General features: G+C 41.9%; 1 protein-coding gene across 1 annotated transcript; it reads right to left on the minus strand.

Annotated features, from left to right (window-relative positions):
- Window positions 1–4,834: 4,834 nt before the first annotated feature.
- Window positions 4,835–106,369, minus strand: rargb (retinoic acid receptor, gamma b). Its single transcript, XM_052111012.1, has 8 exons — window positions 105,800–106,369; window positions 72,189–72,337; window positions 64,769–64,910; window positions 44,782–44,945; window positions 19,567–19,743; window positions 19,125–19,329; window positions 18,836–18,994; window positions 4,835–6,492 (listed from the first exon to the last, which is right to left on the minus strand). Exons 1-8 carry the CDS (start codon window positions 105,939–105,941, stop codon window positions 6,167–6,169), a joined length of 1,464 nt encoding a protein of 487 aa, XP_051966972.1. The 5' UTR covers window positions 105,942–106,369; the 3' UTR covers window positions 4,835–6,166.
- Window positions 106,370–144,179: the final 37,810 nt, after the last annotated feature.

Here is a 144,179-nt window from a genome sequence, read left to right on the forward strand (position 1 = left end):
TTCACTTTGGAAAATAAAATGGTAAATGGTCTGCACTTTACACATTCAAAGCACATTACACTGTATCTCATTCACCCATTCACACACACATTCACACAGCAATGACAGCAGAGCTGCCATGCAAGGCGCTAGCCTGCCATTGAGAGCAACTTGGGGTTCATTGTCTTGCCCAAGGAGTCATGTGGGCCGGGAAATAAAATCGCCAACCCTGCGATTGGTGGACAAACTGCTCTACCACCTGAGCCACAGCCGCCCCCCAAAAAATAGAATTCCATATGTGTAATGATGGGAGAATGTTCGCTCTGTAAAGATGTTAGAGAATCAGAATATTGGGTGTGTCTTAAAGCTGTAGTATGGATTAAATGGAATAAACACAGGGTCAAAAATGGTCATTTAATACTACATTATGACTGTATATTTTTGTGGAAGAAAACTTAACTAACAAAAGTGGACCTCAATTAATAAAATTAAAATCCATGACGTGCCCGCTTTAAATGTCAGCATTTCATCTGTTCCATTTGATTTAGCTTTGCTTTGACTATATATCAGCTGAAAATAAACTATATGTGTATTGTATATGCATGCTCAGACAGACAGCTGGTTTATTCTGATCTATGAGTCTATGGATTATATTTGGTTCTTGATTTGCCCTGAGTGAGAGTTTTGACTTCGAAATCTTATGCATCAATGAGGATCGCTTCTGCCACAGAGGAATAATGCAGCAAACGTTTCTAATCATCTAATGTCCAAACATACCCTAAAAATGGTCAACATTTGAGAGTTTGTTTGGTAAAAATTTATATCATAAGTTACGCATAAAATCACACTGAAATAAGCACATAGTTGAGGCATCTAGTGTGCATATGCAAAATAAAAAAATAACTGATAAAATGCAACATCAGTAGAAAAAGATATATTATACAATAAATGTCAGCCCAGAAAGTTATTATTATTATTATTATTATTATTATTATTATTATTATTATTTTAATTGTTTGGTTGTTGTCATTTTGTAATGTATCTTTTCTCATTTACATTTTATGATTATGTATCAGTAAACCATAGACATAAACAAAAACATGTTTCCCTAAGAGAACAAGTCTTTGGGAGCTCCAAATTATGTACAAAAATAAGCATAGTAATAAGCTTCCAGATATGGTCTTAATATGGCACAGTGGTTTATCATTCATCCCTTAGCCTTCACCTTCAGTACATGGTCAAAGATTGTAGTGCATCTTGGGGTGACACTGTGTACTGTAACAATGTTGTGGGATTCTTATCATTTTTAAAGTCTGTTTTGGTTCTTTTGGAAAATAGAAGTAAACTATGTACAGAAGGGTCCAAATGTCTGTGACCAAATTGAATATCTGGAATGAAAACTTGGAATTAAAAATGTTTTTTTGAAAACAAATTTCAGCAAAGAATCTTTATGAAATAAAATTAAAAAGAAACATTTAAGACTTAACCATTTCTTTGTTAATAATCAAATGAGCAATTTTTTTTTACACTGTCCATGTGTACATTGACATTTTAATGCTACAATTAGATCCTAAACCCACAACAGCTTAGAAGTCCTCCTGAGGGCTTCTAAATCCCTAATAGAGACTGCTGTCATCAATCCACAATAAAAACAATGTTTTAGATTATTATTATGACATAAACCTTTTAAAAAGTTATCGTCTGAATCACATTTGAGTCTATGTATTTTGATAATAGAACATTATTATATTATAAACATTATAATATCGACATTAACCTTTAAAAAAGTATTGTCTGATCTATCTATCTATCTATCTATCTATCTATCTATCTATCTATCTATCTATCTATCTATCTATCTATCTATCTATCTAATCTTTATTCCACTACAGTTACAATTTAAATCATTGGTAATTAGAATACAGTTACATTTAAAAATTATTTTAATTACTGAAGTGATTACTTTGCATTCTATTGTCATTTGTTTCATTTAATATTTAGTCCTTTCAGATGGAAAATGTCATGGTTACTGTTGTAACGTCGTGGTTACTGTTGTAACCTCCGTTCCTTGATGTAGGGAACGAGACGTTGTGTTGATTGTGTCGAATCTTCCTTGGGAGCCTCGTGTACATCTGAACTTGAGAAAAGGCCAATGTGAAATTGGCAGAAAGAATTTGCATGTACCGCCCCCGGACATATGGGTATAAAGGGAAGTGGGCGTGCATTTGTCAGCCAGGTCTTTGCACTGAGGAGGCGAGAATAAGGTACGGCGCACTACAGTGGTAGGAATAGTGCCATGGCAAGGGGGACCATCAGGGAATGGAGGTTACAACAGTAACTACAACGTTCCCCTTCTGTCACTCACTCGACGTTGTGTCGATTGTAGTGACACAAGGGGTCACATTTAAAAACACCATGCACTAAACCGTGTTACGTGAACTGCTGAGACAGTTGCAAGAAGGCTGTTGATTGCTAGAAGCAGCTGTGTCGGCTGCACGTAACACTCCCCAATGCCCCAAATAAAAGGTGTCATATACCGTTATTAGGTTCCCAGTACCCGTAAGGGAACAAGCGACATGATTAGCATGGGAGCAAGCCCGGCAGCCCGCAGACTTTTCTCTCTCTATGTCTCTTGCATAGGGTGTGAAGCGGCTGGGGCTATCTTAGCACTATGAAATTCATCGGGGAAGGCGGTCTTTCATGGTCCTATTCTTTCAGGGGGAGAAGACCCTGCGGAGGCCACATCCTGCCCAGACTCGTGGGAGGTAACATGTGGCAAATACACCACGAGGGTTGTGAAGCCGTATGTGGGAGCGGCGCGGTGGTAAGTCCTGCCTGATAAGGGAGGAGCTCTACAAGCACAGCGACCGGCAGCAGTGAGACTGCCCAAGGGAGACGCGGGTCTGCCAACAGGGGGACCGTACCACGTAAAATACATCACAGTGATTTTGCCTGTGGAGGGAACTAAGCCCGTGGAGCCCTACCCCAGTACAGAGGGCCTGTGGCTCGTAGTGGGTCTGGATGCAAATTTCTCCACTGAATTGGCAGGCCAGAAGGCTAGGGAGGAGATCATCCAGGAAGCGACACTTAGTGGCTAACCTGGGAGAGAAGGCGCACTGGATCGTACTTGGTGAAGGGCACTGTGTGCAAGCGGAACACCCAGTTGGATGTGCCACATTGCAGAGTTCTACTGGCTCGGACCTGACAAAACACAGGATGAGACCGACTCAACCCTGAGATTGTAAAATCTTGCAAGGGTATTGGGAGTTTCCCAGCCCTCTACTCTGCAGATGTCTGCTAGGGAGGTGCTGTTGGCCTGTGCCTACGAGGATGCCACACTTCTTGTTAATGGGGCGGGCACGGCCTGAGTCTGGAAGGTCAAGGAAATGGCGTCGATGACCCAGCGGGCAGCCTCAGTTTGGAGACGGCGTTCCCTTTCCACCATCTGCCGAAGCAGACAAAGAGCTGCTCAGAACATCTAGTGCTCTGCGTGCGGTCCAAATAGATATGCAAAGCACGTACCTGACACAGCAATGACAAGGCTGGGTCTGCCTCCTCTGGGGGCAGCTTGCTTGCAGGTTCACGACCAGTTCCCTGAAGGGGTTCGTAGGAACCTTGGACACGTAGCCCGGTCGAGGTCTCAGGATAATTTGAGTATGTGCTGGACGAACTTTAGGCAAGTGTCGCTGACAGAGAACACTTGCAGATCCCAAACCCTCTTGATGGAAACTAGCGTTATCAGGAGGGTCATCTTCAAGGAGAGGGCCTTGAGCTCAACTGAGTCAAGCGGCTCGAATGGGGGTCTCTGTAGGCCCGAGAGGACCACTGAGAGATCACAGGAGGGGAACAGGCTTGGCCGGGGACCTTGTACTGATATGCCTGGCCATCGAACGCAAACCATAGGAAGGGTCGATGTCGAGGCAAAATGGAGACGTGGAAGTACGCGTCCTTCAGGTCTACCGCTGCGAACCAATCTTGATGCCGAACGCAGGTTAGAATCTGTTTCTACATGAGCATTTTGAACGGGACAACTGCTCTGTCCACCTGGGTGACCTGCCCTGGTGGGGTGGGGGGCGGAGGGTTTAAGTCCAACCCGATGCTCATGGCAACCCGGGAAAGAATGTCAGCCATCTGCGCATCAGCCTCAGACTGGGTGGGCTGACCATTCAGACCCATCGGACGCTCTCCGATTCAGCAGCGACATCATCATCCAACTCATGGGGCTCGAGGGACAATGCGGACTCCTCCATTTCCAACTGGGTCATCCTCAATCTCGTGGGAAGAATGAGCAACACGGGGGGTGGCTGGAGTGGCATTCACTTTGAGGAATGAAAGCCGCGACCGCAACGTTGCCATGGTCATATTCTCGCAGTGAGTACATGTACCATCCACAAAAGCTGCCTCGTGTGATCGTGGCCCAGACACATGAGGCAGCATCTATGACCGTCGGATTTGGAGAGATCAGCATCCAGGAACTACACAGAGGCGAAAGGGCATCTTTATAAAGATGTGTCCTGAAAAGGATGTTCAATGCCTACTGTGTATTACTCTTTTATGAATGAAAATACTCTCTTTTAGAGGGGAAAATACTTCTCTTTTAGAGGGTATACGCTCTTTACAGAAGCGCTGTCGAAGTGCCCAGGGGTGTGGACTGCACAGCGTGCAGAGAAGTAGAAAGCCGCTGGAAACGCGCCGTAGATCCAACAGCAATGCTCTGATAGAAGTGAGTGGAGCAGTAGTGAAAAAATCTGACTGAAAGACGCATGTCCGCTTCCCTTTATACCCGTATGTCTGGGTGCGGGACATGCAAATTCTGTCTACCAATTTCTCATTGGCTTTTCTCAAATCCAGAGGTACATGAGGCTCTCAAGAAAGACCCCTTGTGTCACTACAATCGACACAACGTCAAGTGAGTGACAGAAGGGTAACTTTTATACATACAAATTATGCAATCCAATGTGGATTTGAACAGCGGTGAAACTCTTTCTTATGATCTGTTACATTCATACAAGCAGACAGATAAGTAAGTTTGAAGTAAGTTTGGAGCAGAAGAAATATAAATAAACCTTGTATAAATTTTTAGCTTTATGCTAAGCTAAAATGCTATTTCTAGCAATTTTACATACATGTTACCAGACACAATCATATTTTTTTATCAAGAAAATTCACATTGGATCATAATTTCTTTTTTTCTAGCAAGACCTTTGATATTAGGGCAAACATTTTATTCTCGATAATAATGTTTTTATGGTTTTCCTGTAAAAATATTAAAAAAAATCCTTAAAACAAGATCAACTTGATTTATCTTGTTTTAGAAACAACACTGCATAAGATATTTAGGTTTTTCAGAGACTTTGTCTACTGTACTTGCTGAAGTGAAAAAAATTTACCATTGCTGAAGGAGTAATCCAATATTTAGATTACTTTACTGACCTTGAGTAATCTAACGGAATACATTAATACACAAATGACATTTTACAGAATGTATTCTGTAATCTGTAGCAGAATACATTTCAAAAGTAACCCTCCCAACCCTATCTATCAGTCCGTCCATCCGTCCGTCCGTCTATTGTTATGAATAATTTGCTGGACAATAGCGCTTCCCTGTCTACCAGTCAATTTGGTCCGCCTTACTCTTACATTAAGATTTCTTTAGAAAAGGGGGCCTGGGTAGCTCAGCAAGTAAAGATTATGACTACCACCCCTGGAGTCGTGAGTTCGAATCCATGGTGTGCTGAGTGACTCCAGCCAGGTCTCCAAAGCAACCAAATTGGCCCGGTTGCTAGGGAGGGTAGAGTCACATGGAGTAACCTCCTCTTGGTCGCTATAATGTGGTTCACTCTCAGTGGGGTGCATGGTGAGTTGTGCGTGGATGCCGTGGAGAATAGAGTGAGCCTCCACACGTGCTATGTCTCTGCGGTAACGCGCTCAACAAGCCACGTGATAAGATGCATGGATTGACTGTCTCAGATGACTTTTGGACCCCACTGAAAGTCCAAAAAATATCTGTTTTGTATTTGTGCAATTTATTTTTAATGTAATAATTTTTGGTCCTAATTTAGTGTTGTTTGTGTGGTCAAATGTTTATGTCCTGTGAAATATCTGTTTGTATCAGTTGATTTGAGAGCAAATGCAGCATCAATGTGAATATATAGCCTGTTGTCCATATGTATCAAACATACATGAGTCATTGTGCTCTTCCTGTGGCACCTTTTCTAGCACCACCCATGTCCACCTGCAGGAGACCCCATTCCTCATCCTCACTGTCCCCTGCTCTCTCCAGTACTTCCTCTGCACATTCGTCCTCCTCCTCTTCCTCATCCTCCAGGGCAGACTCCTCATCCTGCTCATGTTTGATGGCCCGGTTGGCAGGGGGTGGGAGGGGGGCAGCAGCACCTTTGTCACCAAAGTCAGAGCTCTCCTCAAAGACCTCTGGGTTCTCCAGCATCTCTCTGATCAGAGGCGGCAATGGGCCTGGGATTTCCATCTTCAGGTTGATGGCTCGCTCCGCTCCTACACAAACACACAGATATGATGTATGAGACACACAGATGTCTCTTCAGTTATGTCCTCTTAACATACCCAGAGGAATATTGTATTGTTAAGAGTTTTTTTTTCTCTCAAAGCTAAGGAAACTTAATGGATATTGGAGTTATGTTTTATTGGTGTATCAATTTTGTCTCAGATGTTTCTTCTCCAGTTCGTTAGAAGATATCCAACATTAATGTGTACAACACAGCTAAAATAATCTGGTTTTGGAATAATTATTTTAATAATATATAATACTTTAAAATCTCTAAATTTTGATTACAGACTCTGAGCACAGTTTAAGACTTTGCTGAGATTGCTTCTGACACTCTAAAGAAGACCCATGCGAAATTACCTCAATAAAAGTCTCCATTTGGTTTCTCATTGCTGTCTAAAAATATTTCATATGTGATGCAAAATTAATCACCACGATGTCCAATCAACTCCCCCAAGTTGAAAGATGCCACCCACATGACAGTAGGATGTTCTGGTGCAAAGATATTGGTGTTGTTCCATGGTTGCTAGGGTGTTCCATCTGGTTACTAGGCAGTAACCAGGGTGAAACTATTCAAGGCTCCTTGCTATCCTGAGTGCAATAAGTCAACCCGAAAGTGTCTATGATTTTCTGGTGCAGAGATATGGGATTTGTCACTTGGTTGCTAGGGTAACCCCATCTGGTTGCTAGGCAGATACAAGGGCGATACTTATCAGGGCTACTGGCCATCCTGAGTGAAATAAGTCAACCAGAAAGTGTCTATGATTTTCTGGTGCAGGGATATGTGATTTTTTTTGTTGGTTGCTAGGGTAACCACATCTGGTTGCTAGGCAGTTACTGAGGTCCTGAGTGAAATAAGTTAACCTGGAAGTCTCTGTGACATTCTGATCCTGACATACCCATATTAGTGATTTTAAATGGATGTCAATGGTGTTTGGTTGCTAGGGTGCTCTAAATAGTTTTTAGGGTGTTGCTAAGTAGTTCCCATGATGATACTTGAAGACTGATTGCTCACCCAATTGAAACAAACCAACTCTCATTTCTCTAGGACATTCTGATCTGAAGATATCACACTCTAATTTAAATCAATAGAGCTTGTTGCTAGGGTGCTCTAAATGGTTGTCAGGGCATACTTCTCATGCCAGTAGACAGAGTGATTCTTATTGGCTACTTACTAACCTGACTCAAAAGAGCCAACCAACACTTCCAAGTGTCTATGGTATTCTGTTCTGAAGATATCCGACTGAGACATTTTGAATGGAAGTCTATGGGGCGGTTGCTAGGGTGCCATAAATGGTTACTAGGGCGTTTCTATGCCATTTCCAAGGTGATACTTAAAGATTGGTTGCCCGAGTGAAATGAGCCCACCCCTGTGTCTCTACAACATTTTTATTGGGAGATATGATCCCACAAAATAAAGAGTCTTGTCATAGAAGGGAAAAAACTATTGTTTTCATGGGCGAGACCCTAGCTGTGTCCGAAACAGCCACCTATCCACTAAATAGTGCACTATTTTGGGTGTTAGCCATTTTGTAGTGGTGTCTGAATTAATTCCCTACATCTCGTTCACTACATTTGTTCACTCATTCTTACCCACAATGCAATCTGATTTTGAGGGTACATATGATGTATAGTTTTTAGGGTGTTGCTAAGTAGTTCCCATGATGATACTTGAAGACTGATTGCTCACCCAATTGAAACAAACCAACTCTCATTTCTCTAGGACATTCTGATCTGAAGATATCACACTCTAATTTAAATCAATAGAGCTTGTTGCTAGGGTGCTCTAAATGGTTGTCAGGGCATACTTCTCATGCCAGTAGACAGAGTGATTCTTATTGGCTACTTACTAACCTGACTCAAAAGAGCCAACCAACACTTCCAAGTGTCTATGGTATTCTGTTCTGAAGATATCCGACTGAGACATTTTGAATGGAAGTCTATGGGGCGGTTGCTAGGGTGCCATAAATGGTTACTAGGGCGTTTCTATGCCATTTCCAAGGTGATACTTAAAGATTGGTTGCCCGAGTGAAATGAGCCCACCCCTGTGTCTCTACAACATTTTTATTGGGAGATATGATCCCACAAAATAAAGAGTCTTGTCATAGAAGGGAAAAAACTATTGTTTTCATGGGCGAGACCCTAGCTGTGTCCGAAACAGCCACCTATCCACTAAATAGTGCACTATTTTGGGTGTTAGCCATTTTGTAGTGGTGTCTGAATTAATTCCCTACATCTCGTTCACTACATTTGTTCACTCATTCTTACCCACAATGCAATCTGATTTTGAGGGTACATATGATGTATACTCTCTGAACCCTATTTCCCATAATTCAACGTGGAGACGGTGGCAGAGTGCAAAATAAAATAGCAAATGGCGGACGCAAACACCGGAGGTGGCAACTTTTACAAATGTAAGTAACTATTTTATTAATACAAATAAATCTGTAGCAAGATATAACTAAGAAAATTATATTGATGGATTAATTTATAATTGGCCACTAACTCTGCTTAAATGCAATTCTTGACTCGAAACTAGCAAGGGTAATTATTACTGTTGAGATTTCATGCAGCAAATGATAATTTGTTGGATTGTTCACATATATTATTTATCAAATGTAACTACTGTATTTGCATATGCCTTACAAAATAATGTACAGAAGATTTTCTATTGTTTTAGGCATGGATGAAGACGTAATGCATCTCATAATGAGCAGGATGGCCAATGGGCATCTCTTCTCTGGGTGCAGGAACGCAGCCCAGCTTGGATGGGAGTCCATGGGAGTTTGTAGATTACTTTTCCCTCAGAAATTAGTAGAGTTCAGTTTCATTTGATATGTGTAATTAATAATATTTAAATCATTATGTTACATGTACTACATAACTGTTCTGAAAGAGATGGGGTTGCTTGGTGTGGTAACCCCTGCCAAAAAGTGGGAAAAATTGAAGTACCTACAAGGTAAATTCATCTTAATAATATATACAGTTCTGCTTGTAAATGTACATAATTTGCAGCATCTGCAAGATGTTTTTTTTTTAATGGTGCATAAAAGTAGCTTTTTTAGTAATGCATTAATGTAGCTATTTTAGATTACAGATATGTACATACATTTCACAAATTCAGATAATATCTAAATTTACAAATTATCCTTTTAAAAAGTTTACAAGCCCCTTGGTTCTTAATATCATGTGTCCTCCTTCAGGGTCAATGACTGTGGCCTTTTGTGATCCGTTTAATCTCTCAACCACAGTGGTTGATCCAGCTTTGCCACTCAGGACAATTGAGGAGCTCATACTCAACTATTACACAAGGCTACAAATGATCATTTATAATTAAAGAGGCAAATAATAATAAGAATTTTTAAAATAATGAATTATTATTTTCTAATGGAGTGTACGTCAATATCTGTTATCGAGGTACTGAATAAAAAACAAAACACATTTTTGTTTTTGCTAATTTTAAAGAAAACTCTTAAAGATTCTACAAGGTAAACTTTGTGCACAGCTATACAGTATTTTTATTCAGTGCTGTTCAAAAGTCTTAGGCACATTAGGTGCTTCACAAAAACATTTGTCCAAAGACAAGTTATTTTATTCTGCTTAGAGTTTTAATTGGAAATATACATTTTAGACTATAGTAGTATACTCACTACCATGCATTGCATTACAGAAATAGTTCACCCAAAAAGGATAATCTTTAGTAATTCTCTCATCATTTCCTTACCTTAATGTCATGACCAAATCTTTTAGCCCCAAAAGGGACATAAAGGCAGCATTAAGGTAATAATTATGACTGTCTTCTGAAGCGATCCAATGAGAGTGAGAACAGACCAAACTTTAACTCCTTTTTCGCTATCTATCTTGACATCAGTAGTCTCCTAGCCAATCATGATTTCAAGCTAAATTACACTTCATAGTGCTTAATGCTTGCTAGAATGCTAGATGGTGCCAGGAAGTGTAATCAAACTTGAAATCTTGGAGACCTGAGCATGAAATCTAGGGCTAGGAGACTGCTTATGTCAAGATTTATATTGAAAAAGGAGTGTAAAAAGGAGTTTTTTTGTCTGTTCTAATCTACTAAACTATTAGTCTTACTCATAAAAATGTTGGCACCTTTATGCCTTGCATTGTATGGAGATAAACCGATCATATCTCTAAAATATTTTATTTGTGCTCCGTGGAAGAAAGTCGTACAAGTTTGAGACCGCTTAAGGGTGAGTAAATGAAGAGTAAATTATAATTATTGGATGAGCTATTCCTTTAAAACCATACTGAATGACTTTATGCTGTCAGAGCCTTTTTTATATGAAAATGTCATGTATCTCTTTAAGATATTTAATTCTCCTCTAAATCATTTTTAGGAGCTAAGGAAGCCACCCTCATGGACTGCACCAGATTTGCAAGTTCCTGGACATTTCTGGGGGGAATGGCCCTAGCCCTCACCCTCCGATCCAACAGGACCCAGACGTGCACAATAGGATTGAGATCCGGGCTCTTTGCTGGCTATGGCAGAACACTGACATTCCTGTCTTCAAGGAAATCATGCACAGAACCAGCAGTACGGCTGGTGGCATTGTCATGCGAGAGGGTCATGTCAGGATGAGCCTGCAGGATGGGTACCACATGAGGGAGGAGGATGTCCCTGTAATGCACAGCTTTGAGATTGCCTGCAATGACGACAAGCTCAGTCCGATGATGCTGTGACACACCACTCCAGACCATGATGGACACTCCACTTCCAAATCGATCTCGCTCCAGAGTACAGGCCTCAGTGTAACACTCATTCCTTCGACGATAAACTCGAGTCCGACCTTCACCCCTGGTGAGAGTGGTGGTGGCATAGTGGACTGAAGCACATAACTGGTAATCAGAAGGTCGCTGGTTCAATCCCCACAGCCACCACCATTGTGTCCTTGAGCAAGACACTTAATCCAGGTTGCTCCGGGGGGATTGTCCCTGTAATAAGTGCACTGTAAGTCGCTTTGGATAAAAGCATCTGCCAAATGCATAAATGTAAATGTAAATGAGACAAAACCAGGACTCATCAGTGAAGAGCACTTTTTGCCAGTCCGGTCTGGTCCAGTAAAGTGGGGTTTATGCCCACAGGTGACATTGGTGCTGGTGATGTCCGGTAAGGACCTGCCTTACAACAGGCCTACAAGCCCTCAGTCCAGCCTCTCTCAGCCTATTGCGGACAGTCTGAGCACTGATGGAGGGATTGTGCATTCCTGGTTTAACTCGGGCAGTTGTTGTTGCCATCTTGTACCTGTCCCGCAGGTGTGATATTCAGATGATCATGTGCAGGTGTTGTTACACGTTGTCTGCCACTGCGAGGACGATCAGCGGTCCTTCCTGTCTCCCTGTAACGCTGTCTTAGGCGTCTCACAGTACGGACATTGCAATTTATTGCCCTGGCCACATCTGCAGTCCTCATGCCTCCATGCAGCATGCCTAAGGCACATTCACGCAGATGAGCAGGGACTCTGGGCATCTTACTTTTGGTGTTTTTCAGAGTCAGTAGAAAGGTCTCTTTAGTGTCCTAAGTTTTTATAACTGTGACCTTAATTGTCATAGCTGTGACCTTACCATTTGTAAGCTGTTAGTGTCTTAATGACCGTTCCACAGGTGAATGTTCACTAATTGTTTATGGTTCATTGAACAAGCATGGAAAACATTGTTTAAACCCTTTACAATAAAGATCTGAAAATGTATTTGAATTTTTACAAAATTCTTTGAAATACAGTGTCCTGAAAAGGGGACGTTTCTTTTTTTACTGAGTTGTCAATGGATCTATTCTTCATTTATTTAGTTTACAATTACAGCTAAATGTATTTTGTCTTAATAACTTCTTATCGATGGGTGGCGTCGACGAGACAACAATGCACGCCTCAAAGTTGTGAAAAATAACATTTTCTTCACAAGAAAATCTAATTCACCAGAAACAAGACGAAGTACATTTTTGCATCAAGTTTGCCTCCGGACTCGGATGGAGGACACCGATAAGAAGAACCCAGTGAAAATGTGTGCTTGTGCACTTGGGTTGGTTTTTGTTGGTTGTTTACTTTTCTACAATTTGTTTTAATAATAAGATATACGTATAGTAGCCATCTGGTGGTGAGTTGGGTCAGGGGGTGGGGAAAGACTCTGGACAGACCTGGGAAGCCCAAGCGAGTAGTGCGGGTGAACTGGGAACGTTTGGAGGAGGTCCCTGTCCGCGAGATCTTCAACTCACACCTCCGGCGGAGCTTTTCAGGCATCCCTGCGGAGATTGGGGACATTGAACCGGAGTGGGCAATGTTCAAAGCTTCCATTGCCGAAGCCGCAGTGGAGAGCTGCTGCCTCAAGGTTTTAGGTGCTGCAAGGGGTGGTAACCCTCGAACACCGTGGTGGACACTGGTGGTCAGGGAAGCCGTCCGACTGAAGAAAGAGGCCTTCCGGGATTTGTTGTCCCGGAGGTCTCCGGAGGCAGTTGCAAGGTACCGACCGGCCCGAAGGGCTGCGGCCTCGGCCGTGAGGGAGGCAAAGCAGTGGGTGTGGGAAAAGTTCGGAGAAGCCATGGAGAAGGACTTTCGGTCTGCACCAAAGTGCTTCTGGGAAACCGTCCGCCACCTTAGGAGGGGGAAACGGGGAACCATCCAAGATGGGACGCTGTTGACCTCAAACGAGGAGGTTATTGAGCGGTGGAAGGAACACTTTGAAGAACTCCTAAATCCCAACACGCCCTCTATGCTAGAGGCAGAGACGGAGGCTGATGGGGATCAGATTCTATTTCCCTGGGGGAGGTCACTGAGGTAGTCAAACAACTCCGCAGTGGCAAAGCCCCGGGAATTGATGCGATCCGACCAGAAATGCTGAAAGCTTTGGATGTGGAGGGGGTGTCATGGATGACAAGCCTCTTCAACATTGCGTGGAAATCTGGGACAGTGCCTAAGGAGTGGCAGAACGGGGTGGTGGTTCCCCTCTTCAAAGAGGGGGATCAGAGAGTGTGTGCCAACTACAGGGGTATCACACTTCTCAGCCTCCCTGGTAAAGTTTACTCAAAGGTGCTAGAGAGGAGGGTTCGGCCGACTGTTGAACCTCGGATTGAAGAGGAACAATGCGGTTTTCGTCCTGGCAGTGGAACGACGGACCAGATCTTTACGCTCACAATGATCCTGGAGGGGGCCTGGGAGTATGCCCATCCGGTCTACATGTGGATCTGGAGAAGGCGTATGACCGGGTCCCACGGGAGAGACTGTGGGACGTGCTGCGGGAGTACAGGGTGGGAGGTTCCCTTCGTAGGGTGATCCAATCCCTGTACGTCCAAAGTGAGAGCTGTGTCCGGGTCTTCGGCATGAAGTCGAGTTCATTCCATGTGGGGGTTGGTCTCCGCCAAGGCTGCGCTTTGTCACCAATCCTGTTTGTGACATTCATGGACAGGATATCGAGGTGTAGTCGGGGTGGGGAAGGTGTGCGGTTCGGTGGGCTGGGGATCTCATCGCTGCTTTTTGCAGATGATGTTGTCTTCATGTCATCATCGGTCAGTGACCTTCAGCTCTCACTGGATCGCTTGGCAGATGAGTGTGAAGCAGCTGGGATGAGGATTAGCACCTCTAAATCTGAGGCCATGGTTCTCAGCAGGAAACCGATGGAGTGCGTACTCCAGGTAGGGAAGGAGGTATTGCCCCAAGTGAAGGAGTTCAAGTACCTCGGGGTCTTGTTCACGAGTGAGGGGACAATGGAGCAGGAGGTTGGCCGGAGAATCGGGGCAGCATGGGCGGTATTGCACTCGCTCTATCGCACCCTTGTCACGAAAAGAGAGCTAAGCCGAAAGGCAAAGCTCTCGATCTACCGGTCAATTTTTGCTCCTACCCTCACCTATGGTCATGAAGGCTGTGTCATGACCGAAAGAACTAGGTCACGAGTACAAATGGCCAAAATAGGCTTCCTCAGAAGGGTGGCGGGCTTCTCCCTTAGAGATAGGGTGAGGAGCTCAGTCATCCGTGAGGAGCTCGGAGTAGAGCCGCTGCTCCTTTGTGTCGAAAGGAGTCAGTTGAGGTGGTTTGGGCATCTGGGGAGGTGTTTCAGGCGCGTCCAGCTGGGAGGAGGCCTCGGGGAAGACCCAGGATTAGGTGGAGAGATTACATCTCCACACTGGCCTGGGAACGCCTCGGGGTCCCCCAGTCAGAGCTGGTTAATGTGGCTCGAGATAGGGAAGTTTGTGGCCCCCTGCTGGAGCAGCTGCCCCCGCGACCCGACTTCGGATAAGCAGTTGAAGATGGATGGATGGATGGACTTATAGTAGTGTACAATAGTGTTTTCATTATTTTTATCTTTAACAACACATAGAATAAATGGTTATATGATCTTTTTATGAAAAATTAAATATAAACATTGAAGTAATTTCTGTATCATTAATGTAATACGCATATCAAATGAACAAGTGAAATGATTAACTGTATTATGATCATTGAATTATGATTCATGTTTTTTATTAATGCAAAAATAAAATATTGAATTGCCTCTTATAAAATTATATATATAAACTATCTAAAGATTACAGAGATTATCAAATTCATAAAGCCACACAGGTGAAACCTTCATGACAAATGTCTGCGACAGCTCCCGAGTGTTCTCTGACGCATGGATTTTACGTCAGCGTCTGAAATCGCTTACTCAGTTCGTTCACTCACTGCTGAAACATAGTGCACTCACAGCTATTCACTATTTAGGAAATAGTGAATGAGTGGGTGATTTCAGACACAGCACCAGGCCATAGTATGCCTACGGGGCAGTTTACATCTTACCCCCAAACTCATGTAATGCTCCACAATTGCTTGCTATGCCACATGAAATGAGTCAACCCACATGTCTCTATGAAGTTCTGTTCCAGAGATATGATCCATCAAAGTTCTTCACAATGCAAAGTCTATGGTATTTTTTAGGGATGCACCGAAATGAAAATTCTTGGCCGAAACCGAAAACCGAAAAAGAGGAAACCAAGGCCGAAAACCGAAACACCGAAATAAATTATGCCTATTAGTACCATTGCATTTATGGCTATGACTTTGTACTAACTTTACTAAAATCAAGGCATTGCAATTGCATAAATTAATATTTTATATATTAATATTTTATTAATATATTCAAAGAATAAATCAATTACAAATTATGCAAATATTTATTTAGCACATTGCAACAATGCACAGTATAAAATAAAATTCAAACTAAAATGTTTAACTTGACCCCACTCATGTGTACATTAAATAATAATGTACAGGCCTACTGGCCTGCAGAAAGGTTTTAAAATGAAATGTTCTCTCATAAAACAAAGTGCATTTAGGTCAAGCGCATTTTACATTTTTTTCTCTGTAGGACTACAAGAAAGTGCATTCAGAACAAGTGCAACTGCTTAAAGATACAACAATATTTTATTTGTAGGCCTTCAACATAATAGTGTATCAAAACAAAGACTGCCATAGCCCATATGTTAACTGTAGAACAAATGCACCAAGAATTGCAGATGTGCAAAGTGGATAATAAATATTTAAGCACTAGACAAGCCCATTCTACTTCTTGAGGTAAAGTGGCTGGTTTTTCTTGATGAAGAGTAGCTTCTCTGCTTTATCACAGTGAAGTCTGTTCCTCTTCTCATCGAGAACATGAGCTGCTGCACTGAACAGTCTCTCGCTGTCAGTGCTTGTGCATGGAGCAGACAAGTACTTGCGTGCCATCTTTGCCAGGTCAGGAAAGCGGCCGTGATTACTTCTCCAGTAGGCAAGAGGGTTATCACTTCTGGGGATGGGGACTTCAGACAGATAACCATCTAGCTGTTGAGCTGTTGAGCTTGTCATCTGCCTGACATTTGACAAAGATTTGAGAGAGTGTATTTAAATAGGGCCAGTGCATAAATAAAATGTTTTTATCAAATTAAAAAAATATCTAGTAGAAATATGGCTACAATCTGATATAGAGTCACATATATAGTAGCCTAAGAACAGAATAGCCTACCTATTTTTATTAGTTGAGGCACTTTCTTGCAGGATTTCAGTGAACATATCAGACAACGAGGGTGCATGCCCCTCATCTGATGCAGAGAGACGAGTCTTTTTTTTTTGCGCTCTGATCTCCACCTCCTGCGCTGGGCTCTGCACCGACTCTGTCTCCACGCGGGTTCTCCGCATGCATCGCGGCCTGGATCATCTCTCGTGCGCGCTGCTTTATTTCCGCATCCAAGTAATGGTCTTTATAACGTGGATCAAGCACAGTCGCAATGAAGTGCAGAGGATCCGAATAGATCTCAGTGAAACGTGTGCTGACAGACTCTAAGAGTGTAGGCTACTTTTCATTGTTTTCACTCCGTGGTCCGTCTCAACCTCTTTGCTTAGGAGATGCTTTAGTGCTGCAATTAAAGGAATAACGTCCGCTACAGATCCATCAGAGGAGCTGATCTCTTTAGTTAGCTGCTCAAAGGGGGCAAGAAGAGAGAGAATGTTCTCTATTAAGACCCGCTGATGTGAAGTGAATGTCGCGAGGAGCTCGTGGTCTGCGCTATATGCAGCCAAGACTCGCTTTTGCGCAAAGAGGCTTTGCAACATGTAAAAAGTGCTGTTCCACCGAGTACTCACGTCTTGCTGGAACCGTTTAATTGGTGTTCCAAACTGATCTTGCATAGACTGCAAGCGGGAATAGGCCAGCTGAGAATGTTTAAAGTGGCCAACAATTCTTCTGCCTATAGCCAGTACGTCTTTTACGCTGCGTTGAGACAACACGCCCTCATTCACAGCAAGATGTAGTGTGTGGGCCATGCACCGTATTCCCTTCAGCTGGCTGTCTTCTATCGCTTTTGTCATATTTCTTGCATTGTCACTGACAATGACATGCGCTTTATATTTGTCGATATGCCAGGTGTCGAACATATTGGCGAATGCATCAGAAATGGCTGCTGCTGTATGTGACCCTCGAAACTCTTGTGAATGGAGCAGAATCTTTTGCAGCTGGAAATCAGCGAATATCCATTGTGTGGTTAGACTGAGCATACTGGTAATGCTGACGTCTGAGCTCCATATGTCTGACGTGAAACTGATTGCTGAGATATCTGCAGCTATATGCTCATGGACGTGAGTTGCAACAACATTAAACAGCTCAGGTAAACACACCTCTGAGAAATGTCGTCTGCTCGGCATGACATAACGGGGCTCAATGTGCTCGATCAGCCTACGAAATCCCACATCTTCTACGACAGAGAATGGCTGATCATCTAAGGCAATGCATTCCATAATCTTTTGTGTAATGCCCTTTGCCTTGACACCATCACTGGGAAACTTCCTTGCCTTTTCAAAAACGTCCGCCACAGACGGAGTGGGCGTGCTCGGAGGCGTTTTCCTTTTCTGTGCCGCGTTCCTCTCATATTCAGGGTAGCGATTGTAATGTTTGGATTTCAGGTGATAAATTAAACCCGACGTGGAGAAAGTCTTTGCAGATGCACCCCCTCTTGAAATTTCGGCATTACATGTTTTGCAAATCGCTGTCCGTGGGTCTTTCTCAGATATACTGAAATACGTCCACACCGCAGACAACCACGTGCAGGTCGCGGTGTCTGTTTGCGTCATCACAACATTTCGGCCGTATTGTTTCGGTGATAAAAGTATTTCGGCCGAAAACCGAAAATGCACTTTTGGGCCAGTTTCGGCCGAAAATTTTCGGTGGCCGAATATTCGGTGCATCCCTATTATTTTTCGGGCTTTGCAAGCACCACTAATAAAAGAAGAATTATAAGTATGTGAGATTACAATAGTGATGCTTTCTCCGCAAACAACACTAAATATGAGAATGCAATGCACTCAACCTTCCATTTTCAATATGATGAATAAACCAGAAGTAATAATATCCACCTTTATTATTATCTCCTTGACTGATTTGATAAGACTCCTTAATAAGACTTAAAACATTCAAGACTTTTTTTTACACAAAGTTGTGTCCGCTATGCGATATTACCATTAATTTCCGATTTCCTAAATTAAAAATGTATATTTTTAATATAAATGTTATGTGACAACAATATAACAAACTACTGTTTGAAATGTTTATTGCATCATACTGTTTCACATACTATTAAAAAGAGCATTGCTCTGTGTATACAGCACAGTACACAGTACTAAACGCTAGTACTGAATTCTGAATACAAAATCACTAATCTAATCTAATCTGCCATTGTCTGCCCATTCACAGTCATAAATGAAAATAACCTTATGTGTTTTTAAACATAACCCCACAAGTTACATCACACTCCAGATGTCAGCTGACTTAATTTATATTTAGTGCATGAATGAGTGTATTTGTGACCCTGTCTACCTTTAGTGCTCATTCCTCTGAGGTCAGTGACCTTCATCAACATTCGTGGGAACATGTGAGGTTTGTTGGGGCGTCTTCGGCGAGCGTATATCTTTAAGGCCTCTAGCAGAGGCTCCTGCAGCTGATCCACTTTATGAGGTTCCTCCAGGTCCATACGGTCTACTCATTTAATCAATCACAGAGAGTCATGTCACGTCAGATTAACACACTCAAAGTCACATTTAGTCATCTGGTTCTTTTTTTAATTCAGTGTATATTAAACTAATGAATAAATGAGAGACTGCAGTACCTCCGCAGATGAGGCAGATGGCGCTAAGGAGCCCCGTCTCTGTATCATCCATCTCCAGAGGCAGAAGCTGCCCAGCAAAAGCAAAGACCAGGTCTGTCAGTGGACCAAACCCAGCGTTGTGCATCTGTGTTCTGTTGAGGGTCAGGCCGTCTGAGAAGGTCATAGTGTCCTGCTCTGGAGTGTAGCGTGTACAAATCCGCAACATCTGCAGGAATGATAAAAATAAGCATGACTTGACAGCATTATGAGAAGATGAAAGAATTATTACTGTACATAATATAAAGTTCAGTTTACAGAATATACAGTATATATATATATAGTAAGAAGGTAAGGAAATACATGTAAAATGTCAAATTGAAAGATTGAACTAACACTAACACTTTATTGTTTATCTTTTACCATTTAAAGTTAACATTATTTGAGTGATTTTGATTGTATTTACTAGTATATCGAGGCAGGCAGATTTCAGTAAGGTGATCTGGTCTGCAATGGTGAGTGAGGTAAAACCAGGCAGGCGCTTTGCAAACTCCACAATCTTTATAATGCACTTGGTAGAGAGCTCACTGAACTTATCCCACAATCCAAGATCCAGCTGAACCCTGTGATCTGCACTGGAATTCTGAAGCAGAGAGTAAAACAGTAGGTAAATCAGCAACACCTTGTGCACAGTTCCCCCTTAAATTTAAAGAAAATTAAAGATGTCTTAAAGTCTTTGTTCACACTGCAGGGATAATATATATTTTCCCTCATATCCAATTTATTAGACTGTCTGTTCAAACTGCAGGTTTTATGCAGTCAGATCATATTTGTTTCTGTTCAGATTTCAGTCCCTTTGCTAGCACATCGACATTAGCTGTCATATTAATAATGCAAATTTGCACATGTTCGCCATACATGAGATTTTAGCAATGGATGTTTTGACATTGATTATGTTTTTCATGAGACCAGTACACAAATATAAACACATTCATATTTGTGCTATCATCTTGCAGTGCACAGATGTTCATTTGGCAGATGTCCGAGTTTATCTTCGCAGTATATAAATTCTAACTTGTGACGGAACGACACACCCCATCCGTGGATCATCATCACCCCACCTATTCAGAGGGCCGTTCTTCAGCCAGGCCCACATCTGGAGTGGGCAGAAGAGAGGTCACTACCTGCTGGTGTCTTTATAGGTCCAGGAATGGAGCAGGGAGGGTCTGGTGTGAATTAGATGCATTGCCAGATCCACACCCCGGACAGCCTGTGCAAATTAAATGTGACAGCGGGGATTGGAGCACGAGTTTTGGCCGACAGGCAGGATGCCGCGCTGCTATTCCCCTCAAGCACTGAGGCCCAGGGAAGCTGATCCGCTCAAGAAGAGCCACCCATTAGCACCAGGACCTTACCCTCTATGCACTAGCCTACCTGCACATAGCCCCATGCACCACAAGGATGTTGTTATCATTTTAAATAAATGCCTTTCTGAGGTCTGATGCCACACCCACTGTTTCTGTCTCTTGCTCACCCGCGACAGTGGTTGAGAATGCGGGCACCTAATGTAAGTCATCAACGATGTCATGGGCTCTCCCGCTTGCCGGCCACCTGAGAAATCCAGATGGGGTGGGAGTATTCACGGGGATGGCCTCCAGACCACCTAAGGGAAAGTTTTGCATCTATATTTGCAGATTTACCCTGCGGTTGGTTGAGGCTGTTATCTTTAACCCATGTTTCTCTGTACCTATCCTGGTGCAAGCAAGAGAGCTGTCATCACCACTGTCTTTAAAACTTGAGTGCGCCTCTCCTCAGGAGACCAGTCTCTACCCACTGGCGTCTTCGTAGTTCCGGGAATGAAGTGGGAAGTGAACAAAAATTAAACAAAAAAATAGGTCAATAAGAAAACAATACCCATAAAATTGCACATCATTAAGACAGTTCATGAGAAACAACTTTATACAAGACCTGCAAAAAATGATGAGAACAATATATCTAACAGTTTTGGTGATTCTAGGTGAAAATGGGGGTGCTATAGAGGCGCCGTTACATGCCCAATATAAAGGGGGTGCTACAGAGCCCGCCTACATGCCCATGTGTGAACTTTTGCCCGGTCCTAAGGGCTGACGAATCTGATGTGTGTGCAATATGTCATGAAATTTAAAGCATCCCAAGTGCCACAAAAGGACCAAAATATAGGAAGAAAGGAATAATAACAATTAATTGGTTGCCATGGCAACATTATTTAAGATATCAAAATATCCCTTTACAACTTTGCATCAGCAGTGTCTTGAAATTATTCAAAATAATTTTGAAGAAATTCACGTAAACACAAGAGGGCAATTTCAAAGTTAAAATTGCCTTACTTCCTGCTTTTAGTTTGTGGTACTCTGCCCGTACTATATATGTAGCAAGTTTGGTGACCGTAGAAGAAACTGACCCCACCACTTTTGTCAAAATGTGGCACTACAGAGCTCCCCAGCCATGCCCATGTGTTAACCTTTGCCCAGGCCTAATGGCTGACAACTCTGATGTGTGTGCCAAATATCATGAAAATTCAAGCATGCCAAGTACCTGAAAATCATGTGAATATACATAAAAAGGAATAATACATTTTAATGTGTTGCAATGGCAACAGTATTTAAGATTTCAAGAATCCCTTCAGAATTTTAAATCTGCACTGTCTTGACATTATTCTAAAAATGTTTTATGCAATTCAGGTAAACATTAAAGGGATATTTCAAAGTCTGTTAAAAGGGCTACACTTCCTTCCGCCAGTTGGTGGCACTACGACCATGACCCACAGTAGATACATCAATGTGATCAGCTGTCAACGCCAAACATACGGGTCAGTATTTATGTATATCACACTACATAATCTTTTTGTTAATTTATCATGTCACCATGGAGACACCGTTTGAGACATCAAAAATCCATTCACAATTCTGTAGATCAGATGCTCTCAATCTACTCTGAACTCCAAACAAAAAAATAATTTCTATCAAGGCAGTGATCCTTAGAGAAAGTTAGAGGTATAAAGCCAGAGCCTTTCCATGGATTTGTTACTGGGGTTGCAAGAACAGGAAAGTCACATTTAATCAGAGCTATTCATTATGAAGCGACCAGATTATTGTTCCAAATTGCAACTGAAACAGAGAAAGTTTCTGTTATATTGACAGCACCTACTGGAATTGCTGCTTTCAACTTGGGTGCCAAGACCATCCATAGTACATTTACAATCAGGATAGATGTAAAATTGCCTTACACACAATGCGTGTGGTATTTAGTGACTTGCATATACTGATTATAGATAATATTTCCACAGCCTACTAACCTATGTCCATGGTAGGCTTAGACAAATAAAACAGACAGGTGACCACTCTCCATTTGGTAAAGTTAGTATAATTGCTGTGGGAGATATTTTCCAATTGCCACATGTGAGAGGAAAACTAATTGTATTTTCCATTGAATTTGTGGAACAGCACATTTGCACTGTCAGAATTAACAATCATTGTTAGACAAAAAGACTCTTTTGTGGAAATATTGAATAGATTGCGTACACTTAGCAAGAGTTCCCCGCTATCACTTAATGACTGAAATATGCTCAAAAGTAGGGAAACTGGGTAAACCTCTTCCGCTTTACACAAGGGGGCGTGGATGCGCCATAAGATCCAACAGCAGTGCTTCTTACCAGTAGAGGTGAGTGGAACAGTGGTGAACCCAGCTTGCTGTTGCACAACCGCTCGGCTCTGAAGAAAAAATCTGACTGACAGATGCACGCCCACTTCCCATTATACCCGTATGTCCGGGGGCGGGATATGCAAATTCTGTCTGCCTATTTCTCATTGGCCTTTTCTCAAGTTCAGAGGTACGCGAGGCTCCCTAGGAAGACCCCTTTTGTCACTTAATTCGGCACAACGTCGAGTGAGTGACAGAAGGGGAACAGTGTTACTCCGTTTTCTGCTATACAAGTTAAGGGGAAACTTTTAAATATTACATTTTGTAAATGCAATGACTGGAACTGTTTGGTTGAAGGGGGTACCAAACTGCGAATCCTAAATAAAATAGTTTGGTGAATACATATTTACACATTAGCATTTACTCAGCTGGCAAGGTGTGGAAGTAGCTACGTGGTTTGCTAGTTAGCTATAAGCTCGCTGTCATGGAGAGTAAAAGATGGACTTGATGTACTTTCTAGCATTCCATCTCCCCAACTAGGTAACAACGTAGCATGAAATCAACACTCAACAGACACAATCCACCACTGCACCATTGTCTGCTGAGCTGCAAAAAGATGCTCTGCTTACCTTTCAATCTGCTTCGTTACTGACTGCACTGAAAAACTATAGCTGGCGAACAAAGCAGACAGATGAGATAAACATGAGTGACATGGTTGTCAGGGACAGGGTTAATGTTATATTAGTTATATTAAAATGGGAAAATGATGGAGTCATTGTTTATTAACTTATGTATTTCACAAACTAGTAAGCAGCTTAAAGAGAAGACATGCTTAACTCTGCACCGCTTAACTCCACTCTGTCTGCAGAACCACCTTCAGCTCAGATCTGTAAACAGTGGAGACGGAGCACGCTCTGCTGGACAAACTATGTTATGACACAAATTTTAGCATTGTTTTCGGCATTTTATGTTCTGAAAAAAGGTTTTCATATCTGCGCATAACGGTAAACACATATGCCGATACTGATATAACCGTGAAAGGCTAATGGAGTTGGAGTGCGCTAGAAGTGTGGTTGATAAATCAGTCGGGCACTAGAATACAGAATATGCCTCATAATTGCTATGTTGGTGTAATCAGGAATGGCCCATTGGTAACCATGCACAATTTGAACCTGATCAGACCAAGCACGCCCAAGTTATACCAACTTCCAGCCCTAATGGTTAACAACTCTGATGTGTGTGCCAAATGTCATGTAAATATAAGCATTCCAAGTGACTCAAAACACCTAATATATAAAGAAAGGAATCATAACATTCAATCTGTTGCCATGGCAACATTATAAAAGATATAAATAAATCCTTACCAATTTCAAATCAGCATTAAATGACATTATTTTAAACAAGTTTGAAGCAATTCAGGTAAAAATGGGAGTGCTATTCCAAAGTCTGTAAAAAGTGCCACACTTCTTGCTGCTAGTTGGTGGCACTATGACAGTGACCCACAATAGCCTATCTAAGAGAATCTAAGATTTTTTTTTATATAAAAACTGATTAATTTGACATCTTTGCCATAATTTAATCATATTATTTATTGAAAAAAAAATATGTAGATCTAAAGATTATATTGTAATTAAGTTATTTACCATATTTACTTATTCATAAAAAAGCTTTAATGTAAATTAACAAATGTAATTCATGGCATTAGGTGTTAAGATAGTCTAAGTAGATTTTAAAATGAGCACATAAGTCATTTAGGCTTACAAATTTGTGGCAATTCTGTTGATGCATTTTTTTTCCTCTGTTCATTGTCAAAATAAATGAAGTACATTAACATTGAGTCTGCATTATTATGCATACGCACAACTGTTTAAGTTGCCTCTAAATTCATGTTGGACAAATGAGGACATAAATTAGGTTAGAATACTGCATTTTCACCCATATAATAATTATTCAAAGCATAAATTACCAACTGGTTACCAACAAGCAACTATTTGTAATGGTTCTGGCATTTGTGCCGGCTTATAGTGTTGTTTGTTTTTCTCTCTCCCTCAGGTCTCACAGGTGGAGCCAGCACGCGATTAGCGTTTTCATGGGAATCAATCTCGGGGAGATGCTGATCACAGCAATAATTTACTCACCCGTTACATCTGCTTCACACTGATTGCACTATCTACTTATTCCTTGTGTGTCAACTCATTATTTGCCCATTTATTGTTCACTGTCATGTTAACTGTGCTGTCTTGTGTAGTTGGAGCATGCTCGTGTGTTTGTCGGTTGCCCCTCTGTAGAGTTGTGGTTATCTTCTTTGCCTAGTTCATGTGGAGGAAGATTCCTCTTCCTCTGCCCACATCTTGGGGACGATATCATCTGGGCTTTGCCTCACAACACACCAGCTTCAACTCTCTTCGGATTGTTCCTGACTTCCACAAAGCAAACACTTATCATACGAACACACCCTTCACTAGCCCAACTATTTGTCATGGTTCTGGCTCACTAGATTTCAGCCATCTGCAGCTGGTGCCAGATACGCCTTATCTTGACATTGAGAACTTTTTTGATAAAACCATTGAACTGTCATCTCTGCTTTTGGGTCCTTTGCCCCCCTGTGACACTATTGATCCACAACATCATCATGACGGACTGGTACCTGTCACGATCCCCTGTTGTCTGCCCTGTGTTTATCCCCTGTCATCTGTTCTGGACTACACTTCCCATAATTCCCTGCCCTCATCACAGCCAATGCACTTCATTGTTCTCACCTGTGTGTCATTAGTCTTTTTGTATTTAAGCCCTGTTGTTTGTTCAGTCTTGGTTGGTTGTTAAATGTAATGGTTGTCCTTGACTGTGGTCCTGCTTTGCTCTCCGTGGATATTTCTCGTGTTTATATTTTCAGTTTTCCCATCGTGGTTGTTTGCTTTGTTCCTCTCTGTTTATTTTCATCATTGTTCAATAAACCTACGTGTAGATCCAAACTCCCCGTCTGCCTCCGCCTTCTTGCCATAACAGAACAACCAACCACAAAATGGATCTAGCAGTTCACCAGGCGAACTACAGGCTTCTCTGCCTCAAGCAGGAGGACCACCCAGTGGAGGATCACAGTCGGGAGTTTCTGGAGCTGGCAAATGTGGCGGACTTCCCCGAGTACTCCTTGGTGGCATTCTTCAGGGGAAACCTCAACGACTCATTAAGGGACTTGTTGCCACTGGCGACCCCTCGTTGGGCGCTCCTAGACTTCGTGGAGGAGACACTGTGAGTTAGCGGCTCACCGTTCACCATAGGTGTTGAGGAAGAGGACTTCACCTCTCCTCCCACGGTGGTCACCCCCCAGCCTTCCATGGCTCGTCCCTCCGCGCCTGCCAAGGCCAACGAGCCAATGCCCACGCCTGCCACGGCCAACGCGCTGGACGTCATGTCCGTTCCAGAGCCAGCATTGCCAGCCTCTTTCATCCCAGCCAGCGTTGCCAGCCTCATCCGCCCCAGAACCAGCATGCTCAGCCTCGTCCGTCCGGAGGAGGAGAAGAGGAAAGGCTTCTGCTCTCCAGCCTCCGCCTTCCATGTCCCCGTCCACAGAACCTCCCATGGCTTTGCCTTCGACGTTCAATGAGCCAGCGCCTGCAGCCCCGACCGTCAGTGAGCCAGCGCCTGCAGCCCCGACCTTCAGTGAGCCAGCGCCTGCAGCCCCGACCGTCAGTGAGCCAGCGCCTGCAGCCCCGACCGTCAGTGAGCCAGCGCCTGCAGCCCCGACCGTCAGTGAGCCAGCGCCTGCAGCCCCAACCGTCAGTGAGCCAGCGCCTGCAGCCTCGACCGTCAGTGAGCCAGCGCCTGAAGCCTCGACCGTCCCAGAGCCAGCGCCTCTCGAGCCTCCCAGGGCTCCGCCTCCACAGCCTTCCACGGCTTCAACTCCACAGCCTTCCACGGCTTCAACTCCACAGCCTTCCACGACTTCGTTTCCAGAGACTTCCACGTCTCCGCTTTCTACAGCTCCGCCTGGTCCTGCCTTGCTCTCCGTGGATGTTTCTTGTGTTTATATTTTGTGTTCCCCTCGTGGATGTTTTATTTGTTCCCTGTGTAGTTTTGTTATTTTGAGTTATCCTGTTCACCTTTTGTTATTCCATTAAATCAACTGCATGTAGATCCTCACTCCTTGTTTGCCCTTGTCTGATTCCTAACAGGTACCATTAAAAAGTTATGTTGAGGCAACGAATACAGGAATCACTTTTTCAGTTGTAACAACATACAACAAAATCAGTTAAATTAACACAACTAGGTCATCAAATTACGGTGTAGTTTTGCTAGCTGGAATTACAAAATGGCTGAATTTGCTAATGCTTTTCTCAAATTTTGCAATGCAATTTGCTGCATTTTGGGGGATTTTTGCAGTTAAAACTCACAATTGATCATTATATACCTCTGTAATTCTGGTAATTACATTTTAAATGCAATTACATGTAAATATTTTAGTGCATAATAACTGAATATGTAGTTAGCAACAACAAAAAACAAAATGCACACAAAAATAGCATACATTTAGAACATTAATTATTTTTGTATTATAATTTTCTAAGTAATTTAAAATAGACATACAATAAATCTGTAAGATAAAAGCACAAATGAGGATTCAATAATTAGACCTGTTGCCATTATTATATTGTCTGATATTTAAATCTGGTATATGGCCATATACAGCCGTGGCCTGTGCATAAGTCTAGGCCTTCAGTGTGATTCATAATATTAAGAAAACAGTTTCACAATGAATAAGACGCCGTAGTTTCAGCTGACTCGTCAGAAATATCTTGCGCTCTTCACTTTCAATTTACTTATATCACTTATAGCGTGATTGCGTCCATGGCCTTGACTGGGACATATCCTAAAGACCACACCCACAAGAACAAATAAATAAATCTGATTGGCTGATGAATCTAACAATCTTTCTTTAGATGCCTATTCACTTACATTGTTGAGGGATCCTGTGGAATTCTGAGGAATGCAGGCATTCTGTGTCGGCAATACATGCCTGGAGTTCGGTACGGCATACTCCCATGTGGTCTTGAGACCCCAACCGGGCTATGTGCCCAAGGTTCCCATTACTCCTTTTAGTAACCAGGTGGTGATTTTACTATAGTATTGTAACCATGACAAAAACTATGTTAATTTTGTGGTTACTATGATTTTACTACAAATACCATTTACTGTTGTAAAACAATAGTAATTTGTAGAGAGTTCAAATCTCTTGGAAGTCTCTGTTACCAAATAGAATATATTTATTTTGGGTTTGGCAGTAATATTTATTTTTCTGTAAATAAACAAATACCGAACCATACCGAAACAGTGTCCCTTAAACCATGGTACAAAACAAATTTGAAGCATTACACCTCTGCTATCTATCTATCTATCTATCTATCTGTCTGTCTGTCTGTCTGTCTGTCTGTCTGTCTGTCTGTCTGTCTGTCTATATTGTTGCAAGCAGGGCATGGCCGAGCAGTATCAGGGCAGAACGAGGCCGGAAAGATAACACACAACCACAGTATATCAAACAAAACAAAATTACAATTAAAAATTAATATATATAAATTTTTAATTGTTATTTTTTTTTGTTTTATTGATAACTGATTAATTTTTTATATAATTTAATATAAATATTAATTAAAAAAATATGTAGATCTGAAGATTAGATTGTAATTAAGTAATTTACCATTTTTATATATCCCTAAAATTGCTTTAAATTAACTAATTTAATTCAATGTATTAAGTATTAAGTTGGTCTAGGTAGAGTTTAATGAGCACAGAAGTAATTTACCCATATTGATTTTAGTCCCAAAAAGGAAAAAAAATTATAATGCAGCCAAGGACAAATTATGAGAAACAGGAAGATTAGTTCACCTCTGGAATCTGTATACGGCTGTCACATGACAAAAGAACGAATGACTCTGACCAGAAGACTCGAGAGGTGAACTAATCATTTATGTTTCCTGTACAGCGCTGTTAGCGCTGTGACCACGCCCCCGCTGCCACATACCCCCACCGCCCGACTCAGGCCGGGGCGTCATCTGGCCTGCCTACCACTCCCCCCCCCATTTCTGGAGAGGAAGTCAGCGGCAGCCATCTGCACCCCCGGTCTGTGGACCACCTTGAACTTAAAAGGCTGGAGTGCCAGATACCAACGGGTGATCCGGGCGTTAGTATCTTTCATGCGGTGGAGCCACTGCAGTGGGGCATGATCCGAGCAGAGGGTGAAGGCCCGCCCCAGCAGGTAGTATCGGAGCGTGAGGACCGCCCACTTGATGGCCAGACCTTCTCTACGGTGCTGTACTTGGTCTCCCTCAAGGAGAGCTTCCGGCTAATGTACAGCACCGGGCGCTCCTCTCCCTCCACCACCTGCGAGAGTACGGCCCCCAGCCCTCTGTCTGAAGCGTCCTTCTGTAATACAAAAGGGAGAGAGAAGTCAGGTGCATGCAAAAGCGGCCCCCCACAAAGTGCAGCTTTAATCTGTGTAAATGCCTGTTGGCACTGCTCCGACCATTGGACCGGATCTGGAGCCCCCTTTTTAGTGAGGTCAGTCAGCGGGCTGGTGACATCCGAATAATTAGGCACGTCTGTAATAGCCAGCCAGCCCCAGGAACTGCCTCACCCCCTTTTTGGTCTTGGGTCTAGGGCAAGTCGCAATCGCCGCGGTCTTGTCAATTTGGGGACGCACCTGGCCATGTCCCAAGTGGAACCCCAGATACCGTACCTCCACACGCCCAACAGCACACTTTTTCGGGTTTGCCGTGAGCCCCGCCCGCCACAGCGACCTCAGGACGGCCCTCAGATGTTGCATGTGCCGCTGCCAATCATTGCTATAAATAATGATATCGTCTAGATAGGCAGTGGCGTAAGCAGTGTGAAACGGTCAAAGGAAGGGACAGAAGCAGGCGTCAGCTTAAGGGGTAAGCTTTCTTTTTAATCTTAATTTATACATGTAACACAAGTATTCTTGGCCTTGTTGTCGGGCTCTCTCTCTCGATGCTCTGTGGCTGCTGGCTTTTATCCACTCTCCTCACGCTACTGCAATTAGACACAGGTGTTAGGCTTAATTTAGCTCAGGTGTAAGCGCCCTTACCGCTTTTCTCTCCCGGACGGGCGCTTGACCACGCCCCCGCTGCCACAGGCGCCTATGCGGTTTTCACGTAGTAGATGAATGGAGCGGCCACCACAAAATTAACAAATCACTCTGAGACTACTCGTTCTTTTGAGGCACATAAAAGATTCATTCAAAATGAACGAATCGTTCATGAACGACCCATCACTAAGCACCAGACAGGAGAGAGATGTACAAAGCTTGTCCGCTTGTCTGAATATCGATATGATTTGACGCAGCAGGCTGAAAAGCAGTGCATTTTTTTATTTCTTTGGACATTGAAAAGTGTTATTAAAATGTCTATTTGTTTGTCAAGCCGTTCCCAACTTCCTCCTTTCCCATCTTTAAGTGTTACACCTTTAAATTATGTTGGGAAAATAAGGACATAAATTAGGTTAGACTATTGCGTGTTCACCTATAGAATAATCATTAAAAGCAATGATTACCAACTGGTAACCAACAAACAACTATTGTTGTTCGATGTTGCCACAACATCGTAATGACGGACTGTCCAAAGTTTCCATTCCAAAGTTACGTTGTGCCAATGAATACAGGAATGTCACTTTTCCGGTTGTCACAATGTAATCGGTTACATTGCAACAGCTAAAGTTTGGTCATCATTTTAAATTTTTTGCATGCAGAAGATATGAGACATTTCCTTATTCCATTTTTTACATTATTTTATAGCTTCGCCATGGTGGTGTTGTGTTCGATATATCAAAAATCCCTTTGCAATTTAGCATTGTCAATGTCTTGTCATGATGTCGCCCACATTTGCTACTTGTAACATGAAATCCTTACAGTATCCCTTAGGAATATATCAAATTCCAGAGCATGCATTTCACAAACAATCCAAAATGGCCAACTACAAAATGTCTTGATGAGATCTACATGTGTACAAAGTTTGATGACTGAAGCTCAAAAGGGATGTACTAAAGAGCCCCCCCGAACAGGCCCATGTTCTATGTGGTGCCGCAGACCTTCCTAGTCTTCAGAAGAACAATAAGGCCTCTGCACTTTCAGTGCATGGGCCCAAATAATCCTTAGAAGAACAACAGGGCCTCTGCATTTTCAGTGGTTGGGCCCAAATAATAATTAATCCTTAGAAGAACAATAGGGGCTCTGCACTTTCAGTGCTTGGGCCCTAATAATAATAATAATAATAATAATAATAATAATAATCCTTATAAGAACAACAGGGTATCCACACTTTCAGTGTTTGGGCACTAATAATCCTTTTGAAGATCAATAGGGCCTCCTCACTTTCAATGCTTTGGCCTTAATAATAATCCTTAGAAGAACGTCTCGGGTTACATGTGTAACCCTTGTTCCCTGAAAAAAGCGGAACGAGATGCTGCGCTGCTAAGCGCTATGAGGAACAATCCTAGTTGTGACCGATCTGTGAATAATGTGTGTAACACGTCAATGAACATTGACCGGAATTTATAGCCTCGGCTGATGTAATAATTAGATGCACCTGAGGCCACGCTATAAATGGATGCGTCACCAGGTGTCGTCAGATACTTCTTTTTGAAGAGCAGTCCTGGGACGACCCAGTGGGGGCTGTCCGGACCCCTATGGTTGTGTACTCACAAAAATGCAAGAGGTCTCAGACATGAGCTTGAGATGTCGACTCAAGGGCATAAGAGCCCAGAGTAGCATAAACATCTAAACCATTACATTTTTATGAATGTGTGCGGAGAAGACCAGCCTGCCGCATCACAAACTTGTTCAGGCATGAGCTGAGATGTCGACTCAAGGGCATAAGAGCCCGGAGTGCAGAACATCCACACTATAAAAGTCCAATGAATGTGTGCGGAGAGGACAACCTGCCGCATCACAAACTTGTTTAGGCATGGGCTGAGATGTCGACTCAAGGACATAAGAGTCCGGAGTAGCAAAGCATCTAACCCATAAAGTTCGATGAATGTGTGCGAAGAGAACCCTATCGCAACACAAACTTGTCATAAAAACTGATGAATGTGTGCGGAGAGGACAACCTGCCGCATCACAAACTTGCTGCAGAGGGAGACCTCTAGCCAAGGTTTTAGAGGAGGAGAGCCCTCTGGTAGAGTGCGCCCTAAAAACTACTGGCAAAGCTTGACCGCGCGCCTCGTAGGCCCGGGCAATAATGAGGATGCCTCTTAGAGGGCACCCCGCCCACCAAGCTGTGGCAAACCGCAGTGGCCACATAGAACCTGGCAGTGGCGAGGCAAGTTGTACCCTTAGGGGCCAGACATGAAAGGTTTCACAATTCGGGCCAGGGATGAGAAGGTCCTCCCTGTTCGGAATCGCCCAAGGCGAGCCGTCAAGGAGAGGTATTAACTCCGAGAAACATATTCTGTTCGGCCAGCGCAGCACCATTAATAGGAGGCAAGACCCTTGCTGGTGAACATTGCCAAGACTCCCGGGAGCAGAGAAACCGGGGAAAGAAATGCACACAGACACATTCTGGGTCATGTATGTGTCTTAACGTCCAGACCCAAGGGGGCTGGGTGATTTCAGGGAGAAGTAGAGGAGACATTGCGCTATTAATAGAGGCGAAGAGGTCCTCTTCTGCCCTAAGATCTCACCCAAACTTGTTCCAAGTGGAAAAAGCCCGGCATTTAAAAAGGTCTCGATAACCTAAGGAGAAAGCCCTGTGTCCCTCAGTTGGTACCCTTAGGGGCCAAACATGAAAGATTCCACAATTCAGGGCAGGGATGAAATATTGTCCTGTGCCTGAGATAGAAGATCCTTCCTGTTCGGAATCGCCCAAGGCGAGCCGTCGAGGGAAGAAATTAGCTCCGAGAACCAAGCCCTGTTCGGCCAGCGCGGTGCTATCAGTAAGAGGCAAAAACCCTTGCTGGCGAACTCTGGCCAACTACTACCTTAGGGTGGACTTCTTAACTCCCCCGTTGGTATTTTCTGTCTGGACAGTAAATCTGCTCCCACATATAGGCATCCAGGGATATAACTGACCTGAGTGACAGGAGCTTGCCCTGGGCCCTAAGGAGAATCCGACGCATCAGAAATACAGCTGACAAGAACGTGGGTCTCCTTGATGATTTATCTAAGAGGCTACCGCTGTATTGTCGACCCGCACCAAGACATGGCAGCCTCAGGAGGATGTATTTCAGGGCCAGAAATACAGCCATCAACCCGAGACAGTGACTGTGACAACCGAGCTGACGACCCTCCTATCCCCTTAAGCTGGATGACCACTTAAGGCCGCTACCCCGCCCGTCAGGGAGGCATCTGTCGTTAGCAGCCTGCGACAACAAGACGCACCTAGAGTGGGACCCAAGGCAGAAAACCAGGGTCTGAACCACATAGAAAGGGAACGAAGCCTGAGGCGCGTAACCCTTCTTAGCCTAAGGGTTTTGGCCCTTGGAAGAAATCCCCTGGTTTGAGCCACAACAAAAACGGTCTCATGAGCAGAAGGTCCAGAGGGATCACCGAAAACGCGGTCGCCCTGAGACCTGGAAATTGTTGCTACTGATAACAGTGCAACCTTGACCTAGCCTGACTTTGCTCAGGGTGATCAGAATGGACTCAATCCTAGTGGGAGACAGTTGTGCCCGCATTGTGATTGAACGCCATATGATGCCCTGATACACAGTGTTCTGAGTGGGAGAGAGGACGCTTTTCTTGGCATTGAGCCTCAACCCCAGAGAAACAGATGAGCTAAGACGATGTCCCTGTGCTGAACTGCCAGTTCCTGGAACTGCGCTAGGATCAGCCAGTTGTCTACATAATTCAGAATGCAGATGCCCCGGAGTCGCAAGGAGCCAGCGCTACATCATGCATTGTGAATGTGCAGGTAAAAAGGGCTAGGCCGAGTGAGAGAACCTGACACTGGGAATATCCATGTTGTGGCAGAACTTCTAAATGAAGTATAGACGTGCGTCATAAGATCGATGGTGACCAGCCAAACGAGTTGTAGGGCTTGAGACACGACCGACTTGATAGGCATCATCTAGGACTTGAACACCCATGGGCAGTTCAAGCTTTAAGATTTAAGCCAGACGCCACCCCTAATCCTCCATGGGAAACGGGAAGTATATAGTGTAATAACCTAATAACCTTGAGGGGGGGGGGTTACATAAAAAAGAAATCCGGTTTATGGTAGCGAGAACACGCCGTTGAAACACGGAAAGCGGCGAGTGAATTAAATCCTGACGCCCTTATAAGACCCACAGGAAAGAATATATCTGGCAGAAGTTTCCACGCTGCCAGGATCTCTGAGATGGGTATTACATTTTAACACAACCTGTTGAGGGGTTGTCGAGTGTTTCGTGTTCTGAATAAAAAGCAGGAACAGCGAAAACACCCAATTTTGACAGAAGCCTCTGCAACCCGAAACACCAAGAGGTGGCGGGAAAGGAGGGGCTTCGAGGGGGTACCGGGAGGGATGACGTGAAGCACGCGCTCCGTCCCGAGGGGAACTACCCCCTAACCTAAGCGCAAGACCATCAGGGTTTTCTTTTACTAGAAATTATAGTCCTGAGGTCTTGCTTCGGGGCTGGCGAGGGCGGCGAGACTGTCCCCAATCCCTGGGAGGAGTAGCACGACTCGCCACGCTTTGCTTTTGAGCCTCCCTTCAAACAGGACCGAGGCGGGTCTGAGGCTTGCTCGTCAAGCGCAGAACCCACACTCAGGTCGTCCAGGAGGTCAGCCTGGTACGCCTGTAAACAGCATAGTGTGCAGAGCAGCACCAGCCTGACCTGCTGCTTGATAAGCCCTTCCCACTAAAATGGAGGTTGTCCTACAAGGCTTTGAGGGGAGAGAGGGCTTCTTAAGTGACGATGCCGAGCCCGGCGAGAGATAGCCCGCAAGCGTCTCTCCGACCGGCGGCATCACTGAATACCCCGTGCCTCAGCACCCACGATAGTCGATTATAATGACGTCGAGGGTATGTGAACACGGAAATATTTGTATTTTTATTTTTTTAGGGGTTCCTCCATGAGCGAGAAAGTTCTTCATGGAGGTTATCAAAGAAGGGAAGGGACTCATGAGGCGTTCCCTTTCTTAGACTGGAAGATAAAATCTATCTCCTAATTTGGAGGGTTTGGGGGTCTCTATTTCGCGTGGCTAGTCCAACTGGAGTCTGGCATTCACATGAGTAACAACGTCGAGCAATTCCTCCATAGATTTTTTATCGCGGACGGAAAGCTCGGAGGCAGGAAGAGAATCGCGATCCTCCTCATGATCCGGAGAAGCGTCGGAACGCATTTCAAGATCATTGGTTTGGGGAGAGAGCGAGAGAAAGGGATAAACCCGTCTCTTGCTCCTCAGCCAAATCCATTCAAGAGCCCCACGAACAATCTTTTTTTTTTTTCATGAGTGCTGACTCCCGGAAGCAAGCGAGGCGAGCGCAAAGCACTTTGCCTGAAAGCAAATCGCGGTGCTCGCACCCGCCCTGCTGCAACGTGAGAGCAGCATGCTCTTCCCCCGCATGCTCTTCCCCCATTCCTTTAAAAGTTTGAAGCAATTTTACAAGAGAATCACTGAAGGCCTCATTGTTTTAAATTGTTAATATTATTTATTTTACTTTTGTGTTTTATTGCATATTTGCTTACCAGTGCAGCACCAAATTAACAGAGAACTGTTAATGAAGCTTTTTATGCTCATTTTGCTTTTTACTATCCATGCAAGAAACAGGCTAAATCATTGTATTTATGCACTTTTTTAATAGGATTTTTTTTTTCAATTACAAGGAGCTGTTTGGTTTAAAATGTAATTGGTGTGCCCTCTTGGGGTCTTAGGACCTTTTACATTTATATATTTGATTTACAACTTGATTGAAGCAGAGAACATTTTGTCAGAACCTCTAGTTCCCCTTCTGTCGCTCTCTCCACGTTGTGTCAGAGAAGCGATGCTAGGGGTCTCTCTTGAGCGCCGATATTCACCTCTGAACTATGAAAAAAGGCCAATGAGAGTTGGCACCCAGTATTTGCATGTCCCGCCCCCGGACATACGGGTATTTAAGCGGCGCAAATACGGGAGTTCATTCAGAAAATTTCTTTGGAGCCGATGGTCGTGCATGCAGTCTGTTTTGAGTTATACACCCAGTTCCTGTTTAATCCTCTGACGCTCTGCATGCTGTTGGATCTGACGGCGCATAACAGCGGCTTTCTCATTCGTGCACGTCTGTGCATTCTTGCCCCTGGGCGCTTCGACAGTGCAGACAACTCGAAAGAGTTATTCTAAAAGAGTGAATTTCGCTCTAAAAGAGCAAAACACAGCAGCGTTGAACGTTCTTCTCAGGACGCATCTTTTTAAAGACGATTTTCCGCCTCTGTGTAGTTTCTTGATGAGTTGATTCTCCCCACCTCTGACGGCCATAAAAACTGCCTTGCATTCCTGGGTTGCGATCACACGCAGGCAGCATTTTTATGAATGGTCTATGTTTTCAGTACGAGAACATAACCGCGGCAGCGTTGCGATCTCTGCTTTCTCTTGTAGTGAGAGAGAGCCATTTCAGCCGCCCCCCGCGCCTCGCCTCCTTCCTACAGGATTGAGGCAGGCACCGCGGGCGATGGAGAACGATCTGGGGAGAATAATGGGATGCTTTCGCCTGGTAAATCCCCTCGAAAACCTCCCACCTCCCCGGCACGCTTGCCTGCTTCCCCCGAGCTCGGGATTAGTGTGGTCCGCTTAACAGCCTACCGTCCGGTCCCTCGAGCTCCCCGGCATTGGATGATGACATCACCGCTGCATTGGAGAGCGTAACAGCGGCGTCGGATGCGGATAACTCGCCTGGGCCGTCACCTTCGGGTCTCCGCCCAGTCTGAGCCTGACGCAAGAAGGTCCGCTATGCTTCCCCGGGCTTAATTGGTTCCGCGGGCATGTGCGCCGCTCACAGCCACGCCCCCCTCCCAGATTCCTTCCCGGACGTGCATGACGAGCTGAGCAAGCCCACCTTCCCCGTTCCTCCGCTCTCGCTACCCTCGCTACCCCATGGCTCTTCAAAATCTGCACTTGGGTGGTCCTGTTCTTGACGTGCTGCAGGAACTGCACTCAAACAGGCGATGGCCACTCCGTGGTCCAGAAACGCAATGATGGACAGGCAGTACGGTAGGCAGACAAAGCACGCTTTCTCAAACGTCTCCCAGCTCCGTCCATTCAGCGACACCACTTGACGACTTCACCCAGCAGTCCTCAGTGGTGAAGAAACAGACGAAGGCTATTTTCAAGCAAAAAAAGCATCCTACCCTGCCGCAAACCTGCTGCCAGGGGCCATGCCTTGTCTACTCGCCGAGGGCGTCCTCCTGCGGCTTTCAAGAAAGAAAGAAAGTGGTGCTCCGCCTCAACTAACAAGTGAGTGGGCCCAGCTCTCAGCCCCAGCGTTGAGCTCCCCGCAGAAGTTGGATGCCCATCATCTCACGGACCCCCTTGAGGACCCAGAAGGCTCCCAGGCGCTCCTGAGATGACAGACCCAGAGACCGAGACGTTAGCTCCGGAGCTGGTAAGACCACTCCGTTCCCCGGTGGAGGGCCGGGAGGAGAATTTTTTGTTAAATTCTTTACAGCCCCATGACTGTTCCCCGGCCGGCCGGTTCAGACGAGTCCAGAGGACGCCAGCATCAGACCTCCTCCTCAGTCACGAACCCGCCCCCTGCCAGATGCGCGGAGCAAGGTAAGTGCTTTGAGTTTATTCTCAGCACCAGAGCCTCGGGACGCCACATTGCCTCCCGACGCCGCGTTACCTGCTCCGCACCGCTGCGAAGCCCCGCCGGGTACGTCCAAAAAATTCGTCCCCTTGGTGCCCCTAGCACGGAGTTTAGAGGCGTGGCTTTCACTGCCCGACCCGTCACGCTGGCTGCACCGGACCATTCGACTCGGTTATGCAATTCAGTTTGCCAGGTCTCCGCCCCCCTTCGTGGGCGTACATTTTTCCGCAGTACATGGCCAACATGCCCATTCCCTGCGTGAATAAATCGCCTCCCTTCTATTAAAGGATGCGATAGAGCCTGTCCCCCCAACCGAGTCGAAGAAGGGTTTCTACAGCCCTTACTTCGTTGTACCCAAGAAAGGTGGCTGCTTACGACCGATCTTGGACCTACGAGTTTTCAATCGGACCTTGTCCAAACTCTTGTTGAAAATGCTCACCCAGAAACAAATTCTATCTGGCGTCCGGCATCTAGATTGGTCCGCAGCGGTAGACCTGAAGGACGCGTACTTCCACGTCTCAATTCGCCCTCGACATCGACCCTTCCTACGGTTCGCGTTCGACGGCCAGGTGTATCAGTACAAAGTCCTCCCCTTCGGCCTGTCTCTGTCCCCTCGCGTCTTCACGAAAGTCGCAGAGGCAGCTCTTGCCCCGCTCCGAGAAGCCGGCATACACATACTCAATTACCTCGATGACTGGCTCATACTGGTCCACTCCCGAGAGTTACTATGCGCACACAGAGACCAGGTGCTCAGCCACCTCAGCCGTTTGGGGCTTCAGGTCAACTGGGAAAAGAGCAAGCTCTCCCCGATCCAGAGCATCTCTTTTCTCGGTCTGGAGTTAGACTCAGTCTCAATGACAGCACGTCTCTCCAACGAGCGTGCTCAGTCAGTGCTAAAATGCCTTGCTTCCTTCATGCCAGGCGCCGTGGTCCCGCTAAAACGTTTCCAACAGCTCCTGGGGCATATGGCATCCTCCGCGCCGCTGGGGTTGATGCATATGAGACCACTTCAGCACTGGCTCCGGACTCGAGTCCCGAGACGAGCATGGCGCCGTGGCACGCACAACGTAAAAGTTACTTCTTCTTGCTGCCAAACCTTCAAACCCTGGACAGACCTCTGCTTTCTAAGGGCAGGAGTACCCTTGCAGCAGATTTTCCGATGCGTTCTGGTCACAAACGACGCCTCCAAATTGGGTTGGGGCACCGTGTGCAACGGGCGCGCAGCCGCAGGCCGGTGGAACCGAGGCCCGCTGCACTGGCACATCAACTGCCTAGAGCTGCTGGCTGTTTTTCTGACCCTGCAGAAGTTTCTCCCATTAATTCGGAACAAACACATCCTAGTCAGGACAGACAGCACCACGGTCGTAGCCTACATAAACCACCAAGGCAGAGTACGCTCCCTCCACATGTCACAGCTCGACCGTCGTCTCCTCCTTTGGAGTCAAGTCACTGCGCGCCACTCACATCCCCGGCAACCTCAATGTGATAGCGGACGCGCTGTCAAGACAAAGCTTGCCTGGCGGAGAGTGGATGTTCCACCCCCAGTCGGTCCAGCTGATTTGGGATCGGTTCGGCAAGGCTCAGGTAGACCTGTTTGCCTCCCAAGAAACCTCCCACTGCCCGCTCTTGTATGCCCGGACAGAGGCTCCCCTCGGGGCAGATGCATTGGCACACAGCTGGCCTGCGGGGCTGCACAAGTACGCATTTCCCCCAGTAAGCCTTCTTGAACAGGTGCTATGCAAGGTCAGGGAGGACGAGGAGCAAGTCATTCTGGTAGCCCCTTACTGGCCCACCCGGACTTGGTTTTCGGACCTCACGCTCCTCACGACAGCCCCTCCCTGGCGAATTCCCCTGAGGAAGGACCTTCTTTCTCAGGGACGGGGCACGCTCTGGCACCCGCACCCAGACCTCTGGAACCTCCACGTCTGGCCCTTGGACGGGATGCGGAAGATCTAGCCGGCCTACCATTGACCGTCATAGATTCAATAAATCAAGCCAGAGCCCCCTCTACCAGGCATCTTTACGCTCTAAAGTGGCATCTGTTCACGGACTGGTGTTCTTCCCGAGCCGAAGACCCGCAGAAGTGCGCAGTTAGGTCAGTGCTCGTGTTTCTTCAGGAGAGGCTGGAGAGGAGGTTGTCCCCCTCCACCCTCAAGGTGTATGTCGCCGCTATCGCGTCCCACCATGACACGGTAGACGGCAAGTCTCTTGGTAAGCACGACTTAATCGTCAGGTTCCTAAAAGGTGCCCGGAGGATAACTCCCTCCCGGCCTAACCTGTTCCCCTCCTGGGATCTCTCGGTCATCCTTACGGGACTCCAGAGACCCCCCTTCGAGCCGCTTGACTCAGTTGGACTCAGGGACCTCTCTCTCAAGACCGCCCTGCTGATCGTGCTCGCTTCCATCAAGAGGGTCGGGGACCTGCATGCAATCTCTGTTAGCGATGCTTGCCTGGCAGACACTTTCGTGATCCTAAGACCGCGACCGGGCTACGTGCCCAAGGTTCCTACCACACCCTTCAGGGATCAGGTGGTGAACCTGCAAGCGCTTCCCCGGGAGGAGGCAGACCCAGCCCTTTCACTGCTGTGTCCAGTACCCACTTTGCGTATTTATCTGGACCGCACACAGAGCACCAGATGCTCTGAGCAGCTCTTCATCTGCTTTGGGGGACATCAGAAAGGGAACGCTGTCTCCAAGCAGAGACTCGCCAAATGGGTTGTCGACGCCATTTCCCTGGCTTATCACACCCAGGCCATGCCCCCTCCTTGCGGGTCCGAGCCCACTCCACCAGGAGTGTTGCATCCTCATGGGCACTGGCTAGGGGCACTGCCCTAGCAGACATTTGTAAAGCAGCGGGCTGGGCAACACCTAACACTTTTGCGAGATTCTACAATCTCCGAGTTGAGTCAGTATCGTCCCGTGTTTTCTCAGGTACCGAGCCCGTAGAACTCGGTAGCATGCCCATGATCTGACCGGGTGAATCACTTGCACCTAGCGCCCTTCCCCCTAACCAGGGGAAACAGTGCGCCTTCATTCCCAGGAGATCTCAGGTTTGGGACACTGGTTGATTCCTCCCTAGCCCTCATGGGTCGCAGTTCAGCGGAGGAACTCGCCGACCCAAGCCACTGCAGTTACCGCAAGCTACCCTGTACTGGTATAGGTGCTCCGCAGGTAAGGCCTCCTTCAGACTCCCCCTGTGTGTAACACCATGTTTCTGTCCCCTCTAGCGAGCGGACTCCCGTGTTTCCCTTAGGCAGTCCTGGCTGCCTCGGTTGCCGTGCTGTATGTTTCCCCCTCTATGAGGCTGGATCCACCACCGCACCAACTTTTCCACATAGGCCCTAAGTCAGGCCTCTGATGGTTTTGCCACTTAAACTTGCCTCCCCTCTCGGGTAGGCGTGGCCTCCACAGGGTCTTCTCCGCCCTGAATAAGGGCTAAGACCCCCTTCCCTCAATGCGTGTAAGGGCCCCGGCCTTAGTTGCTCTATGCGAGAAACATAGAGAGAAAAGAGGCCCGGCCAGGCTAGGCCCATTCCCAGGTTGGCGGCCAGCACCTTGTTCCCCCCTCCAGGGTAACAATAAGGAATCCTGATGGCTTAAATGGGGCATTGGGGAATGGTACGTGCAGCCTGATACAGTTGGTCGTCCTGCACGTAAGAATACCTGCTCGCTCCTGTATCAGCAGTTCACGTACACGGCTCAGCGCATGGCACTTTTATAAGTGGACCCCTAGTGTCGCTTCTCTGACACAACGTGGAGAGAGCGACAGAAGGGGAACATCTAGGTTACGTATGTAACCTCCGTTCCCCGATGGAGGGAACGAGACATTGTGTCTCCCCTGCCACGTCACTGAGCCGAGCCACTGTTGTGGCCAGACCATTTCCGGCTCCTCAGAAAATCCTGAATGAACTCCCGTATTTGCGCCCGTATGTCCGGGGGCGGGACATGCAAATACTGGGTACCAACTCTCATTGGCCTTTTTTCATAGTTCAAAGGTGAATATCGGCGCTCAAGAGAGACCCCTAGTGTCGCTTCTCTGACACAACGTCTCGTTCCCTCCATCGGGGAACGGAGGTTACATACGTAACCTAGACGTTAATTACATGTTACTTTGATTAATACCTTTGTCACGTATTCCATGTTTTTGTTCTTAGACTTTTATGTTGAAATTCTTGTTTAGTTCCCCGTTCCTGTTTCCTGTTAGCTTTGTAGTCCTTTGTAGTTTTCTTTCATGATTGGTTTCCCCTGATTGTTTTACCCAGGTGTTCCTCATTCCCTTGTTTGCCCTTGTGTATTCAATCCCTTGCTGGTTTCTTTGTCAGACTTCACATGTGTTGTCATGTTCTGTGCCTGGTTCCCCAAGTTTTGTTTCGTTTTATTCTGAGTAACGTTGTTTATCTTTTGTTTCATTAAAAGTTGCGTTTAGATCCTCATTCCTCATCTGCCTCGTCAGAGAAAGACTGACTAAAAATGGATCTAGTGGCTTTAGAAATTCTGCTTCTGAAGCAAGGGGACTGTCCAGTTGAGGATCACATCAGTGAGTTTTTAGAGCTAGTGAATTTAAGGCACTATCCAGACCGCTCTCTGCTCGTTTTCTTCCGGTCCGGTATGAACAGTGCACTGAAGGAACTGATGCATCTGGCTGATATTCACTGGACGCTCTGTGAATATGCGGAGAAGGCCCTGGAACTTTGTGGATCCCTTTGCACAGTGGATAATGGTGGGACCCCGGGCCAAAACCTGCATTTCTGCTCCCTTGTCCAAGCCTTCCAAGGCTCCTTACTCCAAGCCTTCCACAGTTCCTTGCTTCAAGCCTCCTATGGACCCTGTTTCGAAGTTGAATGATCTACTACTGATGTCGGTGCATAGGGCCATGAAAACCCTATCTCACAAATGGTCAGCGCCCACACCTGGCACGGCCAACGAGCCAATGGCCATGCCTGCCACAGCCAACGAGCCAACGCCCACGCCTGCCACGGCCAATGAGCTGGAAGCCTCCTCCGTCCCAGAGCCTGTGTTGCCAGCCTTGTCCTTCCCAGAGCCAGCGTTGCCACCTTTTCTGTCCCAGAACCAGCGTTGCCAGCCTTGTCTGTCCCAGAGCCAGCGTTACGTTGTACTCATGACCACAGAGGTCGTTCCAGAGTCTCTGGCTTCACCCCTTGAGCCTCCCACGGCTCCACCTGCCTTTGTTGAGCTTCTCCCGGCTCCACCTGCCAATGTTGAGCCGCTCCCCCAGAGTCTCCTCCTTCCGCTCCCCCAGAATCTCCTCCTTCAGTGGATCCGCCCACTCCCCCAGAGACTCCTCCTTCAGCAGTTCCATCTGCCTTCCCAGATACTCCCCCTCCAGTGGTGCCAACCACTCCTCCAGAGACTCCTCATCCAGCAGCTCAGCCTGCTCCCTCAGAGACTCCTCCAGCGGTTCCATCCACCTTCCAAGAGACTCTTCCACCAGTGGTGCCAACCACTCCTCCAGAGTCTCCTTATCCAGTGGCTCAGCCTGCTCCCTCAGAGACTCCTACTTCAGCAGTTCCATCCACCTTCCCCGAGACTCCTCTTACAGGGGCTCTGCTAACACCTACTCCAGTGGCTCTACAGCCTGACCCAGTCCCTGCCCTGTGGCTGCCTCCCAGGCTGCCTGACCCAGTCCCACTTTTTTCTGCAGAATAATGAGAGAATCATGGTATTTATTCTAAATAGTATAACAATCATGATTTTCAATTTATCCAGAATCATGGACTTCTAGTTCACACCAAGGTGGAGATTATGCCTAAAACAAGGAATCCATGTATAGTCCTTAAAGGCTTTCTTGTTGTTTCTGGCATTATCTATCATGATGTTTGCCATCCATGTAATGTCCAACTTCCATTCTTCAATTTTCTCCTCAAAGGCCACTTTCAAACTCTTAGCTGCGTGATCTTTATTTAGACCACAACAGCTGAGACTCCAGGACTGCAACTCCCATGATGTAGTTCTGTACTGTAGCGTTACAGACACTGTCCTCAGATCAGTTTTGTATTCCTATAAAATTGTATATTAAATATATTAAAATGTTTCATTATAAAAGTGATATAGCCTATATAAATTACTGAGGTTGTACAGAATTATGATGACTTCCCAATATATGAAAATTCAAAACAGCACATTTTTGCATTCACAATGCATGTAAAGGTGAACAGCTCTGTAGATTTTAAACTAAATTTAGAGCTCCTCCTTAGATGATCTGAGATTATTTATGTATGTAAATATATGTAATCTAAATGTCTCTGGTGTATAGTTAACCCCATTATGTCCTCCCCTTTATTTTACCTCAGTTTTATGTACAAAAGCAGTATAGAGATAATGAGGATTCTTGACTTTTTTAGCTTTTGACGAGCATCTGCTATCCATTAAGGATGCAAACGGCTATGTTTTTGCAATTCAACTCTCAACATTAAATATGCAGTAAAATTCATAATGCAACAGCAAACATGAATTAAAACTCACTGGCTTAAACTCCTTGAATAAATCCGGATCTCGGTCTTTCAGGTACATTAAAACATTTTATGTGTTTCCTCCTTTCGCCTGAACTTCAATTGCACCATTTGCTAAATATTATTTGGCTATTGATGATGTTCCTTTTGTCATCTGCCTCAAACCCAATGTTTTTCCATACGTGGCTCTTGCCACTTTTCTTGTCCACAAGCTTCCAGCTGCATTGCTTGTCGCATGTCATCTTCTTGTGCTTGTGAGCAGGGCTGGCCTAATTGATGCCCTATGCAGAGGTCCAGGTGGATGGGGGGTATCGTGTGATATGAGCGTGATGCGATTATCCGTGTTCCACAGCTTTCGGGTCCTTGAATAACGTATAACGTGTCGGTGGACATTATGGTGCCCTCCTAGGGTAAGGTTAGTGCCCTATGCAGACTGTGTAGTCTGTTTATAGGGAGCAGCGGTACTGCTTGTGAGTGTTCAAAACTTCCCAGCTCTGCATGGGTACTGTATAGACTCGGTTCTTGGTACTACTGGTACTTGAGAAAATCTTTTTTGAGTACCGACTTGGAACTGAAGTACCGGTACTTTTGACAACACCACACCAGTGCATGCTGGGAAGAGGGTGAATGGGTTGAAGCATATAAACATTTTGTGTGGGCCAATTTTAACATAAATAAATGCATTTATCCAACATCCTGCTGTCTGCCTGTTGGTTCGACAATATAAAATGGATTATAATTATAATTTGAATGTGTGACTCACAGTTGTGTATTTTCCGAGCTGACAGAGTGATGGGAATGTTTCCCTGTGTGCTTTGCTGACTTTATTCACCAGTTCCTCCAGTTCTCCACTCAGCTCGTAGCTCTCTGGAAGAACAACCTCCTCTTTTACATCTTTCTTTTTCTTATTTCTGTCATTCCGCACTGCTGGAAGAGGAAGAACAGCATAAAATGAGCTCTTTAATTGCTTGAAAAAAATCATCTAATTGTTTAATTCACAGTATACAGTTTTGATCAGAAACTAATGGTCCGCACAGTGGATTTAGTAAAGCATGGCGCTTCACTTTTTCCACATTTTGTTATGTTACAGTCTTATTCCAAAATGTATTAAATTCATTATTTTCCTCAAAATTCTACATACAATATCCCATAATGACAATGTGAAAGAAGTTTGCTTGAAATCTTAGCAAATTTATTCAAAATAAATTTTTGGAAAATCCCTCCCCCGCCCCCCCATTTGGCAAATCGGACCACAATTCCGTTATGCTTCTGCCCGCGTACAGGCACAAACTGAAACGGGACGCACCCACCCTCAGAACGATCCAGTGCTGGTCGGACCAATCAGAATCTGCGCTACAAGACTGTTTTGATCACGCGGACTGGGAGATGTTCCGGTCCGCCTCTGATGACGACATCGAGGCTTACGCTGACAGCGTAACGTGTTTCATCAGGAAGTGCGTAGAGGATGTTGTTCCGACCAAAACAATATGGATATACCCCAACCAGAAACCATGGGTTAACGGCGATGTTCGCGCGGCACTCAATGCGCGGACCTCCGCTTTTAATTCTTCTATCGCGGAGGAGCGTAAACAAGCCAGTTATGCCCTCCGTAACACCATCAGTGCAGCCAAACGCCAGTACAGGCACAAGCTTGAAGGTCAGTTCAACACCACTGACTCGAGAAGTATGTGGCAGGGAATTAACACCATCACGGACTACAAACGGAATAAAGACTCCGCCATGAACATCGCTGCATCTCTCCCGGACGAACTTAATACATTTTATGCTCGTTTTGAGGACAATAACACCGCCCTCGCGGAGAGAGCGCTCGCTGCTGACGCTACAGAGGTTGGTTCACTCTCCGTCTCTGTTGCGGATGTAACACGATCCTTCCGACGGGTGAACATCCGTAAAGCCGCGGGTCCAGACGGCATTCCGGGCCGCGTCATCAGAGCGTGCACGAATCAACTGGCTGGTGTTTTTACGGACATTTTCAATCTGTCCCTCTCCCTGTCTGTAGTCCCCACATGCTTCAAAACATCAACCATTGTGCCTGTACCGAAGCAAGCCACAATCACTTACTTAAATGACTGGCGTCCTGTTGCTCTGACTCCCATCATCAGCAAATGCTTTGAAAGGTTAATCAGAGATTACATCTGCTCTGTTCTGCCCACCTCTTTGGACCCATTGCAGTTTGCCTACCGTAACAACCGCTCCACTGATGATGCCATTGCATCTACACTACACACTGCTCTCTCCAATCTGGAAAAAAGGAACACATATGTGAGAATGCTGTTTGTAGACCACAGCTCAGCATTCAACACCATAGTGCCCTCCAAGCTTGATATGAAACTCCGGGCTCTGGGCTTAAACAGCTCGCTGTACAGCTGGATTCTGGATTTCCTGTCAGGCAGACGTCAGGTGGTTAGAATGGGCAGCAACATCTCCTCATCACTGACCCTCAACCCTGGAGCCCCGCAGGGCTGTGTTGTCAGCCCACTCCTGTATTCACTATACACACATGACTGTGTGGCAACACATAGCTCCAATACCATCATTAAGTTTGCTGACGATACGACGGTGGTAGGTCTGATCACTGACAATGATGAAAGAGCCTACAGAGAGGAGGTGCACACTGTGACACGCTGGTGTCAGGAGCACAACCTCTCCCTCAATGTCAGTAAAACCAAGGAGCTTGTAGTGGACTTCAGGATAAAAGACAGAGTACACAGCCCCATCACCATTAATGGAGCACTGGTGGAGAGAGTCAGCAGTTTCAAGTTCCTCGGTGTCCACATTACTGAGGAACTCACATGGTCCGTCCACACTGAGGCCGTTGTGAAGAAGGCTCACCAGCGCCTCTTCTTCCTGAGATGGCTGAGGAAGTTTGGAATGAACCACCACATCCTCACACGGTTCTACACTAGTACTGTAGAGAGCATCCTAACTGGCTGCATCACCGCCTGGTACGGCAATAGCACCGCCCACAACTGCAAAGCCCTGCAAAGGGTGGTGCGAACTGCCAGAAACATCATCGGAGGTGAGCTTCCCTCCCTCCAGGACATATACACAAGGCGGTATGTGAAAAAAGCTCGGAGGATCATCAGAGACTCCAGCCACCCGAGTCATGGGCTGTTCTCACTGATACCATCAGGCAGGCGGTATCGCAGCATCAGGACCCACACCAGCCGACAACATGACAGCTTCTTCCCCCAAGCAGTCAGACTGTTGAACACCTGATCTATCAGGATCAATAATTAGCACTGCACTTTATTAATCTATAATCTCACACTGGACTGTCAACATATTCTCCTCAATTCAACTACTTATATATTTTCATATACTCCCACTTATTGTATATTGTGTATTCTATATTGTGTGTATTGTATACTGTACATTGTATATAATTATTGTGTTGTGTAAGTATGTGTACATTTGATATGTAAATTGTGTTGTTTATTGTAATTGGTCTCGTCACTGTCATGACTGCTATGTTGCTCGGAACTGCACACAAGAATTTCACCTACTGTTGCACTTGTGTACATGGTAGTGTGACAATAAAGTGATTTGATTTGATAATAAAATTATAATAATATATAAAATATGACAGTACAAGTAAGATATTGTAAATTTTTTTAGATGTAAAAAGTATGATTTTATAGTATAATTAACTGAAAAATGTATATTATGTTTAACAAGAGAATGGTCCTGGTTACTTTCTTAACCTCCGTTCCCTGATGGAGGAAACGAAACGGTGTGTCGATGTAGTGACACTAGGGGTCACGCTTGAGAGCCCGGAAACACCTCTGATCTTTGATAAAAGGCCAATGGGAATTGGCGAGTGGTATTTGCATGCCCCTCTCCCGGACATATGATAATAAAAGGAGGGGACGTGCATACCGCTCATTAGGTTTTGGAGCCAAGAATAAGAATTAGGAGCCAAGAAGTCCTGTGTTTTGTGTTTTTTGTATTGGATGCCATAGAATGTCATTGCACTGTAAAACAAATTTACCTACGTGTACAAATAAAGTAAACAACAAGAATAAGGTCCCGGCCATTTCAGTGGTTGTTCAGCGTTGTGGCAGGAGGGACAGAGGTTACGAGGTAATGGAGGTTACGAAAGTAACCAGGATGTTCCCTATATGTCACTCACTCAACGTTGTGTCGATGTAGTGACACTAGGGGTACCCTACAAAAATGCCACAACTGGCTGAACTGGGTTACATGGATCAGCGGTGCGAGATGGGCAGACTGCTGTGTGCCGCTTAGCCAGCGCCCCAGGCCGGCCTGTAACCTCCCCTGACGCATGTGTGAGTGTCGAACAGCCCTTTGGGGATGAGTGGAGTACTCAACATGGCTCTTTTCCCTCTTTTTCTCCCCAGTGGGTGGTGTGTCACTCCCAAGACCACACCCCGCCCAGAGAGAGGGCGGGGTGTGGGACATTTTTCAGCGGAAAATACATTGCAAGGGGTTGCCTATAGGGAACCAGCACATGTGGAGCACCTGTCCCACGGGCATAGTTAGCACAAGTACTGGGCTGGCAGTGAGTTTCTCCGCAAACTCATCTGCCGCAATGCTAAGAGAAATTCAACAAGGGAACACATTGTGAACACTGCTGGGAATCAACAACGCACATCTTCAGCTCGAGGGAGGTGCTAGTTGCAAGCAGTATACACGGCCGGTCGACTTACCCGTTTGTTCCTGCTAAGACACTGGATGAGACCGGCTCAACACGGAGATTGTAAAATCTCGCGAAGTTATTGGGTTTAGCCCAGCCCGCTGCTCTGCAAATGTCAGCTAGGGAAGCGGCACTGGTCAGAGCCCAGGAGGCCGCCACGCTGCTGTTGAAATTGGCTCGTAGCCCTGCCTTGGGCACATAGTCCGGTCAGGGTCTCAGGATCACGTGAGAGTAGCCCCGACCGAACTCCAGGAATGTTTTGGTGACAGAGAATGCTTGCAGGTCCCCAACCATTTTGATGGAGGTGAGCGCCGTCAGGAGGGCAGTATTCAAGGAGAGTGCCTTAGGCTCTACTGATTCAAGGGGCTCGAAGGGAGCCCTGTGCAGGCCTTGTAGGGCTACGGAGAGGTCCCATGAGGGGACGAGGCAAGGTCTGGGGGGGTTCAACCTCCTAGCACCTCTTAGGAACCTGACTAAACATTAGTGTCCAACTCCACATCTAATTTAAAGAAACAAGCCATTCAGTGTCACTTAGATTAGTTAAAAGTGATGTAGCACTTCAGATAAGATAAAATTGCACCCTGAAAACATCACTGGCCAAAGTGTTAGCAAGAGATATGGGGTAACCCGCCACTGATGATTTTTACCTGCATTTGGCAGGTTGGCTGGAGTTAATTTCAAACCCTATTTAAATAATTTAATAATATAGATGGTATTAAACTGCTAAATATACAGGTATTCAAATTACATCCAGTATGCCTAAAACATGGTCACCATAATTATTTATTGAACATTTGTGGCAACAACAGCTGCCGGAATTTTACCGTAAATTTAAGATGTTTTCTTTTTTTAGTTTTTTTTCCTTCAGTCTATTAAAGCTATTATTACATAAAATGAGGGTGCTCCATCTGTCCTCCAGCCCCTTTAAAGAATCTGTCTGGCGATCACTACGCTAGTTAGGGCCCAACTCTTTATATGTCTATTCTCAACGTCGATGACCGTCCCATCACCCAGAATACAGAGTCTGGGGCAAAATGAAAGCCAAGTGCCCAATTCATCACACAAAAGACTCTGAACCTTCCAACCAAAACTCCTGGATTTTAACACCCCCATTACCCCCCTTTAGTTATTTAGATACAGAATAAGTGGAGATGGGGTGGAGATGGGATGTCAGGAGAGTTGTCACAGGAAGCAGGTAAGCAGCTGCATATATACTCCTTCTTGTGGGCTATGATTTGTCAGATTAAAATTAACATGCTCCTCCCGAACCTCTGTTAATTAACTCCATATGTTGAACCAGATTTTCAAAGGATCTCAACACACCACTCTCATATAGGTCACAGAGAGTAGTAACCCCCCTCACAATCCACTCTGACCAGTAGAAAGGGGACTTATTAATACATAATTTGGGGTTAAGCCATAAGCTCAAGGCAACATTTAAAATAAATGTCAGATTGAAACACTCTTGTCCATACTGAGTGTAAATGCGAGACAACGGGGTGTAACTTAACTTCTCCGATTAGTTTGATAGAAAGGCTTTGCAATGGTGAAATAATGGCAAGAACTTACTATTCAATACAAAACCAGGAAGGGGCTCTCTTAGGTGGAAGTGACCAATGAGCCAGATGTCTGAGACCAAATGCATAATACTAAAACGAAATCTTGGTTAGGCCTAGCCCACCTTTATCAATCGGCCCATGCAGTTTACTGAAATGTAATCTGGGATGTTTCCCATTTCAAATGAAGGACTTCACTATGCTATCAAATTGCTTGAAATAAGAGAGGGGGACATCTATTGGAAGTGACTGCAGCAGGTAGTTGAATTTTAGAATACAATTAATTTTAATAACATTAACCTTCCCATTTATCAATAAATGTAATGAAGCCCACCTGCCCACATCACTCAAATATTTTCATTTTAACTAAATCATACAAATTTGCTGGGATTAAAATACCCAAATACATAATGTCCTGTTTGGGACACTGGAAGGCGTCCAGCTGAAAAGCCATTATTGTGCAGTATGCTGTCAGAGCCAAAGCTTCAGATTTAGACAAATTAACTCTGTATCCCGAGAACTTAGAAAAGGCATGAAAACTCTGTGGAGGCAAGGCATAGATCTAGCAGAATCAGAGACGAATAATAAAAAATATCATCTGCGTAAAGCAGAAGTTTATGTACCACACCTCCATCCATCACCCCTGGAAAATCATCCTCCTTTCTTATCATGGCTGCTAATGGTTCCAGTGCAAAACAGAACAATAATGGGGAAATAGGGTAACCCTGCACTGTGCCAAGCTTTCCATTCTTTAATGATTCTTTATAAACTTTATAAGCCAGTTCTGTAGTATAAGACCTAAAAAATTCAGCTGCAAAACCATATGGCCCAGACCCTTGCCTGTAGGCAAGGCCTTAATTATCTTGTCAAGCTCCTCCAAGGTTATCTCAGAATCAAGAAACAATTTTTTTGTTCAGTTGTCAGTTTAGGGAGTTCTGATTCAACAAAGTTTCTAATATCTTCATTGGTAGATGAAGATGTGGAATTATAAAAAATCAAGATAGAATACTTCAAAGCATTAATAATATCAATGGCTGAGGTAAATATTTCACCACCAGCAGATTTCAATGAGGGAATGGTAGAAAAATTCTGATTTCAGCCTAGAAATCAGAATTTTGACAAAGGAATACATTAAAGAGCCAACTATAGGATTTCTTTTTCTCCATATGTGGCAACACATCTAAATTCACCAGTGTGTGATCTGAGACTGAAATGTTTCCAGATGAAATGAGGGACTAGGATATAAAAAAAAATCTACTATAGAAAGAATCTTATAGACTGATGAAAAAATGTATTGTCCCTTCCAGATGGGTTTAAAAGTCTCCAAATATTTGTAAGACCAAGATTTTTACACATCCTATGAAGCGTCAATTTTGTTCTAGGGGGCTTACAATCTTTTTCTTCACTATGATCAAGTACTGAATCCATCAATAGATTAAAGTCTCCTCCCAATATTATATCATAAGGGGTGCCAATGGCTTGCAACATCCCTTCAAGATCTATAAAAAAAAGCTCTGGGGCCGTAGTCACAAAGAATTTTATCTTACCACTAGGAGTACTCCTAAATCGCACTAAAATATTTTAGCTAGGAGTTTTCTCTTAAAAGTTATTCACAACGCCTTTCAGACCTACTCTTAGTAAGGAGAAATGACAACTCCTAAACTAAGAGTGAGTCTTCGTTGCTATGGATGACGTCAATTCTCATGCACGAGATTCCTCGCAATGATCACGGTGATTGGTTGATAGATGACAGGGCCATCATGCGGAACATAACACAGACGCAACAAATCATGGAATTACGACATCTAAATATGTCTGTGTCCTACACAAAATAATAATAGTAATGTCATCGAAATGCATATATAATGACATGTTTGTGCAGGCCCCAGTGTAATTCTAAAAAGGCAGAGAGAGAGAGAAAAGTCGTGAATTAAATTAAATTAAATCAAGGTAGCCTAATACCCTAATGAAAATCGCCACTTGCCTAATAATGAAAAAACGACACTTGCATTAACACTTGCTTGGTTAATTGACATCCTATTAGCCTAAATAGACTACTTAAAGCAAGGAAATGTTGCTCCTATTGAAGTAATGTAATAGTTGAATGACGGTGGATTATGAACTCGCCAAAACGGAAAAGAAAGCCCAACTGGACACAGGATCAGTTACTGCTGCTGGCCCAGTTGGTGCTGGAAAAAAAAAACATAATAAAAGGGAAATTCGGCACTGGGATATCAAGCAAAACTAAGCGTGAGACATGGGAGAGGATTTGTTTGCAGATCAATGCAGCATTCCCGCTTGTGTCGCGGTCCCCGGACGACTGCGAGAGGCGGTGGTATGCGCTACAGTCGCAGTCGAGGGTTGAGATTGCAGCCTTTAAACGGGCAAACATGGCAATAGGTAGGCCTATAATATTAAATATATAATATCATTATTGTTTCATGTAATTCTAAAAACTTCCTGCTTGTCATGAATGTAATGAATTATGAAACAAATGTCATAAACAATATGCTTACATTAAAGTGTGCTTTTAAGTGTTATGTAGGCAATGCTTTTGAGTTGGTGACACTTTCCATGTATGTGTTAAGGAGGAGGATCAGCACCTAAGCCACTGAGCCACATTGCATCGGTGGTGTATAGTGTCATTGGGTCAGACACCAGTATAACGGGCCTTGAGGGTGCAACTGATCCGGCAATGCAGCTGCTAATGGAAATAGAGGGGTAGGCTATGTTTATGCAATGATTGCAATACTTGTACATTTTTGGTGATATTTAATGAAGGGCATACAATATCATTATGTGCAAACCACCCACCCACACAAAAAAACTGTTCACAAATTATAAGATGTTTTAACAGGCTACAATTTATGTTACAGGCCAAAGGTCCTTCAGGTGCAAGTCATCTTCCTCTTCCTGCGCATCTTCCACCCCTGACTCTTACTGCTCCTCTTCCAGCTCCTCTTCCTCTTCCAGCTCCTGCTCCTCTTCCTCTTACTGCAGCTCTTCCTCTTCCAGCTTCCTCTTCCACAATCCCATCACCTGCCTCTCCCCTTAGTCCTGCTGCTGGTGCAAGGCCATCACCCCTGGAAGAAAAGAAGATGAAAATGGAAATGCGTGTGTTAAAAAGGCAGAAAAGGGTCCTTGATGCAAAAGAGAGGCTAATACAATTAAAGTCTGAATATTACACTCTAAAGATTGCAAAAATGCAAAGGGAATAAACACACTTAAATTGAGCAAAAATGTGTCTTTTCTCATTTGTGCATATGTGAATATTTACCCAAAGTGTGTATGGACAAAGTGATCCCTGAATGCTAGTCCACATTGTTCCACTTCATCAACAAATTGGTTGTGTTCATTGTCATCATCATCAACATCATCGTCAAACTCATCACCATCTCCTGTCTGTGGTATGTTCCTTTGCCGGCACAGGTTGTGAAGAAGCGCACACACAGTGATCACTTTACTCGTCTTCTATGGACTAAGGCGGATTTCACTATGTAAAACGTGGAAACATCGCTTTAGTTGTCCAATCCCCCTTTCCACCACATTGCGTGTCTTCTTGTGTGCTCTGAAACATACACCAAGGAACAGTAAACATTATTGATTTAACCAACAACACCAAGAGCCACCACTATAATTTGTAATAAGCTTTGACATTGTGGTCATGCTATTGAATTATGGCACCTAAATAATATAGCCAACATGTGCACTTACCTATTGTAATTTAACTGTGGTCCCATTTGTGGATGGAGGTAAGGTGTAAGGAGCCACGACTTACAGGGATAGCCACTGTCCCCCACCAAGTGACATCCAGGTGGCACATGACGTCTCTCAAACAGTTGCCTCAGACCACTCTCCATCAATATCCTCGAGTCATGAGTGGATCCGGGCCACTTTGTAACAACATCGAGAATTGTGAAGTTTGCATCGAACACAATCTGGGTATTGATGGAGTGGGTTTTCTTTCTATTCACAAACACGTCCTCATCCTGGCGTGGTGCAATTATTTTAATATGTGTCCCGTCTATAGCACCGACCACTCCAGGCACACCGGGAATATCCATAAAGCTGGCTTTGTTTCTTTGGAGTTGGCGAATGTCCAAAGGAAAACTTATGAACTGTCGAATAATATGGGGTCTACAGAGTGCATTGATGGTTTGGTGGATGGATCTGCTTACCGATGGCTGGGATATCGCTAGATCGTCGGCATTGCACAACTGCATTTTCCCCGTTGCCAGGTAGCGAAGTGTTGTCAAACATTTCAATTCGGCACTGATTGGGTTGTTGCGATTAGTTGCCGCTGTTATTGCATCCCTCACAAGATCCACAACAATCAGTATTCCCTCACGGTTAAGGCGGTATCTTTGTAATAACTCCGTGTCATTGAGTGTCTCCAACACACTGCGTCGCACGGCCATTTTAAGATCCTTTGTGAATAGGTCTTAGTGAGTTAGGAGTCCTCTCGACTTATTTTAAGCTGTCCCAGACTTAGGTGCTACTTTTAGGGCTAAAATGCTTCATGAATTACTTAGTAAAAAAATTAGGTGTCCTAAAGTTAGGAGTGACATGCCCATTATTTTTAGGAGTTGCTCCTAAATTCGCCAGTTAGGAGCTACTTTTAGCCTTAAAATTCTTTGTGAATACGGCCCCTGATCGTCAGCGTTAGGTGCGTAAATATTTGTCAACCTTTGCCCCTGAATTTCTGCTAAAACTATAATAACTCTTTATCTTATATATATATAATAATTTATCTTTACTCTGTTTGAGACATTTGAATTGTAGATGTTTACTTATCAATGTAATGACTTCCCTACTCTTACTTGAGCTAGTCTAAAGAAAACATGTTGACCCCATATCTTCCCAAATTTTTCAGCTTCCTGCGGGGAAAGATGCGTTTCTTGAAGAAACACTATATCATATTTCTTACGTTTAAGAAAATAAATAACCTTCCTTCTTTTTAATGGGGGGCCCCAACCCATTTAAATTCCACGTGGAGAGGGACAATCCACTAATATTAACATTAGACATTTTCACATATGAGAAAAAATAGATTGTGTGTCAAAAATTAAATTATAAATACCACATTCCAACATTAGTGCAACAGTCAAACCCCAAGTTCCCCCTGAACCAAACAAACAGAAAAAAGAAAAATGTGTGCACGACAGCCCCAACTGGTGTCCATCCCTCTAAACTCAAACAGTCCATGTACACCTACGAGAGATTCTGCAACACCTTTGCCATCGGATTGCTCGAGTCTGGTGCATCTGTACAAATTTTGTGAGAAAGAATTACATAATAGAAAATAATCTATAAAACAAACTCCAGCCAATAGCCAGAATAAACACAAAGAACATGTAGATTAATTCACAAAACTGTATCGAAGGTGTGTTCATCCAGAAAACAAACTCCAGCCACTAGCAGAGACACAAGAAGCACACAAAGAAGAAGAAGAAGAAAAAATTGCTGTTCAGTTTCCTTGGACAGTCAAATGAATGTTCAGTGAGCCGTCTGTTCAAGTGTGCAGCAGATGACCTAATCCTTCCAATATCCTGCAAAAAATACTCCACAAAACAAACTCCAGTCAATAGTAGGCATAAACACAAGGAACATGCATATTCATCCACAACTGTCCCGAAGGAGTGTTATTCCACAAAATAAACTTCAGCCGCTAGGCGGAGCCAGAACAAAAGAAACAAGAAAGGCACCTAGCTTCCTCGGAAGGTCAAGTGAATGTTCAGTGAGTCAAGCTCACTTGGAAGGAATGTAAGAAACACACAATGAATTCCTTAGTCCATTGATTTTATGAAAGACATCACTTGTTATGGGCATGTAAATATATTGCAGCCATCCTTAGTATCTACTCACAATTTGGCTCTTGTCGAAGTCTGGGAGCAAGAACATTTTGTGATTCTTCCAAGAAAGCCTTCCTTTACTCCCTAACTCACATAACACAAGATCTTTATCGGATGGTCTACTTTAGTCGCTAGCAGATTAGCTGCTAATTCCCTCTCGATGACTCCAGATAATCGATCCACTCCTCGCTGTCCCCGAGTCTTGTAACCAACTGAGAGAATTATGACTCCATCGCAATAATCGATCGACGTATTACAGCAAGATCCTCCAAGTCTGCCACGACCTTTGCCAGAATTACAGACATGCTGGACAGCTGACATTGAATCTCTCCCGACGCACCATCCAAATTGAGTCCCTGTTCTGCAGCCCTGTCTGGGGTATCAGCTTGAGCATGTAAGTGTCTTTTAATATCTCCTAGGGATGTAACGATATTGACGATATCGCGCTATCGCGGTGGTAAACGTGTCTCGATATCGTCGTGGTTGGGTTACAATATTAAAAGGACAGGTGTCCGTCAAAAAGCAAGAGGATTAAACACAGTCCCGCGGAACAAATCATTGTTAACTACATAGACCATGATCCTTTGCGCTGCGTCGTCACAACAACCGTTGTTAAGCCAATAGGATTGCACGCTACACGCTGTCCACACAAGCTCACAGCAAGCCAGCAGGGCCGACAGCGATACTTGTAAGGATGAAAACAACAACCCCGAAGTTGAGATTGTGCCAGCCCCTGCAGCTTTTAAATCAGATGTCTGGAAACATTTTGGTTTCGATCGTGTCAAAAAACGCAAAAGGAGAGGTGGTGGTGGACAGACAATGGACTATTTTGATCTTTCTGATGAAAAACGTGAACATAAGCTAAATGATAGGTCAGTGTTTTTTAAAAGGCTTTTTGACTGACTATTTTATTTAAGTTTAAGTCATGTTCCTAAATACCAGTTTTAAAAGGCTGCTTTTATTTGCGTTATGCATAAACCTGACTTAACTTGATCTTTGTTTGCACTTAAAGGGAATTCCCTATTGTTTACAATTGTTCTAGTTGCTTCTTAACTTGAACATTGCACAGAAGAATCAGTTATGCAACCAAATATTACTATACAGAATATTGATGTTCCTGACTACAACTTGCACTTTAAAAGCACTATGTGATCAGCGTTTTATGTTGTCATGATCCATAAATACAACAATACATTGCCTGTTGACTGGCAAAAGCAGAATAAATGTCAGTATTTTTTCGCTATTATCATCACAAACACTATCGTGAGCTATTTAACAATACCGTGAGCTTTTCCACAATATCGCAATAAATATCGTACCGTGAGGTCAATATCGAAATTGTATCGTACCGTGAGATTTTGATATCGTTACATCCCTAATATCTCCAGAGCATGATGATTTTGTATTCTTTGACATGTTGACTTCATAGAACAGTTATGTAGCAGGGTGTATCGAATCTAACCTGTTTATGACATAAAAATAATTAAAAACTAGCAAAGTGCGCAGAGCTCGCCATTCACACGTCCGATCCCTGCATGGAACCACATGACTCTGGCTGTATTGTATGTTAATGAAGTGGTGCAAAGGGCAATTTGCTATTGAGAAATAGATATGTTTTAACTCAGGAATATAAACTCTGAAAATATAGTGGATTATCAAATTAAGTCCCTGACGATCAGAGTTGTTGCCTTCTTATATGAAACAAAAAGATTTGTGAGATTTTTGTTAAAGAAGGCCTATTATGCTTTTGAAGATTTTAATCTTTCCTTTATTGTGTTATATAACTGTTTGTGCATGTGAAAGGTCTGCAAATTTACAAAGTCCATGCCAAAAGATTTACTCTCTGCCACAGAAAACACTGCTCCTGAACTGCCTGAAATGCCTGGTTTGCAGTCCAGCCATTACTTCCATAGCTACATCACTATGTAACATATCTGCATAATGCCCACCTAAGGGCTACTTTGGCCCGCCCTCAAACAAAGGTAGTTATAGCCAAGGCCAGGATGAGTTCTTAATGAGTTGTCGCCATGTCGAAAGCAAAACCCCTTTGTATGGACTTCCAAAGGCAGACTAATTGAAGAAACAGTGGTTACAATTACTTTTTGCCACTCTTCCTCAGCAGTACAACCACAACACGCATGTGGTCACATCTCAAGAGTCTTTATCAGTGGGAAAGTGAGGAGGTTTACTTATAATTACAAAGTCTAATGTTACAGCCACTAGACTTTGACTGTGTGGAGTGCTTGTATGCTGCTTGTACATGCTCATTGCCAACCTGAATATAAAAAACTAATATTCTAATAAAGAGCGTTTTCTTACTCTTAATGATGGTGTTGGTGGCGTAGTGGGCTAAAGCACATAACTGTTAATCAGAAGGTCACTGGTTCGATCCCCACAGTCACCACATTGTGTCCTTGAGCAAGGCACTTAACTCCAGGTTGCTCCGGGGGGATTGTCCCTGTAATAAGTACACTGTAAGTCGCTTTGGATAAAAGCGTCTGCCAAATGCATAAATGTCAATAAAAACAGTAACCCCTACTTACCATGGCACTGCCCTCAAACATACCCACTCCAGCAATATACACACCACCCACCCATCCTTTTGTTACTCACTCCTTCACTATTTAGGAATGCTAATCTCTCCCTTAGTGGACCTGCTCTGCATGGTGGGGATGCTAGTCTCTCCCTCAGTGGACCTGCTCTGCATGGTGGGGATGCTAGTCTCTCCCTTATTTCTGATAGAGGGTGATATCATAGGAAGAGTCTGATTATTTTCATGCTGACTTCAGGCCTAAAATGCAAGCTTTAGTAATTCCAGCAGGTTGCAATATAATTGCCTTATACAGTAAGTAGGGATGGGTATCGTTAGGATTTTATCAATACTATTACTCTGATACTCCTTTTCGGTTTGTTTTTTTATCAATTATTAAATAATGTATAATAATATATTATTTTTTGTGTTTCTAGAGTATCAACATTAATGTTTACAACAGCAAAGTCACTATATAAACTTAATATCTCACTGGAAACAAATAAAAAATGTCAATACAATTATTGTATCCAATGGCTGTGAAGAAAGCAGGGAAGTATGTCATCAACAAGCTGTGCTTGATGTCAATCAAACTGCGCACATGTGGGTCAAGTGTAGGTGGACCTGTCAACGTCTTTGCTGCCTACATAGTGCCGGGGAAAACTGCAATGTTTATTTTTTTAATTTAGATTCTCATCATTGGTATCCTGTCCCACATTAACATAGCTACTCTTTGTCCCACGTTTGGTTTGTTGGGATCTGGTGACCCCTAGTACATGTGTGGAGCGCAGCTCCGAAACAGAGTAGAGAGGCTGCAGCAGCGTGATTTAAAATTACACCAAAACATTCAAAAGAACCATAATGTCGGAGCTTATCAATACTACAGTCTTTAATAATTTAGCACCGGGGCCCGTTTAGTACCGGTTTTGGTACACATCCCTACTTATATGGGCATTTATACCTATCTATTATAATGATATCTTATCTAGTTAAGTGAACGTGCTAACATTATTTAAAGGTTAAGCTAGCTAGCTGCAGTTTTATTTTCTAGTCTACACTAGCTCCTCGCTTTTGCCACGTTCAGCTTCACCTGTCATAACTAGTGCTTCATGCTTGGCAAGAAATTTGGACATCGCCTCTCTGCTTCTTTCGTTCACTTTTGCTCTCTGTTTGCTCGCATTTATTTTTTGTGCCCCTGATTTTAGCCTTTTGTGAGGCATATGACTCTCTAGTCTGTCTCTGCTTTGCACAATGCACATCATGTGTGTTCCGCACATATGATTGGCCAGGTGTTTTGACCGAACCATTTTCACAATAACAGCGGGGGGATGGGGTATCAGAATCCGATGACAAGTTGAAATGTGTTTTAATGATAAAAATGTATGTATTTATCATGTAAACACATATGCATTCTATTGTTGGTGATATACGTCAGTAAGTACATTTTTGTACTTGATCCCATTAAGGGTCAACTATAGACCTTTGCATGGGCCCCCTGGGCCTTGACCATTTCATTTACATCATCGATGTCACTATATATAATGGTAATATGCCGGCGCCTTAGAATACAAGCACAAACACATTCAATAAAGCCATATGTGAGGGCATATTGCTTATTATAACATTTTATTTAATTAAGTTATAATAATAAGGGTGTTTATTGTCATCTGTGTTTCATTCAGTAATCTTACAATATATCCTACATTAAAGTTTTGCACCTAAAGCACCCAATACTGACACTGATATACAAACGTTCTACACATGTTTAAAGCATAAAAAGTGATTAAACTAGTCTTAATCAACTCAGAAACCATGATCCATCACTACTTCAGATATACAGTATTCTGCATGTACAATACTCAATAGTAAAATATGTTTACATCTCTCCAATGAAACGTTTTGTTCCCTCATTCTGGTCCTCGGTTCACACATGCTCATCAGCTGCTTACTGATAAGCAGTTCTCAGAATTATGTCCGAAAGAGGCAAGTTCTCATTTCAGTGTACTGGTGACTCGCAAACTGCTGTGATCGACTCAAAGTACTGTTGACTTGAGAGCTGTAGACTGGATCATCTTCATACATTGATAAAATGGTGACTCAAGAGCTGCTCTCCTTGGATCAGTGTACTGTTGACTGGAGAACTGCTGTCCGCGGATCAGTGTACTATTGACTCGAGAACTGCTGTGATCGACTCAATGTACTGTTGACTCAAGTGCTACTGTCCTTGGATCAGTGTACTGTTGACTCAAGAACTGCTGTGAACGACTCAATGTACTGTTGACTTGAGAGCTGTAGACTGGATCATCTTCATACGTTGATAAAATGGTATTACAATCAAGCCGTATTTCCAGTATATTTAATTTGTTACTCTCTCAGCAAAATACACCAGAAAAATACATTTCGCCCCTTAATCACACACATGCTCAAAGTCAGCAGATCAGATGGACACCTCAGTTCAGTGTACAGTTGACTTGAGAACTGTTACGAGCAACTCATTGTTCTGTTGACTCAAGCATTCAGCCCGATTTGTGAACTAGTTGGAGCAGTTAATTGCAAAGAAGAGTTTTCACGAGTTCTAGGATCATATTAGTCCCGGTTATCAGCTCATTTCAATTTGGAGTGTCAGGCACATCTGAAAGACAGTTTAAGATAGAGTAACTTGTGGATCAGTGTTGACTCATTTCAAATGATTCAGTCAGATTTGGTGAACCTGTTCATCTCGTTCACTAAAACGAAATGGTTCAAAAGAACGATTCGTTCACGAACTGGAAATCACTAGTTCTCACAAGACAACAAACACCCAAAAGACCTGAGCTCACATCGCTAAGACAATAAGGCAATATATATTCTCAAACTAGACGAAACAATGCTTAGCAACACTAAACAAAGTGTTGCCACACATTCTCACACAAAACAAAAAGAGACAGGACACTTGTGTGAGAGTTCGGCCACACACGATACCGAAGTGACCGAACCTCAGCACAACATGAAGATGCTCGCGACCAAGGCGCAAAGCATGCCAACACAAAAGACAGTCACAAAGACAAACATAAGTTATTGACGCGAGTGCATGCAGCCAGATGACACAATCGCAATGCACCCACATCAACAACAGACAGACCAGGAGTATGGATATTTGGGTCCCGACACAGGCCGGAACCAAACTAGACAGGAAATCAGGACTCAGACACCATACTCCAGACATGAAACTAAACAGACAGAAGAGTGCGTGGCTTGGAATAAAACAGAGACTCACACAAAGACAGACATGTGTGGACAATGCCATGGTGTAATTTCAATTTAGAAATATTTTTGGTTAAATTTTTTGTGTTTTACATTAAATTTTTTCAAATTCAAAATCGACCGATAGAAGTGAAGTGCATGCTTAAACAATTACTGTTAACACTAGCCATGATTTTTATGTCAGTAGATGAAAGCGCATTAATAATACTCCCATTCTCTATAATTCAACAGTGTCTACATCCAAATTCTGATGAGAATCACACTTTCCATGTATATAAAATGAGCATGTCACTGTCATAGAAATTTGCCTGACAATCATCAAGGACAGTTAATGCACAAAAGAATGTAATTTTTCATTACATACGGTCCATTTATGCATTTAATCAACCTCTTAGGAATGCTGTTTTTGTTTATATCGCTGGTGCTTGAGGGAATGGACTATATAATAGCCTCTGAATTAAATTGCACTTTATCCAGCTCATTTGCACGTTGCACTGGCGATTACGTCAAACCCACTTGTGCCTAGACTTAGTGCATGCTTGCGCGGAAATATCAAAACTTCATGGCCATGACCATTGACTTTGCACTTATGACTTATAGCATAGTGCTGCGCTTAACACTAGCACTCCAAAAATAGGGCCCTCAGTTTGCAAAATGTAGAGATAGTATCATTAATTATATGAGTCTAAAATCTTAAATCACAAGTTGATTTAAAGATATCACAGAGAGCTCATCTGTGTATAGGAGCATAATTATCAGCAAAAAAAAAAAACATTTTTAAACACTGCTACCATTTATTGATTTGATCAATCAATACTTATTTACATCAGCCTCCCAAGAAATTTACCTGATGGACCACAACTTTATTTATCTGTATCTCTATTTCTTAATCAGTCTTGTCTGTGAATTTATTCAATTTTCTAGAAGTATTGAATAAGTTTAAATATTATTATTAATATCTGGTGCGTTTTTAGGGTCATGTAGGTTGTTTCGTTTTTGGTCTTCAGACAGTGATGATAGACCACAACCAGTCATTTTAGTTGCATACAGTACTGTTAGGGTAAAGTGAATGTATTCCCTCCTATACATTTTAAATGACCCCCTATGTAATTCATCCTGGTGCAGACACTGTGCTCCATGGACATTGCATGGACATTGCACCAAGAAAATGGAGCTCACACATTCTCACACGCCCAACAACACTTACCACTTTGGCCACTGGGGCCATTGTTTTGCATTTCGGTAAGCACAGACCAATTTTAGATTAAAAAAATTCCACCCACTGTTTACGATTTCACTGTGAGATCAGTCTGATCCAGCAGAATCTAATAATATTCAATGGCTTCAAAAGTTTAAGTCCACAAGTACAAATGCATTCAGCATTTTCTAATGTATTTTTCAAAATTACAGGATTTTTTTTTTTCATTTCTAATTACATTATCAGCAGAATAATTTGAGTGTAAAGCTTTTATTGAAAACAATTAACAATAGCAGTTGATAATGACTCACTTTAAAGCTAATAAAAAATAAAAATAAAAAGTAGTCTATGCAACTGGTGCATTATATAACAAGTCTTCTGAATTAATACAATCCCTTTGTGTGATGAACATACCAAAGGGGTATCTGTTTTAGGACAGCACATCACTGACATAACTAGATAAATATTATCCACGCCATCCTAGTTTGATTTAAGAATGTGCCAAAGAGCATCTTTTGTGCTTCAATGAAAGTAAGGACATCAGACTTTTTGTGTCAAGGAGTTAACATGGTCAATGCAATATATTTGGTTACCTTTTGATTAGTGACATCAAAATAGAGCAGAATCTTAAATATTTCTAATACATTTTAAATCATTTTGTTTAAAATCTCAACTTTTTTTTTTTTACTTAAAGGTTTAAATGTGGACCTGTGACTTTTGAAAAGGGACTAAAAACAAAATGATTTTCATTTCGTTTTGTTCTGAGCAAGTACAATATTTGTTTCATTCTGGTTCACAAGTACCACAGCCTCCTTTCCAAATGGTAACCAGTTAGAACAAAATAAAAGAACGGTTAATAACATTCTTTTAAAAATGACAGTAATCTAAGCTAAGGGGTGGGGTGGGTGAAATACCAGTTGCTGTGTTACCAGATCTCCCAAGAAAAAGAAGCCACCTAGTCTGGAAAATGTATATGTATAAATAAGAAATGATATTTTTTCCTGTTTGGTGAAGTTATCAGTGTAGAAATCTTAACAAGCATACAGTTAATTAAGTATCATTTTAAATACAAATCTGCTTCTCAGTCAAAACCTGGCAGCATCAAATATGTTAATGCATCATATCTAACAATAATTCAGTGAAGACTTGGAAATAATGGAGAAATGTACTTTTTACCTCTAATAATGTTTTCCTTGTATTTGGATCAGTGGTGCATGTATATGTAGTAATTATACATAGTTGTCAAAAAGGTCTTCATTCACAGAATGTGATAGCTACAAATGGAAATTGGGCAAAGAAATGTATGATGGAGCAGTTTCCTTAAAGATCCAAACACACTTAATTTTTTTCAGGCTGCATGAAGTGGTGTAGTTCCAAAAATGTACTGTGATAATCCCTTTGCTCTTTGGTTACCTGAAAAAATTGTCAGAATGAAATGAACGGGTTATAACCGGTTACCAGCATTAAAAACGTTTTCACTCTGGAACAACTGAAAATCATTTTGTTCCCATTTTGGTTACATTCGGTTTTCGTTTTTGTTCCTTGAATAATTTTTAGTCCCTGCTTTTGAACACCAAAAATATGGTAGCAAAGTTGTCCTGAACATACATGGACATTTGTGCTTCATAAATATTTGGTTGTATGAACTGTGAATGTTTGTGGATGGAATCATTGATGTATAACTATGTCTAACCTTCTTTAGACATGCCAACCTCAAGGCACTTCTGCAGCCGGCAATACTGACAGCGGTTTCGCGTCACCTTGTTGATCTGGCAGTTCTTATCTCTGTGACAGGTGTACACCATGTTCTTCTGGATACTGCGACGGAAAAACCCCTAATTGAAAAGACATAAAGAGAGAAAGACAGAGAAAGCGTATATGTAAAATAAAAATGAATATATATATATATATATATATATATATATATATATATATATATATATATATAGGTACTGTTAGTACAGGAAAGTTAACAAACACAATGTCCTCTTTATAAACATAATTTATCAATAAAATATTTTATGCATGCCACACATATGCTCAATAACGGAGAATTGAGACTAATATTTGCAACAACATTCTCTGGAATATGAGGTTTTGTAGTCAAGACCACCTAAACCGAGAACAAGACCAGAGTGAATCAAGACCAAGGCAGGGCGAGACAGAGTCAAGACCAAGACCAAGACCAGACCAGTGCGAGTCCCACACTGCATGACACACTTAAGATACAATGTGGAACATGCAAATTAGGCACTCTATCTGAAAGATCCACATTCCCATAAACACACCCACAGAAAACAAATGAAGATTCCTCTTCACTCACCTCTTTTATTGCCATATATATATATATATATATATATATATATATATATATACACTCACCTAAAGGATTATTAGGAACACCTGTTCAATTTCTCATTAATGCAATTATCTAATCAACCAATCACATGGCAGTTGCTTCAATGCATTTAGGGGTGTGGTCCTGGTCAAGACAATCTCCTGAACTCCAAACTGAATGTCAGAATGGGAAAGAAAGGTGATTTAAGCCATTTTGAGCATGGCATGGTTGTTGGTGCCAGACGGGCCGGTCTGAGTATTTCACAATCTGCTCAGTTACTGGGATTTTCACGCAAAACCATTTCTAGGGTTTACAAAGAATGGTGTGAAAAGGAAAAACATCCAGTAGGCAGCAGTCCTGTGGGCTGAAAATGCCTTGTTGATGCTAGAGGTCAGAGGAGAATGGGCCGACTGATTCAAGCTGATAGAAGAGCAACTTTGCCTGAAATAACCACTTGTTACAACCGAGGTATGCAGCAAAGCATTTGTGAAGCCACAACACGCACAACCTTGAGGCGGATGGGCTACAACAGCAGAAGACCCCACCGGGTACCACTCATCTCCACTACAAATAGGAAAAAGAGGCTACAATTTGCAAGAGCTCACCAAAATTGGACAGTTGAAGACTGGAAAAATGTTGCCTGGTCTGATGAGTCTCGATTTCTGTTGAGAAATTCAGATGGTAGAGTCAGAATTTGGCATAAACAGAATGAGAACATGGATCCATCATGCCTTGTTACCACTGTGCAGGCTGGTGGTGGTGGTGTAATGGTGTGGGGGATGTTTTCTTGGCACACTTTAGGCCCCTTAGTGCCAACTGGGCATCGTTTAAATGCCACGGCCTACCTGAGCATTGTGTCTGACCATGTCCATCCCTTTATGGCCACCATGTACCCATCCTCTGATGGCTCCTTCCAGCAGGATAATGCACCATGTCACAAAGCTCGAATCATTTCAAATTGGTTTCTTGAACATGACAATGAGTTCACTGAACTAAAATGGCCCCCACAGTCACCAGATCTCAACCCAATAGAGCATCTTTGGGATGTGGTGGAAAGGGAGCTTCGTGCCCTGGATGTGCATCCCACAAATCTCCATCAACTGCAAGATGCTATCCAATCAATATGGGCCAACATTTCTATAGAATGCTTTCAGCACCTTGTTGAATCAATGCCACGTAGAATTAAGGCAGTTCTGAAGGCGAAAGGGGGTCAAACACAGTATTAGTATGTTGTTCCTAATAATCCTTTAGGTGAGTGTATATGTGTGTGTGTGTGTGTATACCATGAGAAATAATGATTTGATAAAATTATCAAAATGCATTGCAGAGATGAATTGTATGTGTGTGAATTGTTCTTACAACCAAACACTAAGGAGCTGAAATCAAATTAACCATCTTTATTCAACACTCTTTTTCAAAGTTTTACCATCCATCTAAAAAAATAAAATTTTTGTGCAAGCATCTCATCAAGTTTTCTGAACAACTCTTCCCCTAGAAACCATCATTAAGTAGAGAATATATCAAACAATTGTTCAATACTTGACTTTTCTCTCTTTTCTTAAACAATATAGTAACTTTCTGAGTTGAATGGAATGCAGCAAGAGGCATATTGCTAACGTTAGCTAGCTAGCTTTGCTAGCATCACTTACACTTAGCTTATCTTTCTTTATGCTTCCTTTATAAGTGCCGATAAAAGTTTGACTTGGTCCCAACCATCTCGGTAAGCATTGCATTGCAGAATTTACATAATGCTGTGTGTTTTCTTTTGGACACTATTTGCTGATGAACTCTTTGTGGTTTACGTCAGTGTTTCCCAAAAAATGTTCTGCCACGGCACACTTTTTACAATTAAAAAATCCCATAGTACACCACTATCCCACATAACCATCGTCGATAATTTTCCTTTTCAAGAACGTGTCTATTTTTTCTGTCTGTCTTAGTAATGTGAACTCGTAATGTTTGAAATTCAGCTATGCAAAAAATGCAAGTAACATATGTACGCTGTATAATGAGGTCACAGATGCCAAGAGCGCTAACTGGATAATGAAAAACCATTTTCAAATTTGTAGATTTGTTCTTGCAAATTAAGTCTTGCAATGGCACAGCAAATATATTTCCCATCTGTCACTCACTCAACGTTGTGTCGAATGAAGCGATACTTGGGGTCTTTCTTGAAGCCCTCGGGTACCTATGAACTTGAGAAAAGGCCAATGAGAAATTGGCAGACAGAATTTGCATGTCCCTCCCCCAGACATAAAGGCATAAAAGGAGGGAATCGTGCATCTGTCCATTCAGATTTCTTCTTCGGAGCAGAGCGGTTTTGCGATTAGCGAGCTGAGATCACTTCTCTTCCTTGCCTTCCTCTCTACCTTGCCCCTGGGTGCTTCGACAGCGCTTCTGAAACAGTTTATTTTCCTCACAAAAAGAGTTTCTAAGCAGGCATTGAGCATCCTTTTCATATCTCTCCACTCCTGACAGTCATAGACACAGCCTCATGTGTCTGGTCCACGATCACACTGAGGCGGCGTTTGTGGATAGTTCTTGTTCTCACTACGAGAACTTAACCAAGGCAAAGTTGCGGTCACGGCTTTCCTTCCTAAAAAGGAACGCCACTCCAGCCGCCCCCCCCGTGTCGCTCCTTCTTCCACGGGATTGAGGATGCCCTCCATGTTCTGTAGGATGACATTGTCACTAACCGCCAAAGCCTACAGCGCCACAGGACAGGCCGCATCCGCCCTGCATGCCATGGCCCTCCTGCAAGTCCACCAGGCCAAGGTACTTAAAGATCTGCACTTGGGTAGTCCTGACCCCGATGTGCAGCAGGAACTGGCTCTGCGACAGATCTCGCCCTCCGGCCATGAAGGTCACAGCGCAGGCTCTCGGGCAGGCGATGGCCAGCCTCGTGGTCCAGGAACATCACCTGTGGCTGAACCTGGTCGAGATGCGAGAGGTCGACAAAGCCCGCTTTCTCACCGCCCCCGTCTCCCAGCTCGGCCTATTCGGCAACACCGTCGACGACTTCGCCCAGTTTTTGGCGGTGAAGAAACAGACTGAGGCTATCTCTCACATCATGCCTCGCCAACGTTCCAGAGAGAGCTGTGCTCCGTCTGCTCGCCGAGGGCGTCCCCCTGCAACCTCCAAATGTCAGGCAGCTCTGCCTCAACCTGGGCCCAGCTCTCAGCCCCAGCCTTAAGTGCCCCGCAGGAAGTGCATGCCCCCCTCATCTCTCGGACGTCCTAGAGCACCCGGAATGCTCCCAAGCATTCCTGAGATGGAGGGGCCGGGAGGAGAATCCTCATTTTCCTTTTTTTATTCTGCCAATCCACATTCTCAATAAAAGAGCTACTTTCTCATTCCCTGGGTCATCTGACCCGCAAATGCCGTTTTCGCCTCCGGACCCACGACTGCTGTCCCCCGGCTGGCCGGTTCTGACGTGTCCAGAGGACGCCTACACAGGACCTCCTCCTCAGTCACTAACCTGGCCCATGCCGGGTGTGTGGAGGGAGGTAAGTACTTTGAGTCTTTTCTCAGCACCAAAGCCTCAGGACGTGCTTTAGCCTCCCGGCACAACAATACCTGCTCCTCCCCGCTGCGAAGCCCCGTCAGGTACATCGAAAATGATTGTCCCCTTAATGCACCTCATGCGGAGCTTGGACAAGTGGCTTTCACTTTCCGTCACACTGGTTGGCCAGGACCATCCGACTTGGCAATGCGATTAAGTTCGCCAGGCCCCCGCCTCCTTTCGCCGGTATCTGCTTTACCTCGGTGCACGGCGAAGATACCAGCACCCTACGTGCGGAGATCATGACCCTCTATTACCCAAAGACGTGATAGAGCCTGTACCTCCAGCCGAGATGAAGAAGGGTTTCTACAGCCCTTACTTCATCGTACCCAAAAAAGGCAGTGGCTTGCGACCGATCCTGGACCTGCGAGTTCTCAACCGGGCCTTGCACAAACTCCCGTTCAAGATGCTCATGCAGAAACACATTCTAATATGCGTCTTACATCAGGATTGGTTCGCAGCGGTAGACCTGATGGACGCGTACTTCCACGTCTCTATCTTGCCTCGATATCAACCCTTCCAACGTTCTTATCATGCAGACTTGGTTCTCAGATCTCACGCTCCTCACGACAGCACCTCCCTGTAAAATTCCCCTGAGGAAGAACTTTCTTTCTCAGGGATGGGGCACCCTCTGGCATCTGCGCCCAGACCTCTGAAACCTCCATGTCTCGCCCCTGGACGGGATGCAGAAGATCTAATTGGCCTACCACCTGCTGTCGTAGATACAATCAACCAAGCCAGAGCTCCCTCTACCAGGCAGCTTTACGCCCTGAAGTGGCATTTGTTTGCTAATTGGTGTTCTTCCCGATCTGAAGACCTGCAGAGATGCACAGTCGGTTCAGTGCTCTCATTTCTGCAGGAGAGGCTGGAGGGGAGGCTGTCCCCCTCCACCTTGAAGGTTTATGTAGCCGCAATATCGGCTCACAACAACGCAGTGGACAGAAAGTCCTTAGGGAAGCACGACCTGTTCATCAGGTTCCTTAGAGGCACCCGGAGGCTGAACCCTCCCAGGCCATGCCTGTTCCCCTCATGGGATCTCCCCGTGGTCCTCTCAGGCCTCCCAAGTCCCCCCTTCGAGCCGCTAGAATCAGTCGAGCTCAGAGCCCTCTCCTTGAAGACGGCCCTCCTGATCGTGGTCACTTCTATCAAGAGGGTTGGGGACCTGCAAGCATTCTCTGTCAGTGACACTTGCCTGGAGTTCGGTCTGGCAGACACCCATGTCGTCCTAAGACCTGACCGGGTTATGTGACCAAGGTTCCTACGACCCCCTTCAGGGACTAGGTAGTGTACCTGCCAGCACTGCCAGGGAGGAGGCAGACCCATTGTTTTGATCGCCGTGTCCGGTGCGTGCTTTGCAAACCTATGTGGACTGCACACAGAGCTTTAGATGTTCTGAGCAGCTCTTTGTCTGCTTTGGTGGACAGTGGAAAGGGAACGCTGTCTCCAAACAGAGGCTAGCCCACTGGTTGTTTAATGCCATCACCTTGGCCTATCAGACCCAGGCCATGCACACCCCGTTGCAGCTTCAAGCACACTTGGCGAGAAGTGAGGCATCCTCGTGGGCACTGGGCCTCCCTAGCAGACATCTGCAGAGCGGCGTGCTGGGAAACACCCAATACCTTTATGAGATTCTACAATCTCAGGGTTGAGTCAGTTTTGTCTGGTGTTCTCTCAGGTCCGAGCACGTAGAACTCGGGAATACGGAACAACTGGCCGGGTGTTCCGCTTGCACATAGCGTCCTTCCCATCCACTGAGGCGATCATGTGCACTCTTTCTCCCAGGAGCATCCACTAAACTCGCACTCCCTAGATGTCTTTTCTCCCTAGCCATCTGGTCCATGAATTCAGTGGAGGAATTACCGACCAGACCCACTATCGGTACTAACTACTCTGAACTGGATTAATCCCCCTGCCAGCAGACCCGCGTGTCCCTGTTTGTGGGCATGTGAGGAGTTGCAAATGGTATTTATGTATTTTGAAGAATTTTATAATTTTCCATAGCACACCTGACAATCTTTAATGGCACACTAGTGGGCACAGCGGTTGGGAAACACAGGTTTAGGTAGCCAAGATTTGTCTGATATCTCTCAGAGAGCCACAGATTCTTCTCCTGTCTCTCGCATTCACTTTCTTGGAGTGTGTTGTGAAGGGGGCGGGGAGGGGTGACAGCCGTTAACAGTAACAAAAATGTTAAATTAGAAATGAGTCAAGTTATTTCTTGCATTTGAAGCAAGAATTTTCACATCCAATCACAGTAATGATGTTAACAAATAAATCAGACAATGCACTGGCAATTTAGTGATATCCCCGCAGTTGTGGTCTTGACCGGTCTTGAAATAAAATCCTGAGTCCTCTTTGTCTGAGACCAAGGCAAGACTGATTAAAAAAGCGGTTGATTATGAGACCTTCAAAAAGTGGTCTCGAGACCGGTTTTGAGACCAAGACCAATCTCAAGTACGACAACACTGATGCACACCAAACATAAGGAATGCGCATAGACAATGACAGACATAATAATGATAAAAAAACACATTAAAGTCATCTTATTTGTCACATATAATTACATGCAGAAGGTACTTTTTTAGTTTCATATAGTAATTGAGAATATAATAATATTAAATTAGCTTATATAATCTTAAAGGAACTGGTGACCATTTACAAGACCTGTACATGCTGATTATAGCCTACCGCTTAAATTGTAATCTAAAATCTGAATTATATAGCCTATCATTCATTTTACTCAAGAATTTTACTGCATTAGTAATTCTAAAGAACAGCATGGCAACATGACTTAAAGTTTGTAGGTAAATTATATTTTATATGTGTACAGGGGACATTTATGGTATAATGCATTTGCCCTCCTACAAGCACAACCGGCCCCACCCTGCCTCCCCAGTCAAAATGGTCTAGAATGGCCCCTTGCTTAGGGCATTGTTTAAATAAAGTTATTAAATCTCTAAACTTTAATAGAGGAATCAGCTGAGGGTTATATTGAGTGCAATAGTCCAAGTCAAAACAACTTACACTTGACAGAAACACTAGGTGGCAGCATTCTGATCTAACATATTCAAAGCACCACCCTTGCTTTTTTCCTTGGGCTGTAACTGCAATGTAATTATCATGTAACTACAATGTAATACTATGCAATTGTACTCTCACGTGGTCATGCTTTTAGTTTGATTTCTGCATGTGTGTGTTTATGTATTTGTGTACCTTGCAGCCCTCACAGGAGCTGACTCCATAGTGATAGCCAGAAGATTTGTCCTGGCACACAAAGCAGGGTTTATAAATGCGTGGAGGAAGAGGTGGAGAGGGAGAACTGGGCACCATCTCCTCTGAGCTTGTGCTCTGGGTCTCTACCACTGCAGAAAGAGGGAAAAAAAAAGTCAGAGAGAGAGAGAGAGAGAGAGAGAGAGAGAGAGAGAGAGAGAGAGATTTAGTGGTGTTAAGTATCTTTACTACAATTGTTCTCACTCAGGATTAGGGATTTTTCAAACCCCCTAACCTTAGGTTTGTGCAAAAGACATGGATGATACGATAGATCATGTGGCTTGTTGGGGAAACTTGTACTAATACCTTTTGAAGTCATCAGACTTAATTTTACCTGGCAGACAATTAGATGGGCAAAAAAGTCCCCTAGACTTCATTGAAGGAAGGACCCGAGTCAAATAGTGCCCAGAATATCTTAGAGACTTTTTTGACATGGGCCTGTTAGAAGCCACCTAGCAACCACCCAGAACACTGTTGCAACAACCTGCAACAACCTTGACACATAGCCACCACCCACAATACCGTAGCAACTGTTCAGTAACATGCTTAAAATCAATGTGAACACTGTAAAAAGTGGTAACCTGCAATTGTTACCTCAAAGAGATATTTAGACCTCGTCCCTTAAAAAATTGTTTTGTTGGTGTAACCTAATGTATTCAGGATGATTTAGAGATGTTAAATAATATTTTTTACTTGAATAAAGCAAGTTAATTTTTAGACAGATTTTATTTGCCAGATTTTTAGCACCTGTGGGAAAGCCATGATTGTTGACTACCTCAAATAAGCTAAATTAATGCACCTATGTAATTTAAGATTTTATTTAATTATATTACACTGCTCCATCAAAATCATGAGTTGAGCTGGGACTTTAGATATGGAAAACTAGAATACATAACAAAAAAGACATATTCAAAGAAAAAAAAAATTATTATGAAGGCTCTGTCCAGAAGTAGGCCTGAAACGAATAGTCGACGTTATTGGCAACGTCGACAATAAAACATTTAATAGTCGTTTGATCAATTTAACGTAACATGAGATCACATTAAACTGACTGAGGAAGAATTACACAGATCACTGTCCAGATGCACTCTAAACTTTCCAAACAGCTTCAGCTTATGTAGATCGCAAAGTACAAGGGAATTATACAAAAATACCAAATAAGTAAATACAGAAGCACTCTCGTTGAGGAATAAGTGGAGTCGGATCTCTTTAAAGGAAACACCCAGGCGTTACATCTTAAATGCAGTTTTAATACGTTAGAGCTTTATTAAAGTACAAATAATATGGAAGCAGGTCATGTAATTAACTACAAACACCGGATCTGGCATTTCTCTGTGTGGTCAGCACCTTTTCTATGAGTTGCGCAAATGTCCCGATCTCAAAATCCTCTCACATGTCTTCTTGTAATCAGATCGCATCTTAATGTCTTGTAAACATGGCCTATGTACGTGCAATGCAATGTAACAGCAATGTAGTACAAAAGCACAGTCTTTTAAAAATAGACAAGCTACTGACATGTTACTGAAAACTGTAAAATAAACAGTTTTAAAATTAACACTGTAAAATATGGCAACCTGCAATTGTTCCCTATAAGAGAAATTTCTGCTTAATGTAAGCCTTGAAATTAGTTTCAGTGGTGAAACCAAACACATGCAGGTTATTTTAGCTATGTTAATTTATGTTTTGACTTTAAGGAATATTCCAGGTTCAATATAATATTGATTACCACAATCAAAACAAATTTTCTTGCCCCTCCTTTAAAAAAAGTAGAAGTCTTGGTTGCAGTGAGGCACTTACAATGGAAGTGAATGGGGGCCAATTTTTGAACATTAAAATACTCACTGTTTCAAAAGAATAGCTAGGTAATCAACATTATGCCACAAATGCTGTCAATTGATCTTAACTTGTATTGACCCTGCAATATTCCTTTAAATTCAACTAGTTAGTTTAGATGCTACCGCATGAAGCATATTTTTTTAAAGGAAAACTTTCTTCAGTGTTGTGTCATTACTTTTGGTTACAGTTGTTACTCCCCAACCCTGAACTCCACACAAGCTTATGCTCAGCCAAACCCATAATCAGTAACATGAACAGCCTCTTGTTCCCCCCTTTTACTGTCACTTGGTTCAACTTTTACCTCCAGATGCCCCCAAACCCCAACGCTCTTGTTTCCTAGACCCTAAATTCCCCAAGCCTGGATAACTGGCTTTTTACTGGAATAAAGCCTGTCTGGGGTCTGAGTGAGGCCTGAGGAGTGCCTGACCAGCACTTTATTAGCTCACAGCCACCTTGGACAGCCATTCACACCAGCAGCTGTCCCCTCACTCTTGATTTGTAAAAGAATGGGAGAAAAACTGTTAAAACTGGGTCTTTAGAGCTCAAGATTTTATGGCCCACAGAGGTCTTCACCCCCTCCCACTAAATGGAGCAGATACCCTAGGGCAGCCCCAAATGTGCCTTTCATGCTCACTTCTCTTCATGCTTTCCTCTGTGCTCACTCCATGGGCAGAATTTAACAAGAACAAAATGACTTTCAAAAATGAGGGAAGGTATAGAGTAGAAATCTCATGAAAAAAAGATTTCTCCCCTAGAAAACAGAGAAAAGAAAAATGAGGAGTGTGAGAGAGAAGCTGAATTTCACCTTGACCTTGGCTTTGACAGTGGATTTGGCTTGACATGAACGTGACTCAAAAGGAATACTAACAATACAACACTACAATCTCAATAACTGATCTAATTTAAGCACCATTTCATGATAATGACATCAAAACAAAGGCCATCTTTAGAAACTTTGAAAGAATTAGATAGCTTATTGAATTAGGCTTATTGAACTATTGAAGGCTAAAGTGAAATCTGGAAAAATATGAAAGAACACTTAATTTTGAAACATTACAGAAATCTGTGTTTGACTAGTTACAAAGTCATAACTCTTAATTTTTCTTTGTTAGTGTGACCAGCACAAGAAGAGACAGTCACAATGTCGAATTCAAACAGCTTTATTCGATAACAAAGCGTGCAAAGTACACAAAAAGGGCAAATCCAGTGAAGAGTAGTCAAAGGGAGCGTGAGGTCGAAGCCGAGGAATCAGTAGATGACAAAGGGGCAAATCCAAAGAAGCGTAGACAAGGGGAGCGTTAGGTCGAAGCCGGGAAATCAGTATACAAAGGGGCGAGACAAGCGAGAGGAAAGACTGGGGATTCTAGGGGAATACTAGAGCTGGCAAGCTAAGGGACGAGAGGAGTTCAAAACTAGACGAGACTAGCGGGGGGCGAAGACACGGGAAACTAAATACAATAACCAACAAGCGGGAGACGAATGTGCTGTGATATTTATAGAGACGAGTGCAGGTGTAAACAATGACAGGTGATAGGGACGAGTGCAGGTGTATACAATGAACAGGAGTGCAGATGACGCGAGTGCAGGTGTACATAATGTTCTGGCGATAGAAGTGGGCATGTGAGCCCGAGGGGGAGATAGTGTACGAGCATGTGAGCTCGTAGGAGTAAAACGAGCGTGCAAGCTCGAGCGAGCAAAACGAGCGTAGAAGCTCGAGGGGGCGGAGCGAGGGAGCGGGAAGCGAGCAAGTACGCTCGCGGAGTGCGTGTGTGTGCTCGGTGAAGCCGAGTGTGCGCGTGAGCTGGACGAAGGGGAGCGCGTGTGCGTGCTCGAGGAAGCGGGGATGGGGCAGAGGAGCGGGGTTCGTGACAGTTAGCTTTGTTTACAAAAGAAATTCAAATGTGTAAAATTTTAGATAGTGTTTTTAATGAAATCATCCTGGTTATTGATATTATTACACAACTGTCTAGAATACTTGTGATTAGTCAACTAGGTTTCAATCCACATATTTGTATGTGAATTTTAAGATATTGCATAAAAAATGCTGAATGAAAACAGCAAGATGCAAATAAAATTTCCAAAATGTGCATGAAATGCTCGCTTGAGGTTGATAAATGTTTTATTCAATAAAAATACTTTTTCAAAAACTACAATGGAAACAGTTTACCAAATATAGAATTATATAGGAATATACAGTGAGACTGTGCCTCAAAAATCCATGTGAATACATTCTGCAATTTGCTCAGAGAATATCATCAGTATCATTGCATAGCATCTCAGATGTTGTGGTTATTCTGATATTCCAGAGCCAAACCCAGCAATTAATACGGTTGGCTAATATTACCTACCAGACTGACACTCTTTAGCTCCCAAATATAGGGCATCTTCTGCTGAATACTAGTAAACATGTTCGTGAGTGTTTTTTTTTTTTTTTATGTGCGGAAGTGTAACTTTCATTTTGTGCTAATTTCCAAATTATTCACAAATTGTTCTAGCAATATTCAGATTTGTGCAAAAATTAAATACGTAACTTGGATGGAAACATGTCTAATTATGGGATTCTGTAGTCAAATATTTTCGTATAATGACTGTTTAACTGTATAATTGATTGTTGTCCCAGGCAAGCAGCTTCACAGCTTTGCTGGTTTCTACTACATTTGTTATGACCTACTGAAAAATAAAAATCAACAATTGTCTTTGATATTGTTTGGATTATTTTGCATGTCAAGACTTCCAGGTTTCTGGAATGCTAGTTGAAGTAGTTCTTGCACAATGCATGTTCTACTTTGAGACCCAGTGTTGAGGGTTATGAGTGACTGTGTTTCCGTCGCTGCTCGCTGGGGTTTCCCAATTCAGGACACAACCTGATCACATTATTTATGCAGTTATCCAAGGCTGATTTGGCTTTGTGTTTTTATATTTCAGAATTACTTGAGTGACAGGAGAGGTGCTGAAAAAGATCAATTATTTTGTGTTGGAGGAGTGTAAACCTAGTGCCACCACATAAATTATTGACAGCTGTAAAGGTGGGGGGGATGCTATTCTATTTTCATTCCATTCTCTCTCTTTGTTATATTTAACATACTATATTATTGACTCCTGGAGAATACATCAAGTATTTTATGATAATTTGTGAAGTAAAGCAGGAAGGACAATTCAGAAATAACAATTAAATCAAATAAATCAAGTCTGATTTGGCAGGAAACTGATTTTGTACATAAAACATTGTTCATAAGAATGCAAAAAATAAAAATAAATAAATAAATAAATTGTTACGGCTGCAAAAACTGAAAAAGTCTATCACAAACACTGGAGGGGGATTGAGCGCAGGCAAGTAGTTTTGAATTCTAAACACAGCAAATCCATCTGATCACTGTCAGCATGAAAATCGAATTAAGCATAGCAATCAGGAAAAAATGATTGCAATGTAACCGAGTGAATTTTCTAGAAAACAATTATTCAAGTTTGAATTAAGTAGAACTCTAGGAAAGAGTGTCAATATTTATTTTTTAGCCTAGGAAATGGTAAAGATAAACATATATGTATGTATGTGTATATGTGTGCGCTTACACTGTCACCATTTTATTTCAGTTTTTGTGAACTACTTAGCGAGTCTGTCTCTCTACTTGTTGGCAGCACTGCACAAAATAGATTTAAAATCTGGGAGCTTGTGATATCACTGTAAATTCCAAAGTCAAATATGTGATGTAACGCTGCTGGGCACTTATTTGGCGGTCACAAATAAGTGATGCTGCATATGAAGAAGGGATAAATTGTATCATACTGCATTCAGAATAGAACAGAATTGTTGACCAGGGGTGCATTTCCCAAAAGCAAACAAGTTCCATTGTTACCTACATAGTTCAACAATTTGGTGTTTCCTTGAACCGTAGTTACAACGAACATTCTCAAACAGATCTTTACCTATGGTTAGAAGCATAGTTCCTTTTTAGTTTGCTCTGTGGACATCATTTGACATCGCTTAGGCTTCTATATCTATCTTTATTTATATATATATATATATATATATATATATATATATATATATATATATATATATAAAGCTGCGTTCTGAAATGTCACATTAACACGAATGCAGCTGTTTATGGGATTAAAGGCTGTTAAGAGAAAGCACTTTCACACTGGTTCTGATAGAGAACATGGCTTTCATGGGTTTATGTAAAAGTACCGTTTATATGCTGTTTTTGAAGAGTGTGTATGTGCTCAAGTTTGTCGGTTGATTTAACGACAGCTCAGCCAACGTGGTTTGAACGATGGATGTGCAACATAGTTACTATGGTTCCTGAAAACAGTTGTGACTAGCTAGTTAATTTTCCAACGATGCATCGTATTGTGGTGGTTAAGCAGTGAGATACGTCATTGTATGGGAATCACACCCCAGGCTGATCTCACAGTAAATTGGGAAACAGTAGGTTGACTTTTCTTGAGCTAAACTAGGTCTGGGTCTAGGTCTTACCAAAATTTGAAGCATTGACCGCAGTGGCCGAAGCAGAAAATGTTTTTGAACTTAAGGACATATTTGAGCTCCAGTTTCTGGGTGAAATGCCCACAGAGGAGCTCCAAAAGCTAGTTGTAAAATGAGTTGTTTTTAGATGTAAATTATGTAATACAGTGAAAAGGAATGCATATTTTATTTAAACCAAAAGCCCTAAATCTAAACATCAGGGGTGTACAAATGTAAGTTTATAGTGAAAATTAAACCTCTGAATCATGCTCATTACTGATTGTGCAGACACGTTTACTTCTTGGTTTTAACACGGGATGAGAACCCAGGTCTCCCACACTGCTGACGCAACACACTTGTCAGTAAATTGTCAATAGTAGGGCCGATGTCAGAGTACTGGAACATTCAGAAACAACATACCGACTTCCCATGTGATCATGTTGTTATTGAGTTAGTAGACTCTTTTTATAATTTTAGCTTTTTATGTGTTGTCTTGGAAACCCCTGACCTGTGTATTGCTAGCACTGTCCTCTTCAAGTTGAGCTATACTTACTTAAACTAGCGATACATTCAAACTAAAATACAGTTCCAGCTCTCTGTTACAAAACCAGAACTTTTTTCATTGCATTTTTTTTTAAGCCTCAGCCCATATTTCTGCAGTCCTGTATAGACAAAAAATACAGTGAAAGGTGATGCAGGTCTAATCAGTGAAGGAGTTGGGGGCTTCATTAGCACGACACCTTACGTTCCTTTGTATCGGCATGGGGCATGGAAAAGCTGCCTGAAACACTCATTTAATCCATATCTTTCAGAAACCTCAGCAACACTAACAGCTGGTAACCACAGCCTCTCATTACATCGTCAGTGAGGAGCTAAATGTCTCTTTATAGAGAAGAATCTGGTAATGGAAATGTTAGTCTAGCCAGTTGTCTGGCAATTGGTTATTTAATGAAATAGTAATAGATTTATAACATGAATACATGTAAAATACATGTTCATGCTGGAAAATCTAGCTAAAAACTGCTTCTGATGGTAGCTGCTTTTACGTGGTTTCTAGCTGGTCCAAGCTAGTCATTTAAGTTAATTTGCTGGTTTAAGCTGGTCTGGATGTTTTATTAGCTAGACTACCTGTTGGTGGGGCTGATGTCGACCTAGTTGACCATCTTGGTAAGGCTGGTTAGAGCTGGAAGGCTTCCTTGGACCAGTAACAAGGATCCTTGTAGTAATCTCTTACACATATTTCATGTATGCCAGATGGACCTAAACAGTATGAGTTATACAGTACACACACTCACACTCACACACATAATCTTTTGCAGATGGAGAGAGATGAATCGCCTCTTTCATTTCCTCTGCATGGTTGTATGTGTGGATGGATTGAATTGCATGACTGAGTCACAGCTCAAAAGTTACAAAGTCTTTTCACATTCCTTCTTGAAGCTCTTAATGTTCTGAATTCCAATGTATAACAAGGACAAATTCAGAGTCAGTCCACAAACAGATTTTAATGCATAGGCTAAACCTTTGCTTTGATTTTCAATTTTTTAATTGTAAGGTGTATGGGTTATTCGGACTACACCAAACATTTCACAGTACAGTAGATCTATATTTAGTTAATTGTTGAGTGATGTAAATGATTTATTTTGTCTGGAATAATATGATTTTTTAAATTTTATTTTATTTCTTGCCAAATACTGACACAATCAATTTCACAGGGTTCCTGCAAGTTGCTAGATGTTGTTACATCTCACAACATTCGACTTGCAGTGTTACTGAAAATTTGACAGGTCAGGTCAAATCAGTTTTGATTCCCAGACCTTCTGCTTGTACTTATTTTTTCACGGCAGAGGTGGCGCCATCAGAACCAGGCATTTTTTACAGGGGTGGCCAGGCAGGGGTCAGAAATCAATCTCGGGTGGCATTGAAATGTTTTCAGCCTTTAAATTATGGGCTGTTGCAGGCACCCACAACAAAACCATCTATAAATTTGTTTTACTGTTTTCATAATTACATGAATAATTCACCCAGAAATGAAAATTCTGCCATCAATTACTCTCACCCTCATGTTGTTCCTTACCCTCATGACATACTTTATTCTGTTTAATACAAAAGCATATGACAAGCGGAATGTTAGCCTCTGTCACCATTAATTTTCATTGTATGGAAAAAAGATGCTAAATGAATGTTATGTATACCTTGTCTTGTTTCACTGTTGCCCTTTTGTTTGCCATTTTTGTCACTTTTGCACTCCTTAGTTTTCACTTTTGTCCCTTGTTTAACTCCATAGTCTCCTTGTTAGCGTTCGTGTTCTCTGTCATTGTTTTCACCTGCCCTTGTTAATTTGCCTTTGGTTTCTGTTAATCACCTTGTCATCTAGTTTGTGTTCTGTTTGTTCATTGGCCCCTTTGTCCCATGTTTTTGTATTTAAACCCTGTCTGTTTGTTCAGTCTCTGTCAGTCGTTGAATGTTTGTGAATGTTGTTACCCTGGTCTGTGTTCCCTGCCCGAGTTCTCTATTTATGTTTATTTCCTCACTGAGGGTTTTCCTTTGTGTTTTGTTAACAATAAAGTAAGCTGCATTTGGATCCTCAACCTTCGTCTGCCTTCATTGCCTTACATTCGTGACAGAACGACTGACCACCATGGATCCAGCGGTTTTACGTGCCAGATACCACCTGCTCTGCCTGAGGCAAGAGGACCGTCCGATTGAGGCCCACGTCCGCGACTTCCTTGGTCTTGCGGCTGTTGCGGACTTCCCGGACACCTCCCTTGTGGTCTTCTTCAGGGAAAACCTGAGTGGCTGGCTGAAGGAGCAGCTGCTGCCGGCATCACTCGGCTGGACTCTCCGCGACTTCCTGGAGTTGACCTTATTGTTGTGCGGCTCCCCGTTCACCGTGGGCCATGCTGGGAAGGACCCTACCTCCCCACCTACTGTGGAGACTCTTCAGCCATCCCAGGCTCTCCCTGTTACGCCTGCCCCGGTCTGCGAGCCAGAGCCCACGCCTGCCCCGGTCTGCGAGCCAGAGCCCACGCATGTCACGGTGAGCGAGCCAGAGCCTATGCATGTCACGGTGAGCGAGCCTGCGCCCACGCCTGCCCTAGTCTGCGAGCCAGAGCCCACGCATGTCACCGTCAGCGAGCCGGAGCCCTTGCCAGCCACGGCCAGCGAACCTGAAGCCACGCTGACCAGGAACAGCGTCCCAGCTTCGCCAGTCGCAGCCCCATGCCCTAAACCCCTCTTGGCTCTGCCCTCAGCGCCCAGCAAACCCAAGCCGGCGCATACCACGGTAACCCAGCCGGAGCCTGTCACCACAGAGGTCCCTGAGCCAGCACCTGTAGCCTCGACCGTCCCTGAGCCAGCGCCTGTAGCCTCGACCGTCCCTGAGCCAGCGCCTGTAGCCTCGACCGTCCCTGAGCCAGCGCCTGTAGCCTCGACCGTCCCTGAGCCAGCGCCAGTAGCCTCGACCGTCCCTGAGCCAGCGCCAGTAGCCACGACCGTCCCTGAGCCAGCGCCAGTAGCCACGACCGTCCCCACGACCGTCCAAGAGCCAGCGCCAGTAGCCACGACTGTCCAAGAGCCAGCGCCAGTAGCCACGACCATCCAAGAGCCAGTGCCAGTAGCCACGACCGTCCAAGAGCTAGCGCCAGTAGCCACGACCGTCCAAGAGCCAGCGCCAGTAGCCACGACCGTCCAAGAGCCAGTGCCAGTAGCCACGACCGTCCAAGAGCCAGCACCAGTAGCCACGACCGTCCAAGAGCTAGCGCCAATAGCCATGACCGTCCAAAGGCCAGCGCCAGTGGTCGCGCCCGTCCAAGAGTCAGCTCCTCTCGAGCTTCCCAGTGCTCTGCCTGCCGAACTTCCCAGTGCTCCGCCTTCCGAGCTTCCCAGTGCCCCGCCTTCCGAGCTTCCTAGTACTCTGCCTTCCGAGCCTTCCAGAGCTCCGCCTTCCGAGCTTCCTAGTACTCTACCTTCCGAGCCTTCCAAGCTTTCCAGAGCTCCGCCTCCCGAGCCTCCTAGGGCTCCGCCTCTCAAGTCTCTCAAGTCTTCCAGGGCTCCTCCTCCCGAGCCTCCTAGGGCTCCGCCTCTCAAGTCTCTCGAGCCTTCCAGGGCTCCGCCTCCTATGGCTCAGCCTCCTGAGCCTCCCACAGCTCTGCCTCCCGAGCCTCCTACGGCTCTGCCTCCTATGGCTCAGCCTCCTATGGCTCCGCCTCCCAAGCCTCCTACGGCTCCGCCTCCTGCGGCTCCGCCTCCAGAGCCTCCTACGGCTCCACCTCCTGCGGCTCCGCCACCCGAGCCTCCTACAGCTCCGCCTCCTATGGCTCCGCCTCCCGAGCCTCCTACGGCTCCGCCTCCCACGGCCCCGCCGCAAGAGCCACTCCCGGCTCCGCCTCCGAAGCCTCCCTCAGCCTCGCCTCCAACTCCTCCTAGTTCCTTCCCGGCCCCGCCTCCTGGGCCTCCCTCGGCCCCGCCTCCTGGGCCTCCCTCAGCCCCGCCTCTTGGGCCTTCCTCGGCTCCGCCCCCTGGGCCTCCCTCGGCTCCGCCTCCTAAGCCCCCCACGGTCCTGCCTACGCCTCCTTCGGTGCCGCCTCCCAAGTCTTCTACGGCTCCGCCTCTGAAGTCCTCCTTGGCTCCGCCTCACGCGGCACTGCCGGCCCCTATCCTGCGGCCACCACCCAGGAACCCCAAGCCTACCCACATCCCGTGGTCAACTCCCAGGCCTCCTGAACCTGTCCCTGCCCTGTGGCCAGCTCTCAGGCCTCCTGAACCTATCCTTGCCCTGTGGCCAGCTCCCAGGCCACCTGAGCCCGTCCTTGCCCTGAGGTCAGCTCCCAGACCTCCTGCACTTGTCCTTGCCCTGCGGCCAGGCCCCAAGCCTCCTGAACCTGTCCTTGCCCTGAGGCCAGCTCCCAGACCTCCTGAACCAGTCCTTGCCCCATGGCCATCTCCTAGGCCACCAAAACCAGCCTCTGTCCTGTGGCCACGTCCCAGGTCTCCTGAACCGGCCCTTGGCTCACAGCCATCTCCCAGGCCACCAAAACCGGCCTCTATCCTGTGGCCTCCTCCTAGGCCCCCTGAGCCGGCCCTTGCCTTATGGCCAGCCCCCGGGCCATCTAAACCTGTCCCTGCCCAGTCGATACCTCCCTGGCCCCCTAAACCTGTCCCTTTGTGCCCCCATAGACTGCTTGCCTGTCCTCTCGGCCTCCTTGGACTGCCTGTCTGCCAATCTTGGCCCCCCTGGACTGCCTGTCTGCCACTCGTTGCCCCCTTGGACTTCCTGCCTGCCCTCTGTGCCCCTTGGACTGCCCTCTTGCTCTTGTGCCCCCCTGGTCTGCCTGTCTGCCCCTGGTGCCCTCATTTTGTTTTTTGTGAGTTTTTGTCCTTTGGTTTTTTCTTTAGGATCGTCTGGAATCCGATCCTTTGAGGGGGGGCTCTGTTATGTATACCTTGTCTTGTTTCACTGTTGCCCTTTTGTTTGTCACTTTTGCACTCCTTAGTTTTCTCCCTTTTCTAAAGTCTTTTGTCCCTTGTTTAACTCCATAGTCTCCTTGTTAGCGTTCGTGTTCTCTGTCATTGTTTTCACCTGCCCTTGTTAATTTGCCTTTGGTTTCTGTTAATCACCTTGTCATCTAGTTTGTGTTCTGTTTGTTCATTGGCCCCTTTGTCCCATGTTTTTGTATTTAAACCCTGTCTGTTTGTTCAGTCTCTGTCAGTCGTTGAATGTTTGAATGTTGTTACCCTGGTCTGTGTTCCCTGCCCTAGTTCTCTATTTATGTTTATTTCCCCACTGAGGGTTTTCCTTTGTGTTTTTGTTAATAATAAAGTAAGCTGCATTTGGATCCTCAACCTTCATCTGCCTTCATTGCCTTACATTCGTGACAATGAAATTGTATTGATGCATTGTCATGTTTATTCTGTTGGTTCCTGTTTTTTGTGTCTTTTATAGTGGAATTTGTTCACTTCCTTGTCTAGTCATGTGATATCCTGTTTTCCCTCCATATTCATGTGTCTTGTTTTCATTGGTTTATTGTTTAATTATCTTGTTTAGAGTTCTGTTTGTTCATTGGTTTATGTTCCCCCATGTCAGAGTATTTATAGCCCTTATGTTTGCCTTTGTCGAGTATTGTCAATGTAATGTTGATTCATGATTCATGCTAAGTCTATGTCAAGTCGTTTATGTTATTATGTTTTGGATTCACGTTTTGGATATATCACTTATGTAAATAAACTGCACTTGGGTTCACTTCAACATCGTCTTCGTCTGCTCCTGTGTCCTGCCTGCCAGAAACGTTACATGCATGTTATGTTGGCATTGTGTATTTGTGATACAAATTTTCCTCAATTTTAAGATGTTTTCTAGCTGCTGTTTTCAGCAAGGTATGGATAAACCATAGATAAATTGTACATTGTGGGAGCATTAAAAGGATTCTAAAGAATTAGTCTTTCATCTGATTTTATGAGCTCAAATTTTATGTGTCTGAGTTGCCTTCTTAAAATAAGGTAACTGAAAATGAACACCTAATGGGTGCGCTCACCTGAAAAATCTGTATTGTGGTTGTAAAGAAGTCGATTCATCTCCAAGAAAAAAAAACATTTACCCACACATTGGCTGCATCCAAAAACAGGAAAATTCTGCCTTCAGAGTATGTATACAGAGCCAGGATGAAAATAAGGTGCTGTTCGGAGACCAGTTTACTTCTCCTTTAGTTCTATTAATTCAAAACAGCTGTCAGTCAAGCCATTAACTGATTAGGCAGCAAGTCAGCTGCCTACGGTTTCAGATGCAGCCATTGTAGGGGGTTGCACACAAAATAAAAGAGTGATCATGGAACTCTAAGGATCAGCATCAGAATAGTTAAAATGAAGATCCTGATTAAGTGAAAAACAATAGTTTGCCCTTGAACCAAATGTGTGAGAGAGGGCCAGCATGTCCCTGAGAAACGGGCTTAGTTTCAGTCTCTCGTGCCTTACATAGCATCTGTGACTGCACTGGGGAACACCACACTGTGTTAAATGGCATGTCTCCATGAACACACACACACACACACACACACACACACACACACACACACACACACACACACACACACACACACACACGTTGGTCTACATATCATTATAACATTCCATAGACATAATGATTTTTATACTGTACAAACTATAGATTCTATCCCCTAAACCTAACCCTCCTAAAAAACGTTCTGCATTTTTACATTTTCAATAAAACATAGTTTAATATGTTTTTTATCTATTTAAATTATGGGGACACTAGAAATATCCTCATAAACCACATTTATAGCATAATACCCTTTTAATAACCAGTTTGTAACCTAAAACAAATGTCCTTGTAAACAACCCAAACCAGCCCACACACATTACCTGCCCTCGTATTTCACCATTTTGAAAGCAACAACCTTAATTGTATCAGCTTGAAAACACATAAAAGGATGACCTGAGCTGTTTCTTTTCTTCACATTTAAAGCAGTATAACAAAGTCCATTTTCAGTGGGTAGACTAAAAGCCCATTTAATCCTTTACATCAGGGGTGATCAACCCTGCTCCTGGAGAGCTACCTTCCTGCAGAGTTTAGCTCCAACACACCTGCCTGTCATTTTCAAGTAATCCTGAAGTTGGCTACCCCTGCTTTACATAATAAGCAGAGCTCCTCCCAAACAAACAACTTGGGAGAAACCATTAGGTCTATACCAGGGGTCGACAACCTTTTTGACATGGAGTTTTCCCCCGGGAGTCCACTTGTGAAAATTTTCCTATTTTTTATTTTAACTTAATTGTTTATTTGTAATTACAAATTATATTACCAGCATAAAAGTTTGAGTGAAATATTTCTGCAAATCCCAATGATAATGCTTTAATGAAATAAAACCTGTTTTTTTGTACAAAATGACTTACACTTAATGTCACAAATTTGCTTATTTTATTACTGATCACAAAATTGTGTGGAATCTTAAATATTTCTTTAAAAAAAAATCGCACAGAGGGGTAATCACTAGCATGCAATCAACAGTGAGAGAGGAGCAGACAAAACAGAGTAACTAATTATTGGACCAAAAACCAATAAAAATGAGCCACTACAATATAATTTGACTCTCGATTGATGTACTGTTACATCATCTTCAACAGCGAAGAAATTAGGTGTTATATTTTATACCAATCTGTCATTTGAAAATCAAATTATCAATGTTTGTAGAACAGCATTATTCCACCTCAGAAATATTTCTAAATTACGACATATGTTCTCTGTTGCTGATGCCTTAAAATGAATTAATGCGTTCATGACGTCAAGACTAGATTATGTTATGCATTACTGGGAGGATGTCCAGCAAGATCAATAAATAAACTTCAATTGGTTCAAAATACAGCAGCCAAAGTGCTGATGAGAACCAAGAAATATGATCATATTAGCCCCATTTTATCATCGTTACATTGGCTACCTGTTAAATTTCTTGTTAATTTAAAAATTCTGTTAACTACGTACAAAGCTTTGAATGGTCTAGCTCCGCAGTACTTAAGTGACCTTCTACCACGCTATATTCCATCACGTTCATTACAATTGCAAAATTCTAGCCTGTTAATAGTTCTTAGAATCCATAAAAGGAGGAAAATCCTTGTCATATTTGGCTCCTAAACTATGGAATAGTCTCCCTAACACTGTTCGAGATGCAGACAAGCCCTCAGTTTAAGTCTAGACTAAAGAATCATCTATTTAGCCAGGCATTCACCTAATATATCCTTCAACTCACAATTATGCTGCTTTAGTTAGGTCTGCCGGAACCAGAAACAGTGATCATGATCTATAACTCTGCAATAAGTTGAATGGCATCTATGCTAATATTATTTAATTTGTTTCCCTGTCTCAACCTCGGGACTCCTATCCTGAGGTCAACAGAACCGGCTGGATCCAGCTCCATTCCTGTTTTGTGTTGGACTCCACTTCTACGTGATGCTGTGTGATGATGACTATTAGCAGCCAGTGCCAGCCAAACATCACTTCAGTCTATTACGATGGACTACAGAGGATGAACTGATGCCAATTCCAACAATAAGACATGGGATACTTCATATGCCATTGCCTAAACCTTGGACATAGGATAGACCTCACAGAAGTTGAACTGCGATGTACCTAACTGATCTCTGCTTTCATCACGTCTGTCTCACGATGGACTACACTCTTGAAATGGAATACATAGACTATAAATTAATTGCTAACAAAACCCTTCATCAGCCAACTAACAAGGACAATTGGATCTACGTGAACTTCTACAGTTAATCTAGGATGGACTTCAAAGACATTAGTCATTAATCTTACAGTTCATACAAAATCTTTGTTTAAACACTGACCCTTAACACTTACTTAGTTAAATAATTTTAAACCATAACTTGCACTATGCACAAGTAATATTGATATTACATTCACGAAGTTAGTCAGATTCATCAAACTACATAATGATAACTCTAAGACATAATAGATATTACAGTTTAATCTTCTGTTAATACCTGATCTTCTGTAAAGCTGCTTTGAAACTATGTGTTTTGTGAAAGGCACTATACAAATAAAAATGACTTGAATTTACTTGACTTGAGGTCGGAATCCTTTTAACCTGTGAGACTGGCTATGGTGCAGAAGTGAAGTGAGTACTCCTTAAGGGGTATATCTGCCTGGTACAATTGCTACCAAAAGAGAAGCTGCTAGATCAATTTTTTGTGGTCTGTTGTTTTGTAACATTAGAAAGGAAGTCACAAGAGCTAAATCTAAGTGCAGCTAAATTGCATTTAATAAAGTAAACAAAGTACAGTTTAACAGGGTTTTCACAGGAACAAAAGAAACATCCACGATAGGAAAAACTTTGGAACAGTGAAAACATATATCATAGGAATGGGTCAATTAACAGGTCAAAACATTATAAACTGACAAGGACTGAACAGATATCAGGCCATTATATACACAAAGACTAATAAGTTAACTAAACACAGGTGAGGACAATCAAGGACAGCTGGTAGTTGGGAGAGCAGGAAATTATGGGAATTGTAGTCCAGGAGGAACAGATTACAGGGGAGAAACACACGGCAAACAACAGTGAATCATTATATGCACATACACAATTGCATTTTTTTAAAAAACCAATTGTTCATACAGTGGATAATGAATAAGTAATTTACTTATAGCACACGTGAAGCACTTTTACTTTGAAGTTGCACTCATGCGTTCTTCTGGATCCAGCAGGAGCAGCATTGTCCTGACAGTTTAAATGTCCTGGATTGCCTTTTTGGATTATCACAGACTGACCGTCATGATTTGTGAATCAGGGGAACTTGTGATCCTGATTCTAAAGCTTTGATCCTGGCTGACAAAATATGCACTTCAGAGGAAGACATTAGATGAGCTCTTGACAGGATGAAAACCCTGGATTTTCAAGAGGTTTGTAACTTACATCTGTTTAAACGAGATATCTGCATATTTGCAAACGGTATATAATAGAAGTTTTATTGATACTGAATGACACTGTGTTGCACACCGGTCTATTATTGAAGTAACACAATGGTATTTAACAAGAAAACAAACCATGACTGGTGGTTTACACGTCTCACTCGCTTCAAATGCTATTATACCTTATGTCACCTGTACACTAATAAAATATAATTTGCTGTTTTAATATTGCGGATATGCAATTTTTTAATGGGGTCATGCCATGAGGAATAAAATGTTCCTTGATATTTGGACATATAAGGAAGAGGTCATTCTACTATAAAAACATACTGTAAATTCCAGAACTCAAAACTTCAACCCAAATGCAATAAAAGCATTTATTGAAACCAAGCTACCAAAATACCCCATTCTCTACGTCACTTGGGGTACTCATTAATTCAAGACGACCTCTACAACAACAATATCAATGCCTATTGGGGGAGGGGGGGAAGCAACGTAACTAGTATGGGAGCAGGCCATGCCAGTCGTAGCCATTTCTCTCCACTGAGTATTAGATTCGGCTGGGGCCATCTAACACTATTATACGCATCGGGGAAGGTGTTCTTTTCCTTTCCTATTCTTTCAGGGGGGAAAGTCCCTGTGGAGACTACATCCTGCCCGAAGGAGAAGTAACACTCAAATAGGAAATTTCTCGCCTCATGGAGGGGAAAAGCGCTGTTTGCAAGCGGTATACCCGGCCAGCTATCCCGTAACCTTACCTGTTTGTACCTGAAAATGCACAGGACGAAACAGGTTCAACCCAGAGACCAAAAAGTCTAGAAGATATTTGGTGTTGCCCAGCCCGCTGCCCAACAGATGTCTGTTAGAGAGGTGCCACTGCCCAGTGCCCACGAGGATGCCTGAGTCCTCGTAGAGTGTGTTTGTATTCCCAAAGGGGCGGGCAAGGCCTAGCCTAGTATGCCAGCATGATGGAGTTCATGATCCAGTGGGCAAGCCTCTCTTTGTAGACAGTGTTCCCTTTCCACTGTCTGCCAAATCAGACAAAGAGCTGCTCAGAGCATCTAGAGCTCTGTGTGCAATCCAAGTATTTGCGCAAAGCACACACCGGACACAGCAACGATAAGGTTGGGTCTACCTCCTATGGGGCAGCTTCGCTTGCAGGCTCACCACATGACCCCTAAAGGGGCCGTGGGAACCTTGGGCACATAGCCCGGTCGGGGTCTCAGGATCACGTGAGAATCTACCGGACAGAACTCCAGGCAAGTATCGCTGAGAGAAAACACTTGCAATTTCCTAACTCTCTTGATGGAGGTGAGTGTAATCAGGAGGGCCGTATTTAAGGAGAGGGATTTCAGCTTGACTGACTCTAGCGACATAAACAGGACTTTCAGAGGCCCAGGAGGACTGTGGAGAGACCCCTTGAGGGGAAGAGGAGTGGCCTAATAGGATTCAGCCTCTGGGCACCTCTGAGGAATCTGATGATCAGGTCGTGCTTCCTCAAGGACTTATCATCCACCGAGTCGTGGTGCACCGCTATAGCGGTTTTATATATAGGTGGTTTTATTTACGCCACTGTCACCTCTGCAGGGCGAGTGGTACTGCCAACAATATGAGGCTGTTGATATGCCAACACAGACTCAGTCCTCTCCAGGAACCAGCGGCTGCATGCCCGTTGTACACAGCGTCCTAGCCTAGCTTGGAGGTATCTGTCGTAACCAGGAAGTGCCTGGATGCTTGCTGCAAGGGCTGAAAAAGTGGCGGCAGATCGGCATGATGGCCACGTGATGCGTGCTGTGGGGCCGTGCCCATCTCGTGACTCAAGTCTGAAGCAAGTGCTGGAGCGGTCTCATATGCATCAACCTGAGCGGTGCGGCCATTGATGAGGATGTCATATGCCCCAGGAGCCTCTGAAACTGTTTCAATGGGACCGCTGTACACCGCCTGAATGACTTCAGGCAGTTCAGCACTGATTGCATGCACTTACTCGTGAGGCGAGCTATCATGGAGACTGAGTCTAACTCCGTCCCGAGAAATGAAATGCTCTGAACCGGGGAGAGCTTGCTCTTTTCTCAGTTGACCTGAAGCCCTAAACGGTTGAGGTGCCTGAGCACCAGGTCCCTGTGTGCACACAGCAACTATCGAGAGTGTGCTAGAATCAGCCAGTCGTCGCCCACTTCCCATAATGGGGCAAGAGCTGCCTCTGCAACTTTCGTGCAAAGGGACAGGGACAGGCCAAAGGCAAGGACCTTGTACTGATACGCCTTGTTGTCAAAAGTAAACCGTTGGAAGGGTCTTTGATGAGGTAAAACGAGACCTGAAAGTACACATCTTTCAGGTCTACTGCCGCAAACCAATTGCGTCAGCATCTTGAACAGAAATCTGTACAGGGCCAGCTTCAGAACTCGCAGGTCCAAGATTGACCACAATCCACAGTATTTCTTTTGTACGATGGAGTAAGGCTATAGGACGCTTTCCTCATCTCGGCTGGAGGGACAGGCTCTATCGCGCCCTGGCGAAGAAGGGTTGCAATTTCCGCATGTTGGGTGAAGCAGACACCGCCGAACTGGGGTGTGCGCCTGGCGAACTGAGTCACGTAGCCAAATCGGATGGTCATGGCCTGCCACTCCAACAGTTGGAAGCGTTAGCAATGCGTCCAACTCCAGGCGAGGGGCACTAAGGGGACAATCGCACCTTATGTAACTGGGGGTGGGGCCTCGCGGCGGAGGAAGCAGAAAATGCCACGTCGAGGAGCCTCGCTTCGTCCCAAGGTGGCTGCGCTGATTGGAACCTCAAAGCACTTACCTTTCTCCATATACCCAGCGTTGGGGGGTGGAGAAGGGGGAGGAGGGCTTCTTGACCATTCTCATAGCTCTTCACAATCACCTGGCCATGGGTGTGTGTGTGGTGCGGCCGGGTATTTGGGCTGTGAGCGGCACACGGAACCAATCACCTCGCTGTGAGGGCTTAGGGGAGGGTGGAGGTTTCCAGTCCTACCCAACACTCCCCTACATTGACACGTAGGGGAGCTACATTCTGGCATGCTCATGACACTTTTGTCCATACCGAGTGCACATGCGAGATAGCGGAGTATAATATTATTTTATTTAATTCTGTAGAGGCAAGGCATAGATCTAGTAGGGTTAGAGACGAATAATAAAATGTCATCTGTGTAAAGTAAAAGCTTATGCACCACACCTCCTGCCACCACCCCTGGAAAATCATCCTCCTTTCTTATCATGTCTGCTAATGGTTCCAGGGCAAGACAGAACAATATTGGGGAAAGAGGGCAACCCTGCCAGGTGCCCTTATCTAGAGTAAAATAATCTGAACTTTATCCATTTATTTGTACCGCTGCTACCGGGTGTCTATAAATTAACAAAATAACCACTGGTTGGTCGATCTAGATAAAATATATTTATTTCCTGACGTCTGTCACTGTGTGCTGTTTGATTGACAGGTGGCTAATGTTTGAGCACTAATGCAGGTATGCGCCTAAATGATCAAATACACTTTATAATTCCACCAATGCCCATCTTGATGAGGCATTAATGTAAACACAGTCATTTGGTCCAAAGTGAACGTATGTTGTTGGACATATCAAATGTTGGACTTGAAGTGTACATGTAACCGAATTGAGCACTGTCTAGTAGGCTATGCCATATAAAGGCTATTAATCAAACAACAATAACAAGGAAACAAGAAAACCACTCTCTGCTTTTGGCAGAATAACAAGTAGCGTATAATATATATCGTATAATACTGACCTCTGAGAGATTGTATTAATTTGTATAATAAATTACCAGGAAAGTAAAGATTATAAGTAAATATGTTAAGAAATTATTTATAATTATGCTTAGCCTCTAACATGTTTTTTTAAATGCATGATAGAAAAGTATTAATTTTTGTAGAGCAATATTTTAGGCAGAAAATTCCACCAGTCACAAACAACAGAAAATTGTGCATCATGCATTTGAATGAGAACACAACTATTGCTGGGCTTAAAAGATACAAGAACTAAATCAATATTGAACATTGTATCTCATAAGGAGAACAATGTGGCCCCCATGTGCTACTTAAAGAAATAGTTCACTCAACAATTTAAATTCTCTCATTATTTACTCACCCTCATGCCATCCCAGATGTGTATGACTTTCTTTCTTCAGAACATAAATGAAGATTTTCAGAAGAATATTTCAGCTCTGGTCCATACAATACTTGTATTAATTAATACAAAATGAATAGATGCCTAAATTTGTATGCTCCATAAATCACATAAAGACAGCATAAAAGTAGCCAAATCCATGTTTCTCCAGTAGTTATATCTATGACTTCTGAAGTAATATGATAGGTTTGGGTGAGGAAAAAGATCAATATTTAAGTAAAATTTTGCTAGAAATGTTTCTCCCTGCCCAGTAGATGGCAATATGCATGAATAATGTGAATCACCAAAAACAAAAGAAGAAGAAAGAGTAAGTTAAAGTAGAGATTGACTGAGCAGGGAGAAAAATTGACTTAAATATTGATCTGTTTCTCACCCAACCTATCATAACGCTTCTGAATACATGGATTCAACCACTGGAGTCACATGGATTAGGCTACTCTTATGCTGACTTATGTGATTTTTGGACCTTCAAAATTTTGGCACCCATTCACTTGCATTGTATGGACCAAAAGAGATAAAATATTCTCATAAAAATCGTAATTTGTGTTCTGCTGATAAATGAAAGTCATGCACATCTGGGATGGCATGAGGGTGACTAAATAATGAGAGAATTTACATTTTTGTGTGAACTATCCCTTTAAAGCCCGATGTGACCCCTGTACCAAACAACTGCTCTACCGCCTCTATTGTGCCAAGTGACCCTGCTTTTTTGGTGTTTTTTTGCATTCCTTGCATTGGTTTAAACCTGTTTTATGCACAACAATAACTCTCTCAATTGGAATTAAGGGAAATTTAGACCCTGCACATAAACGGATTTTAATGTAATTGTTTCATACATTATGATAGTGAAAATAACTTTTTTATCTTTTCATTTCTGTAATCATGTCGTCCTTATATTTATTTATTTTTAAATCAGATTAATGTTGTGTTTACAGTATCATAGATAAGTTTTGTATTTTAAAAGTTGGCATTCACAAACACCTATAAAATACCTATATTTTTATTCTTTCTGGCAAACAGCCATAAAAGGGAATGTAAATTACAGTATGTGTGCTACATTTTTAAATTGCAGTATCGAGTTTCTATTATAAAGGGGCATAGATTTTGCAACTAAGTACTCAATACTCACTACTCATGAGTACTTTTAAATGAGAAACTTTTTTACTCTTACTTGAGTAATTTTAGAACAGGTACTTTTATTATACTCAAACTACATTTTTAAGAAGTAACTACTTTTACTTGAGCATTATTTTTCAGTACTCTTTAAACCCCTGCCCATTATTGCAACAATCAAACCCCAAACTTCCCCCCGAACAAAACAAAAAGAAAAAATGTGCGCATTAAACCCGCACACAACAGGTCCAACCGATGTCCATCCCACTAAACTTAAAAAGTCCAGGCGGAACCAGCACAAAAAGAAACAAGAAAGCTACCCAGCATCCACGGACGGTCAAGTGAATATTCAGCGAGACAAGCTCACTTGGGGGCAATGTGAGAAACACACAATAACTTCCTCAGTCCATTGATTTTATGAAAGACATTGCTTGTTGTGGGCATGTAAATATTTTGCGGCCATCCTTAGTATCTATTCTCAATTTGGCTGGAAATATCAGTGCAAATGTCACCTTCCGTTGATTTAAGAGTTTCTTGAAGGAGTGTTACTACACAAAACAAACTCCAGCCGCTAGGAGGAACCAGCACAAAAAGAAACAAAATGGCACCCAGCTCCCTCAGACAGTCAAGTGTATGTTCAGCGAGTCAAGTTCAGTTGGGGGCCACATGAGAAACACCAAATGGCTTACTCACCCCATTGCCTCTATGAAAGACAATGCTTGCTGTGGGCATGTAAATATTTTTTTATTTTAATTGTTGTATCTAAACGTGCAAGATGGACATCTTTGACCATTTTGATTTGTTTCTGGTGATGTGCACCTCAGTGCAGGATGATAAACTGGATGTGTGCATCCTGTGAAGCAGTCATAAAATGAGTCTTTGCCAAGGAATTGTCACTTGAGGATATGGGGCAGTTAAAAACACTATTGGACCCGATCAAAAACGTAAGTAAACAGTTCCAATCATTAATATTTTAAATGTCATGATTGTTTATGATACTGACACGCTGTCTACACCAGGTGTGTTGATACAAACTTTCTGAAACATTTCTTTGTGTCGTTGGAAGTAGCACCAGTGCAAAATGGAATGGGACAACTGTTTGTTTACTGGAGTGATGCACAGCAACTGAGGCTTCCATGGTAGACAGTATCACTGATTATAGCGGCCGGTGTAGACAGGGTGTAAGTGTTAACAGTTGTGCTTGAGATGAATAGTGTAAAATATTCATATGCCATTTGTTGGATGTGTGCGTTATGTGTAAACCATGAAATATATATTTCTAATATTTTGGTGCTTGTGAATGAGAAGAATGAGTTTAAAAAATGGCTGAATTTGAGAGGCTGCATGCTTTTAACAATCATAACAGAGGGTGTTTACATTGAAGTTTAAAGGAGGAGCAGAGGCAAAAAAATCTACTTTTCAGAAAGATGGACAGAGACAGGGTGGAAAATTATCATCTATTACAAAATGATGACTTAATTTTGAACTTAACTAACATTATCAGTGGACCTCAGGGAAGATAATGAACTATAAAAAAGAGCATTTCATAACCCCTTTAAAGACAACCAAAGATTCACTAAATTTGAGTAAAACGTTCAAATTTGATTCAGTTAGTCAATACACCCTAACATTCTACTCTCAAATTTTAAGCCATGTTGCCAAAGTGATCTAATGCAGAATGACTAATGCAGTAAAAGTCTTGAGTAAAATTAATAATAAAAGAAAAAGATTTATATATATTAAGATATTAAGATTTTAGGTTAGAATTTAATCAGTAGGCTATAATCAGCATGTACAGGTTTGTCACCATTTCTTTTAAGATTATTTAAAGTTTTAAGCACATTGTTTAATTCACTAGTTCATTTTAAATATTCCAGTGTAACAAGTGAATTTTTAAATGCATGTATCTCAATTACTTTGAGTTTAAAAAAGTAGCATGCATCATAATTATAAGTGACAAGAAAGATGGCTTTAATGTGTGTAAATCATTATTATGTCTATCGCGGGGGGGTCAGGACCCCCCCTATCTGAGGATTGAGGGTTGTCCCTTCCTAAAATATCATTAAAATATGTGTATTGTAAATAATATAATGATATATTCTTAAAATAATTGTTTAAGAAATAAAATAATACAAATGCAAACAGGGCAACAACAAAAAACCCCTTGGTGTCCCCTTCAAAAATTGCTCTTGACAATTGTTATGTTCATTGTCCCCCCCAACATTTTGATGAAATTTTCGCCCCTGCCTAGGCGCATTCCTTATTGAGTATGCATGGTGTGCGCCTCTTATGAGAGAATATGGTTGCTAAAATTAAGCTCAATTCAGCACACGTGTGCCTCTCCCTTGTGATTATTGCGCCACGTGTTAAGAATTTGATTGATAAATGGCTGTAAACTATATTGTGATTTTCTTGCATTTAGTTTGCAAGAGAAGCAGTAGGATGTAGCTTTGTTCTCTCTCTCCTGGTTAGTTAGCGCGTTTGCTTTTTATTCTTGGAACTGTACCCAACAGTACCAATATGAATCTGTGTATATTATTAGGTTGAAGTGCATTGATGTGGTGAGTAGGGCTGTAACTAAAGATTATTTTAATAATCGACTAATCTAGCGATTATTAGAACAGATACAGCTGCAAGCAGCAATTGTCGGTGTTCAAGCCTTAAAGAACTTTCAAAGTATGCAAAAAAGGTATGTATTTGTATATGTATATGTACATTGTAAGAGTCTTTGCAAACTGGTGTTAAATATGACTGATGTCTTGTGTTCAACAATCCTGAAACAGGATAACTGTTATGGTTTTCATTTTATTTTTTAACTGTTATAAAGCCACAAAGCACCCAATCTCCAAAAAGGTTTTAGGAATTTGAATATTTATTTGAGGAATTATAGGCTTTTGGATACACTTGGTCAAACCCACATGATAAATGCAACCCGTAAATAACTAAATGACTAAAGTTAAACTTTTCTTTGATAATTATAGACATAGGGTGTCCTAGATTTAGTTCACAATAGCAGGTAACATTGGATAATATACAATAATTTACACACCGTTTATAAAGCTATTTTGCTTAAATTTAACTGGTGGCCTTGTTTTTTATTTGTCATATTATAGAATATGTAAGCATTTGGCCCCTACAAGAAGCACATCAATTTTAAACTTCATTGATAATACAGTTAAGGAGTTTTGAGCATTTGTTTTAGTTGTAGTTGCCCCTATAGGTTGGGCATTTGTTTTTTTTATTTTGCATGCAGACTGAAAATGTGCTGTTGTATATGTGAATTGATTTCGTAACATATGGCCTTTTCGTTTGGTAGATATTGGTCAATACATACAAAATAGATGACGAATGATCAATTAGTTGGCTTATATCTTTGCAATGCTTCGACAAATCAAAATGTCTTTAGCATTTTGTCAGGAGGGTTCACGCCTAGACACACACCAATGTTTGTGAGAATCAGATATATGGACTAGGAGGAGTTCCAAAAAGTTGCTTTTTATAAATATAAATATTTATATATTTTATAAAATGCAATAAAATTAAGATATCCATTTTGTAGGACTTGGTACAAAAAGAATTTGAGATTATTTAACTCGGTTGTGGAGTTAAAAGTAAATTAGCTTTTTATAGCGCCACCTTGTGGCCGATTTTCATAAAACTTGGTACACAGTCACATTCTGAGACATTTTATGTTATAAGCTGCTGAAATTTGATTGGCTGCTGGCGGCCATTTTTTTTTATATATTTGTCTGATTTATATTGAAGGATATGCTACCCTTTGGCCGATTGGCAAGATGCATACCAATTTTCAACTTAATTGATCATACAGTTGTGGAGTTATGAGCGTTTTTTCGTGACTTTGTGTGCACCCTCAGAATGTCCTGTTGTCTATGTGTATCAAGTTTCGTAAAATTTGGCTTTTTCGTTTGGTAGATATTGGTCAATACGTACAAAATAGACGAAGCCTGACCAATTAGTTGGCTAATATCTTTGTAATGCTTAGACTAATAAAAATTATTTTGTTAACTTTTTGTCATGAGGGTCCATATTAGACAAACACTGATTTTCTAGCAAATTGGACATACAGCCTTGGAGGAGTTAGAAAAATTAGCACAAAATTTTCATGACGGAAATTAAATTGGAGACATGTTTTTTTTTACTTGAGCCAAGAAATACAAAGATATAAGACACCTGAGTGTGCGACAAACGATTTAGGTGATCACTATAGCGCCACCTTGAAGCCGATCGGACCTAAACTTTGACACACATAGGGGGACAACCTTTCCACAAAGTTTCAGCTATCTACCACTTACGGTTTGGTCTACAAGATCAGTATTATGGCAGAATAATACAAAATATAATTCCAGACATATGTAAACATATCCCTAAATCAATGTGACAGTTAATCATGTCTGGCAACTTGACAAATATATTTTCAATATTTTTGTGAAATTTGAAATCATTTTGGAAATCACAGATTTATTTGCAAACACACTGTCAGTAGTATACCACGTTTCTTGAAATAAGTTTATATGCATTCATACACCTTTGAAAGACTTAAAAGGGTTTCTTATCCCGTAGCTCCCTCTGATGGACAAAAATAATATTACAGCTATCATTGGTCAGATAAATGCCTGATTATTTAAAATTTGCTCTTAGCCCCTAGTTCATCATAAATCCATGAAAATTAGAATGATTCCTCAAAATTTCCTGTTTTCCATATTTACATAGTTTTGTGAAATTTGGCATTTGTGCACACAAGATACAGGAATATTAGTCATAATGGGCCACACTAATCAAATATATCGGATTGTATCTTCTAGACGATTTAATGGATACAAATTATTTTGCATGGTCTAGCGCTGACCTGGGCCAAGTTTGGTGAAGATCTGAAGCTCGGATGTGGAGTAATTAGCAAAAACATATTTTTTTTGTTATATTGCCACCTTGGGGCCGATTCTCACAAAACTTTGTACACAGCCTCATTTTGAAACTGCGTATGAACATCTCAAGTTTCATAATGGTCAGCCATTCACATCTGCTGAAATTTTATTGGCTGCTGGTGGCCATGTTTTTTTATTTGTCCAACTGATATTGTAGGATATGTTAGCCTTTGGCCCCATTAAGACGCATTCCAATTTTCAACTTCATTGATTTTACGGTTGCGGAGTTATGAGCGTTTTGTTTTCTTTTGGGTTTTTTTGTAGCGCCCCCTATAGGCAACATTTTTCACAACTTTGCGTGCATCCTCAGAATGCCCTGTTGTCTATGTGTATCATTTTTGTAATATTTGGCCTTTTCATTTGGTAGATGTACAAAATGGATGGATTTTCATGAAGGAGATATATGATTTGTTCGTCTTGAGTCAAGGAATCCAAGGATGTAAGACACTTGAGTATGTGACAAATGGTTTAGGATTTATGGGTCAAAACTGAAAAATGATCACTAGAGTAATACATTGAGGCTGATCAGGCCCAAACGTTGATACAAACGTTTCAACGTTTGGGCCTGATCAGCCCAAATACTCTTCCTTCAAAGTTTCAGCTCTCTTTGACTTACGGTTTGGTCTGCATGATCAGTTTTAGAGCAGAATAATAATAATACAAATAATAAATATAGCTGCGAGCAGCAATTAACGGGATTCAAGCAGTTTAAAGCCTTTAAGCATATGCGTATAATGGTATTATGTTTTATTTAGTAAGTATGTAACCACCTAGATCATAGATGGAATAGACCATTTACAGCCAATACAGGCAATTTACTTAGGGAAGACATGGTTTTTAAATCTTTTTAAATCTCATAGCACCACCTATGGCCTGATCTCCATAAAAGTCTGTTTGCTTGTTTAGAATCATATGTCACATGTGCTCACCTAATTTCGTGAAGTTCTGAGTTTTTGTGTAGGAATTATAGGCAAATTGGATAAACAGTCTAGTAGGATTTCGAAAAAGTAGGTTTGGCATTTTTTTAGAAATAGCATTATAATTTTGACCACAAGGTGGTGCTGTCCGAAACTTTTTGAGTCCCTTCAGAGCATGGTGCCAAAGACACATACCGACTTTTGTAACAATATGCCAAATCATTTGTAAAATACAGCATTTTATGTCAAAATTCAAAATGGCCGACGTCCAAAATGACAGACATAGGAATTTTTCATATCGCTGGACTCTCTATACCCCACTGAATTTAATCAGTCAAATTTTATGATTTTATGACAAACTGTTCAGAAATTCTAAGCAAAAAATTTACTTTTGTCATATGGTTTATCAAAACTCCATGAATATATTTTTGTCTTGAGTGCCTTAAGATGATGCAGGCCAATTTTCATGCAAATCGGACAAACGGCCTAGGACGAGTTCGAAAAAGTCGGTTTTTCAGAATATTCAAAATGGTCGACAACCAATATGTCCGTTGATGATTTTATGACAAACTGTTCATAAGTTATAAGCAAAAATGTGCTTTTTTCATATCTCATGAACAGTAGAGGGCAGTGCGCCAAAACGCTGCAGGTAACCTCAGGACCTAATGATGATGACACGCACTGCTAAAGCGTTAAGGAGATACAGCCTCAAGTTAAATTTTGCTTGTTCTTCAGCAAATTCGTTGAAGCACCATTCGAAAATGCCATGTTTTATAAAAATTCTGTAAATAAATTTTTGTCGTGAGTGCCTCTAGATGATGCAGGCCAATTTTCATGCAAATCGGACAAAAGGCCTAGGACGAGTTTAAAAAAGAAGGTTTTCCTTCCGAGCGGACGTATTCACAGAGCTGAATTCTTCCTGCTGTTCCATTCATCTCTCTCCCTGAATACACACACAACAGTTGGGTTGAGTATCACCCCCTGGGCACTTTGACTGCTGAGCTACTGCTGAGCAGAGCTTCTTATATATATATACTCACAAATGAAAAGAGTAGATTTTCCTCTAAAAAAGTGACGCAAATGAAAGCGTCTTTTTCAAGATGCCTTTTTGTTTGAGTGTTTTGCGATCGTTACCTCTCTGCTTCCCACAGCCACTATCGCTGCCTCTCGTGTTGGGCACTGCCCACGCAGGGACAGCGCTTGTGGATGGGTCATGCTCTCACTGCGAGGGCATGATTTTGGCAACATTGCGGTCACGCCTTTCTCTCGTAAGAGGGAAAACCACTCCAGCGGCTCCCTGACTCGGTCCTTCTACCCACAGGTATGAGTCGGTGTCAGTTAGCACTGGGGGCGATTTGTGGATTTCAATGGGAGCTTCTCCGCCAGGAAACCCCCTACGGACCTCCCATTCCCCAGCATGCTTGTTTTCCCCAGCAAGTTCTGCTATGTGACCGCCGGCTCGTCTCAGGACGAGTTTGCGGTCACGTTCGTGGCTCGCGAAGTGGATGAGCTTTTGATTACTTTTCGATTATTTTCTATTAGCTTTCGGGAGGGTTGGTTCAGTCTGCCGCTATGTGCAGCTGAAGGCCATGCTTGCCCGGGCGGCTGTGAGCGTCGGGATGGAGTGGAATCCTCCGCTCTCCACTGAATCCTCGCGGCCCGATGATTGGTCCCGGGGCCCCGAGTGCCACTTACAGCCAAGCCCCGCCCCCGTACATTTCTTCCTGGAAGTGCATGATGAGCTCACGCGATTTTTCTTTTACTGCCCAGACCCGGTTCGCGGGCTCATCCTCTCTCACTACCAAGCCAAGGTGCTCAAAGAACTGCACAAGTGTAGTTCTGACCCGAGACTGATGCAGGAGCTGTGCTCGATGACCAATCCCTCCGAGCGATGATGATCACGACGTGGTCTCTCGGGCAGGCGATGTCCACCTTAGTGGTCCAGGAGCGCCACCTTTGGCCCAACTTGGTCGAACCAGGTTGGCCTATTCAGCGGCACCGTAGAGGATTTCGCCCAGCAAACCTCAGTGGTTAAAAGACAGATGAGGACCATACAATACATCCTTCCCCGGCGCAAAGCAATGTCTCGCACTTGCGTCTGTTTGTTGCCAAGGGCGTCCCCCTGCATCAGCAACACTGGCTCAGCTACAGCCCACCCCAGTAGGCTGGCCCCGGCATCGAGCCACCCACAGAAAGCAGATGCCACCCGTAATTCTCTTTCTCTCGAACCGTCGTCACCGGCCTCATTTATCCCTCACGTGCCCAATCAGGCCGATTGGGGACCGGGCGTGCGACATTCCAGCCTGGCCACGCCCCCCTCCACTCCACACTCCTCCCGGCGTTACCTCAGGCGGGGTGCCACCGGCATGACATACACCCGCCCCCTTTCCCTGGGGTGCTTTGCGCCCCGTCAGGTCATCCCCGCCTTCCTCAACCTGGGAGGAGACAGGAGGGGAAAACAACAACAAAAAATAGGCGAGGGAAAAGGCCAACACGGTGCGAAAGAGAGGAGAGCGAGAGAAAAAGCTCACTCACCGGTTCTCTGATGTACCATCGCGTGGTCCTCAAACACTCCTCCACACTCTCCGGCGGACAACAGCCAATCCTCTCCGGGTGAACCGGAGTCAAGCCTCCGACCCCCAGCGGACAGAACACCCCTCCGCTTTTCTGGCGGCACATGGGGACACTCCTCCGCCCCTGGCAGTTGCTTCCCTCCTCCCCTCGTGGACGGCGGTCTTCCCTCGACCCCTCCACGTCTCTGGGGACGGCAGGGCACTCCCCCACCCCTGGCAGTGGCTCCCTCACTCCAGGCAGTCAGGGAATCCAGTCCCCACTTGCCCCGCGGACGGTGGCCGTTCCCCACGTCTGGGCGGTCGGGCTACTCCGTCACCCGGCAGATGGCAGCGTCGCTCCACTGGGTGGACGGCAGTGTCGAGGACTCTGCGACGGGCATCCCTCCTCTTTCCCGGGTTTCAGCAGCAATGTAAGGGGGTTAAGATGGGCAACGAGGAGGCAAGAACCGGCTTGTCAATATAAATAATAATTTAATGAAAACTTAACACCAAAACACACAAACATAAACACACACATGACGGACATGCCCATAATTCTCTCTCTCTCGAACCGTCATCACAGGCCGACTTTATCCCTCGCACGCCCAATCAGGCCCGGCCCCGCCCACTTCCGCTCCACAACCTTTGTTAAACAGTTTTGTTAGTATTTTATTGATAAGATTAGCATTGCATGCATCAACACACACACACACAAGCAATGTTTCTATCTAGATTTCTTTCCAGCTCTGATACAAAGGGCAATAACAAAACATCCAAGAGAATGGCTTTGCATTTACCTACAACAACATGCAATGGTGGACTGTCAACAAAACATACAGAAAAGACCACTCAATACACATACAGTACAGTATGCACACAAGACAAACTGATTGATTGAACATTTAACTAACAAAAAACCTAAACAAGGAGGATCTCCCCCAGACCCACTTTACACGTGGGCCAAAAACACATGTCCTGCACAGTTAAAGGTAGACTGGAAAACAGGAGCAGTCTTTCTTAGACGCAAGTTGTTAAACTTAGATAGCCCCTTTCATTTAACGATATGCATACAATGCTTCCTTTCTTCTTTATAACGCCTCATAAACTGACCTTTTATTTTGCATTTTCAGGATGAAGCTGAATCAACATTTGGTCACCCCATCCACAATTTCCTTGACCACCCCCCACCAAAAAAAGCAAAAACTACACACCAAAAAACATATTAAACGGCACAATGTTTCAGTTGTTCATGAAGTCATCCGATTCTGATGAGAACACAACCTAATAACCTGTTCCATTCTGACATGAACCCAACCTGACTATATCTGGAAAGGTTAAAAAAAGGGGAGGGGGTCATCTTGAACTTGAGAAGTTTGCAATGTGAAAAACTAAGAACTAACTTAGGGCACCGGAACTAACCGAGAACTAAAAAAATACATAAATAAATAAATTAGATAGCACTATTGGGTAGAACAGATCCTAAGGGAAATTAACTAGTTAAAGCTGACAATTCAAATTTCAAACCATTGCAAATGGATGTATTGTGGGGTTGGGCTCATGTTATTTACAATGTTCTTTCAAGCAGCACAGTCTGGCTATAAAATGCCATTACATCAGAGGGGCAAATTCCAGCAGGGGCATGTGAAATCTACTCAGCCGCACACAAAATAACACACAGACACATTTGGATGGGCTTTCTCTTGTCATCCATGATTCTAAATTCAGCTCCTGATACTGTATTTTCCTCCAACTTTACACTGTAAAAAGTGGTTAAGTGCAGTTGTCACCTTAAGTTATGAGTTATTATATAATTGATCTCAACCTTAAAAATCATATTCATTGGCATAAACTAATTGAATCAGTTCAGCCAGTCAATAAAGCCAGCTATTCTTTAATTAATACTCCACAGATCTTTCACAGTCCAAGCTGTCTTCATTTTCCTTTGCTTCTCTTCTGTATCTCTGTGCTGGAGGCATTTGAAGTTGACCTTGAATGCATCTTCTAGCTCTAGTGTCTATATGGTCTATTGAAGAACTTTTTTATTATAATGTAACATAATCAATGAAAATGGTCTGAATATTGTAATAAACACAGTAATGAATCCATGCTGAAGAGGGCTTAAGCTGACATCTCATTCAAACTGCCATGGACTCCAAATGGTTGAACAAAAGCAAACAGAAAATGAAGTCAATGGGGACGGTAGCATATTTTGCATGTACCAGGTGCACTAAGATGACAACAACAGTGTCTTATTTAGAAAAATAAAATCAACAACATTGTTGTAATTCAGGATAAACCAGCAGAATTAAAAACTGCAGTAATGTGCAGGAATCATTTATGGAACTGTTTTTGAATTAATCCTCAATATAATATATTATATGTTATACCTATGGTGGTGGTGTAGTGGTCTAAGCACATAACTGGTAATCAGAGGGATGCTGGTTCAAGCCCCACAGCCACCACCATTGTGTCCTTGAGCAAGGCACTTAACTCCAGGTTGCTCTGGGGGGGATTGTCCCTGTAATAAGGGCTCTGTAAGTCGCTTTGGATAAAAGCGTCTGCCAAATCCATAAATGTAAATGTAAATCTCCTCTAAACACAAGGAGTCATCTTATAATTGGTAATTATTAAGATTTCAGTATCCATATCCCAGCTGAGAAGAGATTATCTAGATTACATTAGTTATTTATTAGGATATTAGTGTAATTAAAATAATTAAATCATATTAATGATTTGTCTTCATGTTATAATGCATAAGAATATGCAAAATATGCCTCACTCATACTCTAAAATAGTCTTACTGTAGTCTAAAAGTGTGTGTGTGTGTGTGTGTGTAGGTTTGGAAATATAAGAGTCTATTATTTAGCAGTACAGATACATGTTCAATGAGCTAAGCATGATTTGGAGGGGTTGGTCTTTAGAAAGTCATGTTTGAGTGTTTAACCCTAGTTAACATGAGTATCAAGTCAGTTACCATGCACAATATGCTGGACAATTATAACAAACACAATCAGTGCTAAGGACACACAGTTTTAAATGGAATTTCTTTAGTCTAAAAGTGGCTAAAAGCTTATACATACTACACAGTTATACTAAGTATAGTATAAGTACAGCACACTTACACTGCAGGCTAGTGCTGTTGGTCCATGAGAAGGGTTCTAGGTCAGGGAAGAAGGATCTGGCTTTCCTGAGCATGCAGGAACTTTGAGCAACGTCAAACAGGGGTCTTGCCCCTACTCCGAGAGCCTCCACATAGTCAAACATGACATCCACCTCTCGCCAAGAGCTCTGCAAATTTTTCCCAGATGTTCTGTGCTATGTCTTGAGCTGTCTTTCAACTGTAGATACAGTTAAGAAACAACAGCAGATGAGGACCAACATCAACAGTCAAGAATCAGGAGCTTTCCAGTCTGTTTGCCAAAATTGCCAAATCAATCAGTCACTGTGGAAGATTTTGGAGAAGTGCTTCAGATGTAGCTGTCACTGTAGCCAATTGCTTCTCTCTAAATTACTTAACTTCCCTGTAGGTGTTCTTCTTTGAGTCAAAAGGCTCCTGTCGAACTCTATGGTAACCACCACCCTATGCCTCTTCTCCTATGGTGTATAAATTGAGTTTCGACAAGCCCAGCCTGACTGTCAATATTTAAAGAGTCAGCTAACAATCTGTGGCTCAACAATCTGAGCTGGTTGCACTCGCATGGAGTCTCTTTGACTAGATTAGCCCACAGCAGAGGGAGAAAGGAAGGAATTACAGAGCAAGGGAGGGAAATGAGAGAGAGGGAGGGGCGGAGCTCATTTGGATGGCTGAAAGACAAAACTTTTCTTCCATTTTCTGCTGGAGTAATCTGTAAACCTGCATCATATGTTACACCTTTACAACTGAAAACAAACTATTTGCATATTTCCTATTGTAATTATCTCCCTCTCCTCTTACTTTTAAATATTTTGACTCCCTTTGCTCTAAATCCATCATGGAGTAACACTGACAGAGATACTTTTATATTCAATTGTTAATAAAGTATTACCTAAACAGAATATAGGATTTTTAAATTCAAGCCTTGTAATATATATATATTGTGAGGTATGATGGGACTGTTGCCTCTGAGGCTAGTTCACAGGAGGTGAGTAGAGATAACAAACCATTGCAAATGGAGGTATTGTGGGGTTGGACAAATTTTTCTTTTTTATAGGATTTTGATAAGTAAAAAAAAGTTAAAGAACACAAAACGAAGAAAAATATATAGTAGCGCTCATGCAACACGGTGAGTAATTTATGATGAACTTTTCATTTTTGTGTGAACAATTCATTAACTTTTTGATAATATATTTTGCAACTTGCAGCTGCACAGACAACAAACAGACAGCTGGGCAGAGTACAGGGGTCTCAAGAAGCATTTTTTCAGGTTTTCAAACTACGTTGAACTTGAAAAAGCATGCAAAAAAACACATATATAGCTATAAATATTCAATATAGCTATCATCTTTTCCATTCAAATTGGCTGTCAAAAGTAATAATTACAGAAAGACACGAGGAAAACCATATCGTGCCAACTATTTATCGTGTATGGTAATTAAAAAAAGTTTACAAATATGAAATAATGTTTTGATTTTTTTTATCAAATTAAGAAAATGCTAAATGAACATGTTTTCACTAGTGGTGTCAGACTTCTGGATCAAACTGTATTTAGATTGAAATGCTCTTATTTAACTCTAAAGTACTTCCACAAAAGGATTTAAGTTTACAAAACATCAGAAAATAAATGTTGTGGTTTTTCTGAGACAGTTTATTTAAATATTTTCTAAGTACTTCAAGTTTTACCAATATAGAAATAAATAGCACTTTTGACATACATGTTTATGATGTCCACTCATTTGAGTATCAAGACTTATCAGTGGTCCAGAAACCCATTGGTAGAAGTTGCTCTGCTTTGTCCTGATCAGCCTGTCAGCCACACAAGCATTATATTGTGTCCCCCCATATGGTGGCCGCCATGTTGTGATCACATGACAAGCTGTTTTACTAACGTTCATGGGCACAAGGGCTGGGCTGCCAGGGCTTTAACCATGAAAGTTTTTAGTAAAACCCCAAATGATTTTATCATCATGTAGTGATGTTGAAAGTACCAGGGCTTCATAAAAAGTTGATTCTAAAATATAAATATATTTATATATTGTGTAGTATATATATATATATATATATATATATATATATATATATATATATATATATATATATATATATACATTCATTAGATCTATCTTCAGTATCGATAGCACCAAATACTAACTTAGTTCAGCACCCACGCGCTGTGTTGTTCGCGGCTACTGTGTACACATTTGCAAGAAGAGCTGCTGTGACTAGCAATTGCAGATGTGTGTGAATGGTCAAAAAGTCTTTTCCTGGTGAGATAAAGGAAACCGTGTTGAGCTCTTCCATCCAGATGCATAAAGTACCAAATATTTAGATATACTGTATAACCCTATAAAAACAATGATTAATATATAGATGTGCTTAAGAAATGTGCAAACTTTTAGTCACAAGTCACATTTTTGCCAAACTTATTTATTAAGATACGATACCATGAAAATAGCAAATTTTGACAAAACTAGCAAAATAATATTTCACACTATTTACAACCTGTTATCTTCCAAACTAACTTAAAAGCACCTGACAAATTAATAAAAGTGTATAAAACTGTGAATTGTATGCAATACGTGTTGACCTAAAGAAAGTCAAAATAGTGTTTTTAATCACATTTTAAGTACATTGAGTTAAAATCACGCAATTTCTGATATTTAAGCGTATCTAAGGCTTTGGAGATAAAGGTTAGGACCTTTTACTTATAGTTATGTTAATTAAAAAACAATTTACTAAATAAATTATGTTTTCATCCTTTCTTTGACATTTTTGCATATGTTTTTTCAATCGCTTTCCATCGCCAAAAGAATAGTAAACAACAACAAAAATTTATCAAATCAGAATTTATTCCTCGATGCACAAGCAAAGTGTGACAACTGTTTCACAAATCGCATGCCTGAAGCCATGCTCCTTAACCGGAGCACCACGTGAATCTGAGCTCCACCCTGTCAGGCCTGAAGAATTTCCACAGAATCCCTCAACAGTGTAAGTGAATAGGCATTTTGTAGCTTGCGCAGATAGTGTATTTTCTTGCTGAATATTCAACATCTTTTGAAAGTTTTTTGTTTTTGTTTGTTTTATAAATGTTGTGTAATACTTATTTGGGAATTGTATTTGATTTGCATGATAATTTGGCAATAGTGACACCTACTGGAGAAAATTAGTGACATAAGACGTACTGGTCATGTGATTTGATTTTTTGCGTGAACTCAGAGAAGAAGCTGAGAAACATGAGGTGTTGCACACGATTTAAGAGGTGTAAAATTGAGAAGAGTGTTTGATCAGAAAATGTCACCTAATGTCTCCTGAATCCTGATTGGAAGGCACACGGTATGTTTGTATATATTGGTTATCATTTATTTATAATTTAAGGTACTGTGTGTATTGATTTCAATTTAATAAGCTTTATAGCAAACAACGTCATGGCAAAATCACTTCATCACGAATTTGATTGTAATTTTGGTTTATTTTCATTTTTTTCACGGTGTCCATTTGATGTTTGTGATGTTGATTGTCCTGATTCTTGAGAGAAAGACATTAAATAAAGAAGACATCGAAGGCATCAGTTGAAGCGTGATTTTTTCTGGTCTGGAGAAAACATTCAGGAGCCGTTATACATTTAAAGTCAGACTGTCAGATTCATCAGCCAATCAGATTGATTTATTTGTTCTTGTGGGTGTGTGTGGCAGCGGGGACATGGTCAAGTGCCCGTCCGGAGAGAGGGTAAGCGGTAGGGGCACTTACACCTGAGCTAAATTATGCCTAACACCTATTTCTAATTCCAGTGAGCATGGGGAGAGCGGCATAAAAGCAGCCACACAACCAGCAGAAAGGGGAGAGAGCTGAAAGTTATTATTGTGAAGCTGAAAAGTTTATTAATGTGAAGCTGAAGAGACTATTGTGTGATGCTGTGAGCCATTAAAATACTTACCTGTGAGTGGATCAACCTGCCTCCCGTGCCCTCCTTACTGACAACCCTCATACTGGTACTGAAACCCGGGACCCGATGTTGGAAGTACACCCCATGGAGCCCTCCACCCAGTTGGCAGAAGTCCTCCTGTCCCTTGCCAGCCTACATCAAACTCACCAACAAACTCTGCTTCAGCTATGCCAAGAACAAGACCGGTGGTTCTTTGAGATTCAAGCAGAGGACCGGCACGTGGTCCGGAGCCTCCTCAGCCAGGAGAGAGCCCCGGCCGCGACCCCGGACAGCCACAGCCCCCTGCCCCCACCCACACTCTTAAAGATGTGGGCGGAAGATGACCCAGAGGCCTACCTCGATCTTTATGAGCGAACCGCGGAGATCTGGGATTAGCCGTCTGACCATTGGGCGGCCAGACTCCTGGGGAAGCCCAGCTCGTGGTGCAACAACTAATGGCAGCTAACCTCCTGGTTTATGAGGATCTAAAGAAGACCATTCTGCAATGGGTTGGCCACAGTCCAGAGCAGTACCGCCAGCTCATCAGAACCCTGAAGCTGGAGAGGACCGGCCATCCTTTTGTGTTCTCACAATGGCTCACCAGAAGTGGCTGCTGGCGTTGTTCTCACAATGGCATGCCAGAAGTGGCTGCTGGCGGGGACATGCAACGTCGAAGGTCTGGTCGACTGAGTGGTGCTGGAACAGCTGATCCGTCGACTAAAAAAAGGAAAGGCAGAGTGAGTCCAGTGCCCCCGCCCAGTGTTGCTGGAGGAAGCAGTCCGACTGGTATGGCTGCGTACTCAAGGGTGGAAGAGTCCTCTTCTCTCTCTCTCCCCCCTCCCCCCGTGTGTTCCCCCCTCCCTCTCACTCTGCTCTCTCTCCAGAGCCTATTCCTTCCCCACGGAGGCGAGGAGCTCTGCCACCATGGCCAATTCCCCACGCGAGGTGGTGGGCACATACTCCTGCCTCTAGAGAGCCCCACCACTCACCCCCTCAAGTAGAAGTGTCCGCCGATGCAGGTGAGGGCGTGGCGTCTGGGCCGGCCTGCTGGAGTTGCGGGGATCCTGGACACTTCAGGGATCAATGCCCTGTGATGGATCTGGGGACAATGGTCTGGATCCCCAACACCCCGCAGGCTACCCCCGACTGGGCCACAGCATACCGGATACGGTAAGAATTAAGGGGGGTACTCACCAAGCTATGGTGGAAACAGGTTTCAATCAAACACTATCCACCAATGCTTAGTTCAACACAGGGCATTGGGCACAGCTAAAACGGTGAGGGTGAAGTGTAAGCATATTCACAAATACCCTGTGGTGACCATTGCAATTACATTTCGGGGAACAAAACATAGAGTGGAGGCCGCGGTTAGTTCCTGCCTCACCCATCCGCTGATTCTGGCTACTAATTGGCCTGAATTTCGGAACGTATTAAAGGGAATATGTGCAGATGGGTCCTGCATAAAAGCAGTGAGCTGTGAAGTGTGCGATGCTCTGGTGGGGGAGACGGAGCCAAGGCCATCTTCGTCAGCTCCACGTCAAGATGGCGTGAAGGGGGGAGAGGCATCCTCAAGGGATTTCCCTTTGGAGCAGTCACGAGAGGAACCCTCAAGCACTCCTTCGACCAAGTCAGAGTGATTGATGGTCAACAACTCTGACCGAGCATCACACTTTCATATCCTTATTTTTAGATTATAAACGAGCGGTTGTATAGAGTGACACAGGACGCTCAAACAAAAGAAGATACAACCCAGCTAATCATACCACGGAGCCCCCGGAAAATGGTGTTCCAGACGCTAACAATAATCCGATGGCAGGTCACCTAGGAGAAAGAAAGACTCTGAATCGCTTAATAGCCTGTTTTTATTTGCCGGGCATTGGCGGCGATGTCCGTATGTGGTGTGCGGCATGTCGTGAATGTCAGCTGGTGAATCCACCGGCCACCCCAAAAGCACAGTTGCGCCTCCTTAAACTGATCAAGGTCCCCTTCGAGAGAATTGGCATGGACCTCGTTGGGCCATTAGAGCAGACAGCATGCAGACATCACTTTGTATTAGTCCTAGTGGATTATGCAATGCGATATCCGGAAGCAGTGCCTTTGCGCGACATCTCAGCAGGCAGTGTTGCGGAGGCACTCTTCAAAATAATCTCCCAGGATTCGGCACCAGTGTGAGGGTGTTCGGTAAGGAGGACATGGGAGGCAAGTTGCTCCACTCACAGGTAAGGATTTTAGAGCTCACAGCGTCACACAAAAGTCTCTTAAGCGTCACAATAATAAACTTTTCAGCTTCACAATTATAAACTTTTTAGCTTCGCAATAATATCTTTCTGGATCGAGGCTCTCTCTCTCTGGTCTACTGGTTGTGTGGCTGCTTTTATGCCACTCTCCCCATGCTTACTGGAATTAGAAAAAGGTGTTAGGCATAATTTAGCTCAGGTGTAAGTGCCCTTACCACTTTCTCTCTCTCCGGATGGGCGCTTGACCATGCCCACGCTGCCACAGTGTGGTCTTTAGGATATGTCCCAGTCCAGGCCTTCTAGCTATCCTTGAGTCACGCTTTAAGTGATGTACGTAATTTAATCACGCTTTAAGTGATGTACTTAATTTTAAAGCAAATATTATTAGAGAGTTTTTTCTTGATATTAGACCTGTTTGGTTCTTGATTTAGTGTGTAGACATGTTTTTAAAATTGCAATTGGCATTATTAGTTGACTGCCACGTAATGTATGATAGGCATACGGTGTCTTAATCATTGAGAAACTGTGTTTTCTTAATGGCAGGAATCGCACCTAGAGGCCTAGATTTAAAATGCACGGGCCGCGGCTGCTTGTTAATAGGCTTCAGTATTTCTTCAATGGCAGCTGTAAACTGAATACCTTTGCTTTTGTGATGCTACCTCCACACCAATAGGTGTGAGTATAAAGTCCAAGACACTGTGGCCATGTCCACACAAATAAAAGAAAAATTTTAAACGCATCTTTTTCTCTACATTTTGGCCTTCCATCCACACTGAATCTGCATCCAGTAAAAACAGAGCTTTTTACAAAAACGCTCTTCCCAGTAGATACATTTGAAAACGCCATCTATGCATTGTAATTTGGACTGGGAAGACGGCAATATCTGAAAACAATGACATATTTGTTGTCATGTGATGCAGTCATGTGATCCATTCAACCCAAAACAATCAAGATGGTGTCCCATGTTGTAGAGACATTGTAGTGCTTGCTATTCACTTTGATAGATTCTTAAAGATAAATGTTACTTTGTACAACTGTCACATGCATTACTTCAAAGGTGACGGGACATTTACTAGAATTGCTGTCCGATGACAGAACATGAGGACAATTGCTTTTCAGGCCATACATGGAACATCTATTTTTTGCATACACATCTGGATTAATGTGGACATAGCCTGTATCGGCCAGTGAAACACACAAAATAATTTGTGCACCTCAATGCAAATCCAAACTTCAAAAAATTGGCTTTGACAAAAAATACGAAACTTTTTTCTTCCACCCAGTACCTTCTGAAATAGCAATCCACCTGGCCTGGGTTTCTGTGTATAATTTGTTTTGGACCCGAGAGAACTAATGTGGAAAACGCAACCTTTGCCATTTACTCCGGCCAATTTCAATAAATACTAAACAGTGTGCCTCTTTTAGATTGCTTGTCATTCAGGTACATTTCAATTGAAAATAGAACCTAAAATAAAATAATAACAATAATAACAAATATATTTTATTTTTTAACATGTAGCTTCATCTGAGCTGTGACCTAGCGGTTAGCATACAAGTTGTAATGAGTTGAGTTGAGTGTTCATATTTGTTCATGTGGGAGTTCCAGTCCATCTCTCAATATTTCCCAATCCTTCTTCTTCCCATTTACTGTCCTTTCCCTGAGGTTAATATCAATCAAAGTGTCCAAAAATACTAAAAAGTAAAAAATACTAAAATATTAAAAAGTCATCATGCATTGCAATGCTTTAGTAAATAATTTTTAATTTGGTTGGCTCAAAGGGTCAGGAATTGGCTAGTTAGTGTCACTCCCTTAGCTTCTGCTGGTAGAAGGCAGAACTACACTATTATCATGGCAAAAAGCATATTTCCACATTGATGACCATTTAAGTGTATTCAAGTTTTCTGAATCATTTTTATTTTATTTCAAACAACATTTAAATCATGTTTTTTTATACCATTGTTGTAACGAAGACACAGACTGGTTGGGATCCATCAGCAGTATTTTAATGAAGACACAGAAGAGGTACAGGCAATGGTCAACACGGGCAAACAGGAATATAGGAGGCAGGCAGAATCAACGTGAGAGCAGGCAGGAGATCGGGGCAGGCAGCAAACAATCAACAAACTTGGAACAGGCAAAGGTAATAAAGGGCTGGCGGCTAACAAACACGGTACTGGAACAAGGCAGGGTCGATACACAATAGACAGGATAATAAACTGGTACAAACGCTTGGAATTGTAGCCGGAGCAAAACAAGACTTCGCAAAGAGTGTTAGAACAAGGCTGATTAAATAGGGAATAACAAACAAGGCACAGCTGCGTAGTATTCAGACCTAAGTATGTGGGTTCATGGGAAATGTAGTCTATACTCAGAACTCCGGTGAATCTGATCTCCGACGACTGGAGGGAGAGGTGCTCTCGATGTTCGTGACAATTGTAGAATGTAAATGCTTTTCCAGTAATAGGTATTTGGAAGACTCCTAAAAGTGTAAAATGCAGTTAAGTATTTTCGTGATGTTATCAGTCACAAATCAAATGCTTCCAGATCTGAGTGCCCATGAGCAGACAACCGCCTCCAAATCGCGTATTTTGGGATATTTTCACCAGCCAATCAACTGCCATTGAGATGAATGGGAATCCTAACAAATAGACCCCATTTGCACCTGGTATTAAGATGCGTTCGGGTAATCCAATCACAGGTGGTCAGTGCAAAATACAGATGTAAATGGCGTTTGAAACGTTTTGTGATCAGATCACAAAAACCACATACGGAGGTAGACAAAAATGTATGTGACCTCATAGCATTTGAGGTGCAAACGTTAATCCATCCTGATCCGGGACAACACCAAACACCACCTGTCACCACCTGGTTGACCTGTCAGTCAATCACAGCCCTAAAACAAGAGCTTTTGCAGATTGTAAAATTTAAAATGGAAATTTATTCAAAGGAAATAACAAATCTGAACATTTGAAAAACAAATACATATACAAGCACAATAACTTCACAGAACGTATTCAGTGTATCTGATATCAACTTGCAGAGACACAGATAAGAAGCACAATCAACTGAAGCTCAGCTCACACAGCTTCTTCACCTAAACAACGGATATTTCTGCTCGAAATGTTGTGTTTGTGCTTAGATTTAATTTCAACTGCTTCTGGAAAACAGCATGGCAGTTTTGTTCGCACTTTCCGTGTATTTTCTGATTTGTTCTAAGTTAATTATCATGCAGTGATTATAATTATAAAAAAGTTGATTATCATCACAGAGTGACATAATGATTGATATATGTAGTCATTAAATGAGAGAATATCCCCTCGAAATCCGATCACAAGTGGTCACAGGAGATGCATTTGAGATGTATCTTAATACCAGGTGTAAACAGTGTCATAGTTCTCTCCAGGTATTATAGATCTCTTTGATTTGGCTGCAAAGGTTTATGGTGCACAGAATAAACATAGACACCTTGTGGTAACTCATAGCAAGGCAAACTCCTTCACGTCAATTTCTTTTTTTCTGATATATTTACATTGGCCGTTTCTCATCATCACCCCCAACCCACACCTCTCCCGTTTAACTGTGCTGTACTTGTTTTTCAGTTCCAGCTACATCACCTTTATTTTTCTCTTTTTACTTCTCAGTTTGTCAGTTCATCAACTGCACCACAGCTTAATTCTGTCCAGATCTGTGGTAATTATTCCAAATGGTTGCAACTGAAATAGGCTGAAGTCTACCTCAACTGTCCCTGTTGACTTTTTACGGCATTTTGTAGATTTTTTCCCCGTGATTTCTTTCTGTTTTTTTCGTCAGTCAGTGTCTGCATTCAATAATCTTTCTTTGCCATGTTTTTCATATTAATATGCATTATTTACACTGCAGGCCTAAAGACACTTCAGTGTTTGTCTCCACTTATTTATTTAGTGTGTTTTTAAATTGCATCAGTAGGCAAACATTGATTGCGCAAGTGTTTAATTATGTCAGGGATGTTGTGTTTTTGCACCAAAAACAGCAATTTGTCATTCTCCTGAGCAAAACAGAATTCTTTTATATGTGAATTAACTGTGACTGTTTACAGTTAATTGGCAGTTTTGTAAAATACAAATAAACAATTCCTTGGAGATATTAATATTTTTCACAACATTCTCCTCAACTTTTAAAAGGACAGTTCACCCAAAAATGAACATTCTCTGATCATTTACTCACCCTCATGCCATACTAGATGTGTATGACTTTCTTTCTTCAGCAGAACACAAACAAAGATGTTTAGAAGAATATCTCTGCTCTGTAGGTCCATACAATGTAAGTAAATGGTGATCAGACATTTGTAGCAATATAATAGTTGTGGGTGAGAAATAGATAAAAATGTAAGTCCTTTTTTCCAAATCTCCACTTTTACATCTGAAAGTGAAAGTTACAAGTGCTTTAGAGTAAAAAAAGACTTTAAAAAAAATATGTTTCTCACCTATTATATTGCTTCTGAAGATATGGATTTCAACATGACTCATATGTTTCCTTAATGTGATTTTTGGAACTACAAATGTCTGATCACAATTTCACTTACATTGTATGGACCTACAGAGCTGAGATATTCTGCTGAAGAAAGAAAGTCAAACACACCTGGAATGGCATAAAGGTAAGTAAATGATGAGAGACTTTTCATTTATGGGTGGACTATACCTTTAACATTTCTGCTGTTAATTTTTCAGTGGAACGTTCTGATCAAATCTCTACATCACTGCTTTGTAAGTCTCAGTATAAGCACTTTTCCTCCAGAGAAAAGACAGAGAAACAGTATGGCACACAATTTACACAAACCCACATCCTAAATGATTCAGTCTCCCTCCCCCACTCCCCTTTTTCTCCCCTTGTTCAAGAGGCCTGAACTCTGAAAACCACCCCCAGTGGGCCGCTAACTTTTCCCCCAAACTTGTCCTGCCCTACCTATTTTCTCTCATTCACCCTATATCCCTCTCTTTCTCTCTTGCTGGTGCCATGATCTCTACCCCTGGCGTAATCCACTCCATCATGTTTTTTTATTTGTTTATTTTCGTAGTTAATATTCTGTTCTTCTATTAATTTATCCATCACTTTCATTTGAAAAAAATTTGTAGGATAACCAATAAAATCCCTAATCCACAGACATAACATTTTACCATCACTTTTCACAGTTTTTACCTAAACTTTTAGTGAACGCAACTGATGAAATAAAACACTCATACTTTTCTTTGCCTTCCCATTGTGTTGACATCCGTTAATCCGCACATAGTTTACCCCCTATTTCACCTCATATCTTTGCTCTTTCTGTCTCAGTATTTTCACCTGTCTTTCAACACGTCCCCCTCCTTCTGTCTCTCTCTTGCTGGCTCTCATGTTCTCCTGGTCTGACACACACACACACACACACACACACACACACATACACACACACACACACACACACACACATACACACACACAAGTTTTTGCAGCTATCCTTATAAGGCCTGTCCACAGACATAGTGATTTTTATACTGTATGAACAATAGATTCTATCCCCAAACCATAACCAAAACCCTACTCCTAAACCATTTTTACATAAAAAACAAAACAAAACATATTTAGTATGTTTAAGCAATTTGAATTATGGGGACACTAGAAATGTCCTCATAAACCACATTTATAGCATAATACACTTGTAATTACCAGTTTTAACCTAAAAAATTTCCTCGTAAACTACCCAACACCCCCCAAACACACACACACAAACACACACTCACTCGTAGTGACACACAGTGGAGAGCAGCGCTGCACAATTTCAGTCAGTCCTGTTCTCTCCACACCTTGAGGCAATTATACACCCTCCACACACACATATGCGGCCCAAGGACCACAAAAATGAAGGGGGGAATGCAGACAGGAAAAGGGCGCCTCATTCTCTCTGTCTCTCTCTGCTTTTCGTCTAACTGTCAATAATTCCTATACATCTGTGCCTCTGATTCTTTTGTATTTCTGCTAATCATTTGGTCTCTCTCTTTCTGTGGCATGTGAGCAGGTTTTTGTTTTTGTTTTTTATAGCACCAATCACTGGTTTCATGGGCTGCACAGACAGACTGAACAGAACGTACTCTGTTAAAATGTCTGCTCCTCTTCCAGCGAGGACAAAAAACCTGGCCCTCATATTTTGCGGTTAGAGCAACACAGCATTTAGGTTTGGAATTTTGACTGAATGTGTGCTTGATTTGTTTGTATTGGAATGTGTCGTTCCTTATGTGTGTGTGTGTGCGTGTGTGTATGCGTGTGTGTGTGTGTGTGTGTGTGTTTGTGTGGGTGTGGGTGTGTTTATGTGTGTACTTAGCTATAGTTTGGGGAGAAAATTGAACCCACAATTGAGCTAAATTGGACAAAACCTCACTTGGTGACATTTTGGGATGATTTTTAAAATTCTATTAATGCAAAAGGTTTTCTGTTAGGGTTAGGTTTATGGTGTGGCTTAGGGTTAGTTTATAGTAATTATAGTTAGCTTTACATACAAACAATAGAAGTCTATGGTATGTCCCCATTTAGATAGCTGAGCAAACATGTTTGTACTGTCTCTGGGTGTTGTGTGCTGGTCATGAATTTTTCCCTGATCCTCAAAGGGGAAAACCGGGCTTTCCTTCAATACATTGCTTATACTGAATACTCACATGTACATATGTATAAACAGACCCATTGCGTTGGTCACCCTCATGTCATTTCAAACCCATATGACTTCCTTTATTCAGTGAAACAAGATGTGTTGAACAATGGGTCTTATCAGTGCTAGAAATGAGCCGTAATGCACTGGTGAAGGGGAGTACCAGCAAGGATTTCTTCCTACTCTGAGCACTCAGTACTTAACAGTGGGGATTTCTTTAAGACTGCAAGGGAAGCTCAGCTTCCCCTATAATGTCAAAAAAATAATGGTCAAATATGTACTATTGTGTAAACAATTTATTGACTAAAAATGCGTTAGAACACGTTCATCTCGAAGACGAGTTCGTTCAGAATCAGCTACATTGCATATAGCAGGTCGGCTGACTCGATTTACTTCTCATACATTCCCGTAGCATCAGTGCATTTCCCTGTTGAAGCCGAGCGTCCATTGACTTCAATGGGGCTGCTCTGAACAGTTTTTTCAGTGCTCCGAAAATAGACGGTCATTGGATAAATGCTGCGATTATGTCCCGCCCACGGACGCTCAGCGTCTCTGGGGGTGAATGAGGAGTGGGCTGGCCCGGACTCCGGGCTTCCGCGTGATGATTGGAGGATCTGTCGAAAGACTGCATCTCCTTTTGATTGACAGCGAATCTGTACTATAAGAAGTCACTGAAGCTATTTCAAGCTCAGTCCCATCGCGGATTTCTCAAGTGTAGTCGAAAGACAAACTGCTGCAACCTATTTCTTTATATTTGTTTGGCGAAATTGCTAGTCAATTTGCATAATACATTTCACACAATTATACACCACATTCCTTGTTTCAGTTTTACCAAGTTTAATATATTTTGTTTTAGAGCGATCGTTCGTTCGTTCATTCATTCATTCATACAGTAGGCTAGGCTAGCGTCGTATGGGTGAAACTGCGCACGATGGCAGACGGTGCTAATATTGTCGACCTGATTTTGGCGAAGCCATTTGAAAGTCTTCCTTACGAGGAAAAAATTAGAATTAAACAGCAGGGCAGATCAACACCTAAGATTGATTTAGTGCAAAAAATAGGGTAAATAAGTTTATAATGTAGGCCGAAAATGAGCTTCCCCTCTTTGAAAGACCAGCAGCCGCCACTGGTATTTAAAGTATGTGTGCAGAAAAATTCTCACTTCAAATTTCCACCAGATTCATAACAGGTGTGTATGCACATGTTCTTGCCCTCTTTCTCATGCTAATTAATCTGTATTATTCTAAATGAAGGAGTGCTTGCCTGCAGTTAGTAGTTTGCTTCTATTTCTCACATGACAATAAAAGACTGAGTACAAACTGGTACTTAAATAAATTTCCCTACAGTTTGTGAGCTGCTGAGCATGACTTTTATCAAAAGAAAACAATAATAGTCTTATAATAATTATAATTAACGTCTGTACGTTTTCATGTATAAAAAAGCATGTCTGCATATCTATTCACTTCAGTAAAATGCATAAGTGTTCTAAGAACACAGCAGATCAAAAAAAAATTCTACAGTTTGTCAACTGTACACAAATCAGGAGCTGATATTAAAAATAGCTTTACATATTTAACACAGATCTAGTAATCTGCTTAAATTGGCAAAAACAACCAATCCAACTATTACCTCACAATCATAATGTAAAAAGACTCTGTAGGTGCTGTAATAAACTCCACTTAGAATATGTGCTTAAAATAAGGATTGTCTTTGTTTGGAGTGCTGCTTGTGCAGAAGTATTTTTCTGTTCTTCATCGTCCACAGGTTCAGGCTGTGCATGTGCTCAAAGTTGAAAGACATTTGTGGTAGTACTTTGCCGCTTGCCAGATCGTTTTGAGAGCAGGAAACTGAACCGGCAACTTATAAGAGCTGCCAGTATGCAAAAATAGCTGCCAGTACTGTGACACAAATTGCTCATCACTGCTGGTACTGGTGTGTACCGGTCCACTTCGAGCCCTGCCGTAAGCTAAAGAAACTTCCTGTGTCATTGTGAATGTGTGCATTACACAACATGCTAAAACCATCAGACTAAATATTTCTAGTTTGTATAGGAGCATCCCACCAGCTGCATTCATGCACATCCAACAGGTTTTGAGTATCCCATTTGTGCACACTGGCAAAACCTATCCCACCTTGAGCCATAATTGGCATAATTTGTATTACACTGAAATAAAACTATTTATTATAAATCATAGTTATTACACATAAACATATACAGTATATACACTGTTGTGGCAGCGGGGGCGTGGTCAAGTGCCTGTCCGGGAGAGAAAAGCTCTCTCGAGGCTCTGTGGCTGCTGCTTTTTATGCCGCTCTCCCCATGCTTACTGCAATTAGACACAGGTGTTAGACATAATTTAGCTCAGGTGTAAGCGCCCTTACCGCTTTTCTCTCCCGGACGGGCGCTTGACCACGCCCCCGCTGCCACAACTGTGTATATATATATATATATATTGTATGTGTATGTATCTTAATATGTACACTGATGTCAGTGACATCAAAACCTGGTGTGACCAACATGATCACACGAGAAGTCGGCGTGTTGCCTCTGAATGTTCCAGTACACTGGCATTGTCCCTATCGTGCTGAATTACCTTTTGCACATATATTTTTTAAGTAGCCTACATTTTTACATTTGTATTTTATGAAATCAATTTCAAAAACAAAAGTTTTAAATACATGTTATAACATTATATTTTTTTTAATTGTATGAAATAAACCAGTACAACAACCAGGATTTTTTGTATATTGTGTATTGTTTGGACATTTTATTCCATGTAAAAATTGTAGGGGACCATTTCTGTTCATTCTACTATAAATCTCTTTCTAAATAAGTATTCATGAGTGATAACGTGTAGGTTACGGATGTAACCTCCATTCCCTGATGGAGGGAACGAGACGTTGTGTCCTCCCGGCCACGTCGCTGAGCCGAGCCACTGTTGTGGCTGGACCATTTCCGGCTCCTCAGAAAAATCCTGAATGAAACAGACGGATTTCCCCGCCTTTATACCTGTATGTCCGGGGGCGGGACATGCAAATTCTGTCCGCCAACTTGTCATTGGCCTTTTTTCATAGATCAGAGGTATATTCTGCGCTCAAGGGAGATCCCAAGTGTCGATTCTTCAACACAACGTCGAAGTGAGTGACAGACGGGGAACAGACAATTTCAATGTAGTCCAAATGGTGCCTTTAAGATTAGTTGCTGTACTTCTTTGAAGTACAAGTGCATCTACTTAAAATTTGTCTCATCTGATTGATTGTGCTTTGTTATGTGCATATAGTAGAGGTTGACCGGTAGTGGATTTTACAGATACCGATAACTAAGTTGGGCACTTCCTGCTGATAACCAATTAATAAACAGATTTAAAGTTTAAATGGATACTGAATGAAAAAAAATGTAACTGTATTGTACTTTTATAATGAAATAAATATATATATATACTAATATTCACATTTGAAATTCAGCTGATTTTTAACTTGATGTTGTTTCCTTAGTCCACAAGAGAGCACAATACATACATACACCATCTTCAACATTATACAGAATGAGCTTTATTACCAAGTGTTCTCGCATACATAATACATTTGTTTTGTTGATAGGAGAATCAAGTGCACACAGAACATTACAGTGAGACAGAATATAAAACATAGTAACATAGAGTAAAAATAGAAATAGAAATAATAGGACATATAACATAGAATGGCATATGTACATGGGCAAGGGGTAATGCATGTGCAACGTACAGTTATTTAATTAAATCTGAGTGGATTTACATATGTACATGAGATATTTATTTACATTATTGCACTATGTGGGAGTCCTGAGGCAGTTTAATTGTTCATGTGGAAAATGGCCTGAGGGTAGAAAGTGTTCTTGTGCCTGGATGTGCTGGCACTGTGCTCTGTAGCACCGGCCAGAGAGCTCCAGTTCAAAGAGGGATTGGGCAGGCTGTGTGGAGTCCAGATTGATTCTACTTGCATGTTTCCTCACTCTGAAGACATGCAGGCTTTGGAGGGTGGGCAGGGGGGTACCAATAATCCACTCAGCAGTCCTGACTGTCTTTTGTAGTTTGGTGGGTTTCTCCTGAAGTCCACTATCATCTCCACTGTTTTGAGTGTATTCAGCTCAAGGTTGTCGTGACCGCACCAGACAGCCAGCTGATCAACCTTCTATCTCTATGCAGACTCGTCACCGTCGCAGATGATTCCGTAGAGTCATTTGCAAACTTAAGGAGCTTGACAGTGGGGTCTTTTGCAGTGCAGTCATTCATGTACAGTGAGAAGAACAGTGGAAAGAGAATGCATCCTTGAGGACAACCTGCGCTAATAGTGAGGGTCCCGGATGTGAGTTTCCCCAGTCTCACTAGCTGCTGCGTATCTGTCAGAAAGCTGACAATCCATCAACAAATTGGGGTGGGCATGGAGAGATGGGTCAGTTTGGTTGAGAGAAGATCAAGAATGATGGTATTAAAGGCTGATCAGAAGTCCACAAATAGGATCCTTTCCCAGGTTTGTCAAGGTGTTGCATGATATAATGCAGTCCCATGTTGACAGGATCATCCACAGACATGTTTGCTTGATAAGCAAACTGAAGTGATGTCCAGTGATGTCCTTCTGGTAGGCCATAACCAGTCTCTCAAATGACTTCATGACCACATATATGAGAGCGACAGGTCTGTAGTCATTTAGTGCTGTGATTTTCAGTTTTTGGGGACCAGAATGATGGTGGAGCGTTTGAAGCAGCAGGGAACTTCACACTGCTCCAGTGATCTATTGAAGAACTATGTGAAGATGAGGGCTAGTTGGTCAGAGCAGACTTTCAGACAGGCATGTGAAACACCATCTGGCCCTGAAACTTTCCTAGTCTTTTGTTTCAGAAAGACCCAGCACACATCCTTCTCACAGATCATAAGTGCAGATTGAGTTGCAGGAAGGAGGATGAGGGGGGTTCCAGGAGGTGTCGGTGTGTTTGTGAAGTGAAGATCAGAGCGGAGGAGGGGTGTGAGACTGGGCTTTTCAAACCTGCAATAAAACACAGTCAGTTCATCAGCCATTAGTTGACTCTCAACAGAGCATGGTGGAGATGTCATATACTTGTTAATGTTTTTTAGGCCTTTCCACACAGGTGCAGGTTTTTTGGCTGAATACCATTTTACAGCTTTTCAGAGTAGCTTCTTTTAGCCACTCTGATTTCCTTATAAAATGTGTTCTTGGCCAGGTTGTACAATATTTTATCCCCACTTCTGTAAGCATCCTCTTTGACATGACAAAGCTGTCTTTTCCTTTAAACCGTGGTTTATCGTTATTGAATGATAAAAATGTCCTAGTAGAAATTCTCATTTCCTCAGAGAAACTGATATATGATGTCACAGTATCTGTGAGCTCATCCAGGTCTGTGGCTGCAGCCTCAAAAACACTCCAATTATTGCACAAAATGTTCCTATCCTGGCTATTAAAAGAGGATTCCATTTCCAACTAATGTGCATAAAATAAATAAATAAAAAGTCTGAAATGTTAAGTCAAAAGTAAAATGAGGGGGGAAAATGCTTCAAAAGACAGTTCACATGGTGTTACACTTGCACTGATCCTTACTACACCAGACTCAAGCTTCATAATAACATCGAAATACCACATTGTTTTTTATTCAGTACAGTTGTACTGTATGTAGAGTAGCAATATTCACATATATCATTGGTATTCGGATGAACTCGTTGGTGAAGCTGCTCAGACTATTAGCCCAGGCCAGGGGCTGTTCAAACAGATGGAACACAACAGAGAGGAACCGAACACGAGGATCTCGAGACAAAGCATTTAAACAACTCATTGCTTAATCTGAGAAATGCTTATAAGAGAGCAAGACACAACGGCCAAAGACCTCCACCAACTGTAAGCTGCTGTTCTCACCGAAAGCTTTTGCAACCATCCAATTGTTTTTCAATGTAAATGCATGCTAGACGAATGTCTTTGTTTCCCTTTGTTTTTGTCTAATTACAAAGTTTTAAAGCATATTGAGACACCTGCTATGTGTTAAACTCTATTTGTTGCACTGTGTCTAGCCTTTTTAGTGCAAGAATGTGATCTTAGCTGGCTAACGAATGCATAAACTTGACCAGCTGGATATAAGCTAATGCAAATAGATGGTAACAATCTTGACATTTAAACATTTGTGGGACATGCGTGTATTTTTGTCACAATCGCTTGAGGTTAGCTTTAATGTTAGCGTAATCTCACCCTTGTCAGCAAACATACTGTTGTTCTCTACTAATGCAGAATCTAGTCAACAAATTAATTACTTTATAATGATATTACAATGTGTACTGTAGTGTACTGTACACATACCTTTTCGTTGTCGATGTTTTAAATCCACATCTGAAGTGTTCCGCTCCATGTAGTCTCACGTGTCAAAACAAATACCACAAGGCATCAGTGAAGTGATAGTTTTTATTTAACTTCTAGAGGCCGCTGTCATACTGTATAACAACAGCTGACCCTTCCCAGTCACTCGAGAACCAGACGCAATGGAGAAAATCTGTGCAGATTTTTGCCATTAATTGATAGTTCCAGAAATCGTTTTTTGGTGCCAATTAATCAGTGAACCGATCGGTTGTTCTGTAGCATATAGGCCCTGATTTAATTTTAGAATGGACCTATTAATTCTAAATGTCATTCATGCTATTATAAATAGTGCAATGAATGCATAGTAGTGAGCTGTTTAATATGAGATTTAACTTTACCTTCCGTTATTTTTGGAATCTAAAAAGATTTTCTGGAATCAACTCTTGGAAACAATTCTATCGATTCCAAAACCAGTAATCGGAGTCGATTACCAGATTTCTGGAATCGGACAGCCCTAATTAATATGCATGATGAAAGCAAAAGGAAAGACAAAAATAAATAAATAAATAAAATACAATAAGTGAAAATCAACATTAGTAATAAGATGACATTATGCCTTAACAACAAATACAACCTAATTCAAATTATATGTATATTTAAAGGTATCAAGGGTATCACATGTAAAGAGTATTAGGCTAGAATTGCAGGGCTGCATGAACAGATATGGTGAAGAGATAAGTACACACATTTGTCTAGAATTGTCCTACAGCTTGAATTATCTTTAAAGAGGATGTCCCCCTCTATTCAACTACAGTTGTAACTCAGAGTATGTGTGTGATCCCGTTAAACTCAGAAAGGCATTCTCACCATAGCTCTGAATCCATGAGTCACCGTGTAAATAGATGCTAAGAAGAAGTTGGTCCCATATTTCAGTGGTATAGAACATGACGTTTTAATGATTAAACAAGAAATATTTTGTCTTCACTTGTAATAGCGATAGGAGTTGCATCGGTTTAGGACTGAGAGTTTGCTGGATAGAAAGTATACTGAATTAATGTGTGAATTTTTAAATGAATAAAACTATAAAGTTTATCGTATTTGTAAATAAGTAATTCAACATTAATATTAGACTTCTCTCGCCTACATTAAAATTGAATAGGTCGACCGTGATAATGGTTTACACTGAACTTTATAATTCATTCATATTCATATTCTATTAATAATAATAATATAGGATTAATAGCTACAGGTCTATTACTAGTCTATTTTTTTTTTTTTTCATTTTAAAGTTAATTTTACTTATATTTACCAAGTACTGTGCATGCTAATTTTATTTTACTGTATGTCATGTGACCTGTATGCACTTCTTTTTATTTTTAATACCATTTTATGTACCAAGTTTAACATTTGGGGTTTCTGAAAGCTTTCTTTGAATTAGCATGATATCATCTTCCATTTCCACAGTTGCAAATGGTGTCATTGTATTCATGGACCCTCATTAAGTTGTAGGAACTCCCACAGTTTTCATCATTTTCCATAGATTTAATGTAACATGATTATGCATTATAAGATGAAGATCGACTGAAACAGAGGTGGAAAATTATGGGAGTCATGCAGAGATATATGTCCATTATGTCCTTTTCTTATTTGTTGTGGCATTAAAACTTGGTTCTTGTCTTGTCCCCTAAAAGGCTATGGCTGGGCATTCTCATGTACAGTAGCCTCCAGCAACTGGGTGCTGAATGAAATGATGTTGTTTTAATTGAAGGTCATATGTCTGATTATAGATGTTCATGACCTCAACATTAGTAGCATAAAGTAACTAATTTTTCCTAGTTTTAAAGAAGCTCTATTTAAATAGGTCAAAGGTCCCTATTGAAAGGCAGAATAAACATTTAATTTAGAGAAGGACCATATAAAGCAAAGTAGAGGAGGAGCATCAAAAAGATACATCTTTTAATTGAATCCCTTGACCACTAGATAAAGGAGGGCACTGCAGGTAACGCTAAATAACTGCATGTCTCATTTTTATTTGCAGATAATTAAGAGAAAACAATGAACAAGTCTGGAAATATTTGCAGTTATATGTACAGTACATGAATTTAAGTGAAAAGAAGTCAAATCTCGAACCTCTATGCTATATCTGTGACCCATGAAATTATCGCATATAATGTAGTCAGTGAAGAAGAAGAATGAGTGATTAATTGCTTAAGCTTTAAATGGGAAGAAATTACCTGCAAATTGATATTGTGGAATGTAATTTGATAAATAACATTAATATTCATTGACTGAAGGAATTGTAAGAAGAATGTAGGTGGTATAATAATTTTATTGTATGATATTTTAAATTTTTCACAGGTAAAAAATGACCCGAACATACGATGTGCAATATTTAACTTTTTTTTTTAAACTTTTAATAAAAGTTATGTAAAAACACACATTTTACTAAAGTACAAACACTAAAGTAGTGCATTTTTGTTGGGGATTTTATGGTGTTTAGACTTTATTTAGCTCTAAATGACTAAATTACACCATTAATTTTCATATAAAAAAAAAAACACATTTTATGTTATCTTCACTTCAATAAAAACCTTCATTTAAATTGAAATTAAACAATTTGTCATGCATTGGGGTTCTCTGGTGACACCTTCTGGAATAAAAAACAATTTCATGAAATAGCAACTATATAGGTTTTTTTTATTTTTTTATTTATTTATTTTTTATTATTGATGCATTCATTGATAAACAATACAGAAAACATATAATTCACAAAGGCAGACAATACCAGGGGAGCATAGGGCTAACAAAAAAATAAAAATACAAAAAACAAAAATCACAGATCAGCACTGAAAGATGTTAAACAGGGTAAATAGATGCAAGGTCTTGATAGCTTTCCTGTTTTTAGAGTATAGGATTGTCTTAATGTATTGTTTGACTTCGTTTTCAAAGATGGCAAAGGAAGGTTTATGGTTGGAGAACTTAGATTTGTGAATATGTGATTTTGCCAGCAATAGCATCAGATTGATGATATAGAAATTATTTGCCTTGATAGAAGGGTATGTAAAAAAACCAAACAATACATTGTCATAGGAAAGTGAGAATTCAGAGTCAATATATTGGGAGATAAATGTACAGATATCTTGCCAAAAAGTGCAAGAGTGGGGACAAGTCCAAAATAAATGATGCAGGTCTTCTTGAGCCGTTTGACAAAATGAGCAGTCCACATCAATGTCCTTCTTATATCTTTGTAGAAATACCTTGGAGGGATAATAGCGATGTAACATTTTAAAAGATACTTCCTTAATCTTATTTAAAATTAGGTATTTGGAAGGTATAGCAACTATATAGGTCTAACTGCAGAACCGCAGAACCATACGTCATAGCAGTGTGTGGACGACAGCGCCAGCCTAACCGTCTGATGCCGGAAGTGGGCGCGGCAAGGCATTGCGCTACTTCCGCGATTTGGAACGTTTTAAAGTTTAAAACAACGTTATTATAAATACTTTTTTTTTTTAAACGATTTAATTGAAAATATATATATATATATATCTCAATTCTCAAATAGTATAAAATATAAGAATTATGTTTTGTCCAACAAAAGACAATACACTACTATTAACAAATGTTAATAGTTTTTTAAAAGTTAAAATTAAACTTAATCATTTGACTCAACAAAAAAAATGGATAAACAATATAAATTTAACAAATCTTAAAACAAAAAAATACAATGAAAACAAAGCTTGAGCATTTGAACATTTGATTTAATTGAAAATAATTTTTAATACTCAACCAACAATTTTTTTCATAGAACACAACAATTATATGATGGACTGAAAAACAAAAATGATTAATTTAAATAAAATTAGTTTTTTCCTCAAATCATCTTTTGAAATATCAAAAGAATCACACACTAGCTGTACCTGCTCCAAATAAATAATAGTAATTAAATAAAAATACAAAATTGAACTAAATAATAAATAAATTATATAAAACTAAATCAAACCAAAGAATATAAATCTTATAAAAGTTATGCAGGCACACATTTAACAATAATTCTCAAGAGAAAAATAATTAAAATAAATCAAAACTCCATACAAATGCAGTTAATCCTGAGGCACCTTTCATCATGACACTTGCTAAGAAAAAGTTCCATGTCTTCCTTAAACTGGAACTGAAACATGAAAGGCTCTTTGGCCAGTTCCAGATCATCTTTCTTTTCTGCCTGATCAAGTTTAAGAAGGGCCTTTTCCTGGTCTTCCTTATTTAGGTTAAGATACCACGGCTGTTCCACAAAACTTCTGAACGAGTGGCGGTTTTCCCGGAGCCATGCAACTGCGGTCCTGAGGTCTTTGACTATCTGTGGTTCCTTCATGAGAGAAGAGTACAAAAAAGGAATGAAATATTTAATTCATTTAAAAGAAATTATTCTCACAAGAGAAAAGATGGTTTGCACCACATTTAGCTGCTAGCTAATTTCCATCTGTTGTCCCTGGTGAGATTGGAAGTGCCCTCAACAATACATTGTGTTTTAATCAGGATGCATGTAAATTATTGTTTTGAAATTATGCTCTTTCATGTGCACGTTTGAGACGATAAAAACATACCTTGTCGCCAATTTCAGTTTCTTGTGCTTTAGGTGGCACCTGCACATCAACGGCAGCATGTTTCCTGTGACAAATTAATTTTTAAGTTAATTTATAGACAGAGAAAAACTTGAGAGAGCGAGAGAGTTACCTTTCAATGGCAAAGTTCTCCATCAGAATAAGGCACCACCATTTTCGAATAAAAGGGAAATCAGACTTGCATAAGGGGGGAAAAAATTGTTAATAGATCAATTTAATAGATTATATTATTTAGTTAAAATATATATTTTTAACAAAGACTTACTGCTGTGAAATCAAAGGGTGCCTCAAAGACCATGTGCAGAGCATACTGAAATCCCCCTCCACCAAAAAAAGGAAATCAGTCAAGTTCAGACAACCATTTTTCAGGCAGGCAACTTTTTTTTTTTTTTTTTATATAAATCATGCAGAAAAGCATCTAATTCCAAAGGGACTACTATTAAATATGTGTACATTGAAATGCAATGTAAATCGCTTTGGATTAAAGCGTCTGCCAAATGCATAAATGTAAAATAATATCTATTGCCACTGTATATTAAAAAATAACTCCAGATGTTCATACCTCCGTGAACAACAGCCTTTTTAAAGTGGATTTTAATGTGATAATTCAATTTGTCCTCTCTTGTCGGTTTAAAGATACTGCTATCACAAAAAGGGCAGTGAAAATTTCTGCAGCATGTTGTGCATTGCTCCAAAGGTGGTAGCGCTGAACCTCTCTAAATCGTTATGTGGTTCTATAGGTGAAATAAAATACAATTAATGCAATTCTCATGGTCAGAAAATTTAACAAATGTCGTAAAATACAACGCCAACAACAAATTAAATCACAAACCATGAATATGTAACCTAACAAAGTGATACAATCCAACTGTAAAATAACAAGTGCCTTTGTCACAACTCTCACTTAGTCACATTTATTATATAGCACTTTTTACAATACAGATTGTTTCAAAGCAGCTTTACAGGGATAATAGGAAAATTATGCAACAAAGTTTGTCTCTGTAGATCTAGAACAAAATAGTGTCATAATCCAGCTTAAGTAAGTTCAGTGTTGATTAATTTCTGTTGTAAAAAAGTTATTAATTCTGTTAATTAATCTATATAGCCATTCTGGAGAAAACAGTGATGTTATCGTCCAGTTCAGTTCTCATATAATGGTGTCAATGACAGATCAATAGTATTGTTGAATATTAACTTACAAAATATTTAGAGCCGTTTTGCATAAGCGTATAACATTAAGTATGTTGCATCCATCAAAGATATAACTTCTTTTTACCTTCTTCTCTTCTTCTTTTCCTTGTTCTACCGTGTGCTCCGCCATAGTTAAACATGAACTCCGTCCACTTCCGGCATCAGACGGTTAGGCTGGCGCTGTCGTCCTCACACTGCTATGACGTATGGTTCTGCGGTTCTGCAGTTGGTTATTATTATTGACTATATTCAGTGGATCCAGTCCCGGCGCCATGGGCGGGCATTGGGGGGCCTGTCTCCCTTCATCAACTCTACGTCACGTCTCACATCTCATTTAATCGCAATCTCACAAAGCTCTTTTATTATGTAGCATGCAGAAGTCAGCACTGAACAAAAACTCCAACGTTTGAGCGGTGAGTGGATTTTGTCTGAAATGCATCTGATTGGCCATTGCGTTTTAGAAATCAACACATATGTCCATAGGCAGAAATTGCGGGGGTCAGGGGGTCAGGACCCACCCTAACTGAGGGTTGCCCCCCCCTAAAATATCATTAAAATATATGTATTGTAAATAATATAATGATATATTCTTAAAATAATTGTTTAAGAAATAAAATTTATATTATAAAACCATTTATATTCCCAGTAAATATAAAGGACCTGGGCCAGGCAGCTGTTCTAGGTGCTGTTGGTGGGTCCGACTGGCACATCTTGTCGACATGGTCATTAGAAACACTAGTAACATGCCCATGCCCCCAATCCCTTCCGTCATGCAAAATAAATATGGTGGACAGATATCTGGGCTGGATGTGGTGTATCTGGCTAGGGAGCTAACCAGTGCACACCAGGGTCTAAGCCACAGATTACCAAAGAAAAAAACAAAGAACAGAAAAAAACAAGGGAAAGAAAAGGGGGGCAACCAAACTTGACTTATGTCCTGTCAGGTCACAACCAGACTAGGTGAGCTTGGTCTGGAGGTGCCTGTTATGGTGCCCCATCTTACTCTGCGGAGGAAGACTCAGCGAAACATAGAGGCGTAACTGTTGGGGTTGGGTGTCGCTGATGGTGGGGGGTCTATGTCGGGGAGGTCTGTTGGTTGTGCTCACCGGCAGCAGTAGAATGGCTCCCAGCCCTAGAGAATAGTGTATATTCACAATAATTTTATTTACTGATCTATATGTATTATTAGTGGTGCTTGCAAAGCATCACTATTGTAATCTCACATACTTATTAAGTTGGCTTGTGAGAGCCAACTTACTGAAATCCTACTTGAACTTATTATTATACCGATTCTTCTTAGCGGTGAAATTTCGGTATCTAACTCCTCCTAGAGCTTTTAAGCTACAGGCACCAAACTCGGCACAGACCTTCAGACTAATCCCGAATAGTGTGCTATATCTTTTCTAACTGATCGGACTTACGGTTTTCCTAAAAATGACGATCAAACTCGGAAAAAACTCCCATTGACTTAACATTGCGGAATGTTCAGAAATTTAAATCCCAACTGACATTTTCACACACACAGACAAAAAGGGCCTGTCAGTCCTGCATCTCTCCCACTCTCTCTCCCTCAGAGGATTTATTTTATCAAGCAGCCAAAAAGTAATGCCCTAAAATCTTCATAGCCACACGCTAAAACATGCTAAAAACGTGCTAGCATCTATCTGAGGGTCAATATCTATCTATCTATCTATCTATCTATCTATCTATCTATCTATCTATCTATCTATCTATCTATCTATCTATCTATCTATCTATCTATCTATCTATCTATATCTATCTCTCTATATATCTAAGGGTAAATATCTATCTATCTATCTATCTATCTATCTATCTATCTATCTATCTATCTATCTATCTATCTATCTATCTATCTAGCAACTAAGTTAAACTTTTTTAACACTACACTGTAGAACTGGCTCATTAGAGTCATTCATTTGGGAATCAGACTAAACTGGTCACACTGTAAGTTTCACATTGTAGATTCAAAAGAACCGGCTCATTAGAGTCATTCATTTGGGAATCAGACTACACTGGTCACACTGTATGTTTCACATTGTAGATTCAAAAGAACTGGCTCAATAGAGTCATTAACCCTTTCGCACGTAAATTCTAAATGATTTAACTGATCCCCCCAGCGTGAATTTTTTTTCGGCAGTTATTTTACAACGTAGCAAATTTAAAATTCCAGTGTGACGCACCAAGCTTGTCACGTGATACTCTGGGCAGTCACATGACGGTTCACCGCTGTCTTGTCGCGCTTGGAGCTGGTGGACAGAGTATAGGTAAGCGTTTCGCTTTTTTTCTTCACTTTAAACCCTTCCTCGTTGTTTTAAAACATGTATAAACTATAATAAATGTTTTAACCAATGGTTTATATTGACATTTATTTATTTATTTTCTCGGACTTTGAATTTCACTCCCACGTGCAACTTTTCTGACAACGCATTACATGATTGCTACTGGTGAGTACATTTTTTGTCTTTTTCGATTGAGAATTGTTGAAAATAATTTGCAAACACGTGTAGACCATGACAAATGCATTAATAATATGTTTATGATATGTATTCATCGTAGTTTGATGTAATTTACATAATAGCTTGTGCTGTTCACTGCTTGTGTAATGTTGTGGGCATATTGCACATATCTAATGTTTTATCGTGTTCACTTTGATTAAAAGCTGTTGTGTGAGGTATAGTCTATTCTAATGTTAATTTTAGGAATGGGTTGCTATTGAAAGTAGTATGATATGTTATTCATCAGCAATATACTCTAATGCAAAAGGCAAAGTACACATTTTACAAAATTTAGTTATGACTGAAAGTCTCCTTATGATTATGATCTGTCTTGTGTATACAGTATAAAAACATGTATCTATGCTCTGTGAGAGTTAAAAAATTTGATTTTATTTAATTTTACTTATTGATCTATGCTTTTATATACATTTGTTTATAGACAATACAACTTTTTTATAAATATCAATATAATGATTAACACTATAAATATTTAAAAAAGTACAAGCAACATAATCATAACAGATACTAAACAGCATTCATAACATTCAATTAAATTGTGGTAAACAAAAGCCCACAATGCACACATTTAATAGATTATAAACCAATTTCAAGGAAAAAAATACCATTTACAATACATAACAATGAAACTGTAACCATAACTAACATTTGCTTATTTTATTTCACAGTTCTCAGTAATGCTTCAGTTCGTGGTACTCAAAACATGGGCTAACGCAAATGGGAGTGTTGCACAGCTCTCATGTACTTTGTGAGTATCTTGCTACTTCACTACTCTGCTTCCTCTTTGCTCATTTTGCAGTTGATCATGGTCATTCTCATCCTATTTGCCCCCTGTACCTGCTTTTCCACTGCACGGTACAACTCGAGACTGCTTGCTTTTTGGGGGCTTTCCACTGTGGATAGTACCTGGTACTTTTTAGTACCACCTTAGTCGAGGTTCCAAGCAAGCCGAGCCGATACTAAATGTGACGTCAAAATCTTGCAGGTCACTGATTGGTCAGAGAGAATCATCAGTACCAGCGTCAAAGATTTCTGACACGGGACATCAAACCGCTAGTTTTAAAGTTAGCAAAAGCGATAACAGTATAATTTGTTCAAGCAACTTTCGAATTGTAAAAAGTAATGGCTGTGCACAAAACCATGCCATGGTCAATAAATGAGGTGCAAATGTTCCTCTCGTTAGTGACGAACAAAACGATCGCGAAACAGAAAAGTCTTTCAGGAAATGTCTAAGCTGTTGTCCGCACACGGCTACCACCAGATCGGACCTACCAACAGTGCAGTGAAAAGAAATAAAAACTTAAATGTTACTACATTTATTAGCCCTATAAATCAATTAAACAATTTAACCATTTGATATTATGACATCACAACAAAATGAAATGTTCTTAAAAATATCCCTTTCATGACACAAGACTGTGTTTGTGGAAGTTACTTTCTATATGTTTACTTTCTATAGATTTGGATAAATGCATAAATGTAAATATGTGTTCAAATAAAAAATAGCACAAGGCTTGTTTTGGGAGTAAATGTTCACTACTTTTTATACAGATTCAATTATCCCTATAAATCTGTTAATCTCAGTGACTATAGAATTATAATATCTGTATAAAAAGTAGTGAACATTTACTCCCAAAAGAGTGTTTTATAGCTGGTTTCATGTCTCTAGGTCACACAGTTATTGAGTTTAATGGAATATTACAATAATGTACACACTATATTTATTTGAAAACATATAGTGAATTTATAGTGTAAATTCCACAGAGTCTTGTGTCATGAAAATTATATTTTTAAGAAAATTTCTTATTTTTTTGTGATGTCATAATATCAAATGTTTAAATTGTTTAATTGATTTATAGGGCAAATAAAATTTTATATGAAAAAAAATCAGCTTTGTGCTAGGCAAAGAAAACCTATTCATAGTTTGAGTATTGTCGTGAATGTCAAATATAAAACTAAGTTTACTGCACTAATGTTATGGGTATATTGCACATATCTATTGTTTTATCATGTCCACTTTGATCAAAAGCTGTTGTGTGAGGTATAGTCTCTATTCTAATGCTAATATTAAGAATGAGTTGCAATTGAAAGTAGCATGATATGCAATTCATCAGCAATATACTCTAATGCAAAAGGCAAAGTACACATTTTACAAAATTGGATCTGGGTCTCTTGGATTATGATCTGTCTTGTGTCAGATGGGTTTGGCTCAACTATCTCATATCTCAACAAACAGAGTATGACAATTGGCTGTACAATTAAAATAAAGTTTGAAGCCATTTTTGTTCCTGTGTTGGCATTGTTACTATGTTTAACATTTGTAATGCAGTGTAGTCACACTGTTTCCTTCCATCACCATTAGATGCTCAAATGTGTTACTAGTATGAAATGTTTGCTCTGTGAGAGAAAAGTTCAGAATTAGCATTATTCTTAATAATATGTCATTTAATTTTATTGATCTATGATTTTATTATGCATTTGTTTATAGATAATATTTTTAAAGAAATATCAATATAATGATTAACAATATAAATATTTTAATAAATACAAGCAACAATAACAACTAATAAATAGCATTCATTACATTCAATTGCATTTTTGGTAAACAAAATCCAGCAATGCACACATTTCCTAGATAATAAACTAATTATATGGAAAAAATACACAATTTACAATAACAATGGAAATATAACAATAACTAATACAAATGTCATAACAACAATAACAACTTTTAATTAATATGTGCTTATTTTATTTAGATATCAGTAATGCTTCAGTGTGTGGTACTCCTCAAAACATGGGGCAACACACAAGGGAGTGTTGCATGGCACACACATAAATTTGGTGAGGCGCCTCTGCTTTGTCCTGCGAGTGCTGGATAGGCAGACCTTGCAGTGCCGCCTGGTCCTGCTGCCCTGGGAAGCTGTCTGAGGGACTTCGGAGGGGAAATGCCTTGCTGTCAGACGCAGTGGAGTGTCCAATGCAGGGCGGCCTGCTTTGGATGGACACCGAGGTGTACTGTGCTCTTCCAGCAGTCCTCTCATCAGGTTCATCCTGAATTGCAGGGATGTGATGACTTTTCCTATTGATAGCAGAGCACATGGGTAGGAAGTGAGGAGTGTGGAATGTGGCAGTATGGTCATTTATTAATTTATGTTCATTTTAGTTTCTAAGTTTAAATGCATTAATTGAGTTTACATGAAAAAATATATTAAAACGATAAAAATAAACTATTTATTTTTTTATTTATATGTAAATTCTATGTTGTTCTTAATCTGATATGCAAATTTCTCACCCGTAAGTTGGTGGTGGACAATGTGGCTGTTCAGTATGGCTGTGTCAAGGAGGTAAAGAAGACTTTCTTGTACCATTTGGTGGTTTTTCTGGTACAATCAAAAAGCCTTTCATCATGTCAGCCTTGTCCACTGCTCCCATCTTTTTGTTGTATTCCTGCACACAGAGAGGCTTCATCTTCCTTTCTTTGGTGATGTGATCAACCTTTCCAGTGGCTGACATGGTGGATGGATGGACCGTGGTAAGAAGATGAACATCCCTCTTGTCATGCCATTTCACTGCCAGTTGTGTTCCATTTTCTCTACATTCAACCTGGTCCTTTGTCATTTTGCTGGTGAATGTTGGCATTCCCTTCCTGTTGGCTCGTACTGTCCCACAAGCTCCTGTGTCCAGAGACAGGAGGTGCTGGAACAGTGTGGGACTACTGTACCAGTTGTCCACGAACAGGATGTGACCCTTTTTCAAGTATGGGGCCAGTAATGTCATAACAACTGACCCAGAGATTCCAAGGCCTTCATAGTGCTGGATGTCGGTGGTGGATCCTGTATATATTATAATGTTCTGCACGTAACCGGTAAGCACATCACATAACACAAAAAATTTGACCCCAAATCTGTGGCGTTTAGTTGGTATGAACTGGCGAAATGACAGCCTACCCTTGAATTTCATCAATGACTCATCGACACACAGATCCCTGTAGGGCACAAAGATGTTACGAAAGGATGACGTGAAAGCAGTGAAAATGTTTCTGATTTTTTGCAGGGGGTCGTTGATGTTTGCCATCGCATTGTTGGAGAAGTGTAGGCAGCGGAGGAGCAGAAGGAAGCGGTCCTGGGAAAACAAAGTCCCGAAAAATGGTGTCAGGAGCATGGGATCTGTACTCCAATAATCACGAAGTGAGTTTTTTTTCACAATTCCCATTAGCAGCACTGCCACCAGGAATGTGTACATTTCGTGAGCATTTGTTGAAACCCACTTTGCAATCTTGCCTTTCACTTCAGGTGGTGTTTTCTCCTGCAGCTCTGAGGCATAGCGGTTTGTTTCCTCAACAATTTCCTCAATTAGCTCCTCAGTAAGGAACATCTTAAAACACTGGACTTCATTGGGTGATTCTGGAGGGTTTTGCACGCCGCACGTCCGGTCATCAAAGGGAACCCCAGGTCCAGGAGGGGTAAAATTACTGGTAGAACTCCAGCAGGAAGAGCTTACCTCCTCCACTTCCCTAGGTGTTGTGTAAACAGGCGTAGGAGCAGTGACTGAGGCATCTTCATCCTCAGCATCAAGGGCTTGGAGGTTGGGGGCATCTCCTCATCTGTGTCACTTCCCTCATTGTCAAAATTTCCCTCTTCCTCATCAGAATTAAAAAATAGTTCTCTGATCTCCTCATCTGTAATTTGTTTTCTTTTTAAAGACATCGTTTTCTGTGGCAATTGTGTAAATAAAACTGTAAATATATCAAATTAACTCAAGTGTGTGTGTGTGTGTAAAATATATGACGATCTCCGATACGAGTCTGAGGTAAAAGTGACGTGCCGTGATGTCACTTGTCACTGGGGGAAGGGAAGACTAGTGATAGGCTATGGTCATAGCCGTTGTTTTTTTATTTTTTTATATATATATATAAAGTTTTTAAATTGCAGTCTGAAAAAAAATTATATATATTTACACAGATTCACAATTAGAAATAATTAACAACATGCGTTTCATGTGAATAAAGCATTGTGTTTGAAATGTGATTGTATTGAAAATTGTATTCCAATACTTCTGTTTATTTTAATACAATAAAAATGAAGTTTGTTCGAACAGCTGTTTTGGACATAAATGACAAGCGTTTCACCAGTCACTCTTTCTATAGCAATGGCAGCTATGCAGCAACGCGAAAGCAGATTTGGTGAGTTTATCATCTACTGTGGCGCTGTTATACGCGGTGTGTGGGTGTGGATATGGACAGTAAACTTATATGGTAAGTATTCTATGTTTGTTTGAATGCATACAACGTACAATAAACATTTTTCATGTGATTTGAAAAGACTGTTCGAGCAGCTGTTATAGACATTATGGGCTTAGCCAGTCTCTACGTTGCAACTAAACCATACGGCAGCTGATATGGTGAGTTTCAGTTAGTTTTGCACGGTCATACATTGTGTAAATTTGTAGTCTTTTGTTAGTTTGAATGCCTGTAACAAACATGTAGTTGAAAAGATTGTTCAAGCAGCTTTTTTAAGCATGTAAATGGCATTGCTTAGCCAATCCCCCAGCAGTAGCTAAACAGCGGGAATGCAGATTTGAATTTTAAAATGTGCCAGTTGATGACGTCAGACACGAACGTTCTAATCAAACCGGTTTGATGGTACTCCCCAGGGACCACTCTGGAATGATCAAACCAGTGTGATGGTACGTGCGAAAGGGTTAATTTGGGAATCAGACTACACTGGTCACACTGTATGTTTCACACTGTAGATTCAAAAGAACTGGCTCATTAGAGTCATTCATTTGGGAATCAGACTACACTGGTCACACTGTATGTTTCACATTGTAGATTCAAAAGAACTGGCTCATTAGAGTCATTCATTTGGGAATCAGACTAAACTGGTCACACTGTATGTTTCACATTGTAGATTCAAAAGAACTGGCTCATTAGAGTCATTCATTTGGGAATCAGACTACACTGGTCACACTGTATGTTTCACACTGTAGATTCAAAAGAACTGGCTCATTAGAGTCATTCATTTGGGAATCAGACTACACTGGTCACACTGTATGTTTCACACTGTAGAGTCAAAAGAACCGGCTCATTAGAGTCATTCATTTGGGAATCAGACTACACTGGTCACACTGTATGTTTCACACTAGATTCAAAAGAACCGGCTCATTAGAGTCATTAATTTGGGAATCAGACTACACTGGTCACACTGTATGTTTCACACTGTAGATTCAAAAGAACCGGCTCATTAGAGTCATTTGTTTGGGAATCAGTCTACACTGGTCACACTGTATGTTTCACACTGTGGATTCAAAAGAACTGGCTCATTAGAGTCATTAATGTAGTAATCAGATTACACTGGTCACACTGTATGTTTCATACTGTAGATTCAAAAGAACCGGCTCATTAGAGTCATTTGTTTGGGAATCAGTCTACACTGGTAACACATGTTAGCATCACCTAGCGAAGTGCTAAAACATGCTAAAAACGTGCTAGCATCGCCTAGCAAAGTTCCAAAACATGCTAAAAATGTGCTAGCATCATGCTAACACATGCTAGCATCGCCTAGCGAAGTGCTAAAACATGCTAAAAACGTGCTAGCATCATGCTAACACATGCTATCATCGCCTAGCGAAGTGCTAAAAAATGCTAAAAGCGTCTTAGCATCATGCTAACACATGCTAGCATCGCCTAGCGAAGTGCTTAAAAATGCTAAAAATGTGCTAAGCATCATGCTAACACATGCTAGCATCGCCTAGCGAAGTCGCTAAAAAATGCTAAAAAGCGTGCATTAGCATCATGCTTTAAAACATGCTTAGCATCGCCTAGCTGAGCTAAAGTGCTTAAAAGCGTCATGCTAAAAACGCGTGCTATAGCATCATGTTAACACATGTTAGCATCGCCTAGCGAAGTCGCTAAAACATGCTAAAAATGTGCTAAGCATCATGCTAACACATGCTTAGCATCGCCTAGCCGAAGTGCTAAAAAATGCTAAAAGCGTCTTAGCATCATTCTAACACATGCTAGCATCGCCTAGCGAAGTGTTAAAACATGATAAAAACGTGCTAGCATCATGCTAACGCATGCTAGCATCGCCTAGCGAAGTGCTAAAACATGCTAAAATCGTGCTAGCATCATGCTAACGCATGCTAGCATCGCCTAGTGGAGTGCTAAAACATGCTAAAAACATGCTAGCATCATGCTAACACATGCTAGCATCGCCAAGCGAAGTGCTAAAAGATGCTAAAAACGTGCTAGCATCATGCTAACACATGCTAGCATCACCTAGCGAAGTACTAAAAAATGCTAAAAACATGCTAGCATCTATCTGTCTGTCTATCTATCTATCTATCTATCTATCTATCTATCTGAGGGTCAATATCTATCTATCTATCTATCTATTTGAGGGTCAATATCTATCTATCTATCTATCTATCTATCTATCTATCTATTTGAGGGTCAATATCTATCTATCTATCTATCTGAGGGTAAATATCTATCTATCTATATCTATCTATCTATCTGAGGGTAAATATCTATCTATCTATCTATCTAGCAACTAAGTTAAACTTTTAACTACTTTAAACTACAAACTACTTTAAACTTTAAACTAATTTAAACTTTAAACTCATTTAAACTTCAAACTACTTTAAACTTCAAACTATAAACTATAAACTAATTTAAACTTTAAACTCATTTAAACTTCAAACTACTTTAAACTTCAAACTATAAACTATAAACTACTTTAAACTTTAAACTAATTTAAACTATAAACTAATTTAAACTTCAAACTACTTTAAAATTCAAACTAATTTAAACTTTAGACTAATTTAAACTTTAAACTAATTTAAACTATAAACTACTTTAAACTTCAAACTACTTTAAACTTCAAACTTTCTGGTCCAAACTTTCACAAGCCAACTTAAAGTTTGTCTCGACAAACTTTTTCTAGTAATTTTTATTTTTATTAGTGGTGCTTGCAAAGCATCACTATTGTAATCTCACATACTTATTATTTTTATTTTTATTTTTATTTTTATATCTCCGTACAAAAGTTCGGCACCTAACTCGTCCCACGACCGTTTGGCGTAGACCCACCGAATGAGGTATCAAATCGAACGGCCTATTGAGGACACGTGTGCTATGACTTTTGTAGCTGATCGGAGTACGTTATTTGCCCCAGGGGCAAAAAAGCGGCCGCAAAATCCCATAGACTTAACATTGCGAGAAACTTTGACGCATCACAGCTCCGAGCGAGGATTTCGCAGAAACGTGTGATTTGCTACATTTGAAGAGGCTGGCAGGCTCTGTAAGAGCATGCCTCAATATGGGGTAAAAGTTGCACCCCTGGGGGCAGGAGCAGCCCAAAGTTGCCCCCATTGACTTACAATGGTGTAGGACCGGACCATGAAATAGGGATTTTGTATTGAACATAGCTCTGGATCACAGTGTCGTAGAGACAAGGGGGTGGGCTCATTTTACTCAGACGACCAATCAGTCTCTCGGGATCATTGTGAAGCTATCAAGCCACGCCCTAACAACAATTTAAAGCACCTTAGCAACAAGTCCCATAGACTTCTAATGAAAGACATCAAAGGGATATCTCCGGATAGAAGCGTCATAGAAACACAAGGGTGGTCTCGTTTGACTCGGGGCAGCAAACATCCAATCATGAATCACCTCAACACTTCCTAGCCCCTCCCTAGCAACCATTGTCGAGCACCTTAGTAACCAAAATCCATAGAGGCATATCTTCGATTCTGAGTGTCACAGAGGCATGGGAGTTGGTTTATATCACTCATACTGACAAGCAGCCTTTGAAATTTCACGATTGGCAGCTGCCAAGCCACTCCCTAGCAACTAAACACAGTACCCTAGCAACCGTTTAGCTACAACTATATCTCTGCACCAGAAAATCAGAGAGACTTCTGGGTTGATTTATTCCAATCAGGATGGCAAGGACACTTCATAAGTATCACTACGGTAACTGCCTATCAACCACATGGGGTTACCCTAGCAACAGAGTAACAAATCACATATCTCTGCATCGGAAAAACGCAGAGACTTCCGGGTTGACTTATTTCGCTCGGGATGGAAAGGAGCCGCGTATTGTATTACCTTGGTAACTGCATAGCAACCACACGGGCTTACCCTAGCAACCGAGTAACAAATCACATATTTCTGCACCAGAAAATCGTACAGAATTCCGGGTTGATTTATTTACGACCGTGATTTTTGTTCTTTTCGAGTTACAGCATGCTGTTTGACGAGTTTCGCCATGGCAAGCACCACTCACATTTTCTTCAGGAAATGTACCCATCTAGTTTTTTTTATTATATCTCCGTACAAAACTTCGGCACCTAACTCATCCCGTACCGTTTGGCGTAGACCCACGAATGAGGTGTCAAATCGAACGGCCTACTGAGGACACGTGTGCTATGACTTTTATAAGCGATCGGGGGTACGGTATTTGCCCCAGGGGCAAAAAAGCGGCCGAAAAATCCCATAGACTTAACATTGTGACAAACTTTGACGCGTCACAGCTCCGAGCGAGGATTTCGCAGAAACGTGTGATTCGCCACATTTGAAGAGGCTGGCAGGCTCTGTAAGAGCATACCTCAATATGGGGTAAATGTTGCACCCCTGGGGGGCAGGAGCCGCCCAAAGTTGCCCCCATTGACTTACAATGGTGTAGGACGGCCCATGAAATGACATGGCATAGGGATTTTGTATTGAACATAGCTCTGGATCACAGTGTCATAGAGACAAGGGGGCGGGCTCATTTTACTCAGACTACAATCAGTCTCTCAGGATCATTTTGAATCTATCAAGCCATGCCCTAGCAACAATTTAGAGCACCTTAGCAACAAGTCCCATAGACTTCTAATGAAAGAGATCAAAGGGATATCTACGGATAGAAGTGTCATAGAAACACAAGGGTGGTCTCGTTTGACTCTGGGCAGCAAACAGCCAATCATGAATCACCTCAACACTTCCTAGCCCCTCCCTAGCAACCATTGTCCAGCACCTTAGCCACCAAAATCCATAGAGGGATATCTTCCATTCTGAATGTCACAGAGGCATGGGAGTTGGTTTATATCATTCATACTGACAAGCAGCCTTTGGAGATTCATGATTGGCAGCTGCCAAGCCACTCCCTAGCAACTAAACAGAGTACCCTAGCAACCGAGTAACAAATCACATATTTCTGCACCAGAAACTCGTACAGACTTCTGGGTTGATTTATTTACGACCGTAATTTTTGCTCTTTTCAAGTTACAACATGCTGTTTGACGAGTTTCGCCACGGCAAGCACCACTCACATTTTCTTCAGGAAATGTACCCATCTAGTTATAATTACTATTATTATTATTATAAATACAGTGCTACCACTACTCCTACTACACCTACACGTATTATTATCATGAATGCTGTTTGTTGCCACTGCTACCGTTACTATCGCTACTATTTTTATCTTTGTTATAATTATTATTATTAGTATGAATACTGCCTCTACTTCTACTACAATTCTATAACAATTACTATGAATATCTCAATATCTCTAAAATATCCCATTGCTTAAACTTAAAAATGTACCTGCGTACATCACTAGATCGATATATTTATATTTAGCTTTTTTTTCTGTCGTGTTTTTTTTTTTGTGTTTTGTTTTTTTTGTTTGTTTTTGTTTTGTTTTGTTTTTTTTTTTTTTTTGCTGGTTTTTGTTTTGTTTACGTTGTGTGTGCTCCATGTACGTCTTTCTTTCTTTTGTATGTGTATATAATTCACTGATTTTTTTATCTTGTATAAACTACAATGTTTTGTTAACTTGCAATAAAAATAAATAAATAAATAAATAAATAAATAAATA

This window comes from Xyrauchen texanus, chromosome 39 (genome assembly GCF_025860055.1).
Source record: "Xyrauchen texanus isolate HMW12.3.18 chromosome 39, RBS_HiC_50CHRs, whole genome shotgun sequence".
NCBI classification, from domain to species: Eukaryota; Metazoa; Chordata; class Actinopteri; order Cypriniformes; family Catostomidae; genus Xyrauchen; species Xyrauchen texanus.

Bases quoted from the DNA above. Each gene is read 5' to 3' on its own strand.
- rargb (XM_052111012.1), bottom strand. From the start codon at position 105,941: ATGTTTGACTATGTGGAGGCTCTCGGAGTAGGGGCAAGACCCCTGTTT. The intron at 44,946-64,768 runs GTTAGACATAGT...TTCCTCTTCCAG, and splicing joins GGTTGGCATGTCTAAAGAAG to CAGTGCGGAATGACAGAAAT. The intron at 19,744-44,781 runs GTGAGTCACACA...TCTCTGCTTCAG, and splicing joins AGCTCGGAAAATACACAACT to AATTCCAGTGCAGATCACAG.